Genomic DNA, 104426 nt, shown 5'->3' on the forward strand with positions numbered 1-104426 from the left:
CTTCCTTCCTTCCTTCCTTCCTTCCTTCCTTCCTTCCTTCCTTCCTTCCTTCCTTCCTTCCTTCCTTCACTAGGAAGATGCATCTGTATCAGAACCCTGAAGATCAACTAATTGATTCTTTCTACAACAACTTAAGTCTTGCAGCTTACTGGGTATTTTTGCAAGCAAAAGCTAGCTCCATATCCACCACCCCTCTTTCCTACATGGGATCACAGAATCATTTCATTGCAAGAGAACCTGAAAGATAATTTAATTCAACCCCTGCTCAAAGCAAGGCCAACTCTGAAGACAGGTCATGTTGCTCAAGACCTTGTCCAGTGGAGTTCTGAAGGTCTCCAGGGAGATATTCATGGTGCAAAGTAAGAATAGGTCTTTTCCTCACCAGTCTTGAGCTTCATTCTCCTCAGATTCTCATTTGCTGGTCATATGCCTGCTTTGGTCCTACTGTTTACAAATCAAACTTTTATCCCTTTCCCTTTGCCATTTGCACTCATGCAAGATAAATTGCATCATAAGCATGTATAAATTCATAAGGTCTAAAAGAAGTAGATGCATATTAGGGGAAAAAATCTGAGTTTCAAATATGTCACCAGATTTTTTGAAGATTTGTTGGAATTAATTTAACTTGATATGATTGTACAAGCATATGAAACCTAAGATGCATCACACTAGGAAACATAGTGCGTTCCTTGATACTATTTCACTGACAATTGCTGACAAATCCTGCATTATTTTTCTCCTCTTAGGAAGCACTGAAATCAAGGTACACAGCCAGTCCTGGTTTTGGGCTCATCTAACTCATTTAGAGTATTTTAGATACTGTAAAAACATTATGTAACCTTTTATGTGAAAGCAGGAGTTCCAGATATACTGACGCAACTTCCCTAGCAAATGATCTGCAAAGCAGTAGAAAGAGATAACAAGAGGTCATTACATGAATAGATGCACAGGCAGAAAACACAGACCTCAACTATTACAGTACAATTATCTATAAAAAAAACTTAAGAAAAAAAAACAGAACTATTATCTCCATAATAGCAAAGTACAGCCAAAAAAAAAAAAAAAAAAAAAAAANAAAAAAAAAAAAAAAAAAAAGAATCCATTAATATGTTTCACGAATACAAATTACAGAATGCTCATTTAGATGATGACTAATCTCTAGAGATAAAAACAAAGTCAGTCATTTAGAATGAAAAACAAAATACAAGTTCAAGCTTTACATGCAGCTCCTTAATTTAGTTTCATCTACGTGAAATTCAGAACTCCTTTCAATTCATTAAAAGTATGAAAAGTTCCTTTTATATATGATAATGTATTGCCAATCAAACTTCTGGCCAATAGTACAGTTCATAATAGTATATAGCATATAACAGTTTATAGTTCATAATTGTATATAACAGAATAGTTCATAAGAGAAGAATTTATATTAGAATTACAAAATACTCTCAAAGTCAACAAGGGGTGTTTTTTCATGGGAAGGTATCCTTCAATGATACAATAGAAAAACTGATAGGAATATAAGTAGAAAAATGTCCTTATTTTGGATTTCAATTTAGTTCTATCATGTATAATTCAGTTCTGAATCTGAAATCACTCCTCTTCCCTCATTCAATCACTCCTATGAGCATTTGATTTTGAAGAAATAAAGAGTAAACTGGAACTATGTATTTAGTTTGTTTTTACTATGTAAATTATTTCATAAGGAACACAGAATAAAATGCCTCACTGAGGTAGGATTTTATTGGAAAGCACAATTTCAAATAATAACTTGCTTAAACATAGGTTAAGAAGAACTTTAAAATAATTAAATAAAAAAATGAGTAAGCATAACACACCACTTACCTTATTAGTAAAGTTTAGGGCTCTAGCTAGAGTCCTGTTCATTTATCAGTACTCATCCTCAGTATTTTCAAAAAGCTTGTTTTGACTACTCTGTATATTTTTCTAAATTCATTTTGAGGGAAAAAGTGTAAAATCAATTTTTTATAAATCTTCCACATAGTTGAGCCAAGTATATGAACAAAACATCCAAACTCAAATATTTCAAATGGTTCATCAAAGAATATTTAACCAAACTTAGTTGCACACATCATATATTTTTTGGTTCAAAGAATAAAATTGCCCTTCCAGCTTTATCAACAAAAACAGTAGTGGTTTTAGTAAATTAATAAAATACAAAATCGTGTTAACATGTAGGCCAAATGTGCAGAAACAAAAGGATGTTACAGACATAGATTCAGATTGTAGAGATAGACACATAAACTGAGATTATACATGTGAGCAAGGTATTTCAACTTCCAGTAGAGTCTGTGAATATCTAGTGGCAAACACAGGAATTCAAAGCTGTAGAGCTATTCCAGGTAAACAAAACTACTTTAGAATGAACTAAAACTGCATTGACAATATTAATTAAATCTCCACAGATCATAATTAAACATCTAGATTATGCATAGATAGCTGCATGAAGGCATCCAGACATAGACAGATGTCAGTCTTGCACTGAGTCATTCCTTAGGTGATAAAATTTCCTTTTCTATTAAGCAGAGGACATCTCTAACAATCTAGATTCACATTCCCATATAACACAAGAGCAGAACTAGATGTCTAAATAAAATCCTATTTGCTACTAAATAAATTAATAAATAATTTACTTCAGATCTCAAACGCTGTATTTAATCATTTCACTATATGCAACAGAAAATGCTGGCCAAAAAACTTTTATCTGAATGTTAAAAACATCTCCAAATTCAATATTATTTGGATGCACTAGGCATACGTGCTACAATGACAGCCCATAATTATTAAAAAAAAATGAAAATACATTCTATAATATAGATGATTGTTTACAAAGTCAGTATGTCATTTATATGCATCTCAAAATACTTTTGAAGCAGATGAGCTTCATGCACAATTGCCTGCAGAAAATAAGCCTCAGACCCAAAATTGTTTTCTGCTCTGTGATCACTGATTTCTTCTCTCTGTCTACCAGTAATTATCATCAGAATTATCTGGTTGATTTTAGACCTTTATAGAAGCAAACTGGGAAGGACATTACATTTGCTGTACTGTTATACACCTGTAATAGTGTATATTTAACACCTTTACCCTCACACACCCCCTGGCATCATGGAAACTGCGTGTATGGATAAATATTCATCTATATACTTTGTTTTTGAGACCTAAAATATAAAGCTACTCAGGCAAAAATTAAAAGCTACTCATAACATCATTAAACTATTAGAAAAGCTATTCACATATTAAGTTTGGAAAGAGATGCAGCAGGCTATTATATGTTGTACTTAAACATTCCAACAAATCACCCACCAACACTTCCAAGATAAAATATTCCTAATTTGTGTAGGTAACCAACACTTCCAAGATAAAACATTCCTAATTTGTGTAGGTAACCAAGTTCTACCATCTGTAGACAATTACAGCTCAGACTAGAAATCATTAAAGCCAATTTCAGGACTGCAGTACATCAGTTAATAAGCTTCAGATACCAAAGAAACAAACCAAAGAGCAGTCATAAATTAATATAAGAAATATTAACCTCTAAAAAAATTATTCTACTGCTTGCAAAATGAAAAGCTGGATATTTGTAGGAATATAGCAATTCTACATTAAAAACATATAATTATATACTACTCCTAAGCATATCTAGCACTAAACCAAGTAAGACTTCTAAGTATATGTATATTTATATGTATATACTATAAAATATAGCATATTTTACACATATATGTACATACACAGATACCCTTGAATATTTTGAATATATACAGATTTAAATAAGCAAAATCAGTAATGGAGATTCCTCACTGCACACAAGTATTTAGCAGCAAAATACAGCGTTCCCTTCTACATAGAAACTGATTTCACACTTATATATAAATTAATTTTTGCTAATTTCTATCTTCTAGAAGACAGAAAATCTTAATTTTCTCACCTTCACTCTTTTGTTCTAAAGATCATCCTTTTTATCTATCTAGCTGCCACTTGGAAAGTTTTCTTTTGTATTAGAATGCCTGAGGGAGGGATCAAAGAGGGAGGGGTTTGATTGTTCTTCTGACAGTAATATATAGAATTCAGAGTTGTCACAAAACAACCCAAAAAAAAGGTGAGGGGAGGGGTATAATACATTTAAAGAATAATCACTTAAATATTACTCAATGATTTTATTTCTGCTGAAGCTGTAGTGACATTAAAAAGGGTGGCTTTTGTTCAGTAGCAAGTATATATGTAGAAACATAAAAGCAAAAGCTCCTGCGTGACATTTTATTCTGAGGTTTTAACTGACTAAACTTCCCAAATTCATTAAATACTGGCACAAACGCTGCCCTTCATTTAAAGATTTTGGTTAGAAACTGCAATCACATACGAATCATTGTTTTCCTTCCTTAATTCCTATATCTTATAATTCATAAACCATGCGTGCCCATTGTATTTTACACACATATACACACACACACAAAAAAAAAAACTTAAAAAAGTCAAATATACTAATGCATACAAGATCTGAGCCCAAAATGCATTCAATATAGCATGCTGTCATAAACCCCTCTGCAAAATATAAACCTTGTCTAAGCAAGATAAAAGCCATATTTCCCCTCACATTTGAAACTTCATGGGGTTTTGGAAATAGAAGTCATGCATAAAGCCTGATAGCAAAAGATATAGGGTAATAACAAGTATAACTTACTGGTTGCTTATACTTGCAGCCTTATTGCTATAAACTTCTCTTACGGTTATTTCAACAGCATTCATTAATGTCCAAAAATTATTTTTTCTTTGTGGGATCTTTCTTGAGAGAGAAGGATCTTTCCTGAGAGATCTTGGGATCTCTCTTGAGGAGATCTTGGGATCTTTCCTGAGAGATGGTAACAGACTTACCATGGGTTTTGCTGGAAGAATCGCCACTGCAGGAAGCATGTTGTCCTTAAAAGCCAGTGAGCGTTAATGCACGCAAATAGAAAAACAGCTGCTATCAAACACTTTGATAGATGTCACCACCAAAGGAAAACAAAAATGGTTTTAAAGAAATAAGATGCTAAGTGTTTTGTGATGCCAACAACAAGCCACTTTAACTTCAAGCATAATTTTTCCAGAAAGCAATAGTATGTTCTCAAGATGAGCAATTAGAGCACAGACTTTTAAATATTAGCAAATAATCATTCTGTAATGGCACTGAAAATACTGCTGTCAAAATGAGCCACATTTATGATGCTACATCTGCTCGTATCGTTAATTACAGAAGAGATCTTTACCTGAGCATGTATTTTCTGTTTTCCCTTCATCATTCTGAGTCTGGGAAAAGGAGCGATGAAGGTAATGAAGACTAAACTCTGGCAAAGAGCTGTATTCTTGCCTTTTTTTTTCATGGGCTGTAACATCTACAAGCTGAAGAGACAAGGAATTTATTTATTTATTTTTTATTCAAGTGAAAACAAGCATCAGGTTTGCAGCTAAGAGCATAGCACTAACATGGAAACTGGTCTTGTGTTAATTTTTGGAATTTATTTTCACTTATTAGGAAGACAGTTTCTTAAGTTGGGGGGGCAGAGATTAAAGTATTTTCGGCATTATTGCTCAATATATGGAAAGAAAAAAAGTAAATTGAAGTTCAACAATAAAAAGATGGTCAGGACAGAAATAACCAAATGCCTGTTTATTTAGTCACTATGTACTTGATAGAAATCTGTCACTTCCTTTAACTGTGAAGTGTAGCATTCTCTTTCTTTTTTATTTCATTTTTTCATGTTAGTACACCACCACTAGTTGACTGAACACTAGATTCTGCTTTAAAATTTGCGAGGTATCAGGTTGTTCCTCCACACTACACAACCTCTCCTTAGACCTCCTGACCCTCAAATTCTCTTCAACCTCCTCATCTGCCAATTTCTACCTACCAAAACTATTTGGTAGGGCAATCCTAGAAATCTGTTTCTCCACACTATCTTATAATCAGTAGGATAGCGGACAGGCAACGCTTGACCCTGTTTGACATTCAGTGAATTACGATCTTTTTGAGTAAGTGAACAAAATGCAAAACAGAGACACCTAAATTAAAAAATAGTGCTTTTTTGCCAAGGTTTCAAGATTCTAGTCTTGCTTATAAAACAGTAATCTGTCCAGTCACTATAAATCATTTGAAGGGAGTGGCACATCATAGCACAGATAGAAATATATTTGACTTTACAATAGGGAAGTAGGTCTATGACAGGAAGGGGAACTTATATTTCAAACAAGGTTTATTATAATCATTTGACATACCTGAAAATTCTGAAATATATATATTGATCAAGAGCCTCTCTATTTATTTTTCATATAATATCCCTACGCAGAAAGTTTTAATAAAGTCTTTATTTTACAGACAGTACAGAAAACATTAATTGTATCAAAAACTCAAATCAAAATCAACATTATTTTAACATTATAACATATATTAGCTTCATAACGGAGAAAATGGAATGTTTTTCTCAAGATGGAGCAATATTTTTCAAGAATGAATACTGCAAAACACAGTTAAACAACATATAACTAGACTGCAGCACATGATGGTGAAGGGGTCTATTGAATCTGATCTAAAGGATCTTTTAATTTATTTAGTTTAGGCTAAGTTTTTCACAGGGACAAATCAATGCTTCTAACTATGGAGCTTCTTGCACCTTATGGTTCTGCTTTGTGTCCATTAATGAGCACTGACTCTGGGACAGTACAGAGCCCATGCTCTCCAATATGCACATAACAGCAAATACTTATGAGTTGAGACATCAAAATATTCTCCTAAGGTCAAGATCTCAAACTCTGGAGAAAGGTGAATGGAAGTCACGTCAGATGGAGCAGAGATATGGTCCATTTTTAAACCACAGGTAAGTTTCCTTAAGGATCCAAACAACAAAGGAGCAAGCAGATAGAGGGATGTCTCTTTTGGGCAGAATAAATAAATCACAATCACATCATAAAGCTGATATTAACAGAAATAAGTCGTTATTCTTGCCGCCCTACCTTATGCAATAATAAAAAAAAAAAAATCAAGTAGCTTTAGAGTTATAAATAAATAACTTCTGTTTGATAATACAAAACTTTCCAACATCTGGCATACCTGCAGAAGGGATATCATGACAGACAAAATCTAGAAAGAAGACACTAATTTCTCTAGGTGAGAAGCCGGTTTTCCCTTAAGACCTCAAAGCTGAGCACTTCTCTGGAGCAACTGTGCTCAGGACCAATTTCCAGGATGAGATCCAGATGATTCCCTTGACTCTGTAACAGAAATATCAGTGGGAACAGCCAGGGACAGCGGGTCTTCTCTTCAGTGTAACAGCTCTGCAGCAGTCCATCAACCTAGTCAGCCACCTCATGGGCAAAAGATGGAAACTGAACCTATCAAATGTCGTGTAAAAATAAGGAGCCCATATTGAACAGTAAAGACAACTAAGCATTTAAATAAACTGTGTGTAGTCGTGGTCTTTTCTTATAAAATGAGCAAATTTTAATGCGTTTATCAGATTAGTCTTTCATTCTCTTTTCCCACCTGGCCCTGTAGACATAGCAATACAGTTTAAGAACTGATCTAGATTTTCATAATACAGTATTTATCATTTATTACACGTTCTTGGAGTATTATGACAGGTACTAATTCTGATGCCTACAGTTCATAAATGTAATGTATGACTAGTTCATAAATGTATCTGTGAACGTGCTTGTTTATGCAATGGTGTCAGTTCATTGCTCAGTGACAAAATTTTAGACACTTTTTGGTCATGCAAGCAGACATCTTTGCACCACATACACTTGCAGCAGGAATATTATTTGCAGCCATAACTGCTACAGTGGGGAGTTCTGTTTGCTACAACTGCCACTTCAGAGAATTTGTGATCCTCCTTTTCATTGCAACTTAAATTTGGAGGTAGGGAGTGGTGTACTCACAATTTGGGGAATATCACAAAACAGTTGATATATCACATTGAGTGCAATCTCTAAATAATGCACTCAAGCTTAATACAACGTAAACTTAAATGCATCCATCATGGGCAGAACAAATTCAATTACTGACCAGGAAATGCAGGAACTCCCCTTAGGTTACCTAAGTAATCGAGAGGTGCCAGAAAAATCTGTTGTAAAACACTGAATCCACAGGACAAGAGTGATGTGGGATAAAGACACATCAAAAATAAAAAGTATCGGGGTCTTCTTTGCACTACTTGGAATGCACAATGACAATATTATATATAAAACAAAACACAAAAGAACACACACAAAAAAAAACAGAAATAAAATTACATTATATAATTTACATAAAGGTCTGAATCACTCAATGGATTTTACCTAAGGAGGAAGTACTGTGGCCAAGAAACATCTCTGAGCTAAAGTAAAGGTGTGTCCAAATGTCCTTAGAAAAGAATATAATAGTATAAAGTAGCTAATGTATTTATCGAGATAATAATTTATACAAAACCCATTTCTCATTTTCATGCTGCGTGATAGACTAGGAAATTATACTGACATGAAATTTTGTTTCTTTTAAATAGCTAATTGGTTTTACAGAATAACAGGAAATGGCTTTTATGGTAAGTATGCATTACAGGCATTGTTACACAAATTAGCTTTCTGCCTAATGACCTAATGTGCACAGAATAAAGCTGAAAATTAGCTCAGCGCCTAAAGACAGTTATTCCATCTATTTCTTCTTGGCATTCTGAAAAACAAAAAAAAAAGTAATATTAGTACTTTTGAAGTATTTCATATTCCTCAAAAGTAACATGCTATAAGAATGCAAAACATTACTTTTATTATCCCTGAAAGATTTCCAACCTTTCAGTGCATTACTTTTTATATTGTTTCTTCATGAAGAAGAACCTCTTATTGTATGGTTCCAAAGATGATTAAGAGATGGCAAGTACCACAATTCTAGTAAAAATCATGTCAGTTAGTTTCAGAAATATTTCTTTCTACAACTTCTTGAGAAAAAACAATCTCAAGCCAATATTTATGCTCAGATCCTGATTCTCCAAAGCTTCCCAGTTTCAGTTCTGTCCATCCCTCCTGTCTAGCTAGCTGGGGCATCTGATTTATCAAAACACCTTAAAAACTGAGTTTCTTTCTAGGTTTACAGTTACTATCATCCTGGTTCCACATTTTCTGCTCTCATCAAGTGGTAGTCATTAAAAACAATTGAGCAGTGAATGCTTTGCTATTATATCTACAGAGCCCTTTGCTCGTACATCATCTAGTTATGATACCTGCACAAACCCAGCAACTGCATAAGCGACTCGAATAAGTCCCTGTGACTCCTCCATGCTATTGAAGAAATAAAAGGGAAAAAAAAAAAAAAAAAACTCATCCAGCAGGCAAAAACAGACTCAGTATAAACCAATTTGCTGGATTTTTCATTAAAATTCTATAGATAGTCACTCTAAACATCAACCAAACTGCAGCAAGAATAACCTAAAAATTTAGTGTGTTTGCCAAAACTTTTCCCCAAACTTTAGTTAGGACGATATTATCATTAGGATGATAGTTGTTAGGACCTACAGCTTTAGTTAGGATGATATTCTGCGACTTTTCAGAGCTCAATCCAACAGCAAGAGGTAGGTTTTTAAACTCATCACTTCCACAGAACCATGGTAAAGCTTGTAATGATTGTGTAGGCTGTCTAAACACACTTTTGTGATATTTAAAGCAGATTTTTGACGTGAAGGAATCAAAAAAAAAAGTTGTTTTTTCAAGTTTATGACTTGAATAAATATCTTGCTTGTGGAAAAGTGTAGAATATGAAATTCCAGGAAAATTCAACCATGCAATACAATTAAACAGAGCTTAAGATCATCATTGCTTCACATCCCATAAAATACAGACTAAATAGAGTAATTTCAAACAGCCACATCTGAGTCATATCCATAAATTATATAGTGGTTACAACATTTCAGGCTTAAAGTTATGCAGAATCTATCATGTTCCTTGGGGATGTTTTTCAGTGATTAGCTGGTTTTAAACTCAAGACAGGAAGAAGATGCATGTTTTATCTAGCTCATCTCACAACTATGGAACCTATAATGTTTTTCTCCTGGTGGATTAGAAAGGCATTTGCCACTTGTAGATACATAATTTTATCAAAAATAAAAAAAAAAAAAAAAAAAAAAAAAAAGAAAAAAAGGGCCTGGTCTGTAGTTCCAGAACTGCAATTTCAGCCTATTAATTCTTATCTCATTCATCATGGCTATGAAGGAAAAGTTTATTCCATATTTCTGCTTGTTTGAAAGCAGCCATCATGTTTCCTCTCTTCTTTTGTAGAAAAAAAATCCATTAGGACAATTCATCCTCCCTCATACTTCTCAGAGCTTGAATCATTCTTATAATGTATTTATGGATCTCTTATCATTTTCTGAAAACCTGTGAATGTCAAATCTCACCAAGTGGGACTGGAATAGCATGAAGAAGCAAAAGTAGGAAACTTCTCCTGAGGCTACTACTACAGAGGAAACAGTGTCTTTATATTCTTGCTTATTACTACAATTATTTACTCAGTAAGTATTTTTATTCCTACTTCCATCCTATGGTTTTCTCGTCTTTACCTCCTGGTTCCTTTTTCCTTAACCTTGACTCCTTTTTCCTGTTCAATTTTCTCTGCTTCAAACTTAGATCATTGTCATGGGTATTGAAAAGATACCTCTGGATTCAAAGCACCAAAAACCTCATTCAACATCCAAAGGAAGAATGGAAACTTGCATGTTTAAGAGTTAGTTTTGTCACAGTTAATTTTGCCACGGTCAAGCGAAAAAAGAAAACACAAAGAAAAGAGCTAACATTACAAATTAGATCATCTTACCACTTTCTTAAAATGAGACAAATGTAATGAAATGCTGAAAGTTTAACTGCATAACAAAAAAAAAAAAAAAAAAATCATTTACCATATTTTTTTTGCATAATTTTACCCTTAGGATTTAAGGGCTTTGAGTTACTTTAGGCTTACTAAACATACACAAATCATAGAAACTTATATCTTTAGCAGCTTTCAGCAAGCATGAAGCAAATACGAGAGCAAATATGACTAGACGATTTTCACATCTTCAAAGATAGTTCGATATTACCAAAGCATGTATTAAAAATCATAAACACAAACACTGCAGCATTCTTAAAAGACAGCAAGAAATGACTTTAAAATATGCCCAACACTTGTGCTATGAAGTCTTCGACATCTTAATGGACTATATGCATACTGAAAGGCAGGGAGGCACTTTGCTCAGGATTTACTTAAATAGAAGACTTCAGGCTGCCCTTGTTGCCCTATAGCCCAGAAACCATAGATTAGAAGTCAATACATAACTGAGCTCTTCTCATTAAAATAAAAAATAAAAAAGTCATAATTTTAAATCCAAAAAAGAAAATGACACGGCAAAAACTGCCTCATATCTCTCTTATGAGGACACTGAATTATGTACTTCCCAATACCATAATAGGACAAAACTATAGAAACAGAGGAATTGAAAGAAGTTTTGATCAGGAGGACCTCCTTGAGAGCACGCTGTGCTCAGCAATGCTGGAAAACATTATTTGTATCAAAACGAACCAAGTTTATTTAGTGAAGCAGAAGGGAAGCAGCTACTGAATCTTCTGTCTATAGCTGCAACAGGCATTAAACAAGATGGAGAAGTATTTTATTTTATTTTATTTTATTTTATTTTATTTTATTTTATTTTATTTTATTTTATTTTATTTTAATTCCTCACTAAAAACGACCCTTTCCCGCCCATCAACCGCCGGGGAGGCGACGCCCGCGCACAACATGGCGGAGCCGCCCCCCGCCGCTGCCTAGCAACGCGTGCCAGGGGGCGGGACTTCCGGCGGCGGGGGGGCTCGCCCTCCTCGGAAATGACCTCGGAGTGTCAACATGCAAGATGGCGGCGCATCACCGTCAGAACACGGCGGGGCGGCGGAAGGTGCAGGTGAGGGCGCGGCGCGGGGCGCCCGGAGCCGGCCCGGGCACGCGGGGCGGCGGGCAGCGCGGGGCAGCGCGGCGCTGGAGCCCTGCGGCGTCGCTGCTGGCCTAAGGGAGGGGACGATGCCGGCGGCTTTGGTGTGGGAGGCGGGAGGGAGAGCAGCAGGAAATGGGGGGTTTCCATGGCAACGGCCCTACCTCTCCAGATCCTACCCTGCCTTTCTTGAAGGAGGATATGAACTTTGTTAGGGCTCCTGGGACACCATCAGAGCGCGGGGGTTGTGGCTGGTAGGGCACGTTGGTGCGAGCGCACTGAGTAACCTAGCTGGAGACTGGAGTTAGTGAAATGCTTATACAGACTCCTTTTAACACTAGAAGTGATTAAAATGGTTTTATTCTGATACTTAAAGGGTTTTGTTTTATCTTTTTTTTTTTTCCCATTCCACCAGCGCTTTAAATATTTTTACAGCTTGTGTGGGAAAGATTTAATGCTTCATCAGTCTGTAAAGCTTCCTATCTCTAGTAGCAAGTCCAAGTCTCAATTACATCTGGCCATCCTGACCAAAAGAAGTATTGATTAGTCCTGAAATAGAATCAGGAGCTTTCCAAAGGTGACTTCAGTGTTTGAACACATCTGTGTTTTGCTGCCCAGAATATATGTGCTATTCCCTGGGGCCTGTAATGTTTTCCCCAGTTAAGCTGAGCACTTTGCCTGTACTTTATTAACGACAAGATTGTTTTGCCCTTCCCAAGAAACCTGATATTTTCTAAAATCTGAAGCATCTTAAGGGTAATATCCCTTTATTAACTTAATTTCCTGTATCGTGTACAAGTTCTTGCAGGTTGCCCTCATGAGGAGGGGATTTTTATGATAACTAGGTGTTTCTTTGATGTAATTTGATTTCTTCATGAAGTATTATTTCCCTGACAGCAACATACATCAAAGGAGACATAGTTTGTTTAGTACTACACACCTATTCCAAACAGCTCTAGTGCAAAAGCTTGTTTTTACTGGTGGTTTTTGCATGTTTTATGTTATCTCCTTTCTCTCTCATTGTACTGTATTTTGTTTTTCACTCATCCACGTACTGCTCTGCTAATCTGCTCCTCCGCCCATACTCAAGATTTGGTTACATTAAGAACATATATCTGGTTTCTCCGCAAGCATCTATGTCAAACCTTGAGTAAAAGCTGGGTATTTTTTAGTGCTGACAGCATTTCAGCTACTTGGTTAGATACAGGTTTTTGTTCATGTAATAGAATCCTAAGTGGCTGTTACATCCATCAGCCTCAGCAAAATTATAACCGCTAACAATTTCTATTTCTTCCCAGTGGCTAAACGTTTAGGATACTGCTACATCAAGCAAAAAGAGAGTTTTCTGCAGAACCTGTGAGGCTAGGGAAAAAAAAGGCTTTCAGAAGAATGCCTCTTGCCCATGGAGGAACTTGATTCTTAGCCTGACATGAGACCTGGTTCAAGTTTGTTGAGATCTGAACTCTTTTTATCTTAGATGCATCCATTTCATTGGTAAGCAGTACCCTCCAAAATAGTCAGTTTAGAGCATTTCTGTATATATATAACTGTATATGTAGGAGGACTTAATCATAATAAACAGGGTAGGGCTCAAAATAAGTTCTGTGCATGAATATTAGAAATGTAATTATTGAAATACAAATCAGACGTTTAAAATGTCTGGTTGAAGGTTGCTTGCATTTCTTAAGTTTAATTATGTGAAGGGTGCCTAAGCTGGGGTAAGAATGGGGGTATAGTAGCATGGGGGTAGTACAAACTATGTGGTGAGAAGGAGTTGGCCAGTGCTGTAATTTTCAGCTTTGTTACTGTGAATTAAGTCAAGATGAAGCCACTTTTCAGCAGTGGCTTAAAGAGGCTGTTTTTGAGGGGCTGCACTGTAGCTGCTTTTCCAAACCTGCAGCCTGCTCTGTGTAATTTCCGCTAGCCCCTTTGGCATAAGGGGTGAGTGTCACTATAAGTGATCGTTATTTCAATCATGAGTTTATACAATCGATTTTAAGTATCGGTTATCATGCACTAAAACATCTGGTAGAGAATAAGAAGCATTTTTGCACTGAATTTCTGTCATATTTCTACACTCATACTCTGTCAAGACAGCAAGTTGAAACTAGTGATATAGAAATACCCTGTTAATTTAGCAAATATTTCAGCTATTAATTTTCACGAGCAGTAGCATGTATTAAAAGCATGCTAGTTTTTATATGTATTGAATGTCATAATATATTTTTTATTTATGTAATATCTAATCAAAAAGAATAGGAAGTCACTTGTAAAAGGTCAAAATAACATTTTCTCTATTTATGAGCAAGAAATGTTCACTCTCAGAGCTTGGCTATTCACTTCAATGTCCACTGTGATGGTATGCTTTTATTTTTAAATTAGATTTGAGAATCTGCCCGTCCATTAAGACAAGGTCTATGATAGATATAATGTAGCAGAGTAGGAGAATTTCAGGTCAGCTGATGAGTTTTTTGCCTATAAAGGAGAAGCATCATGCATCCTGGAAGAACTTCACTTGATTTTGTATGCAGAACTGTATCTGCTGACTCTAGTTTTAGCTCTGGCACTCCAAAATAGTCATTAAAATGATTAGTCTCAATTCACTTAGTGTACTGAATTCCGTAAATTCTTCATAATGACGGTCATTGCTTCGTAATGTTTGTGCAATATCTCCTGTAGTGAAAGATGCTTATTTGTTGTGGGAGGTTTATTTTAAAAAAAAAAAAAAAAGTCAGAAGTATAAGTGTACAAGGCCTAGGTCATTACTGACGTGTTTCATTGCCTACAATCCTTGCCCCAATCAGACCATTATGGCAGTGATGCCACTAGATCTACATAATCTCATCAGTCATTATATTGGTGGTTTCAAACTGATTTTGAACCAACCCAACGAACCACGTGTGCACTTAGTCCCCACTCTTTTGCACTTTAGGCCAGTTTGGACTTAGAGATGAAGCTTCTTGCTGACCTTTGTAGTCTTCTCCACCTCATCTGGAGTGTTACGAGCTTGTATGACATGACACCAAGTTGAAGTTTATCACGTGATTTGTCCTCATCTGAAAATCTATTTCATTTATATTATTTACATGTATGTGGTGCACTTATATAGGCATATACTATATATGTAAATGCATGTGTCGTGCATAAATTGGTGTACGTGTGTATATATATGTAGCATATATAAATAGATATCGATGCATATAAAAAAGCAAATAAAAAGTCTATGTGTAGAGATATGTGTGTGTATACAAATATGCTTGAATTTGCTTTTTTGTATTTATTTGTATAATTATTATATTTACATACAACTCATATCTGTATGCTCAAGATAGCTCCATTTTTTTTTAAATGCAATAACTTTCAGGCCTTTTCCCTCCTCCACCCTTATAGTGGAGAATCACATGTGGGTTCTCAGCAACTTTCCTCTGTTTATCTTGGTGAACTTTTTGTTTTTGTCCATTTGCCCTCAGTCCCCCTGCCTTACACAACCTTCAGGCCTTTAAATCAAGGATGGAAACTAAAGTTACTGTTGGACTTACTGATCTAAGTTCTCTGTGTTACGATGGGCATCTCAAACATCATTTCGGCAGGTTTCACACAAGACTTATTCGTCCATATGAGAAGTTGCACATATCTTGCTGTCCCTATTATAAACAACAGGTTTATTTAAATGTAGACAGCTCCATGTTTCCCTCCATCTCCATTTGTTTATCAGAAACTGTAAGTCTTCATTCGGTTTAATTTCAATATAAACACATTATTGTGCACAACTGGTAGTGTCTTCTCATAACTTTTCTGAAGTTTTGTGTAAGTGGGGATGTAAATGTAAAATTTGGAGAAAGAGCAGGGGCTCAGCAAGGATTAGGAGTGGTTTCTACAGACTGTACTATAAGCAAGAAGGGATTTGAAGGCCTTGTGAAAAAGGTATTACTGGAAACTAATTAATGGAGCTGTGGAATGGTAATAGAGAGGGCTGGGGCAAGAGGATTCAGGTGACTCAGATCTTGGTCTTTCTGTGTTGCTGTAGCTGTTTCACCGTTCTCTAAAATAGAAGTGGACATAAGGTTTGTCAAAGCATCAGTTTTTCTTAATGTGCTGCAGAGGGATGTGATAACTAAGTGGAGATGTTTCCCTTGTTCACTGAATGCACTTGCCAATTCTTGTGATCATGGAAGAGGCGTATTAAGAGATTTCTGATAAGTAGGAAATTAGGGTTTTTTATTCTGTTTTGCATAAATGAGATCTGATGTGGACAACATTTTCTTGGTACTGTTATAATTGGTAGTTTGAAAAATTACTTTCAGCTCCCTGGCTCAAGATTACTGCTTGAAAGGATTGTAAAAACACCAGCACTTTTGTGTCTAGATGATTCCTGCTGCTGTCAGATTGGATTATATCAAGCCTGAAATTTTACCCTGTTGTGATTATGTTTTACAGAAGCTGGGAAAGAGCTTAGCTCTCAATTTCCTTACTTTTCATTAAGCTTGAGGGATTTCCTCACAGTAATGCATAAACTCACGATAAGTGATTGGGAAAGATGCAGCTCAGTCTGAAGGAGGTAGCTGTAAGAACTGGTGTTCCTTAATAATTGTATTTACTGGACATGACTAACGCAGGGTGCTGAAGCCCTTGAAGTATGTCAATTATTCCCATTAAATCTCCATGTAGTATTCATGAGCAAAAACTGTTAAATGAAATACCCATACAGTCTTGTCAAATACAAAAGTAAATAAAGAATTGCTGTATTTCATAAAGCAGTATGTGCTTGTCTTCCTTCTTATATGAGAAGATAATTTAAAAATATTTTCAAAATACTGTTCTTATAAAGTATTGTAATGATAATAGTGATTCAGCTCCTAACTCACATTTCATGTATCTACAGACACTCTTGGTAATCCTTAGCAGTTTATCTGTGCTTTATAAGGCTGGAAAATTCTGTCATCCCAGATTTAGTAACTAAGAAATGAATTGAAGAAGTGAGACGTAAACCCAGCAAGTTATCTAGGATTACCCAGCATATCTGTATAGAACAAGGAATTGAGCTAAGGATTCTCTTGTTGTGTCTGCATGTGAATTGTAATGATGAGATAATCCTTGGGGCTCTCTTCCTACTACTAACATCTTTTCCATTTTTCAAGAAAAACAAAACAGCTGAGGTTGATGGTGACTCTCAAACTGATAGGCTCTTTTATTGTTTGTAAAGCTCTTAGTATCTTCTACCTGAGAGCTTCACAACAAGGAAATTGGATGGTAATGTCTTATGGTCGAGTCAATGTCTTAATACCATAATCAGATTTGTGTAAATATGTTCTAGGTCTCCTATGTGATTAGAGATGAGGTGGAGAAGTATAACCGAAATGGGGTAAATGCACTTCAGCTGGATCCAGCACTAAATAGGCTCTTCACAGCAGGCCGGGACTCTATTATAAGGATATGGAGTGTCAATCAGCACAAGGTAAGCTAAGAGAGGATTCCTTGGTCTAATTTGTTTTTCAGGTTAGACTGGTAAGCTGCTTACAGTTCATATACATGATATTAAGTTATTTAACAGCTGCCAATCGTTAGCAATGGGGAAATCATTTTTATATTGCTCCTTGTGAAAAAAATGTGCAGTTTTGCAAATTTATATTTACCTGTTTGTTTCCAAAGAATTCATCCCAGAAGAGAGAAAACAAAGCTAAATATGAAGTGTTGTGGTCTCCAGTGAGACATATATACCAGTTACTAGGGCCATGCTGTGCTAGTTATATATGTACATTTTGATGAATTTTTAATTCTGATCAATTAATATTTTTGTGTTGTGGTATCTTGGAAGTGTCTTTAATCTCACCTTTGTTGCCATCTTTATTTTAAAGGAAAAAATGATCAGATTCTCTCCTGGTCCCACTTATTTTTACCATTGTACTTAATTTGCTAACAAAATAAAGTTTGTAACACTTTCTCACGTTGATGAGAGAGAATGAGGTTAATAACTTCACTGAATAAATGGCTTGTGATAGGACCTGAGCTGGACACAGGGATGTCCCTGTGGAAGGTAGGGAGGGAAGATGGTAAAGGCTTCATAAAGTTCCTGGCTTCAGCATCCTTGTATGTGTCATTGTTCTGGCTCTCTGCAGAGCAACAGAGTCTGATACTATTTTTCTGGTTTTGTTTTTTTTTTTTTCCTGTGATACAAGCTTAAACACTTTAGGTTGAAATTTATTTATAAATATAGATAGATAGTAAAATTGACTGTCAAGTTTAAAATAGGCAGGAATTCCACTGAAGAGCAGTCTGCAATCTCTCTGTATAGTTATCTCTTAAAAATATTGGATATGTGAATTCAGGCAACTCTACACTGAACGACTTTTGAACCATCTGAAGGTTGAAGAAAGTGTCACAAGTGGGTCTGATAGTCACATTAGTATTTTCCATTTATGAGGAGACCTTATAAGCTTTTTCCTTCATTTCCAGCAAGACCCTTATATAGCATCTATGGAACATCATACAGATTGGGTAAATGATATTGTGCTCTGCTGCAATGGTAAAACATGTAAGTACTTAAATGTTTAAAAATTAAAGTTTTCAGAAATTGTATATAAAAGCATATTTTCTTCTATTTTAGCCATTTGAATATTCTTTTCATTTCTTCTTAGCATATAAAATTGATCTCTCTGCATATTTTAAATATGGCAAATAATGTAATCAAATGTCTTAATGAAAATTAAAATATATCTTTTCAAATAGATTAAATAATATTAAAGAATAAGAATATTAAAAGTAATGCTCTTAAGTAAAAGCATAAAAGTAATGAGTGATCCATTAATATTTTCTCTTTATTCTTTCAAATGTAGTGATATCTGCTTCTTCAGATACTACTGTTAAAGTCTGGAACGCCCATAAGGGATTTTGCATGTCAACACTAAGGACACATAAGGTGAGAAACATTTTCTGTAAATATAATATTTCATCATTGACAGTCTTTTAAAATTCAAGGTGTAGACTACAAATGGATAATATTGTTGGTTCATGTTATACTTCTTTTATTACAGGATTATGTGAAAGCTTTAGCCTATGCAAAAGATAAAGAACTGGTAGCATCTGCTGGGCTGGACAGACAGATTTTCCTCTGGGATGTAAATACTCTAACAGCACTGACTGCCTCAAATAACACCGTCACAAGTAGGTACCTAGGGAGGGGAAGCAAGTGTAATGTATTTTATTGAGCAGCATTAATGAGATCCATGAGATCTGGTAAAAACTTTGGATACTGGTTTCTGTATACTAGAGAGATCTCATGAGCTATTTAAATATTAGACAGCAAGGGGGAAAGGAGAAGCTGCCAGTAGACCCTTTGTATCAGGATTTCTACTTTATTTCATCATCATAATCTCTTAAGTGTTATGTCCTGCTTCCATATCCCAATAAAGGCATTAGAGATACTTACGAGATCTTTTCCTAGAGAGCAGTTCCAACACCCACTTCTTGCACTATTTGAATGAGCATTGGTTAGCTTCTTCATCTGAGGTGTGATACCAGTCTTCAAGTTCAGTTACGTTTAATTGCTTGAGTGAATAACTCAAATCTGGGTCCTCTGCATCCTGTTTTGCATTGGCTATTACAGGATATTTTGTGTCTGACCGTGGTCTGTTTTGATACCTTCTGTAGTCATGGAAAAAATATCATTGAAAATGACTGGTCTTTGTATTTTATAAGCGTTCCTATGAAATTTTATGAAACTTTTGCTGATAACTAAGTTACGCTGCCTCGTGTTCTTGAATGGTTTATAGAAAAAACAAAGCTATGGATAAACTTGAGTTCTTAGACATTGCAGCTTTGCACTAGTAACACAACGATTCAAATGAATCGTACTTGTGAGGCCGGGAAGAGTGGGAAGCTGATGTTTGCTTTGAGACAAGATCAAAAGAGAGACATTGCTTCTAAGATGACAGAAATAAATTTGTGTTTCTGGAGTTAGAACAGTAATGTATAAGGGTGTATATGTGTTCTTAAAGCCCAGGTGCTCCTAAATAACAATGTTTCTGGTAGAAAGAATGTGGTATATGTCATTAAGGAGCTGTTGCTTTGAAACACCATTTTTTTTTTCCTGGCACCCAACTCTGGTGCCAAAATGACCCTAAGTATGAGAAGTTGCTTTGTTTTTATAGAGCTCTGGAGGAAAAATCAAGATGGGGGTCTTACTATCTCTTAAAAAAAAATAAAAACATCTGTGTGCTGAGTAAGGGATTTTGTTGTGTATGATTATCATAGGGTATTAAACCCCACATTTTGGTCTAAGAAGAATAACATATTTGATGAATAACTTAATATTATCAAATGGTAGCATTAAAAATGAAAATGTTGTTTTTATTTTGATATAGCTTCTTCCCTCAGTGGGAACAAAGACTCTATCTACAGCCTTGCAATGAATCAGATGGGAACAGTAATTGTGTCAGGGTCCACTGAAAAGGTAAGCAACAGTGTGGGAAGAGTCACTCTGCTTCAGTTCAAAATTGAATGTAAATAATTTTATTCATTTTTAATTTCAGGTCTGCAGCAGCTGTTTTGTTTTAAATAATGAGGATGTACACTGTGGTTTTGGCTTTTTTTTTTTTAAAGGAGAGATAGAAAGGGTGTTACAAATATCTACCTCTAAAAATATGTAAGTTATCCATATAGCTTTAATATAGTCATACCTATGATAAAGAGAAGGTTATATTTCTGTGTAAGATCTCTGATTTGGGGGCAGTCTGATTATAAAAGCTGAATTATGTGCCATAGTCATAACAGGAAAAGTATCAGTAATTCATGACCTAAAGAAATTTAAATGTTTCCAAGAGATAGTTCATGCTTTTTCTTGTAGAGGAAGGTGAAAGACTCTTGAGAGATTTCTTTCCTCTTAATTTCATTCACCTTGAAAGTATTTTATTTCCAACTCCAACTCAATACAGAAATGAAAACAGGATACGCCAGCCAAGCATTTGAGAGGATTTTCAGAATCCTTTTTTTTTCCCCCACATCATTCTATTGTGTTTCCAATCACTTCCATTCTTGAATTTTTAATAATAAAATAGAAAAAGCCAAAACAAATGAGATGACAAGGGAAGAAAAAAAAAAATACCATCTTATTTTGAAATGCACAAGTTTGTCATGTTTTAATGAAATATGTTTTTGGTAGGGGGTGTGTGTGTTGGAAATAAGGGTCACTCTACCTGAAAAGCTCATTCTTATATGTGTCTGTGGAAAGAGCAGCATTAATGCAGTCTTCCAATGTTTGCCTGCACAGGTTCTAAGGGTGTGGGATCCAAGAACTTGTGCAAAACTAATGAAACTTAAAGGGCACACGGACAATGTGAAAGCTTTGTTGTTGAACAGAGATGGCACACAGGTATGTGTTCATTTGTTTTTGAGCTAAGCATTTTACAGAACTGAAATGTCATCAGTCTCCTTCAATATAATAAATATTTAACATTACAGATAGCAGGAAAAAGCTTAATAGGAGTCTTGCAGCTATGTAGGGAGGAGGAGGGGCAGTGGGTACAAGTTGAAACACAGGCAGTTCCATCTTCATGTGAGGAAGAACTTCTTCACTGTGAGGCTGACAGCACTGGAACAGGCTGCCCTGGGAGGCTGTGGAGTCTCCTTCTCTGGAGGTCTCCAAACCCACCCAGGTGCCACCCTGTGCCCCATGCTCTGGGTGTCCCTGCTGGAGCAGGGGGTTGGACTGGGTGATCTCTACAGGTCCGTTCCAACCTCAGCCCTTCTGTGACTCTGTGAGTTAACGATGAATGGAAGGAGTCTAGTGAGTGAAAACTCTGATTTACACAATCTCTGATACCCACAATACATCTGGGTATTATGAGAGGGTTGGCTTTAATTAATGAAGGAAGTTTGGAGGCTGGATGTAAAATGTCTGGAAAGAGTGAAATAGAAACAGAGTTGTTAACTGCTGCTTGCAAATTAATGTTAATGGAAAAAGCGTTACTATAGCCATTATGGAAGTTCGATTGCTAAGGCTGATTTTAAAACATTTAAATGCTCATTTGATTTAAATACAATGGTTTTTGCTCAGTGTCTTTCAGGCAGTTCTGATGGGACTATCCGCCTATGGTCCCTTGGGCAACAGAGATGCATAGCCACATATCGAGTCCACGATGAAGGTGTTTGGGCTCTGCAGGTCAACGAAGCCTTCACTCATGTTTATTCTGGAGGAAGAGACAGGAAGATTTATTGTACAGATTTGCGAAATCCAGATATCCGTGTCCTTATCTGTGAAGAAAAGGCCCCAGTTCTTAAGGTAATGGATTTGGGTTTTTGCTTAAATTATTGTTGCAAGTTTGATTACTTATAAAACTTTTCAGTAATTCTTAAAATAAAAGACTGTAATTAAAAGGACTTGATTTTATAAGAGCAGATGTCTGAGCTAGAAGTCTCTTTTTGTAGAATCAGAAAATGATATTGGAATTCTAGCTTTTATTTTCCTGAAAATATTTTGATTACACTGTGGCAAAAAAAAAAAATAGAATTAAATCATTAACCATAAGACTTGATACATAACCTTAGCTATGCACCGTTAGTACGTGCTGAGTTTGGTTTTTATTCATTTATTATTTTATTTAATCTGGAGAATTTCATCTTATATATATATATATATATAAAATATTCGCTATGATCAGCAGGCATAGCCTGGGAATGGACTCCAAAAACTTAGTTACAGTAGCTTGTTACTGTCCAAAACATTTTATGCTACATTCTCTTTTTGAATGTTTGAACTATTTAAGTGCAAAGTAGTTTGTAAAATATTGTGCTATTTGATTTGTTTGTTACATGTGCTTGCAGCATGATAGGAACAACTTGAGAAAATACTTGATATTTATGCAAACTTCACCTCCCTTTTTGTCCAGGTGGAGAATTCTTATTTAAAAAATGCAACTTGGGTAATGCAACTCATTTAAATTTTATATTTCTTTAGTAAACTGTAAGTGGTACATTTAGAGTACATCAGATATTGCAGGAGGCTTACCCAAATCAAATACTAATTGGACAGAGCAAAATTAAACTCAGCAAGTCTGAAAGTATGTATGTCTTAATTATTTAGATGGAACTTGATAGATCAGCTGATCCTCCTCCAGCACTTTGGGTTGCAACAACTAAATCCTCTGTGAATAAATGGGTAAGTGATATATTTTACACTTTGTGAATTTAGTTAAGTAGTCAGGAAACATTTGCTTGCAGTTGTACTCTGAATTGCTATGATGTATATAAGCTTTACTTAAAAATCTAGCCAAAGACATTAAACTTTGCATTACTTTCTTTGTTGATGCTGCTTGTAGAAATAAATGATGTTGTTCAATACTGGACTTGCAAACATGCAAATAGCAGCGGGAACTGCCAGTTTTTACTCATAGATAAAAATCAAAATTAATGATTATCATGAAAGTGTCAAAAATATTTTTCTTTCTTTAGACTTTGAAGGGAATTCATAATTTTAGATCATCTGGGGACTATGATAATGATTGTACCAATCCTATACCACCCCTATGTACGCAGCCTGACCAAGTTATTAAAGGTAAACAACTGCTTTTCAGAACATCTTATGAGCTGTGTTATCACCAGTAGAAATGGTAGATCTCTGACACTGACTCAGGTCTGTTGATGCCTTATATTCCAATTTCAACAGACAACATGATTATCATTAATCTATTGTTAGTTATAATAAACTTATTTAAATCCTTGTGATATCTAAGAGATAAAATAATGAAACAAAAGAGTAATTACACATGCGTAGTGGGTTTTTTTTTAAAGTAAGTATATGAAAATATAAAGAAATAAACACTGTTTTTAATTTTTATTTGTTTTTGCTAGGGGGTGCCAGTATTATTCAGTGCCACATTCTTAATGACAAGAGACACATATTAACCAAAGACACAAATAATAATGTGGCATACTGGGATGTCTTGAAGGTAAGCATATAATTTTGCATTAAATATCCACTCTTGAGTAATTGTTTTGTACTTGTATTTTTCTTAGTGCTAAAGGTTCCTACAATAAAAAGTAAGTCATTTTGTTATCCCCAAGCATAATTCAGAGGTTACTTTCTTAAAGGGAAATGGTGTTTCCGAGCTTTTCTGCACCTTAACATCTTAATTCATCTGAAATTCAGATTCTTAAATCCTCTCTTGTAAATAGGTACCTGATATGGTAATGTGGGTTTTAATGTAGCTTTATTTTGAAGAGGACCAAGAGAGGGCATTGGCCACCTCTGCCTAATGCTAAATACAACAGCATAAAAAGGGAAAACAGTGTTCTAGTCCCAAAATCTACTGAAGAACCCTCATATCAAAAGCCTGCAATGACTCCTATTTTATGGAATACATTTGGAGCTGAATTTGCTGTTTCTCCTGTTGGTTGCCTAGGTAGTTGGGAAAAATGAAAAACCAGAATGAAACTGGCAAAACTACTTGTGAAGGAGGAAGAGCATGTCTGGTCCCTGATTGTTGCAGTTTTTCTTCATCTTGCTTTACCCAGTACTGAAGGACTTCTCTGTTTCTTCTGATATACAGGCGTGTAAAGTTGAAGACCTTGGGAAGGTAGATTTTGAAGAAGAAATAAAGAAGAGATTTAAAATGGTGTATGTGCCAAACTGGTTCTCAGTAGACTTAAAAACTGGGGTGAGACACAACTCCTAAAACTGTTTTCATTCTAACTCCTAAAACTAATTTCATTCACCTTCTGTTCACATAGATCTTAACATGTTACAAGTTTAGAAGAATGATCATAGTTTAGCTGGTGTTTGATTCGTTTTGATCAACAAGTCAGTGAATTCTCCATTTTTAGTAATCTGAATCATCATTACAGATCACTTTGTTGTTGTAGCACCGTTGGTTTAAATCCCCCCTTGCTAATTATGAATTTATATAATTGAAGCAAATTATCATTTGTGTATAAATTTTAAACTGTGTTCCTAGCTTGTAACTGGTGTACAGTTTCTTCTCTGTATACCATGTAAAATTGTAGGCTTGCTGAATTAAGAGTTGTTTGTATTAATCTTGCTGTTGGTCTTTTTCAAACAGATGCTGACAATTACTTTGGATGAAAGTGACTGCTTTGCAGCTTGGGTTTCAGCAAAGGATGCTGGATTTAGCAGTCCAGATGGTTCTGATCCAAAATGTAGGCTTTAACTAATCTTAATATTTCATTGATGGGGAAAGAATAAAAATTAAAAACAAAATACAGACTAAATTTCAGTATTTATGTTATAAAATATTCCGTTGTTAGATATGCCAGTAGTTGGTTGCTTGGGCTTTGAGGCTTATTTTCTCAAGACTAAATTCTGCAGAGAATTCTACAATGAAAATGTTTCATTTAACATTTCGGTTGAGTGTAGGTTTTCTGTTTAACTTTACTTTTGACCTTGAAGAAGCAAAAAGGAAAAAGTAATTATTTCCAGACTTGGATCTGTTACCAAAGCTAAAAGAAGTTTGTAGCTCATGATTGAAGTGCGCTGATTTGGGGGAAAAAAATTTAGTTTAGTCTTTTGAAAAACTAGCTTTTACTGAAAGATTGTAGTACACAATTTGTTTTGAGTTTGTGATGCAGAAATAAGAAGTTTATTATTGGGATGGAACTACTCAGTGTTTATGGAAAGCTATTAGCTGTAAATTGAAATGTAGAATGTTAAAATGCTGGTGATTTTTATGTAACTGTAGTTTTGTGTACCAATATCTCCACAGTAAACCTTGGAGGGCTTCTGCTGCAAGCACTTCTAGAATACTGGCCTAGAACACATATCAATCCAATGGATGAAGAAGAAAATGAAATAAATCATGGTTAGTATTTTCCTACTTTAGATCTATCCATGTATTTTTATTCGTCTCTTTCTTCTCAGCGCCACCTGGACTTACTTTCTTAAAATTGTCTGTATATGTATAGAATTATTTGTATAGAATTATTCATGTTACCTGAATTCAACATAATGATCAAATTCAGTAATTAAATGATACAAGGTAGCTGAGGTGGTATTTGCTGAGTGCAAAGAAGACACCTGACTATGTCTATCTTAATATGTCCAAATATCTGACTGACAACAAGTCCTGTGCTCTTCAACAGGTGCACTTATTTTTTTCTAATCTTATCTTTTGTATGTGGAGTCTGGTTATTCAGGTAAAGACCATGCTCTTAGAACTAACTATAAATACATTAAATGTAGCATGCAGTAACTTGAGGGATTTATGGGGCTGAGGTTTACTAGTTTATTGTTTGGACATATGGCAAAGCTAGGTAGAAGGATAAAGAATAATGCCTTGCGCAGTGTATTTTATAGATCAGAACATCAGTGTAGAGGGAGAAAGGAAAAAATGCAGAATTTTAGCTGATTTGCAGTATGTTCATTGTTCTGTTTCACAGATTTTCATAATTCTATTAAGTAGAAATTTAGTAATCAGTTTTTGACTCTGAACTCCTTTTCCTAAAAGCTTTGAAATAGACCTCCCACAAAGCTGTATTAAACTCATTATTCTCTAGTTTTGTTGTGTATTGGAGATGTGTATTTTCTTCTTTATTCTAATCTTATAAATTTGTTTCCCTTATTTAAATTCACTTGCTGTAGGTAGAAGTGAGACTTTTTACTCTATATATTTACTGAATTTTATGTCCTGGTGAAGTCTTACTGTTGTATGTATTTTTATTTTATTTTTTTTTCCAACAGTCAATGGTGAGCAGGAGAACAGAGTACAGAAGGGAAATGGATATTTCCAAGTGCCACCACATACACCAGTTATTTTTGGTGAGGCTGGAGGACGCACTTTGTTCAGGTATGGAAACATAAGAGTGTAAATTAAGTGGTCAATCAATCACTTTCCTGTGTGTAAGCAGAAAGAAATGTTACAAAAAAATACTAAGACACCCCCTTGGCAAACAAAATTGGCAAATACTGTCTAAATATGTCTGTGTGTGTGTTTGAACATCAACGTCAGGTGTGGAGCTTTAAAATCTTAAGAGTTGCCCTGTAGTTCTCTGTTAAATGGAATTACAGCACTGAGCCCTTCTTATCTGCAAGCCATTTAATTGAACGTTGTTTTAGAATGAAATTGTATCACTTCTGATTCTGATAGGACTTTTTTACTATGGGTCTGTTGCGTTGGCCTTTGAGCATTAAGGCAGATCCCCTCCTGATTTTCTTTTTTTTTATTGCACATAACAATTACTGATTGCCTAGTGCTTAACTCTTTCATTCATAAAGGTTGTTTAATGTGCCTTAGGTTATTATGTCGGGATTCAGGCGGTGAAACTGAATCTATGCTTCTTAATGAAACCGTGCCACAATGGGTAATTGACATCACTGTGGATGTAAGTCATGTATATGCTTTTGCTTTTGCTTTTTTTTTTTAGGTGAACTACAAATTATTTAGCTACACACACTCTGAAATGGCACTTTAATTTATTCTGTGCCTGCTTATATTGTACTTTGAAGTATTTGCTCTTGAGGACTATGTTTAAGATCCTTTGAAGATCTTGTTATTGTTAGTATATCTAGTTAAGATATTTATTTGCTTTCTTTTGACAAAAATTATTAGAATAGAAACTCCAAAGTAATGTGGACTATCTGCATCTTTTAAAGTGTAGAGTCAGGGAACAAAAAATACTTTTCATGCTGCTGTGCCATTTGACTTCCTTTGAAATGAACTATAAATTATACAAAGGCTAGTTCTAATATAGGCATCTTCTGGCATCTTAGGAGCATGATTAACCTGGAAGCTTTTTATGGGAGTTCTGTTGATTGAAAATCTGTCTGGGTTTTGATAATTAGGAACTGAATATACTTCATACATAGCTGGAAGAAATGGGAAGTGATAACAGCACACATTTATTACTTTTAAAATGTGTTTCCTTCTAGAAAAATATGCCCAAATTCAATAAGATTCCCTTCTACCTCCAACCGCATTCATCATCAGGAGCAAAAACTCTAAAAAAGTAAGTAATGCATATTTGACTTTCAAATTTGCAGTAAAAAGCTCAAAAAGGCAGTTTGCCTTAAGCGGCAACACAAGGAAATACTGAATTATATTACAGTACTTGGAAGGCCTGAGAGAGTCTTTTGATTTTAATACAATTGCTTACATTTTTTGCTAAGAAGTCTTCTGCTAGAACTAGAGTGTTTGTTTGATTTACTGTCTGAGGCTAATGATATTTCATCAAAAAAGATTATTGAACTGTTTAGATCCACAGTTTCATACTTGGGTATGTTTTCTGTTTGTAACAGTGCTCAGTAAGAGGTTTTTCAAAGGAAATAGTATGAATTCTCACAGTAGAGAGTGCAACGTTACGTGTAACAGTGGGCTGTGTTGGTCAGAAACCAATACACGTCCTCAGATATGAAGTCAGTGTTGTAGACAATATGCGTACCTTTATCTGCAGCAATTTGGAGTATTTTTCATAAATATCTAGTTCTTAATCCTTTTTCTAGTGAAAGAATGAGTGTTGTGTACAGTACACTTAATTAAAATTACGCTTTTCAAATAACCTTTTTTGAGTCCCCTTTGAATTAATTTTTAGATCAGTAGCTGCTATGTCATGCAGTATTTGGATGATCCAAGTAACTTGTTAAATTTATTATAGGGAGCTTACGTTTTATACTTTGTGGTTTGTTACATATATAGGGTAACGTGAAGATAAGAAATTTGGATGCTTTTGTTTGTTTTTTTTTTCTGGCAACTTTTGCTTGCTTTACACAGAGATCGACTGTCAGCAAGTGATATGCTTCAGGTGAGAAAAGTGATGGAACACGTTTATGAGAAAATCATAAACTTGGATAACGAGTCTCAGACAACGAGCTCTTCCAATAATGAAAAAGCGGGAGAACAAGAAAAAGAAGAGGACATTGCAGTGTTAGCAGAAGAGAAGATTGAGCTTCTGTGCCAGGATCAGGTAAGTTACTAGGGCATTTTGGCCTCTGAACAAAAACAATGTTAATAATGAGTATGTTGTGAACTTCTGAATACTGATCTTTAAATATGCTGTAGATAAACTTTTACCTTTGAAACTAAGTTAACATTCTGACCTTATATTGACTGATTGCTGATACAAGGTTGCACAGTTGCAGATAGCTGGTACAAATAATGAATATAGCTTGCCTATATCACTTGATTCTGAGAGGAAGCCTTTCTAGGATTTTATTAGGTAAAACTTAATTGGAGATGACAGTTCTCTGATGTTCAGTGGAGTATTTTTATAACACTTAAAATTTTATGCCGAACAGATCAGTCCTAATCAGGCTCCTGTATGTCTTCTAATCATTTTCTCAGAATATGATAAAAACCATTTTGATGCCTCTCTGCAGTACAATTGCAGAGCAAATTCTGACTGTGCAACTGAACAGTTGGTTGTATAGAACATTTTCAGCACTTTTGAATATTTCTCATACTGCATTTCCAGCAAAGTTTATAATTTGTCCAAAAACCAGGGTTGTAAAGTAAGTGTAATGACAAACTGCAGTTGCAATTGTACATAGTTATAGCAAACTTAGCTGCTTCTGGAAGAGATTTACAATGTTTTCCTGGTGATGATTCTAGCAGAAGCTACAACACCTATTTTGAACAGCTATTTATAATGTGCATTCCTAAAAGCATGTGGGAAGCTTGTGGTTTGTTTGGAACTATTCTTCTCAGTGTGACAGTTGCTTGTGTGCAATTAAATAGTCAAATATTAAATATGGAGAGGGTGGTGCTTGCATGCAGTTGTATGTTACATTAATGAAATACCTCGACAGTGTTGTTGACCTTCAGGTTTACTTGCTAATTGAAAAATCTGAGCATTTGTGTGGTTTTTTTTTTCTTGGATGCCAATTCACTTCAGTGAAAACACCGAGGTGTTTTATCTTTGCATTTCTGATAATCCAGCAGATTTGTAGAATAAAAGATGCATTCTTACTGTTCAGGTTCTGGATCCGAATATGGACCTTCGAACTGTAAAGCACTTCATATGGAAGAGCGGTGGTGACCTGACCCTCCACTATCGCCAGAAGTCAACGTGAAGGGAGAGGTGGACTCAGCTGGTTGCTCATTTACTTGACCATACTGTACTGGTTCCAAGAGTATTCCTATAGAAGCCCACTGAACCCCTAAGGTAGATGAGACTTCTAATGAGTCAGTATGGACAGAAAGTATACATTTAATTGAAGTGACTAATAGATCTGTAATATAGAGGAAAAAAATCTATATGACTTAAACTAAAGTCTGTCCTAATCTCAGCCAATGAGATGGGAAAGCCCCCGAGTGGTTCATGTTGTGTGAGGTGTACAGAGAATGGATGATGATCCAGTGCAGACTTCTGCTGCCTCCTTTTTTGCTTTTGTTTTTACAGAACATTATATTCTCATCTGCTCATGCTTGATATGAAACAGTTTGGGCCATGTTAGTTGCTGTGTTCACAACAAAATTCAGAATTTAGTACATTCCATTCATAAAGTAACCAGAAACTAGGTTTTCCACAGGTTACTCAGACATTTCTGCCACTTGAATTTGGAGAAAAAAAAAAAGAAATACAGCAGAAAAAGCTATTGCATACTCGAGAGAACTGGCCAGTTTAATTGTAAGTGAAGGGTTAACAACAGGCTTGTTTTAATGCTATAACTCAAATATTGCTTTAGAGAGCTACTGACATGCAGAACAAGAACACTAGATAAATATTGTAGCGGGGTCAGTCCAGTGATGCTGTGCATCGCAACAAAGTAATCATGCTTTGCAGCAACTTAAGATTTAAAAAACATAATAGTTTGTATAACCACTTTCTGCACTGTCCTGGTTCTTCTAAAGACACACTAGTCAGAATTTCTGGTAACTGTGCTCTGAAATACATGACATTTTGTTAAGACCATTCTGGAAATAACTCCGTATGTTTAATGTCGAACTGTAGAAACTCCACAGCAGATTTCATAACCATGATATAAAAATACTCATTTTTTTTTCCCCAAATTTTTATATGCAGGGTTTTTTGTTATAGATGTATGCAGATCTTCTTTTCATTGTTATTTCTAAAAATCTATGTCTGTCATAGACTCATAGTCTTTTATAGAGTTTAACTTATTGGGGGGAGGGGGTAACGGCATTTGAACTTTTGGTGAGAAAATGTGGGATCATCCCAGGCAACCATTTTTATCCATAAAAAAAAAAAATCCAAATTCTCACAAAGAAATTGTGTAAAAATGACTCTTGTCGGAAGCAGAAGCACAAGTGCCTTCAAAGGGCAGTGTATGATTGGAGTTTCTTCAGGAGACATACGCGCTTGCTCTTCCTGTATCTTGCTGTGAGGATTTAGGTTGAGGCCTAAAGAAAGTCCCTATAGATTTTATTACTGGGATTGTATTGGTCAAAGAAAAAGTAAAATATTTTCATTGTATTTTACTTTAAAAAAATATTCAAATCATTACCTTCTGTACTGTTAACCTAATCACACTCATTGTTTAAGCAAGAAAATTATGGTTCAGAATTAAGCTAACATGTCTTTTTCCCATTTTTTGGAAGAGTCGACTTTTTTTAAGCCCATTTCTATGTATACTCAGTTGGACCCAACTGTGCTATCATGGCACATTTTTTTAGTGATACTTGTGAATTGAATGGTTAAACAGAACTGTAACTTTTATTGATAAATTGTCCTGACTTGTATTTATTAATAGCAAGAGTCCATCTATGCTTTGTTCTAATAGACCCTTTTCCTGCTTGTCTTGTTATCCCTTTGTATACATTGTAATTGCTCCCAGTTATTTTGTCTGCAGTCAGCGAAGGTCTTAATTTTTCTTTTTTTCTAACCATCCCAATAATGCAGTTTCAGGAAAGATTGACAGAAGAGTCTGCAATGCCAGAAGGGTAAATGATCTGTTTCACAGTTGTATAGAATAAAAAGGCTTTAGTTAAAATATTTTCAAGTTGTTTTGTTTATTGGATCACCTGTGCAAACTTAGAAATTGGGCCATTTACCAGAGAATCATTATGGTTGGAAAAGACCTTCATGATGGAGTCCATGACCACCCTTGCCCGCTAACCCACGTCCCCAAGTGCCTCCTCTACGTGCAGTCACACAGAATCACACAGAGTGTTCAAGGTTGGAAGGGACCTCTAGAGATCATCTAGTCCAACCTTCCTGCTCAAGCAGGCACACCTAGAGCAACCTCTACACCTTTCTTGAGCACTGCCAGGGATGGTGATTCCACCACTTCTCTGGGCAGCCTCTTCCAACGCTTCACCACTCTTTCCTGATGGGAAGTTTTTCCTGATATCCATCCTGAACCTCCCTGGCACAACTTGAGGCCATTTCCTCTTGTCCTAGTGGCAGTTATTTCCACTAAAGGGTTGTACTACATAGTACTGAAAGGTGGCTCATACAATGGAATGGCTCAAATAGCTGCAGGGCCGTAACATGCCCCTGGTACAAATGCTGTGAAGGACCATGGAAAAGGACCTGTAAATCTATTACTTAGTGGCATAATCTGTACTCAGGGAAAAAAAAAAATCAATAGTTAATTGATAACAGTTCATGTTTAGCCCTGGTAGTCCTAATTCTTTTAGAGCTAAAACTGAAAACAGACACGCCTGATTCAGTAGTTATAGCTGAAGTGCTAGAATCACTTAGTCTAGGTACTAATTTTCCTTTCACAGAGGTTCCACTTAATCCAGACTTGATTCAGACCTTGTACCCAAGAGTTTCTTGAACTGGGCAATTATAATGAAGCTTTAAGCAAAGGATCTTTACCTGTATGTGTGCTGATGGTTCCTGAACAGAGCCAGCTTGAGTTACCATCCAGGTACTTTCTCAGGTAGGTATTAAACAACAGAGCTTTCCTATAAGCAGTTGCATCCTTTTTAGACACACATGGAAGGTCACTTTGCACAAACATCAAGGGTATTCTGACACTTTTCCAGACAATTATTTTATGGTACTATAGATGCTCAATTACTTGACATAGTTTAGAAATGAAACCTAACCCAAACACTTCCTTTGAAATTTCCCTTGCAGGAAAAGCGAGGCAAATGAGCACGGCAAATTTGCTTAAGGCAAAGAGGGAGCAAGTACAGGATTAGTAGTAATGCCCAGGAAATACCAGGTTACTCATCCCATTTAATTTGCCTGCACCTAATTAATAGCTGCTTTAAGAGCAGCCAGAGGCAGTGGTGGCTTTGATCTTGAAGTACTGGTTGGAGGAAAACACATTCCTCCAGGAAAGGGGAGATGAGGAGTGGTAAGAGCTGTGGGGGGAGCTGTGGATTGAAGACTTGATCCTGTGAGATTTTTCCCTTTCTGCTGAATTTGTGAGGGCAGGACGTGGGTAAATGCCTGGCCAAGGCCTCACAAGCCCCTAGTTAGTTGGTGCTGGAGTCATTAGTGCTGTATGAATCACACTTTGAAAGGCATGAAATCTTCGTTACTGAAAAAAAACCCAAAACACAAACAAAAACCATCCAGGGAGCTAGAAATGCATAATTCAACCTAATTCAACCTCTCACAGCTCATCTGAGGTCAATGGTAGCTTTTTTTGCTTCAAAAGCGGCCTTTTCTCAGAGGCCTTATGGAATATGTTCCCCTCTTTCAGCTGTAGCATGGATAATTCATTTCCTGAATTTCCACAAATGAAGGAATGACATGATGAATCACCAATACAGTCTTGCACCTGACAGGATGGCACTGATGGCACTTCCAATGGCTGTAGCTGCAGCAGTGACAGTCGCAGAGGGAGCCCATGCACCAGAAACCAGCAGGACAATCGGATCCATCTTTGTGTAGCACAAACCTTGGAACCTCCCACACCCAGGAGCTTCTCGTCCCCATACTTGAGGTTGTATTTGGAAAGTGAGGAATTTCTAAGCAGCTCTGTCACCTCTGCTCTCCTAGTAAAGGAGCACTTCCTCCTCATCCATCTCAAACGGTGCTCTCCAACTAGTCAGGGGTAAGGAATTTAGGATATTAAACCTTCATTTAGCATTTAAGTGATGCAGTTCTATGTTACGTGAAAACAACATTCTACTGCCAGGGGTTAAAAGTCTGTATAGTTTCCTAAATCTGCATATCAAATATTTTTCTTTGACCCTTATGAGGAATCAAATCTTTATATATGCTGATTTTTTTAACTCAAGAAAGATGCAATTAACATGAAGCAGGCTAGACACAATACTGCAAAGGTTAAGCTGTTTATTACTATGACATTTGAAGTCTGAATTTGGACAGTTCCTGCTTTGAAATTTCTGGTGTGTGCCCAGGCTACACCATCACTTAAGTAAGCTTAAAAACACAGCGTTGACAAAGATGTAGTCTTGGCATAGATGCCAAAGATGTAGAGAACCATCTTGAACAAACCAAAGTTCACCATAAAACCCTTAGGTGCCTTTAATCATCAGGCGCCAAGTCTGAACAAAAAAACTTAGTAATAGCTTAAATTACATTTTCTTTATTCTTAATTTTTGGATATTCACACCTGTAGCTGCCCATTAGAGGAAGGGAAAAAGAGGAAGTTTATTTCAGTAGTGAGGAAAGAGAGAGTAAGAAGAAAGAGACTACAAACCCTTTAGCAAACTAGACTTCAGATCGCTTAATTTCTGAATAATTAACAGCCGTAGTTAAGTATTTACCCCATTTGTTTAAGGGGAAAAAAAAAGAGCTTGGGCCTTTCTATTCTAAGCTACTACGTGCTATGTGTTAAGACTAGCACAGTCTTAATGGTACTGTTAACAGTAAAGACCCTAGTTAAGAAATTCTAAGAAGAGTTTTTATTCAACAGGGTATCAGCTGAAGACCTGGCCCTTGTAGATGGCTTCCTCTGCACCATTCAGGTGGAGATGGCCCAGGCAGGTCTGCTTGACCTAGAATCCCCATCCCTCCCCAAGGAGGGAATTTGACACTATTGTGCCAAATAAACTTATAAACTTAGAGCTTAAGTCTCAATATTGCACCTCATTCTTAATTTTGCAGAGGATTTTCATCACAGTAACTGCATGAATTATTCCCAACCAGCTTAAAATTTCATGATAAATTTTTAATGCCCTGGGAGTATTAAAACCTTCAGTTTTCTTAAATTGATACCTTTTATTTACTCATCATGTAACACAAGGTCAAACAGTGGAAAATATTTCAAGGCAAATGCAAACAAAAAAATAAAGCTCTAAGGCGCAACAGATGTGTTACACAGTGAGTTCCATTCCAGTGTCCTCAACTTGGATTTTTATAAAAATACTAATTGGGAAGACACAAAAGCAGAGCCATAAAATCTATTCCTTCATTACTGGAGAAATAAAGACACATTCAATGTCTTTTACAAGATTTATCATCCTCTATTCACATGGAATTGACCTGAATCATCTTTAATAAACTTTATTTGAAATAACCATCAGCATTCTTCCCTTGATTTTTAAACTGTGAAACCATCATATAATTCACTGAAGAGCTAAAGCAACAGAACACACCCACTCCAAGTTCTCCTATCTCTATATGGCCATTTCAAAACTTAAAACTACTTCCTTTCCTGAAAAAAAATGTTTTAGAGAAGATAGGAATAAATGTCACAGAGAAGGGAAAGGCTAAAACAAGAAAAACAGTCTGCAGTGTAGCAGGGATGAATAAAGGTATTTTGGGGTAGTGAGGGTATCTTAAAAGATCCACCAAACCAAGGTGACCTATTAGCAAATCTTTCCAGCAAGTCAAAGTTGTAAAATAAATTTCTTTTGAAATGCCAAACATTCTTACAGAGTCATCATTAACGGTCACAATTCAGGCAGGCCTTCATAAAAATATACTGAAGAGCAACTGCAAGACAACCTTCAATCCAAGAAGCTGAAACTTTATGTGTGTCCAAATAGTTCTGCATTAATTTGTCCTTTTAAGGGAAGTGAATAATTTGTTGATTTTTGAACTGTATTCAAACAAAGTCTGAACACTAATCACACCATGAGGGGAGGAAATAGGTTTTGCATATGAGTTTACATATTTTTATAATGTCTACACTAACCAAACAGAATGGCTCTAATTCCCTCAAGAGATCAGAAAAATCTTCCAAGCTGTAGCATTACAGCATATTGACAGTCTGGCAACAAAAGAAATGTCCTTTTCACTGTTCCTGTGTAGCTGCTTCTTTCTGTACACCTTTTTCTTCATCAGGTTTGGATGTAGTAGTGGATAATGAGTTCTCAGTACTGTTTAAGAGTAGCTTTGTCTCTTGGTTATTTGGATCAGTTCCTAGTGTTGTTGTTGAAATTTCATTAGGAAGAACAAGAGAAGGTAGAGTTGAAACCGAGGGTACTGGCTGATCCAGCTCGGGCTGCTTAGCTGAACCTTCCGAATATGCAGTCAAGTCTTCAGGGTCCAAAGACAAGCGATTCTCTGCGAAAAGGAAATCATTTGTAAAAGTGAAAACCCGTCAAGCTGATGGACAGTGCCCTGGCTTCCGTATTTCTAGACTCTCTGCTTGAATGAAATACCTGTGACATAACAGATCCATAATTCATTTCCTGATAAAATACATACAGAAGCTGTGTCTGCTCGGTTCTCGTGAAACACAGAATCTCTGAAGGTGCAGTAGGTTTGAGGAGATGTGAACCATTCAGTCTACACTGTTCTTACACTACAGATGTTTTCTTCAGTGTTACAATTCTTAGTCCTCCACCCCCCTTCTTAAAGGGAAACCACACAGTGAAGAATTTTTCTTTCTAAATAGAAGGGTTGCTATAAAAAGACTGCAATTTTGTTTTCATATTTGAAAATGTGAGAACAAGCCTATAGTGCAAAAATTGCCATTGATTTTAGAAATAGGTACCTGTAAGCTCAGTTTAATTTGGATCACCACTATCTTCAGTTAAAGAATAAAAGCCACATTTCACAATTGTATAAAAATGCCCCTTTTCATCTGTTTCTACAGCTGAATTATACAATTTCTTCCACCTCATTTTAGCCAAAATCCTCTTCTGATTTTTCAGCTGAAAGGAAAGCTTTTTAATATTATTTCCAAGAAGCTTGACACTGATGACTGAGCATGAACCAATACCATTCTAGAGTTTAAGTCAGAGGTGTGTCAATCTTGAATACACTTACTTACCAAAATAACCAGTAACTTCACTGTTAGACATTAGATTTTCAGCATCTCCTGTAGTCTCTGCTGTTGGCATCTTGAAGGTGGCAGATATGTCAGACACTTTTGTTGAGTCGGTGAGGTCAGGAAATGGAATACCAGACATGTCTAGAAATCCTAAAGGAGAAACCAAACATTGCAATTCTGCTGTAGATACAGTACAAAGTTCTAGATTCACCAAGATGTATTATATCCAGATAGAAAACAATGAAGTAACCTCCTCACAAAACACAAGAAAAACAAGAATTTAAAAATCTGAATTTGGTGTAGTCAGTGGAAAGACTTCCACAGGTTTCATCACCCTTAGTCAGATGCATAGTATGAAAATGCTATAGCTCGGAAATCCACTATAGTCAAGGTCTCAAATTTGTTTAAGATTTTATTAGTTTGCTTAGGTGTCCTCTAAGAAATTGCTGGGGGGAAAGGAGGAACTATCACTAACAAAAAAGAGAACACACACACACACACTCATACCTGGATCCATAACTCTCTGGACAGGAGGAGGAGGAGAAAGTGAGCTTTCTGGTGAATAACCACTCATTTCTTGATCTGTAGACTGATCCAAGCTCATAACTATTTCAGAGTTTTCACTCTGAGAAGTAGGTGCCACTAACGGAGTCTGGAGGAACACAGAAGGAAAAATCAAAGTAAGTTTTTATTCACTTGAAGACGACTTTTCCTATGAAAGCATTTCACCTCAGTCTTCAATTATATCAATTCAGATATAATCTGTGGTACTAAAATTGATAATCAGGTCACTGATTAGGACAGGCTCTAATGTACCCTTTCAAGGACTGTATGATCTTAGAAGAAAAATCTACAATATTTCCTTGTATATATTTTATCTCCTGGTGATTCTTCTAATGTGGTTCTCATTAAATGATACAGCTTTAGAACAAGAAGTATTTGGCAAAAAATTACCTCAGCCCACCCAGATAAAAAAGTAACTGGAATATCTCTAATTGCATTCAAGTACAATGAAAAACATGCAAGATTCCCACATGCAGGTTTGCAGAAATGAGGGAACATCTCAGGAAACAAATATAAATAAATAAAAAAGATCTCTCTAATGTTATTCTTGCTTAGAATGACTGGACTTGCCCTTCACCTAGTTCAATTTAATTCAAACAAAATTCTATGCTGTACTCAAATATATTGTATTTATGAATGTCCTAACAAGTATAAAATTTTGATACAAATCTAGAGGACTCCCAGAAAGAAAGCTTTCTTACATACCTCTGTGTAACCATTAGAAGATGGTTCAGGAGTCCTGATTTCTGATAAGGGTGAGGGTGGTTTGCTTTCTGGCTTTTTCTTTGATACAGACTGTGTTGGAATTCTGTGCAAATAGCCATATCCAATGCCACATCCTAAACTGCACAAACAAAGCAGAACAAGACTTGAAACAGGTATTCTCATCAAACCTGTGTTTTCAATTTTGACTCTTTAAAATAAAAGAGTAACAGCATTTTAGAGTACTATCTACCATAAAAAAACCTATCTGCAAAATTCATTTTATTTTTGATACATAAGAAACACTTAATTTGATAATTAGGAATATATACATAGCTCTACTTTTGTTTGATTTACTTCTAATGAACTTTACAGAATACACACTCTGAGTTGATCTGAGTGTTGTTCTTGCTCTACTGAATACTTGACCGGGAGAATACAGCCGGTAAATCTGCTGCCAGAAAAGTCAATGTAAGTTCTGCCATTGCTTTCAAATCAAACAACAATAGATGCAGAACATGTCTTCATACTTCTAAGCTATTTTTTTTCCTGAAAGAGCACTTTTATGTGACAAATGTAGGAAAACAAGACTTAACTTGAAAAAGCTAGCATCAGTGATATTACTCTTAATATGAGCTCATTTACAGTAAATGTATAACCTGTCATCACAGTCAGCAACTGACCACAGATCAGTACCTTCCTTCTCCACCCCAAGCTCCATTGGGAGTCACAACTACCTCTCGAATGGAGTCTGCTTCAGTGTTATAAACCATCAGCTTCAGTGGCTTCCCCTCATGGGATTCAATCAGCGAGAAGAAATCCTCTGACTAAGCAAAGAAAAAATAATAGTAACCAAAAAAAAAAAAAAAAAAAAAGTTACTCAGTTACTCAAATCTGTCATACAAGGGGCTGGAACTAAGTTAATTTTTAGACAGTTTTTTACTTCTAAATGAGATCAAGTGATCAATGCCAAGACCCAACAATACTCATCAAAAATCACTAGTCTGATCTATAATAGCAACTTATTTGATAAATCAAGAAAAAAGTAATATATACCCGCATGTCTACCATAAAAATCAATCTCCCAAAAGATACTATCCATGTACATTTGCTGCGCAAAAAATAATATTAAAAAAATAAATACAATGTACCCTTAGAGGAACATATGCCCTACCTCTTGAAGAATCTGATCAGATCCAACAACGTAGTCAGTGTATGGCTGCAGACCAGCGAGAGCTGCAGGAGACGCAGGTTCAACGTCCTGCAAAAGCACAACATATGTCACCAGAAAGCACAGCTCAGTAAGATACAAAAAGATCAAAACAGACCATTAACCTGAAAAAAACTACAGAGGCAACGAACATTACAGGACAAAAAAAGAAGCCTCTGAAGAGTCTGTATTTGAGTGTACCATCTTGCAAGATATATTAAAATATACATACATATATGTATTAGGACATTACCAATACAAAATAATATGATGACTTTGAAGTTATTTTTAAATAAAACAAAAATAGAACAAAAGTTTGCTGCCACTTTTCCTAGGCTGTTCTGCTCTCTTGCTCTCACTCAACAAGAATATTCAACTTACATTAAAAATAATTGGATGCTTTGTTAAATAAAAATTACTTTTACGAAGCTTAGCCAACAGAGAGGCATGCTTTTTGCATGTCCCATTGTTTCTTGCTCTTAATTCCTGTGACACACATGGGTAAATAAGCAGCAAATGTCCACATGCCAGGGCAATGCTAATAGTCACTCACTACTTGTCCCTACACAGATGGCTTTGACCACGAAGAAACTTTCAAGAGAGTTTCTTCTTGTATGCAATTTCAGTAGCTTTTATTTTAAATAAAGTTTACCCCCAAAACAATAACCCTCCTGCCAGAATAGTCCCTGACAAGTTAAAACACATGTTAACATCTTGGAAAAGTTCTGATATCACAATTTAAACTCTCTTCTTAGCTTAGCCACTTGTTGGACAAGCAAAGAGATCTGTCTCACCAAGACATGCCACACATGCTCATTGGCTCCCTGGAAACTGCAGAACCTCACGCTGGCACCAAGAAGACCTTGCCCTCCCCACATGTTGTTGGGGATCACTTCCACTTCTCTTATTTTCATTGTTTTGATGTTATACACCTCCAGTTTCACCGGTTTTTCAACATTTGCCTTCAGCAGATCTTTCAGCATATTGTTTTCTTTATTCTGTAGAGCACAGAAAGAGGTGCCTCATTAACATGACTTATAGTTTTATCTGTAACACATAGATTTCAAGTCTGAAAGAGGCTGAAATAATAACTACTGGCAGTGAAAAATTTAGGGTCTGCCTTCCACAGTCCCAACAATTAAACTTTCTGTTAAAAAAATAAATAAAAAAATAAAGTCAGCTATATCAGGTTATGACCTTTTATACTAGTAATCTCTATTACTCACTTTCATCACATATTGTCCCACTCCTATTTACTATAAAATAACATCAGCAATATCAGACTCAACTATGTAACAGTAAGAGTAAGCAGCAACATTTTCTATTGCACCTCTAAACCTCTTCCTTATTCATTAATCACTTAAGAGTCATTGCTATCCGACCACGAAAGATCAGAATATTTAGGAACAATTTAAAGTACTATCATTATTTTGGCACAGTATCCTGACAAATCTTACACTGGAATATTCCATTATAACGGCCAATTCCAGAAAGACATGCACGCTAATAAAAAGCTAGGCAAAACTAATGATTTCAGCTGGCATGTAACTAGGATGAGGTGTATAAAAGGCTCACAATTTTCACTTAAAAATGTTAAAAATTACTCAACTCTTCTTTCATCACTCACCATGCAGGAACTGGTCTTAAGGCACACGCAGATAATGCCACGTGGCACCTTTCCTCTTGTCAACGTTATTTTGTTTTGTTTTATCAAGGGTTGAAACAGGCTGGTTAAACAAATTTTGAGCTCTTACCACTGACTCACAATTTCAATATTCACTTGGTGACAGAAAGTAGGTATAAGTGAGTAATATGATGAATGTTATGTTAAATCTACTGATAGGGTCAGTCTTTTCCTCACAAGTGAATCAAGACAACCTGAGAGGATTTTAAACATAATTAAATTTTATATCACATTTTTAATGCATGTGCTGTTCAATATAACAAGTTCCTTTACTGTAACACTTCATGGTTGACCTTTCAGGAGTACAATACTGTATTTTATTGAAAATAATAAAATCATGGGACTTACAAGCCTAGTGTGTCCTATTGCAATAATGAAATCAAAGAAAGGTTCCAATCCTCCTTGCTGAGCTGGGGAGTTTTCTTGAACCTGCAAAATGTACGTTTTATTTTTACTGCATATTATTCATTGGTACAGTACTAATCTTTACACTTAATTCAATATTTACTTTTGAACTGAACTAGAAATGAAGCAGCAAATAAGAAATCTTGGGAAGTGATCCAGCATTGTGATTTTATTCTTAGCGTTACTTAACAAGTGTCCAAAACAACTGCAGAAGACGGTTTGTGAACTACTGCACAAGAAGCTCATGATGCAGAGGGCACTACATGGAATTATTAAAGACTGAGCACTTTGGAGAGGAGCTTAGTTTTCAAAGAGTGAGTTCATCATTTTCTTACACACTAATTGCTGGAGGACATTAAGAGGTCCCAGTTATACAACAACTTTTTTCACAATCACTGACTACCACAATCCACAGCACATTCGAATGGGAAAACCGAAGTAGTAAATATGCCACAAACACAAGGCTATCTACAAGCACTTGTCAAAAGTAAGATCTTGACATAACTTATAAAAGCTTTGAAAAGTAGGTTCGCATAAGTGTCATAATGTCTTAATTTCAATATAAACAAGTAATCACAAAATAGGTACAATACAGAAACATAGATAATACCTATTAAAACACAGTTCAGACAACGGTAATACAAAAAATATGTAAAAATATATATAGGGTATATGAGAATGTATCTATTTAGCAGCATGCTAACAAAGCAAGACAGTATGAATGGAGGTATTGCAAACATGCTAATGATTTGCATTGGCTGTGACTTTACTATTGCTTTTTTTGCAAACCCAGCAACCCATAACTTGTAGGATACTTGAAGAGACCTGAAAGCCATCCCACACTTCAAAAACCGATTACAACCTGGACATCATCTAAACTAAGAAATTGATGGCAAACAAATTCCACTCCAGGAGCTATACATACTTTATAGCACTTTGGCAACACTATAATCCTTTCTTATAATCAGTAACCTTCACAATAATCCTAAATTGCATCAATGGCAAGCTGCCAGGTTGTGCTGAATCAACCTAAAGGTAAAACTCTGCCAGTTCTAAAACAAATGAAAGAAACTTTGCAGTGAAATTATCAGGGAACTAGTATCCAAAGTCTGAAATGTGTGCTCAAGGATCGAACTGCACACAAAACTAAATGAATAAAAATTATTGTGCAGCAGTAGTTTATGGACTTCAGAGGATTTGTTCAGCATGTGTATAAAGACATGCAGATTTCCACATGAAGTTGTCAGCCACACCAAACTCAGTATTTCATGTCAGAATGACACCATACTGGAAGTGCTATTATGCAAGGTCCCTGAAGATAAAAAAATATGTATTTTTTATATATAAATATATATGACTGCATTTCCTGCACACTGTAGATCATGAAAATCTTCAACCACCTTCCAGTACTGGCAGCTTAACATAAGAGAAGTGTTTCATGGCCTATGGATTTTCCTGATTAACTCAGTTGAGAAGATCAACAAAGGAGATTACTAAGGATATTGGTGCCCTAAACGCAGCTGGCTTGACAATATCCTTAATACATGTGAATTGATAAGCTGAGAGCTGCGGATTTAGCTGACTAGTAGGCTTTTTGACACGGTCTCCTTCAGCATCCTCACAGACAGGCTGATAAAATACAGGCTGGATAATGAGTGAACGAGGTGGATTGAAAACTGTGGCCTCAGGGTTATTATCAGGGACATGAAGTCCAGCTGGACAACAGTCACCTGCAGTGCCTCCCAGGGAACCGAAACAGGGCCAAGAAATTTAACCTCTTCATTGATGATGGCGATGAGGGCACACTCTGTAAGTGGGTTCCTGATGACACAAAGATGGCAGGAGAGGCTGATACTCTATTGAGGCTGGTGCTGCCACTCAGAGACCTCAGCAGGTGCAGAGATGGGTAGAGATGAACCTTGTGAAGTTCAACCCAGGGAAGGAATAACCCCAAGCACCCGCACAGGCTGTGGGCTGATCTGTTGGAAAGCAGCTCTGCAGAGAGGGACCTGGAAGTCCTACAGCATATTCCTTTTCCATAAGGAAATGTTTTTTCCTTGTGAAATGGGGTTGGAGGCTGAAGCAGGATGCCTCAAGAGCTTGTGAGGCCTCCAGAGACACTCAAAACCTGATCAACTACAGCCCTGTACAACCTACTTGAAAAAAATGTGGTTAGGCCGGAGGATCTCTGGAGATCCCCTGGAAACCACGGCTATTTTGTGGTATTTCCTGTGACATCGAGGAGCACGAGCTGCCGGTGAGACGGAACGCAAATCCTTAGCGACAACATCCCCGCTCTCGCACAGAGATAAAAACCACCACGAAAACGACAAGATCCTCGGGCCGGGCGCGGGCCGCGGGGAGGGCGCCGGGCGGCCCGGCCGCTCCTCCCCCGCCACCGTGGCAGGGCGCGGGGCCCGGGGACCTCCCAGCCCGTCCACACTCACCCCGTGCACGTGGAAGCCCTCGGCGCCGCCGTCGGGGGCCTCGGAGCTCAAGCGCAGCCCCATGCCCGCCGGTGGGACCGGAGCGAACCGAACCGGAGCGAACCGGGCCGGGCCGGACGGAACCGGTCCGCACGGGACGGCAGCTCAGGCGGCTCCGCACGCACCCGCCGCCGCAGGCCAGAGCAAGCGAGCACCGAGCCGCGCGCCCGCTGCGGCGCACGGAGCGCGGAGGTGGGCGCGCCGCTGAGCGGCCTGGCGGGCTGCCAGCCTATGGGCGCGCGCGGCGCGGCGACGCCCTTAGCGACGGGGCGGGCGCCGAGGCGCCCAACGGTCCGAGGCGGGGGGAGCCCCGGGACGCGTCGCCGCCGCCCCCGCCCGCCCCGGAGCCGCCGCCATGGCCGCCTCCCAGCCCCTGGTACCGGGGGCGGGAAGCGAGCGGGGGAGGGAGCCGCCTCTGGGCGGCCCGAGCCTCGCCGGGGCCGGGCTGCGGCTCGGAGAGGCCTGTGAAGGGCCTGAGGGCCGAGGCTGCCGCTGCCTCCTCAGAGGGGGCTGCCCCGAAGCTGCCCCCGTCTGACCTCGGAACTGGGCTGAGGTCAGCCCACCCTCGTGTGGGCAGCTCGCAGGGAAGGTGCAGGCAAATTGTGCCCTGTTTCGAGGGGCTTGAGTCATTTTCTTTTGGTTTGGGCAGGAAAAAAAAAAAAAAAAGCCCTTTTGTAAATCAGTTGCTTTCTCTAATATATTCCCTCAGCAAAACTCTGAAAGAAAAAGAAAGCCCAAACCCTTTCTCCTTTAGTCTATATCCTAGTCTATTTCTGTTTCCTTTAGTCTATTTCCTTCTAGCCTTACATTTTTAACATCTTTTAGAAAGAGAAAGTGCTTCTCCTCTGTCCCTTCCCTCCAGGCATATGTTGTATATTACGCTCAGGAAAAATATTTCCACCAGCTGAGGCAATTTGCAGAGTCTGAGCTCAAGAAGCAACTCAATGACCCCGTGTTGCTGTTTTTCAAGGCATTTGGAAGCCTGTGTTTAGGTAATTATTAAACACTGATATTTACATTCACCTCACATTTCATATGTGTACTACTCTGTTTTATTTTCCTTCTGTTTCTGCCTTTTATATGTAGTTGGAAAAGTTCTGAAAGATTTTGGAATACTAATAATACTTCAAACTGTGTTTATATTAATGTAATTAATGAGATTAAAGCATCCATTTTGTTGAATTTGTTGATTAAAGCATTCATTAAAGCAACCATTACTAACTGGTAGTAACTGCTTTAGCTGCTGAGATGTGCTTTTTTTTCAAAGGAGGTAATATGGTTACATCCACATATTTTTTAAGTTTCAAAGGTGCTTTGTAAAGACGAAAGGAGAAAGAGTTGCTTTTCTCTATCCAGTGTCGTTGCTTCCAAGTGAAACTCTTAAATTCTCTATTTTTTCAGTTTTTTTTTATGCCTGAGAACCATACAGGCTGGCTGACCCTTTTCCAAAGGAAGATGAGAATCTCAAGATCCTTTTTAAATAACATTTTTTTCCAGTGTTATCTCTAAGATAGTATTGCAGATCTGTGCATCGTTTTCATTGAGCATATGGTATAGGCAGAAGTACACAAAAGTGTTCAGAAAAATCATGTTAAATACATTCTGTTTCTTGCTAGATATATCTAGGAGTCTGATCTCATAATTACAGCTTTTTGAAAATGACTTGGAGGTTCCTCAGAGTATCATTTATAACAGATGGACTACTGAAGAAGTGCAATCTTCACTGTCTTGCAATTGCATTTTGACAAATAATAGAAAAATTAAATCTTTCTTCAAGCATAATAAAAGTAGATGTTAGAGAAGGGAGTCTGCTCATAATTTGAAATTACCTAGGAAATGAATTACCACAATAAGAAAAGGCTACAGGAATTATTTGCCATCGTGGTCATTGTGGGTGGTGGTGAGGAAGTTCTCATGCCCAAACATTTCTCTGTGAGAGGTTCATCAGGGGACCTGTTCTAAACTGAAGTGAAGGTTCCAGTGAACAGACAAAAGGAAAATAAGAAAAAAAAATTAGAGGGTAAAGATGAAAATAATTGGATGATGCCCCATCATTAGAGAGGAACGCTAATGAGAAGAGTAGGTAATAGCAGTTATATTTAACTTCTTGTTCTTGGGCCCTAGGTGACTTAAACAGTAGCAAACATGATCCTAAATTATTAAATAGGATTATAGTAGAGGTTTGGAAGGCCTGCAAGCCTCTGTCAACAAAGTAATAGAAAATGTACTAGGTTATACTTTCAGAGGATACCACAGCAAGTATTTTTATTCTTGGGAAGAATCAATATGTTTTATAGAAAGAGATGCCCTGTCTCACAGATCTATTCAAGTCCTTAAGGATTTCACAGACATACGGAAAGGGAGTGATCCTGGTTGCATAGATTTCCAAAATTCCTTCAGAGGCTTTTAAAGAAACTACACAGACATAGAAAAGGAAGGATCACTAATAACCAAAAAAGCAAATCCTGTATTAAGAACTGTCAGGAAGAGAATGGAGACAAATGCATTGGAGACAATTTAACAAATGTTTTGTTAAATTACTCTATAAACCTAGAGTTTTTCCACATTTTGCCCTCGTCTTACAAAAATAAATAAATAAATAAAAATTAAAAATATGGCAAATTGAAAAAGGAAAGCAAGAATGAATGCAGGTATCACTTGTTACCATATGTGGAATGATGAAGCACGAATGTGCTATAAAACCATTAGTGACATGAAGAGGGTAGCTAGGGATTGGATATTAGCTCTTTTTCAGTTTAAGATGGGGAAGTTAGTACAAGGACGTAGGTTCAAAATACGCAGAAGGAGGTGATTCTATGTACAAGAAGTAGTTGAGCTCTGCAAATTCCTGCTGCAGGAAGCTGTGATGCTCTGAGTTAGTGCTGACCCAAAGAGAGATATGACAAGTTAATTGAAGAAGCATTTAGAGAGGGCAGCTAAATGCACAGGAAAAAAAAAAAAAAAAAAAAAAGAATGTTCTGACTGAAACTAGCTGAAGCCTGGGAGAATTTGTCCTTTATGCTTTCTGTTAGTCTTCACAAAGCACTTGCTCAGAGCTACTGTTGCTGAAGGGTGAGCTGGGTTTGATCCCACACAGCACCTCTGATTTTGGTGCTCATATCTCATATTTCTTGAGTACTCCATATCATTTACAACTCCATGTGTTACAAAATTCTCATGGAAATGTGCTCTTGCTGTGCCTCAGAGTTCATCTGTGCAAATCACTTTTTTTTTTTTTTTTGAAGGAAGTGCTAATAACTTCTGAATCAACAAAACATCTGCAATGTCTTTACAGGTCAGATACAAGACGCCATCCTGCAGTTGGAAAGTGTTAGAAAAAACCATTCTGATGTGTCATTGGGCTGTCTTTTGGCGCTCATTTATGCACACAAGAGATGTAAAAATATAGGTAAGGTTTCTTTTCCATGATTTCAGGTATTTGTCACAGACTTCTAACAGCCAGGAACTTGATACATTAGTCCCATATTTCATCCACTAATCCAGATTAAATCAGGATTTATAGAACAAAATAAGTGCAGAGTTAATTTTATAAACATGAGTATATTTTAAGTACTGTTATCGATTATGACTATATTGCTTAACTTGATAAATTGAATAGTGCCAAAAATAGTATTGCTGTTTGTAAAATTGTCCTGGAAAGCTCTTTTATAAGAGTTATATATATATAACTCTGTTCACTTTTATTGAGACTCAAAGCAATTCTTGCATGTTCAATTTGCCTGTTTTTAACGAACTAAGAGACTTTAAGAGATTAAGAGACTATTTAAGGACTTTCAGGAAGTAAGAGACTAATAAAACCACAAGTATTACATAAGATGTAGTGATCTTGTCATGAAATTCTCATGAAGAGAATTCACAAAGAGATTTTTTTTTTTAAATGTAGCTAACTGGGGTAGACTCTGCACTATGCTAAATTTTATTTTTACAAGTTCTATGGAACTGTTTTACAAGTTCAGATGCTAGAAGAAAACTAATTAGTAGCGGTAACTGTTTTCTTGTATTACAGCTTATAAATTTTATGTATAGAAAAATCATGAAATGCAGAGAAATCACAGTGAAAACTAGATAAACACACAGGTCAGCAGCAGTTACATGGAAGAGTTATATTCTGTATCAGTGGAGAAAAGTGTGTCAATTTTCAGCATGTCTTTGTGCAAAAATAATTCCATTTTGAAAGATACAACTTCTAAAAAAGAAGAGCTTATTAATTTAGTTTCCAATCTAGCAAATGCCAGTATCATTAAATGGTTTTGATTTTAGCCGTGCCAACAATCTGCAGTGTTGCCTACACATGTAAGAGTCCCAAGGCTTAGGAGACTTGTTTGACTTGACTTTTTTTTGTTATTCTTGTTTAATATTTGGCATATTTAATACATTTTTTTTCTTTGAATATTTTCTTTTTAGATCTTGAAGCTGTTTTTGAGTTGAAAAGCAAATTAAAGGAAACAAGGAAGAATGGAAGAACTAATGAATTATATTATGCTGGAATGTTTTTGTGGTTAATAGGTAAAAATGATAAAGCACTTGAATATGTTGACAGAATGCTGAAAATGTCTTCTGAATCTAGACAGGTAGTGTATACAAAGTAGTTCACCCACAGGAAGACAGAAGTTCTCAGAATTTAAAAAGTAAAATGAGATCGTCAGACTTTTAGTCAAATACAGTAAAATGTAAATATGCAAATGTATAATGTATTATAGTTAATATGTTCTGTTTACTATAAAATCTGTAAAGTCCATTGACTTCTTTTTAATGGATATTAGTCTTTCCTTACCAGTGTATTGGTGAGGAGGAGTATTTAATTTTTAGTGTGGAGGAAAAAGTGGTTTATATGTTTTCTATAAAAAGCAAATGCAACAATAGTGAACAGGTGGTAAAGCTGTTTCCTCAAATCTGATTATATTTGGTTGTAATGTTGGAGTTATGTTGATGCTAGAGGCAAAGAATTTTGAATTATAAAGTTTTATGAACAGGTTTTACAGACTGCTCCACTAAGAGGCAAAGCCCAGTCTAATGAGGAAGCAATATGAGGCATTTAAGAAGTTACAAGACTTTTCTTTCTGGGTATCCTTTCACGATTCTTCTTCCCTCATGGTTTGTATTACACAGTAAAAAAGTTACCAGAGACAAGCTTCAGCTGTGGGATTGTACAGAAAATTGACTCAGTTGTTCTGCTGTTTTTCAGACTCCTTCATGTATTCACAAGAGAAAACTCTCATGTAATGTAAATAGCATATTGATGTTTAGTGGTTAAAAAGAAATTTAGGTCTTTCCAAAGCTCAGAGTGCAACTCAATTTAGTAGAGCAGTGTAGCATAAAGCATTTTCAATAGTGTTTCTTGTCTCATTACTCAGATTGTGCAGACTAAGGAATTTATCTTTTTGCTCAATTACTGTTCCAGTGCTATCAAAACTGCTAGGGTTGGTAGGCAAAGGTGTTTCCCATACAAACAGGACTCTGGGAACTATTCCATCATTTAAGCTATGCTGCTCAATTAAGTAGCCCTGCAAGTTAATTACTTTGATAGCAGTTGAACAGTAATGCAGTCTTTAGTAAACCAGCGTCACTTGAAGGGCGGTTGGATTAAGTTACTTCAAAGCTTAATAGAAAGTTGGCAGTTTTTTAATATATTGAATACATTGATAAATATATTTGAATATATTGAATATGTTGCAAGAAAAACAAACAAACAAAAAACCCCAAACCTGTTAAAAGTACTACACATGTAAAAGCAAAATCTGTGCAATATTTTCCTAGAATAGTAGTGTATTCACACAGAATTTTTAAGTCTGGGATTCAGGTAATCTAGATGCAGATTTTTTTTTTCTTTAAATCTGTGCTTACATTCAAGTGTCTGTGTGAACAAGGTATCCAAAGGCTTGATTCAGTTTTCCATGAAAAGGTGTTAGGTGCCTTTCCAGATGCTCTGTCCTTCCTGGCCTCTAGCTGATGCTTCTGAGGAGAACAGCTCTCCTACAGACTCTGTGCTAGACTGTCAGCCCAGTGAGGATGTGTCTGATGTACAGAGGCATTTTAAGCAGCAAGAGAAGCCCATGTTTAAGCAACTGAATCACTCCCCAAAGAGTATGAAAAGCTATTCTGCTGACAAACTACAGGTTTATCAGGTGTGAGCTGATTAACTGTTCCATCTCTAATGTTATTTGGATTTTTTTTTTGTCTTTTCTTAGAATCCAGGTGATGTAACAGTGGAAGCTTAAGTGGCACTTCAAATGTTTGACTAAAATCATTTTGCTGAGAACTTATGGATTTCCTTAGTGAAAAAAAATATACTTGTTTCAAGAAAAAACTTTCAGGAAGGATATTTTATACTGTGTTAGCTGTTGGTTATTAGCACTTCCTTCAAAAAAAAAAAGTGATTTGTATAGATGAGTTGTTGGTATAGATGGCAGCAGATGCCTCTTTATCCTTGTGTATTTTATGCTTTTTAATCAAAAAGTGGAGATACTTTGATTTTGGAAGAGAAATTATGATTTAAACAAAAAGTATTTCAGGCAAGGTATTTTAGTATATGCTGTGATGCCTGTTAATCAAATTAATCTGATCTTTTCTTCCGTTCCAGGGTCTTGTGCTTAAAGGATGGATATATCTTACATCCAGCAAACAGAATGCTGTTAAGAAGTCTATCAAGTACTTTGATGAAGGGATGCAAGACACTAGTGACATATTTGGGATTATGGGAAAGGTAGAGTTGTTTTTGTGCAACTTTATATTTTTTAATTATTGATTATGGCATTTCATATAAGGAAGATCTGTGGAAGATCTTCCATTTATGGAAGATGGAGCAGAGAAACTGGAGTTTAATGGGATGGTTTCTGTTTCTTCTACAGGCAAGATATTTTATGATGCAACAAAATTATTCAGCTGCTCTGGAAGCTGTTAATCAAATAATAGTCACCTTCACTGATTTCATACCAGCACTGATTCTCAAAATGAGGTTGTTTTTGGCTCAGCAAGACTGGGAACAAACTTTAGAAACTGCTGAAAGGTAGGAGATAACTTAATAAAGTATCACTTCATACACATTTCATAATTCTTTTGAACTTTTATTTCTAGAGATGTATTCTACTCTTATTTATAGGGTTACGTAGGTTGGAAGGCACCTCCAAAAGTCAAGAATTTAAGTCCAATTGACTTAAGTACTTCCCAAAAGGATAATCCTCTCAGGTAGATAGTGTTGCATTCCTGCAGATTCTGCTAATACACCCAGAAAACTAGGAAGCCGAAGGCCACACATTTCGAGTGAAAACTGAGGCAGAAGCAGCACTGAGTATCTCTGCCTTTTCTGTGTCTTTTGTCACTAGGTCTCCTCTCACAATGAGCCCACATTTTCCTTAGCCCTTCTTCTCTTTGCTGTTAATGTCTTTATAATAGCCCTTATTGCTCTTCATAGTCTTGCAGTTTCAAATCCTGCTGAGCTTTGGCTTTCCTAACTCCATCCCTACATTCTGAAGCAGTATTACTATATTTTCTCCTGAGTAGCCATCTCTGCTTTTGTCTTCTATGTGCTTCATTTATTTTTGTTTTGAACTCAGTCAGGATTTCCTGTGCATCCATGCTGTCCTTCTGTCAGATTTGCTCAAATTTCTGCTTGTTGCAATAGACCGTTTGTGTTTTTTGAATAACCACCCAGCTGTCTTGAACATCTTTTACCTCTGATTACTGTTTTTCAGACTCCTTATTTAAGAGCACCTTAACATATTGCAAGCAATTTTCTGAGATAATATCTCAAAACTGATCTACTTCTAGACATTTAGGCATAGTCTTGTGGTAGCCAGTCAGTGATGTTTGGCATTTACCTCTGATAATTCAAATTATCCACTGCTTTAGACACCCAGTTATGGCCATCCATTGTTTATTACCAAGGGAAACTTAGAAGCTTTAACTTTTAAGTTAAAATTTAGAAAATGAAACCAGAAATATGCTAAATTTATAGGCAGTGTACTCTGTTTGCCTATATAGAACTTGTCGCTAACCTATAACTGTTTTCTTAGAATCCTAGGTAAAGATGGGGCCAATATAGATGGACATCAGACCCTTACTGTAAATTACCTTTCAAGGCTTGGCAAATTGGATTCTGTAAGTATTATTGAACGTTTTGCTAGTATATGAAATACAAAACTGAGACACTAGATTTCTATATTCCTTAGAATTTTTCAACATGGTTTTCTACAAAGCAGTACAAAATGCATCTAACCGCTGAAAACATCTAAAATGTCATAAAAATTCAAAACTATGTGTATATACACTTGTGCTTTGTGATGTCAGGGTCATTTTCTTAACAACTTGCACACAAAAAAAAGTTTGAGAGTTAAGTTCACTTGTGGCAGCCTTAGCTTCCCCTTTCATTTTTGATTAATAAAATACAAGCAACGGCTTAGGTGGTTGTCTGAAGGCCTGTTCTAGTGCAACTGCCTGTCACTGCCTGTTTTCCAGTAGCAAAAGATTTCTGCAGTTAGCAGCGGTATGCGATGGCACGTTTACAATATTTTAAACTTTCAGCATTTTATTCTAGGAAATATAGTCAGAGAAGTTACAGACCATATGGTTAAAATATGCCTACTTGGTTAAACTGTGTTGATACTGGAATTCTAATGAACATTGAAGAAACTTACTGCTTACTGTGAACATTAGTATTTGTGTAGTTTTTTTTATTACTATGGAATAGTGATAACGCTACTGAACAAAAATTGTAAAAGTTATACACCTTGTCTTCTGACTCACAGATGGAACATCTTGTCATTCTGTATGTAACCCTCAGCACAAAACTCTTCAATTTATTTCAGTAATCTAATTGTGATCTACATGCAAAATGAAAAGAATATCAATCAAAGTTTATGTAATCAGTAGTATCTGAAGTATTCAAATAACTCTGAAGCAAGTATTGTGTTAAAATTCCTCCTTCAGGCTTCACTTCAACTAAGAGATTTTATTCATTCTCTGAAAACTAAGGAACCTCAAAATGCAGAAATTCATCTTCAAAAAGCACGAGTAGTTAGTAGATTGGTGAGTGCATTTCTGTATGAAAACTATTAGCAGCTTGGGGTGTGATTCATCTATCTAAACAGGCAGAGATAAGAAACTCAAATGGTGCTAGGTGTATATATATTGGCAAAGAAATTTCGGCCTTCTCTCTGTGAAATACCTGCCTCTAAGGCAAAGTATTAGAGTCTAAGACAAAGATATTTTCTAGCTGGTGTAATTTACAGTCATAAAATAATCTATGCCATTCACAGAACAGTAAAAGAATGTTTTTATTTATTTTCTAGCAGTAGTCAGAGGTCGATTACTCTAGATTTTATGCCTTAAGTTGATTTTGCCCTTTGTATTGAAATAAATGCTTAGAAAGATTATTTGCTTTATCTGACTATTCATTGTGTATTTTCAAGAAGAAAATGTTGTCAAAATCCTCAATAGTGATTGAAGTATATTTTACTGTTCTCACTGATCTTAGAGACATTATGTTTTATTTGATTTTGAAATTTTTAGCAAATTCTAATTTGCCTAAGTTTACATTCTCTGTTTTAAATTTAACATTTTCTGTCAGACTTCCTTTGGTATATTGCTTGATTTTGCTATCCATTTTTCAGTAGCCTTTGTATTGTGAACTTTGTTTTCAGTGTGGAAAGAATCAGCAGATCTTGCAGCAAATCTATGGATTTATTGAGTATTCATATACTGAGTTGGCGTCACCAGATGCATGTTTTGCTAATGAGCTGGGATATCAGCTAATTCTTCAGGAGAGGTGGAAAGATGCTTCTGTATGGTATAGAAGAGCCATGGAGCTAGATGAAAATAGCATTGATGCAATGACAGGTAGTTTTTTTCCCCCCATCTCCCCACCTAAGTGTGGTCATTTAAATCTCTTTGAAACTGAAGTTCCCTCTTTGTTTGAAAACTGCTAATATGTTGTGGATGCCAGTGAAAACAAATAATATTCTAATAAACTAGGCTTCCTCACTAATTCAGACTTAAAGATATTACTAGATGACTACGTCTCAGATGAGACAGTAATCTTAATCTTTTTTTCATATTGACCTGCACTCAAATACTCCTTGATTGTCACAAAAGGAATTTCTGGGTGCCCTAAAAAAGCAACTGGGGAGCCTAATATCATTGTGACAATAGACCTAGAAAATAAGATACTTGTTTCTACTAAATGACACATGAATCACGTGTTTGGAACCTCTATCCTACTGTACAGTAAAGCAGTCAGCAAGAACACATGTATAAAGAACCAAAGCATTGCTTACATATGAGCAGCTTATTATGTTTGCAATGTTCCTGAATGTTTATACATGTTCTGTTGTGTTCAAACTACTTTTAAGTGTTATGCAAAATATGTTCTCCTTTCCCAGAAGCACTGAGGATATGTTTGCTTTGAACAGCTCAGTACTTTCTCCCGAGACACTGCTGTTCTCTCTGCAGAGCTGTGAGACCTGGAGACCTGCTGTCACTGTCAAATTCAGCTGTACAGGGAAGGGAACAAGTAACTGGCAGAGTGTTGGCCTTGTGGCATCCATACCTGTCCCAGAGCTAGCAAAAGTTGTTTCTGCTGTTGCTGCGCAGTTGTGTTTCGTACAGTGTGGATCTTCAGTGGTGCTTGAGTAAACAGAGTTTGGGAGCTTTAGCTGTAAAAATTGCATACCTCAAGTTGGGCTATTTATTATCTTTGAAACACTTAGAGTTACTCTTAGAGTGCCTTTTAACTTATTGCACATGACTAACCATTCTTTTTCCTTCTCTCATTTTAGAGTGACTTTTTTTTAAACAAGACTAGCAAAAGCATTCATGTTTGTCAAGTTATTTTCTCTTTTTTTGCACTTTAATATAGTTTTCCTTTTTTTTTTTTATGAATCTTCTGTTTGAACTTTTGTTGTCTGATATCCATAGAGGCTTTAGACTTCCCATGAGACAACTTACAAAGAACATTAATAAATATTACAGTAATGTTTACCAATGTTCATTCTCTACAAGACTTCATTTTTTTTTCCACAAGTGATCTTGGTTTTTTTGTGTATTTACAAAAATTTCTCTTTAAGACAGAAATATTTCACAAGGACCAAAGTGGTTTATGCTTCTTACTGAAAGTGCTTGGGCCTGATCTGTTTAAACATTGAAATTTTCAAATAGAGTATCAGATTATATTAGATTTATTTTGAACTGGATATGTTAGCTGTTTATCTTGAAAAACCATGCTTATTTCAGATGTTTCTTCTGTGAGAATCACATGTCCGATCTTCTTTCACACAAGCAGTGTTCTTTGTGAGTCTATACCAGGGAAAAGCAGTAAGCAAGGAGTGATGTTTCTTCCTTTTGAGACTGTCAGCTGAAGATTTTAAAGGCATATGGACGTACGTTCTGTCCAATAGATACATTCCTTGATTTTCTGTCAGGTAGCGGGATATAGCAAGACTGTAATCCAAGCAAAAGAGCCGTACTACTGGATCACATGTTTTACAAAATAAGTATCAATTAAATGCTCTTTTTACTGTAGTTCTGAGGACTTGAAATGTGCTATCTATCTTTTTGTTATAGGCATTATTTGGTGCCAGGTCCTGGAAGGGAAGCTAGAAGAAGCAGAGCACCAACTGGAATTCCTCAGAGAAGTTCATCAGTCTACTGGAAAATCTCCAGTAAGATATACAAACATATACAAACATGAGCTCTTTTTTTATTCTCTTTTAGTTACGTGCAGTAGTTGCACTATACACATTAAAAATTTACAAGTAAATTTTGTTCAGTTTTTGCACACGGAGCACAAACTGAAAATGGTTAGTATGTCCATTCACTAATTGCCTCTGTACCCAAAACATAAACCATGTTAAATCCAATCTCCAGAATAAAACTTTTCAGTGTTTTTCTTCTAGTTTTTCTCTGTGTGGTTTGAAGGAGTTGGTGAATCTTTCAGGATATTCTTAAAAATGCCAGATTTGGATTCTTTCTTCAATGGATTCTTTGGATTCTTTCTTCAATGGAAAATCATGAAAATTTCCTAATTTCTAACATGAAACATGAAACTCATGAAACATAAACACAGTTTTGACATGAAAACGTAGTGTTTGGCAAGAGCCCCACAGTTTCTTGAAGCAAGTTTAAAATGGAATCATTTTGCCAGTCAAAATATTGAGTTTTTAAGTCATTTTTCTACTTAAGCACTTACGGCACTTAAGCAGGTGCCTGATTCCTTATTTAGTTATATCTTACCTTCCTATTATACTTAAATACAAGCACCTAACAATATGAAGAGGTGGTATCGGATATATACAATAGAATATGCAGTAAATATACACTATGTAGAGGAGAGGTGAGAGCTATTGTGTAAACAAAATAGAATTGTTAAAGTGCTGTCTTTATTTGATCCATATTTGCTATGAAATCTATTAAAGATATTTGATTTTTTAAGGCAGAATATTTATTTGTTGATTAAGGTAAATACTGATCTATCAGCTCATATTTATTTGTTGATTAACGTAAATACTGATTTATCAGCTCATATATTTTTCTCTTACAGATTCTGATCTATCTTCAGGCAGTTATTGCTTCAAGAAAAAGAAAAAATGAAAAGCTTGTCACTACTCTATTGAATGAAGCAGCAGAACTTCATTCTTCTGCATTGAAGGGCCTTCCTCTGAGCATTGAATATTATGAAAAACTGAATCCACTGTTCCTGATCAACATTGTGAAAGAATATTTACTCTTCTGTCCTAGACTAGTGAGGAATATTTTAAATAAAACGTTCAATTTAAATTTATTACCAGTTTGTATATATTCATATTGTCAGAATTGGGCAGTCTAGAACTAGATTGTTGCCTCCACTATTTCCATAAATTTTGTCTGTACTAATAAAACATGTATGTGAGAGAAAATTAGATTACACTTGAAGTAGATATTGTGTTTAAAAATGTACGTCATGCAGTAAAGTTATGAAAATGTATGATAATATAATGAGAAAAATTCTTTCTTTTTTTTTTTTTTACAGCCTTTATCACCTGGTCAGATCATTTCCCCCCTTTTTAAACAAGTAGCCCTACTTTTGTACCCAGTGGTTAAAGCTGCTCCTGGGATAATGGAACCACTTTATTTAGTGGCACAATTGAAATATTTATCAGGTAAGTCAAGACCATATTTTCACACTCAAAGAGGAGAAAACTGCCAAGATTAACTGTTTTCTAAAATTTTGAGTTAAATAATAATCTTAACAACAATAATAATAAATAATAATAATAATAATAATAATATTTGAGACTGACTTTATGTTGATAAAAAATACTTTGTATTCTCTGTATTTTTCTCTATTGTTTTACGTAATGACAGCCTTCAAGAAGGCCAAGATGTCACAATAGAAATAATCTGTGCTTCTCTCAGTCACTAAATGTCATACTATAAATGAATGTGATTGAAGTTGGAAAGTGCTCTATCACATTACTGTATTTTAATTATTCTAAGGATGATTTTATGCTTTGTTAGTTAACAGTGAGGGCTTTTCACATATCAGATACCGCAGCAAAACATATTTGAAATTACATTACACGATGTTCTGTAAAGAGCGGCAGTTTATGACTAAACTACCAGTTGCTTTTCAGGAGAATTAGAAAACGCACAGGGTATATTGCAGCACTGCATAGGGTTGGACCCTACAGCAGCAGATCTCCACCTTTTAATGGCCCAGATCTATCTGTCTCAAGGAAACCTGAAAGAATGTTACCATTCGCTGGAGTTGGGGGTTAGTCACCATTTTCAGGTGAGAGTTATTACAGATTTTAGTGCTGAAAGTATTTGCTCATGACTCAATATGTATTGTTTTTTATACAATAATCTGTTTTACATTGCACTGGAACAAGGTACATGACAGTTCTCAAAAAACATGCATATATTGGAAGAAAAAACTGTTTGCCATTCTGTTTACCCAGGACTTGGGCCACGTTAGAAGTCTGCTTTTCTTAAGATTCCCATCTCTAGATGAGTTGAAGGTCATTCCAGATGCATGTAGAGATGCTAGTCTCATAATTTGAGGGATTTGGGGTATATTGTGGTTTTCCTGAAACTGAAGCCACTCTAACAGTAATTTTCCAAGAATTAAAATACTGGAATAGTTCTTCTATTTTGAGATGACTATTCATGAGTTAAATGAAGTTTGCCAATGTCTATTTTAGGCTTTCATGTCCAAGAATTGCATCTGTATTTCAGTGATTCCCTAGTAAATGTTATTTATGTGCTGAAAGGAGACTGCGTAAATTCATGAGCGATGTTTTGGTCTTAAAGTGATTGAATTTATATCTTTATCATCCAGTGTACATTTGTTATTTTCATTAGATTCGTGATTATCCACTGTATCACTACATCAAGGCTAGAGCATTGAATAAAGCGGGTAACTATCCAGAAGCTATAAAAATTTTGAAGGAGATTGTCAGTTCACATGTGAAGAAAGGTGATAGTAAAAGAGTCAGTGGCACCAGATCAACAAACAGTGAATGGGCATCTATTTACTTAGAGCTTGCAGAATCTCTTCAGCTAAACGGAGAACTGGTGAGAAATGGAATATGCAGCAAGCTTTTTTAGTAAAGAAAGCATGATTAAAAAACTTTAAAATTGAACCAAATAACTTTTTTTTTCCCTTGTTACGGCTTTAGTTTAGGATGTAATTTAATGATATCTGAAAATATTTAATCAAGCCCATTTACTTAAAATACAGCTATATTTTTTACTAAATTCCTTTCATTAAAATATATATATTTTTCTTGTTCTTATTCTAGCATGAAGCCACCAAGATCATGCAGGATGCTGCTAATGAATTTAGTGGAACTTCGGAGGAAATCCGCATCACTGTTGCTAATGCAGACTTGGCTGTCCATAGAGGAGAAGTGGAGACAGCACTCGGCATGCTGAGACATGTCACACCAGCCCAACCATATTACATTGAAGCTAAAGAAAAGATGGCTCAGATATACCTTCATATGCGAAAGGATAAGAAACTATACATTGCCTGTTATTGGTAATATTGTTGAATATCAAAGCAACTGAACTGCTTTAATTTTCAACTGTTTGTATTTTTTTTCCTCCTTGGGAAAGGAAGAAAATATCTAATACTCTTTATTAAAACAGAGTAATTACCTTATAAATACTCCTGTTGCCTTCAGTAGTGTTGCTGATAAAATTAGCAGTGTTCAGGATAAGAAGGGAAGGCACAGTAATTAGAAGTTTTATTTAAATAAAATAATGTCAGTTGTGATAAATGTTTCTAAAATAAGTGATCTATTCAAATCATGGAGAAATTTCTAGCAGAGATTTAAACGGAGTGGAGATTTTTTTGGTTCTGATTGATGATGCAAAACCATTTCTATTTTAAATAACATGAATAGAAATTTAAGCGATTTAGAAAAGTTCTTTAGCAACTGATTAATATTCTATACCAACAATAAGCTGAATGATAGATCTTTTAATTGTCCCACTTAATGTATTAGAGTAATACACTAAGTAATATGAATATTATATTTCCTGCCTATTTGGAACTAAATTTGGCATTTGATTTTTGATTTCACACCAACGAATAGTATTATAAATTATTCTAAATTTAACTTTTTCTTGAATAAGGTAGCATAATTTGCACATAGCATGTGCAAATTTTGTGTTAATTTTCCACAACATTTTCCACTACTTGAAATCTTCCTACTTGTTTCTGATCATTGTTTCTGATCAGTCACAAACTGTCTACACCCATCTACTTTGTTTTCGTTTTTGCCTCTGGTTGTCATCTAATCTGTTTAGGTTTTTATTTATCCTTCTGGCCTTTAAGGTCTGGCCTTTCTGCAAGGAACTGCCACTTGTTGTGTATTTGTAGAGCATCTTGTACAGCAGTGCCCTGATTGATTGCAAGAATAAATAAAATACAAGTGTTCTTCAAAAATCTGTAGCTTCTGTTCTTCTAAACAATAGGCACATTCTGCAGTCATGCCAGAATGTCCAGCTTCCTATCATAGGTGTTAAGACATGCCAATGCATTACAGTATGAGCTTAATTAGACTTCAGTTGTTATGTTTTGGGGCAAACTGGAGCCCCATGGATTTATATCTGCTGAAATTATTACTCTTTATTGCATTAACAGAAATTACTTCATTTCCAAGAGAGTACATGAAGTTCTAAAAATATTTTTTGTAAGCTTTATTATAACATTTTCATTATTCTAAGCATTCTTCTTAATTATTTTAGTGAAATATGTGAGAAATGTCCAGGTCCTCACACTAGTCTCCTGCTGGGAGATGCTTTCATGAATATTCAACAGGTTAGTCCAAATTTATTCAGTAATTATACTGTACTTAAGCTGCATTTCACAAATGATTTGGATTCAGTTATAATTGTATTAATATCTAGTCATTATATAATTTGCAAAAATGTAACAGAATCATTGGCAAAATCTATTTAAATTTCAAAATGAATCATGGGACTAACTCTCATTTCTGTCTCTTACTCTTAGCCAGAAGAAGCTGTGAAAATATATGAAGAAGCCCAGAGGAAGAATTGTTTGGATTCAGTACTGGTCAGAAAAATTGGAAATGCATATGTGAAAACTCATCAGTACAACAAGGTCTTAGCATTAGTATTTTTTTGTTGTTTTTCTGATATTTCTTGAGTGATCTAGTTTATCTTAAGTACAATGAAAGTGTAATAATGAAAATTAAAAGACTTTAAAAGTCTTTAAAAGACTATCTGTATATAAATTCATCCTATAGGCATATTGCTACTGTAACCAGTGAATGGTTTCACCTATGTAGTCTCTACAAGATGCTTGAATGTTTCACCTGTCTCCTCCTGCTTTATATATTAAGACAGAGCATGCCTGGAGTCACATTATTCCTCGTAAACTTTCTTGGATGTTGCTTTATACAACATGACCGCACACTAAGGAAGTACTGTGATTTATAGTGTTCCCAGTGTGCTTATATTATCCGGGTAAGAAGCATATACTAGGCAAGTACTCATTTTCATTTCACACCAATATAGTAAGGAAATCCTCCTGAAAATCCTCCTGAAAATCATTTCAGGACCACTTCTGTCATTCACCAGGAGGAAATGATAGATCTGTTCCTTTTCATCTGCAGAGGTATCAACCTGCATGTCAATTCAGTCCAGCAGGCCGAAGAAAAGCTAGTATTCTCCTGTCACAGGATCTCTGCTAGTTCAGGATGCTGACTCGTATCAGTGCCTCATTGTAATTGAAAAGTCAGGCATTACTCTCTTTTTTTCCAGTCCTGCTCAGTACTATGAGTATGATTGCAGATTACATTGAATTTGAACTAACCTGGAGGCATTATTTCACCAAATTTATTTTTGTACTTCCTTACAAGCAATCTCATCTTCTTTCTACACAGAGCTCCTCTTTGGAGAAAATTCAGCGTAGTGTCCTGAGGGAGATCTTTAGAGTCTAAGGGACATTTTTAGGAAAGTCTCTTTGCCTCATATGCAAAAACATATAGAATTTTTTTAACGTCTCACAATACAAATACATATACGTATTTGAATATAGCTATATATAAACATCATCAAAAATATTTCATGGTGAATATTTGGGGTTTTACTTCTTAAGGTCACCCAAAGTTGGAATGTGCAAGTAGTTCAAAGATGAAAAGATTGATAGTAAATGGAAATCTTTGAGAATTCTTGTTTTGTGCACATTAGTTTTCTCCGCTACTTTTCCTGTCCTTTGAAGTTATGCTGATAAATTGGTAGGCCTGAGACTCCGGTAGTCCTCAAGACTGGAACTCTGTCATCTGTCCTAGGAAATTATTACAGTGGTTCCTGGCTCCACACAAAGTACTTTAGATTTTCCAGGCATGGTAGGAGACCTTGACACCAGTCCTTGAACGTGTTTTGCACAGCTGTATGTGAGTCTAAGAATAGTTATTGTGGGAACAGACTTCTCTGTGTCCTTCCTGCCTTCAGTGTCAGAGAATGGTTCTTGACATGTAAAATTTAATGATAATTTACACTTTGGTAGGGAATGCCTCTTTGGACACCACTGGGATTTAATTTTGTTTAGCATGAAATGATTGGACATAGTATACAAAATACTTTGAAGCATAGTGTTTAGTGGTAACTTTTTTGTCACCAGAAATCACCAACAACTGTTTCATTAATGTTTCATTGTGACCTAGTATAATTCGTATTTAGGATAATCTTTTTAAACTTTTTCATTTTATAGGCTATTAATTATTATGAAGTAGCCCTAAAGATGAATGAACAGGATTTCTTGTACCATGACCTTGCTGAACTCCTCCTCAAACTTAAGAAGTTTAAAAAGGCTGAGAGGGTTTTGAATCAAGCTCTCAACCATGACTTTGGTACTACTTTTCATGATATTTGCAAAGCTTGCTATGTATAATATTGAAGTCTTGAATGATTTACAGTAAGTCTTGAGCCATTTGCAATGCAGTACATTAACGTAGGCACAAATCATTATCGTAGCCTATATGCTTTCACAGTATTTCAGTACATATTTACATTGTTTGCAGGACTAGTCTCTACAAAGCCCGTCCTTGCTCTTTTTTTCACAAGAGGGTATAATAATAAAAGTATTATCCTCAAATATCATTATTTTTACCATTGGTTGATCAATTTGATAGATAAAAATTACACTGTCAGTTTTAATCTTGCAGTTAATGACTTGACTTCTATGATAAAGGATGTCAGAAGCCTGATTTTACTTGCAAAGGTTTATGAAAACATTAAAAAAGAAGATGTTCTTGCAACTTTGAATAAGGTAATTGCTAAGGTGGTATGTGATCTGTATTGTCTTGGATATCTTTATCTGTATGGTCTTCAATATCTTCATTTTTCAGTGTCAATAGCTTCTGAGTTGCAAGGTTATTTTTCAGATTAGTTGACATTTTTTGTTATTTTAACTAGGTTACAGGTATATGGATTTGAAAATTAAACCATTATTTTACAGTTCCAAAAATGCAGAGTGCTGCTGAGAATATAGAGCATTGTAAATTTGGGGCACATTTATGGCTTTTTTTTTTTTCAAACTTGTTTCAGGTAGTTATGTATGCTGAGGTATTCTTTCTCTTTCATCTGAGATAAACAACTTTAATGCTGATATCACAGATGTCAGCATGTAAAGCTCTTTCTTTTTGACTCTTTTTACTTGTATATAGGCTAATAGATTTTTCTTCTGATTATTTGATGAACTTTAACTAAAGTTATTCAAGCAAAGGATTTGTTCTGTTGTTCCACTGTTGTGTACTTTTATACAAACGTATTTTGTCATTTATTTTCCCATATTTATAATTGTTTTCATATGTATCACTTTGTAAATTCTGATGGGATGCTCATGTACATTTATTATTTTAAAAAATATTTGAACTGTTTGACAGCAAGTGCCTTGACTGGCTGTTGCTGACAGAATTTGGGTCTTTAAAACTAAGGAGAATGTATGCAGTAATTCTCTGTAAAGATTATTTCATTTCATATCAGAAAGATATTCAATTTAAAGGCAGACAATCGAAACTTCAAGTGGATGTCCGCACCATACACAAACACAACTGTCTGAACTGTCAAAACAAACATAGAATGACTCTGAAAAATTATCAAAAAGTTTTGAATTTTTTGTTTTATTTTCATGAATCTTACTCCATTCTACCTTTCTGCAGGCTTTTGAATTGCAACATAAAATCCTGAAACGTATCCCTCTGGAACAGCCTGAATCAGTCCCTTCTCAGAAGCAGCTGGCAGCGTTGATTAATGTCCAATTTGCTGAACACTACCTGAGTTACAAGGACTACCAACAAGCTGCTAAAAGCTATAAAAATGCATTAACCTATATTCCAGGAGATAGTAAAGTAAGAATTATTTTAAAAGTGAATTAGCATCTAGTAAATATTATTTTTATATATGTTAAGAAAAAATTTACCTATGTAAAAAGGAAATACTTGCTGATCTTTCAAAAAACAAAGAATTATCATGGTTGAATTATTAAATCATATTTCTGAAATTTGAATGAAATAATGGCCAAAGAGAAACACAAATACAAAAAGCAAATGCATTCATGTTAGCCATTGCTTAACTCATTTAATCACTAAGTAGTATAGATAAAATTTAAAAGTGTTGCAAAATACATATGGAATAAAACAAATAATCAGAAGAGAGTCTATTACAAATGCAAACATCAGGTCATACTTAAAGTACTATCCTGAAGTATGTTTTCCTACTAGCAGCAAAAAGTAGTTTTTAAAGCCCACAGAACATTTCTTTGGAACAAAATTTTGAAATACTTGATTCTCAGGTCAATTAAATAGCAAATAAATAACATTCAATTAAAGATGAATTCCGTTTGTACTTTTACTGGCAAATAATGATAGGCAACATGTTACAAGCTTTGAAGTCTAGGAATCACGTGCAACTTAAATTAAAAATGCTATTAACGTTTTCCTGAATTATACTGATTTTCAAAGAATGGCACTCTTCTAATTATATGGTTTCTTCACATTTCCTCTAGTTTTTAATACCTATTAGAATGTCCTATCCTTTCAGATAATTAATGCTACTCAAGAAAAATCAGTAGAGTCTCTTTCACTGAATATTCATAATTGCTCTGATCCTGAGATAAATATTCTAATGGGAGAAGTAGCTATAACACTAGATTGGAATTGTGTTAGAAATATTTGATCCACTCTTTATTTATCTTTTGCAGTAGAACTCGATAAAGACTTCTGATGCTAATTAGAATTATTATAAAAATGCTTCACTTTTTAATTCTTGTTTAATTTATTTATTTCTTATTATTTATTTAGTAATTCAAAATTATTTAATTATTATTGTCTCAGATAATACTGAAATTGGCCCATCTTTATTTGGAAGAAGAAGATCTTGATTCATGTGAGTATCAGTGTGCCCTACTTCTTCGAGATGAGAAGAGCAATGAAGCTACAACAATGGTATGAACTGACATTATAATCATTGATGATCAAGAACCAGTAACTATTTTCTCAGTCTATGCATGAGCATATTATTTTTACATATAAATAATAATATTGAAATTGCTGATATGATATGTTAGCTTCACTGTTTTTTTCCTATAAAAAGAATAATACAAAAGGAAAGAAGTGAATGATAAAAATAAGAGGTCTCTATCCCCATAATATAGTGTATGTGAGACAGAAAAATAAATTTGTATTTATTTACGAGTGGTGAAGAAGTATTTACTTCTAGTCGATAGTTGTATGCCAAAGTGCTGATGATAATTGAGGATGGTCCAGTTGTTGGAGTATGATATCTAGTGATTAATTTGGATCTCTCTCTTCCTATAAAAAATAAGCTGTCTGAATATTTTTCAGTATGGTAATTCTTATCTCCTTTATTATACATTCTAATATTATTTAGAGTAAATATGTTTGAAATAGCCTTTAATGCCTGTTCATATGTAGGGGATCTTATTTGTGCACCTGACTTTCATTTTTACGTGTTTTTGTTTCTTCTGTTTTACACTGTTTTTCATTTCTATTTCCATAATTCCTAACGTAACTAAGTGCATTTTCTGCAATATTTTTCTTATTTGTTAGATCATGGCAGATATCTGGTTCAGAAAACAGAAGTATGAACAAGCAATAAGTCTTTACCAGAATGTTTTGGAAAAGTCACCAGGTATATCATATTAATTAAGCTTGCATTTTTCTGTTTGTTCAGATTCCTACTGTAATTTAAAAAAAATAGTAGCTCATGAGAATGTGAAAATTCTATTTTATTAATTTCTTCTACACTATTATGAGTTCAATTCTGAGTAAAAATGTATTTTCTCATGATTTTCTCTTGTGCCATACGTAAAAATATGGATCATTATGAAGCTTTCCCAAAGAACTTTCTACTCCAAGAAGTTGAGAAAAGTAAAATCTGAATTCTTGTTTGTATCTATGTGGCTCTGTAATTTTTTTCTTTTAAACCTATTAGCTTCTTCCTAGTCAATGAAGCTATATTACTATATGTCACTACTTATAGCTTCCAGAACAATAACAGTTTTTTTTCACAGTTTTAATCAATATTTAAATTTTACAAGGATTGGAGGAATCAGAGTTATTGCAATATGGAGATTAAATGTACTTTATAATTTTTAGATAACTTTTCAGTCTTGGAAAGATTGATTGATTTGCTACGAAGAACTGGTAACCTTGATAAAACTACATTTTTCTTTAAAATGTTGAAGAAGCAATCCACTCGATTGTTTTTGGAACCTGGGTATAACTACTGCAGAGGACTCTACTGCTGGTAAAGCATGCAAAGTAGTATCTGTGAATGTGTGAATGCATTTGTGAATTTTCAAAACAGTCCTGTAGAATCTCTGTGTTCATGTAATAACTTTAAGAATTGTCTTGTTAACTGACAAAAATTATTGCTTTGTGTGCACAAAAGTGAAACTAGTGCTTTCTAAGTAAGTTAGAATTGCTCCAAACTTCTTAATATGTTCAAGAACTTTTATAGAGAGAGGAAAATCCTAGAGTTTGAAGATGGGGAAACTGATATGAATTTAGCAAAGTATGGGGCTCCAAGGGGAAGAGAAGTATGTGGCAGGTTTCCAGCAGGTTATAACCTTGATTGTACTTAAATTCAATCATCACTTAAAAACAAAAAAAAAGTACTTGGATTAGACAAAAAAGCACACTTAGAGCACATAAGCAGAAGCAAGCAAGACTTGTGGTATTAGAGCAGTAAACAGTCAAATGCATTTGCCTCCAAGGACAGTTTGCGCCTTCCTTAACCGGGATGACATATTTGGAGCCTGATTTTATCTTCCTTAAGTTTTTGATTTTGCATTGATGTATGTGGGCAAACACATAATCTATAAATCTGTAAAAACTGAGACTATAGATCAACAGCCATCGCATGAGCAGCAACTCTACATCCATCAATACATTACAAAATAACATGTCTTTGCAATTCTTTTGTGTACTTATGTTGTGTACAGATTTATACTTACTGCAAATATTTCCAAAGCATCTTGTAATGAAACCTAACCTCTCCTCTCCTCTCCTCTCCTCTCCTCTCCTCTCCTCTCCTCTCCTCTCCTCTCCTCTCCTCTCCTCTCCTCTCCTCTCCTCTCCTCTCCTCTCCTCTCCTCTCCTCTCCTCTCCYCTCCCCTCCCCTCCCCTCCCGTTCCCCTCTTTTCTTTTATATAGGCAAATAGGAAAACTTCAAATTAGTAAAATTGATTTCCCTATATTCTATTCAAATAGGCACATGGGACAATCCAATCAAGCACTGAAATGCTTTAACAAAGCTAGAAAAGATGCTGAGTGGGGCCAGAAAGCTGTCACCAATATGATTCAGATTTGCCTAAATCCTGATAAGGAGGTAATAGGAGGAGAAGTGTTTGAAAATCTTGAGGAAGAAGAAAGGTAAAAATCACTTTTGTTGATAGTTGATAAAAGACAAAAGGAATTAATTAGGTTTCTAAAACTAATCTGTTAGTTGGGTATTAATGTTAGGGTCTAGGCAATTTTCCTTTCCTTCTAAAGAAAGATTAGGCTTAGTGTTATGACCAACAGAAAAAAAAAAAAAGGAAGTCTTTTCAACTGTTTGTTGAAAGATGCTCTCACAGTGTGGCACTGCTATGCAGATACCTGACACTGCATCATTTTTATCTCAGCAAGACATGTTGCATATATAACACAAGACTGCACATGTTATGCTGATATAAAGGCACACACTCTTTACTCCTGTTAACTGGCAAATGAAGCAAACCTACCTGTTCTTCATTTGTTTTTTGAACTGTTTCATCTAGTCTCTACCTAGCAGAGCAATAGTGGTTCATGCTCTAAGATTGTGCAGTCCTTTTCTTGGGCTTTGACCCTTTGTGTGCCTCATGACCACAACTTCTCTGACAGACTTTCACAGAATATTTAAGGTTGGAAGGGACCTCTAGAGATCATCTAGTCCAACCTTCCTGCTCAAGCAGGCACACCTACAGCATGTGGCACAGGGTAGCATCCAGGTGGATTTTGAAGACCTCCAGAGTAGGAGATTCCACAACCTCCCTGGGCAGCCTGTTCCACTGCTCTATCACCCTCACAGGGAAGAAGTTCCTCCTCACCTGGAGACGGAACTTCCTGTGCTCCAGCTTGTGGCCATTACCCCTTGTCCTATTGCTAGCCACCCGTGAGAACAGCTTGTCCCCTTCCTCCTTGCATTCTCCCTTCCTGAACTTATACATATTAATCATATCCCCTCTGAGCCATCTCTTCTCCAGACAAAACAGGCCCAGCTCACTCAGCCTCTCTTCATACGAGAGATGTTCCATTCCCTTAATCATCCTGGCTGCCCTTCTCTGGACCCTCTCGAGAAGCTCCACGTCCCTCTTATACTGGGGAGCCCAGAACTGCACACAGTACTCCAGACTTCATGTAACAGTACACAGTACTCAGTACTCCACAGACTTCATGTAACCCATGCACATGCACACAATTTTTCTACTCTGAGGAACCTAGTCATTCATTCTTCTGTTTGGGTTGAGAATATACTGCTGAGCAATGCCAGCAAATTGGTATCAAATCCTCTGCTTAACACCTGTAGAGAATGACAGCATTTTGTTTATGAAGACTCAAAGTGATTCATAGGATAATGCAGGCTGGAAGGGACCTCAGGAGGCCATATAAGTCCAGCCTCCAGTTGATGAGCTGGTGAGGTTCATGAAGCAGGATTGCATGACATTTTTCAGGATTTTGATGCACTTTTGAAAGAAGATCAGCTCTTTCTTACCTAGCTCTAAGCTTTGCTGTATGCTGTGAGAATGTCTGCTAGTTGCTGTTGGCTGCTCTTTCCAGGTTTTCCCCTCCATTTTCATTTAATTGTCACAGCAGTAGCCTTTTGTTCAAGAACCAAGTTCTTACATGCTGCAAAAGACTTACGTGATTCATGAGTTTAGTGAGTTATCCCATTATTCTCCAGAGAGAGAACAGAATCTCTATTGGCTCCTTTAAAGCTCATGATGCTCCGTTGCCTTCAAACATTTCAAGCTCTGCAAGAGCTACAGGAACCTGATAGGGGATGGCAGCACTGACAGTAGCACTGCACTTTGTGCCTGAGGCCTTCAGCATAGCCTTTAGCATCAAAGCAAGCATTTTGAAATCTTTTTTTCAAGATGTGAAAGCCATCTTCTCTTTCCTTTTGGTTTCCATCTTCATGCACAAACAGTGTCCAGCAAAAAGCTGTCAGGTTTGTTACTCCAGACAAGACTTAGCCTCATATCCTGGAGTTGCACAGTGAAGGACAGTGTGTACCCCTGTTGATGCAGGTCCAAGATCAAGCCAGGCAGTCCGATCAGCAAGGGAGTGCCAGGATCAGCAGGATGCAAGACTAGGCTCAGCCATGCCTACAACACAGTTCAGGCAAGGAGGAGGAGCTAGGGGCTAAGCAGCAGGACCAACAGACACATGTCCCAAATGAGGCTTCTCACAGTTCCCTGTCACACAGATCTCACTTATAACTTAGTTGTTTGCAAGGAAACCTGATTCAAGGTTCCAGCTGCACTAGACTCGTGTTGATCTGAACACAGGCAGCTAAGCATTGGTGGGGAGAGCAGGAAAGAGATTGCAGCATCTGCTGGGGCACCCAGTGCTCTGACAAACAATATTTGCCTGCACTGATTGTGCTGATCTCAGTCTAGCCAAGGCAATTCTGGTCTTAGTGTGTCCTGTGGCACCTGAGAATCTAAGAACTCTGCCCTTCTTCATGGATCTTCTTGTGCTCCATTCTGGTCAGATTGTCCATGTCACAGTCTCTGCTGTCCTTATTTAGCAGTGCACTGGTGGTCTATCTGGAAGACAACACACCTGCTGACTCTCGAGTTTAATTATTTGTATCTTTTTTTTTTTTTTTAATTATTTGCCATTAAAAAAAAAAAAAGGAAAATTCTGAATACTACTTTTCTGAAAAGTATCATCCCTGCAAGAGCTGGAGTAGGGTGAATTTAACTATAGAACAAGCGTACAAATATTGGCAATTTAAGCTGATTCATTTCTGGGCCAGACAACAGTGTGATTTTATTTAATATTTAGATAAACGGATGCATATCCACTCTTTTATATGGAACGATTAGAATTTAAAGATGAAGGTGTGTATTGCTTATCAAGTCACTATTTGATAAATGTGGAAATAACCTGCAGAATTTAATATTAACAGTAACTTAGATGGCAAGCAGGAAGCTGTGCAACATGGCATAAGAACAGCAGAAAAATTACTCATGGAGTTTTGTCCTTGTTCACAAGAGGGCCAAAATCAACTAACGATGTTACGAAACTACTGTTTAATGGCTACTAAGGATAAAAATAATGTAGAAAAAGCTCTTGGTGTATTTGTAGAAATGGCCCAAAAAGAGGTAAGAAATTCTTTACATCCTTTTATTCATTTTATTATGCAGTGAACACTGGCTTATGCATTGTTTTTCCAGCTGAGTTTTTTTACAGTAAACTAAAAGCTTTGAAGTTAAATTAAAATGCATATTAAAGGAATTCTCTATGAATAAACTGCCTTTTCCTTTTTAAAAATGTCTAAAGAAAAATGGATGTCAACTATGGCTCTAACTTTTACATTGTATTTTTTTCCTCTTTGTGAGCTTTTCTTGTAAATACATTCTAATGTCATTAACACTGAGTTTTTTTCCATTGATTTCAGTGGTGTCAGTATTTTGCAAAACTTGATGGGCTTAATTTTGTAAAGGCTACAGTTTATTTGCATGTAGAGCATCATCCCCATAAGTCTTAAGACTTATGAAAATTTTTTATAGATTTCAATTAACTGTCCTTACTAGCACGGCAGTTATTAAAAAATAATAATAGTGTAAGAGGTTAAATTATGTGTTGAATGTTTTGAAGAAACTGAGGGTAAGATCAAGCTACTGTATTGTAAAAATTAAATAAATAGGACATTGGTTCTCACATCTTACTATTTCTGAAGGGTGCAGAAATGCTTACTGAATTATTGAAACATTTTTCAGGATTTTCATTATAGTTAAATCAATATTGAGGCTACACCTAGCTGAGACTTCTGATCCTGACCCAGAGAAGTATTTATTTACATGCCTACCCACACACACCAGTACATTTAGGGGCTTTTATAGAACAATATAAATGCCTAGCATTAATCATTGAACACACTAAAGCATGTAACACATTTGGCTACCTAAAAGCTTTAAGAGCTGTTTGACCTTGATTTGGTTAGCAGTGTTTCAGATAATTAAAAATTGAACAATCCAACTTCTTCATACTGCACTTAGGAAACATGCCATTACATTGGCAGTACCCGGTGTAAAAAGACTTTGTCATTCATGTATTTTTGCTTTAGGGCCTCCAAAACAGTGTTTTTCTATTCATATCTTCGGTATTCAAGGCTAGCAAACAGTTTTTAAAGGTATTTTAATTATAACAAATTCTGATCCATTATATCCCATCTGTTGCCCATTTGTCAGTAATAACTTGATCTCATATGAAGCTGTCACATGTAAATTCCTTCACATTATGGGATCCTAATAACCTGTCTATATGAACCTAGTGGCAAGATAAAGATACAAGCACTGGTATGTATTCAATATTCCTTTTAAGCTTTATTGGGTGTTGGGGAGATAAAGAGCTTTATTTCCCAATCTGATAATGACCTGTTTGTTTTTTCATTATCCTTTTGCCATGTAACTCTTTTTTGGCAATAGGACAGTACAAGGTATGAACAATTGTTAACATATGAAAGGCGAATGCAGTAATTTGTGTGATTTATATTTCCTCAGAAGGAAAGTGTTCAAATTATTTTGGCAGTGGCCCAAGCCTATTTGATACTTAAGCAGACTTCCAAAGCCACAATTCAACTAAAACGATTAGCAAAAGTAAACTGGACTTTATCTGATGCTGAAGAATTGGAGAAAAGTTGGATATTATTGTCTGATATCTACTGTAGAAGTGAAAAATACGATCGTGCAAGTGAGCATCTGAAACGCTGCTTACAATACAATAAGGTGAGAGAAAAAGGAAATTCCTGCACATTAGGAAAATATTACGATCCGTTAGATCTCTGAACATAACACAGGGCTTGGATATTGTGTTTTTTTTTTAATTACTGTTCATTTAATAAAACCTCTCAGAGTACAAGCTTAAAGGAGTGGATGATGTTTAAGACAAATTAAGATAAAATGAGGCAGTACGGGAACATAATTGTGCTTGTTATGATGATCGCTGTTAGGATTTTACAACCTTTTATTTCATGGGTCACAACTTATTTTGAGAATCAAATATACAAAAAAATAGAAAATTAACTTTATGGTCTTCTCTTTTATGTTTTTTTTCAAGGTTGTACTGTTTCAAAGCGTGCAAAAATGAATGTCCAACAGTCCTTGCACATTTTAATATGTCTTTTTAGTGTTTCCTGTGCTCTAAAAAGTAAAATGTCAGACTACCCCAACAAGGAAAAGATGTAAATAATAGCAGATCATATGATTTATTATTGTTTATTTTTTATTTTATATTGAAACATGAGATGTATTTCAGACCTCCGATTTTGCAATGGTTAGAGTGATTTATATTCTCTGGGATTTGGAAGATGAGCATTGCATACATACTCAGTAAATTATACATTGAATTATAATTTGAAATTAATATATTCTGGTATATTAATGTATGCTAATTCGTTGTTGGTTTTAGTCTTGTTCGAAAGCTTATGAATACTTGGGCTTTATCATGGAGAAAGGACAGGCAATTGTAAGTGCTGCAAAAAATTATGAACTTGCTTGGAAATATAGTAACAGAACAAGTCTTGCTGTTGGTAAGTTAAAAAAATATTTTGAATCTTAATAATTCCAAAAGGATTATTAAATATATTTTGCTCTTAAAAGCATGAGTCCAAAAGAGTTGGGTCAGACACGTGCCTTGAAAATTTATTTTGCTAATGCTAAAAATTATAAGTCGAGTTTGCTAAAAACATTGTAGGAGAGGACAGCACTTAGTTCAGAATTATTGATTTATACAAACAAAAAAAACTGCTAAGAGTTTAACAGCTAAACATATTTTTTATGAAAAATGAATGTTTGTAAAGGACTAGACTAACTGTATAGAAATAGGGAATCCAAACAAGTCCTAGATAAAGGAGAGAGTATTGAGAAATTGTGGAAAATAGTCTTTTATAGAGTGAAAGGCTAAATGCAATCTTTTGAAACTGAATCTTATTTTTGAAACAAATTATTAGTCCTGGAGTGCCAAAAGTAAAATTAGAAATAGGGTAATAGTCATTGTTTTTCTTACCTCAATTCATTATTTGCTTACTCTCAAAATACAGTATACTAAAGCAGGAGCTTGCAGTCCCAGTGAGCTGTGTTAACATTTGGGCTCATAAAAGCACTATGAAAGAACAATTAGGCTTCTTTTCCTTGACTGCAATGGCTGAGAATGTTCTCTCTGTCATTGCCTAATGCCCCAAATCTGGATTTTGCACTGCTTTGCGTACATCTCTAGACACTGTGATTCCAGCATGTGTTTGGCACCTTTCTAGCAAACTGGATTAGGATCCAAGATGCGTAAAACCTTATGAACTCTCCTTTTTTTCCCTTTAAGTTCTTATGCTGGAGGTATGGCGTGTTCTTAGCACAACATGCATATTGATCCAATTAAAATATCCATATAGAAAAAAATGTACCATGAGTTACATATTCATTTTCTTAATATTTTCTGCTATATCCTATTTTAACTTTAAATTTGTTGTGCATTTTGGTATGAAATGTTACTTAATTTCAGATTAACTTTAAGAAGCTATTAGACGTGATAAAATATTACTGTTTTTGTATCTCTTGAAGGTTTCAAACTTGCTTTCAATTGCCTAAAAAATAAGAACTATGTGGAGGCAATAGAAGTTTGTCATGATGTAAGTCATTTACAAAACTTCTAATTACATCATGAGATAAATTGTGTTTAAATTATTAACTGACGTCTTTTTTTACTAGGTTTTGAAGATCTGTCCAAATTACCCCAAAATTCGAGAAGAGATTTTAGAAAAGGCGCAAGCAGCACTCAAGCCCTAAAAATAAGATTTTAATACAAAATGTTTAGCCATTTCTAAACATTATAAATAAGAATGTGTTAACTAAATATAATGTACACTTGTTGGTAATCTAATTGAACTTAGGTCTCCTATTTCTACTCATTTATTGTACTATCAATTCATGCTATTTTTAGTGTTTGTCACCACTTTATAAGGAGACTGATTTTGTCAGTAGATGGTGTTGTATATCTACCCATAGCTCCTCTATGCAGACAGGCAGAGGAATAGGCACTCTCTGGATTATGGTTGGAAAAAGCTCAAGACACTCAAACTGGGGAAGTCTCTACTTAGTGAGTTACATGTTTCTGAAATTTACCCATGGGGGAGATGGGATATTTTGGATGGCGAGTGTAGAATCACGCATTTCAAGCCAAGTTTCTTAGTTGGATCTCCAAGGTAATGATATAATACCAATAACACTGGTATAATCCGTTTCACCTCTTCATTGCCATTAACACCAGTTTCCATCTTTGATTATTTCCTTCTCCTACAGTTAAATTTAAAATTCATAAATTCAAGAGTTTTCACCTTGACGAGTGCTTGTACATGCAACAGCTTTCTGGTCCCAGTGCTCAAGCCTCCCTCTCTCCAGTCACATATGTCCTGTAGGTTCACCTCTTAAGCAAAGCAGTACACAGCAAGACACTGACGGTCCCTCAGGAGCTCTACAGAGGAACATAAAGTATATGCATGAAGTGTAGGAATGCTGTGAACAGCTGTAGTTCATCATCTTCAGAGTAATTTATTTCTCCTTTGGGCATTACAGCATAGCCCAACATCAAAGCCACTCATCTGCAAAATGAGGATGATACTGTGTGCACTGCAATAGAGAACAGATTATAGCCAGTTACTCAAGCTAAATGGCATGATATGCAACAGGAGAAAAAACAGACAATGTCTTTCAGTAAAATTGGATGTAGGGAATGCACAAAGTCTTTGGAATAACAAATTAGCAATAGAAACTAGGAGCTTGCCAGGTCCAGCAAGAATGATGAATGCAGTGGAAGTGAGTGAAGAGACTGTTTGGCTAGGAGGCCACTTTCTGACCTCCTAGCCAAAACCAACTGAAAGCTAAAAATGATCTATGATGTAAGGGGAAAAAATGTTCAATTACTTAAAGAAGGTCTTGTACTGAAATAACACACAGTACTTTTTTATGGACTCTTGTAAAATAAAAAGAATTTATTGAAGAGACCTAGTGGAATGATACGGAGAAAACGCCCCGTCTGACCGTGCGCATTCTGTGGACACCAGATCCTATCAGCTCATTTAGATGGATAAGCCTGTTAACATTTCCTTATTTACTTGATTATGTTTAACCCCAAGTCTGCTGAGTTCAATAGGAAAGTGCACGGTAAACCCTGGATCTTCTTTTTTAAAGAAATCCATCAGTCAGAAGTGGGGTAAACTTGACTGAAGGAGAAAATGAAGATGTGCTCTGTGCATAGGATTATGTCAGCTGTTTCCAAGGTTTGAAACTGGTCCCAACTGCCGATGAAGTTCAAGACCAGCTTCAGTGCCGCCCTCTTGATGATGTGTGTTTCCTTGTTTTCTTCTGATCTAGCCAGATACTTCCATCTGACTTGCCCCTTTCACATATGCAAGGTTGCTGCTTGAAGAAACAACCCTCTTTCCTCCTTTATTTACCACTGCCAGCCACATGTGGACTGCTTTTTCTGAGACCTTTCCTGTTCCTCAGAAATAATCCAGGTCTTACCAGCTGTGGCATGATGACAGTGATCCGCTCATGTTACATGAACTAGCAGACAGATAGACTTGACAAATAATTTTGAAGGAGAGGCAACAAAATACATATCAACTGCTAGGCTGAAGATTTGCCATACTGAGCCTGGGCTTTATGCTTCGTTTTTAACTTGATCACACCGTACAGATCCAAATTGACCTTGGGTTTTTTTCTGCCTCAGGACTCTGTGGGAACTTTGCAGTATGGAGATGTTTATACAACCTTGTATTGTACCTTTAGCAAGTTACTATACCGCCTTTTTTCCCATGTGTAGAACACTTCTGATCAATTTAGTGCATTTTAAATATAGATAATAGTATTTCAGACATTAATTTAGAGCTCATCAGAAATGTTAGTCTATAAAGGAACTCTGTGGAAAACACACACCGTTAAAAATGCTTCAATACCTCATTCTTCTCAGTTGCCCAAGTTAGTTGTATTTGGACTAGAGTCCAAATTAGAGTATTTGGACTTGGAAAGGATGAACCTCTCAACCTCTGAATAAATGGTGCAGATTAGAGTGTATCTGTCTTTTTCTCCACAATTATCAGTTGTAGTTTCCTTCTCAGCATCCTTTAAATTGAGATGGGATGGATAATGGTCTCTTCTAGATCTGCTTGTACACGACCTGTGTAAGAATTATTTTTCACACACAGACGTTCTCAAAGTGAGAGAATCAGATCATGCATTTACAATGCATTCTTCAGCATAAATCACCTGTAGCCAAGAGGAAAGGAAGGAGAGTAGAATTTACAGAATTTAGCTTCTGCTTTTCGTTTGGCTTATCTGGTAAAGGGTATTTAAGATGGTAGGAAGAGTATTAGTGTTTTGTTGTGCTGCAAAGAACAGTGCAGTAGAAGTTGCCTTACTCTATGCTTAGGCACGGAGCAACCTGGCATCTCTCTGTTGGTTAGGTCTATGAAAAAAAAGTCTCAAAATAAGATTAGTATGTCAGCAAAAAATGTAATTGTAGAATACTTTTGATGACTGAAAGTGTTTTTGATATTCTCTTGAGGGAACAAGCTCTCCATGGCAAAGATCTGGTAGTCAAGGGAAACCTGCACTCTGAAAGAGGTGATTTAGGCTACTTCTGGGCTCCCCAATGCAAGAGGTATGGGAAACTTCTAGAAAGGGTCCAGTGTTGAGCAACAAAGATGATTAAGGGCCTGGAACATCTATTGTATGGGGAAAGACTAAGCGAACTGGGCCTGTTTAGCCTAGAGAAGAGAAGATTGAGAGGGGATCTTGTCAATATGTATAAATACTTGAAGGGAGAATGGAACCAAACTCTTCTTCACGGTGGCCAGTGATAGGACAAGGGGTCATGGGTAGAAATTAAAACACAGGAAGTTCCACTCCAGCAGGGCTGTTTTCCTCAGTTCATCTTTACCTATTCATGCATTTTAGAGGTGCAGTTGAAAAAGATTGCACAGATATCCCTCCAACTTTTACAGACTCCATTTTGACCTGGAAAACAAAAATCAGGAAAACAAAACTATTGGTGTCAGCATGTTTAACCAACATGTCTTCTCTCAAGGAAAACATGTTGATCTTGCTTAACTAGCTGTCTCATGCAGCACAAGGTTTGTTACTGCCGGTAAACCTCAGATGAGTGACATTCATTAGGAGTATGAACATGAACACCACATGACAAACTGCATTCGTTTCTCTTTGTGGCTAGGGGCAATTTCTGGAAGGGCCCCAGGCTGTGCTTCCCTCAAGGACATGCTGTCCGGGCGAGTTACTGAAGGCCACGAGGCTCAGCCGAAGAGGTGGATGTAGCAGGTAATGTTGGTTTTAAGTCTTATACATAGAAAAAAAATACAAAGAGAAAATGAAAGTAATTCTTTAAAGCTGCAGTGTTGGATACACCTGAATTTGCTCTGTGTCCAGACAGTGCAAAGTTGCAGCTTCAGTGAAAGTCTGATGACAGCCCAGGCTGTGAATAAGAAACTGAAGCCAATGCTCACAAATGAAGAGCATCCTATCGAGGAACTCTGCTTGAGGCGGGTCAGTGCCGAAAATTTACCAAAGCAGATGGCCACCTAACAGTAAATAACAAAACGCAGCTTTGCTTTGACTTGGGTGCGCTGTTTGATGGCATTTTATTTATTTATTTATTTATTTATTTATTTATGTTAATGAATGATTGCTCTCCAGGTGTGCCCACGTCTTGCACAGTTGGACATCTCCCACCTCACCGCACACTTAATCTAGGGAAATAGAAAACTCTACTAATTTTAATCATGATTTTATGTTTAACTCTTATTTTCTGGAAGTGAAAATCAAATTGATGATGATGACAGGCCATGTTCTACAATTTGCTTTGTAGCATGGCTGATATGCACCATGTAAACAATATATGCAACACCGATAAGCAAACTCTCATCTTTGATTACTTAAGCCTTTAGTGAATGTACTTAGAATGAAGTGTAAGAAGCTCGTCTTTCACAGTTTTAGACATATACAGGGATGCAAAATAAAAGCCCTTATTTAAGAATGATGGGAGTAGTGTATTATGCTGATATTGCACCTTCAGTTTCTTCTCCAGCAAAGTGCAAAACAGTAGTTTTCCAGTTCATAAAGCTGTTTAGTTCAAGGCTGTTGAAAACCCTTCAGTGGAAGATTCTTTAGAAGTGGTTGCATTGGTGGGTATCTCATTGGTGCGGGAATTTAGTGCAAAGCTACAAATGGTGACTGGTCTTTGCTTGCTGTTGTTTTATATTTTTAGGCCATTAGGAGCAACATATCGAGTGGCTCTGGGTGAACACAATGTTTTTGAGGTGGATGGCACTGAGTATTATATTGATGTGGATGGAGTCTTCATCCACAATGGCTGGAATCCCTCTAATATTAGGAATGGGTAAATTGTTTTGATTATTGCCACAGGGCTGAATGGTACTTAGCACCCAATTCTACTGTTCTGTGTATATTCAGTCCAGTTCTCAATGAGGTCAGGAATGGATTTGTGGGAAGCGGTGGGAAAGATGACACAGTAGAGATTTCCTGAATGACCTTCTCTGTCTGAGGTGTTAAAGAGTATCCCCATGGATAAACTCATTGCTCTTCTGTCTGTCTTTGGGGCATTTGACCTTTCCCAGAACAGAGATTGGGAAAGGCCTCATAGTGGAATCCAGAACATAAAACAAATTCAGGGGCTTGCCAGAAGTCACACTAGTCAGTTTGCATCTCAGGAGAGGAAACTAAGAGTGAAATGCCAAGAAACTGTCTATCTTAAATCCCTCTTCAGAGCCGTGCCTGCCATCAAGGATTCCCTGAAACCCTCTGTGAGGTTGGATGCCTTCAGAGGAGTAGGAGAGTTTTGTCTTCAGATCTGCTCAGACTGAGGGATCTGAACTGTTCAGACTTCACAAAAGACATGAACATTTCTGCACATAGATCTCTTCAAAATCCTGCAAAATATTAAAGTCAAAAGCCATTGATTTTTTGGCGTCCAAATGACTCTAGAGTTGGAGAGCAGCTCAGCTACTCTTTCCATGGTATATAGCCCTTTATCAGTCCATCCTTCAAACTCTGTATTAGTTGTTCCTGGGATGGCTACAGGTTCATTCATCATTCTTCCCAGATGATGCCAGAGACTAAAGGTGCATGTAAGATTGGAAAGATTGGAAATGGGAGTGAGAATGTCCCATTTGGTTTATGCTTAATCCAGGATTTTCAGTAAACACTTCTTTTTTTTAAACCTGTATCCTGTTTTAACAATGACCTTGCCTGGCTGCACCTCTCTTCTCCTGCTATGACAGTGGATTTGTTGAGACAAAAATACATCCTTTTGCATGTGAAGTCTGTTGATACAAGCAAGCGTTTTATGCAATGCAAAGACTAACTGCTAGAAATTTGGCAACAGATTACCTTGGTACCTCTGCCAGAGAAACCTCTTCATGTTAGGATTTCATTGCACAGACAAGAATGGCCTCTGTCTTAGTGTGGTCACAGTAAACACTGCTTTACCCAACCAGTGGTATCGCAGTGGTATCAGGTATTACCCTGATATCAGTGGGACCAACCATGCGGGTAAGTTCATTAAATATACATATATATCATTCTTTTTCTGCTAACTGATGGCCATGCCCCTACAAAACTTCAAGAAATTTGTCCATGCTCCCACCCTCATTACCAGGAACTGGAAAGTCCTGAGATGTGTGTGTCCAAGTACCCTGTCCAGCCATCAGATACCAAGATTCAGGTGAGTCTGCCCTGAACTCACTTTTATGTCACTTTTGTGTCACTCCTCATGGTGACACAAAAGTGACAAAAAAGGACTCAGCCAACTGTAGAGTCCTCCACACAACTCTGGACTCTTTCTTATGTTGGTAGCAGTGTGTGGCTTTGGATGTGCCTGAGGGACATTGCGGGTCGTACACATCTGACACTGCAGGCCACATTTCTGCAGAGAGGCCAACGTGTCCTGAAAATGAGTAGTGACACTAAGATCAGTCTGCAGAGCAGCCAGCAGGTGTTCTGCTTGCAGAACTTGCGTTTCTTCCTATTCCCACTCAAAAGTTTTGTCATAGAGCTGCACATACAGGAGCTGATTCTTACCTGTGCAGCTGTAAGGCTGGGTGCAGGTGTAGGGAAGGCCTCTATTGCCTCAACTGCACTGGGTAACTGAAGCATTTGAAAGCACTGTTTTAAAAATTTATTCTTAATTTTATTCCATGCAGGAGCTTTTTTTTTTTAATTTCTTTTCTAGGAGTAAGTTTATAGGACATGGCATTTCTGCTTTTCTTTTGTACTTGCACAATAGTTTAATACTTGTTGGTGAAAGAGGATACCATTTTCTAGGAGTATACAGGGAATACCATAACCTTCCCTCTGCCTCTCCTGCTGCATAGGAGATTAAGTATTCAAGACTGACAGGTTTTAATTGAGCTCTTTTTCATGTCGCTCCCTTCAGGGTCTCCGTGTGTGAAGGACATGGCAGGATTTCCACAAAATCCTCTCTGTGCCTGGCGAGAACCTGTCTGCCTGTCAGATGCCACTAGAGGGCATGGGTAAACCAAAGAAATACCCACTGTGGCTGCTGTCAGCTCTGCAGGTTTTGTGGGCTGGAAATGATAAAACGGCAGGTATACAGCCTTGCCCTCTGTACTTTATGTTTGCCTTCAGACAGACAGATAAGCAAATGGGAGCTGCTTTTAGATACTATTACCGAGAGGTTTGATTTGCAAACAGATAAGTCCTGCTTACTGTGGCAGGCGTAAAAGAAAATGAAACCAGCAGAGACTTTCTACCAGTCTTGTGAGATGCCTAGACTTTCAGCTTTATTTTTAGCTCTTTACAATATCGGACTGCACTTGACAATGTGTCATGTATACCCAGCAGTTTATCAACTTCTCTTCTGGCAAGGAAGAAAGAAAACATCACAACTTTCCTGACTTTTAATATTACTAAGTAGTTCTTGTTCCTTTTAAGGTAGCATGTATGTTTCTGCTGCAATACCATGTTTAAATACGTAACTTTTCCTAAAAGAGTCTATATTAGTTTGAGTCGCTGGGTGATGGAGTAATGTCTCTTAAAAGCTCACTTAGGAAGCAATTGACTTAAGCACACTGGCATTTGAGATGCTTGGGCTGACAATATTTAATAATTTTCTTTGGAATGTTAACAGAAATTAAGAAGACAGACATCAAAGACTTCTGGAAATGAAAACAATTCAGAAAAGTAAAAATAAGCCAAAAACAAAAAACTCAGATGCTGAAAAGTAAACTATTGCAGTGCCTGTTTCTTAATACCTTGTAGTAAGGTCTAACCCTATGTATTCTGTGAATGCACCATGGGGAGATTTGGGGATCTCACATGGAATCCAAGACACTCATCAGCCTCACTGGGGAAGCTGCAGGAAACACTGGGCTATCCCTCAAAGAGGCCATGCACACACTGCTGTGGAGAGGTCCTTACCTACCACATGGAGCTGAGATGTCCCCAGTCTTGTGGGGCCTTAGGAAAGGGTCTTCTGGACTGCAGTTTTGGAGATATGTAGGTAGGGTGATAACGTGAAGAAGCCAGGGTCGTGCTCACAGCATCTGCATCCACACATTGAAACTTGCTCACCCTGCAAAACAGGCTGGATTTGTGCAGACTGCCCATTGGAAAGGTCCCTGCTTGGTGATGAGCAGGCTGGGGATCTACTTGGAAGTAAAGATGGAGTAAAAAACACTCCATGGACCACGTTAGGAATTTAACCCTACAGAACACCAACTTTCAGTGCCCAGAGACATTCCATGGTAGCACTTAATTGGCTAAAAAAGATAGGGAACAAAATACTGCAACTGTCCTGTGGTCCCAGTGCAACTGGCCCTGACATGACTGCTGTGAAGGGCTCTCCCTGCAATGGAAAATGCACATGGATAAGTTGAGGTTAATTCATCCAAATCAGATGCCTGATTTGGTCTCCCACATTGTTGGGCAGGTACTGACCAAAACTGCAGAAAATAAATCCAATACAATAACTTTCTTTGTCCCTTTGGCAGGAAAACACCTCATACAACCTCAGGATTTCCATTGATGCATTTTGGACCCTCTATTAGTAGGAGGGCAGAAGAGTGGTGGTAGCATTCTGAGTTAAGCAGAAAGTAAGAAATTTGGTGCAAAACTGCCTCAGTTCTCCAGTCAGCATCCCTGACCAGTGGGTGCTGGAAAATTCTCGTCACAAACTACTCTGAAAGCTGGGCTCAAAGTTACCCTCCCTCCAGCTGAGAACTGAACCTGTCTCTGGAAGAGCCAGGAGGAGCAGTGTCATGCTGTACCACCAGTAGCAAAGCATCAGGTGTTAGGAGATATAAAGCTCTAATTCAGGGTCATTATCATGTCAACAGTACAAAGAGGAGCTTTTCTTTCTGGGTTTCTATGGAACAGGAACAGCTTGTGCTGCTCAGCTGTGATTTATTGCACAGGATAAGAGGAACTCTTTGATAATGGGATAGCCTAGTAGTACGTGTACAAAGTGCATATTCTTCCTCTATCCCTGATTTACCTCTCTGAAACCTACGGAAAATGCCACTCAGGTTGCCCTCTAGTTTTTCTGTTTGAAGGTGCCATAGCAATAACATAGCCAGTAGTATTGGGACAACACTGCTGAGCACAGTAATACAGTGATCATGTGCAGCATTCCTACCCCCTTCTTAAAAACTGGATGGTGAGGACGGAGCTCAAATGGATCCAGCTAGATTTTAGAAATGTTCTGCTGCCTGTCTTCTTATATGAAGTAGAAAAAGAAGGCAGTCTGCAGAAGACCATCTCCTAGGTCTGGTACCTCTAAGGTGGTAGGTTGCTCTGGTGAGGTGCAGAACTGGCTATGTACCCATAGAGCTATTTAGGGAGAAGTAACACTGTAATGTTGAGAATTGTCTCTGGAGATCAAGCATAGTGTCTAGTGCCCCTTGGGACTCTTGGGGACATCCCACCCCATCCCACTGCTTCTTCAAAGGGGTTTAGGTCTCCTTAGGTCCTGTTTCATCTCTGCTAGCCCCATGGCAATGTCTCAGATACCCCTGAGCATCTCGACAAGCTCCAAATGCAGCTGAATGCCTCCTCCCCTTCCAGTAGTCTGGGGAGGTGTTAGGTCACACAGCAATATACAGGGGTCCTCAATCGCACTGCAAGTGCAGAGAGATGTTTTGGTCACAAATCCAAATCCTTCTCTGGGGCTGCTATCCTTTTATCAGATGCAGCCCTCAAATTTCCAGTCAAATTTGTATGACTCCTGCGCCCAAGTGTTCCTCTGCTCACTTACTTGCAAGCAAAAAATGATGGGTATTTGGAAGTCTGAATACAATGGGCTCCATTGTCTCCTGACAGCAATTCAGCCTTAATTACCGGAAAGCATTTTGGGAGGCTTTGAATATGAAAAGCACTTAAGGACCATTAAGTTCTCATCTCTATTTACTCCAAAGTAGTATCCAAGTATTTATTTCCATGGAAGTGTAATAGATAATAGTTCCCCATGCAGCGCATCTTGGTGGAGCAGGTTTGTATTTGAGGGAGCCCTTCCCAGATTATTCTTCCTCACAGCAGGTTTCTCCTGCAACATTTTAGCTCCTGGCACGTGGCCAGTTCAGTCCTGGGGAATGAGTTCCCCAACCCAGCAGGAGGACCAGAGCTGGCTGCAGTGCAGATGAGTCAGATTCTCAGCATCCCAATTGTTCTGAAAGTCTCTATGGCCTCCACACTCCTGCTGAAGCACTTCAGCTCTCTTGGTCCAGGGCAGGTTTCCTGGTCCCTGGTGTGCTATGGAGACACACAAACTGCTTCCAGGCTGATGCTGAACTAGCTCCTTTCTGGATGCTGCAGAGCAGCTAACCTGTCACTTCTGTGGAGCCAGCAAGGCTGTAGAGCAATTTCTGTAGACGACAGTCTCCTCAACACACAGGGAGTCAGGGCATGTCCCACCACAGGCATTTGGATTCCTTTCCCTGCCTCTCTGAGCAACATTTGGGTGTCTCCATGGTTAGTGGAGCAGCGGGTTGAGCATTTATGTAGGTTCCTCCTGGCTGTGGGTACACAACCAGGCCAGGGATTCAAGTGCCAAGCCATGCGATAACAGAGAACAGCCTTTTAAGTCTGAGCAGGGTGACCAGCACAGATATTTCTCTTCCACTTACACCTTATGGAAGGCTTTAGATAACTCCATAAGAAATGGGGTTTATTTGGCCCCATAGAGATGGACAAATGTTGCCCTGCAGCAATTTGGACAGCAGAGAAAATGGCACAAGGAGGCAGCTATCCGACTGAGCCCTGTTAAGTGCTGCCCAGTAGGTGGCAATGCTGCTATTCAATTAGCAGGAGTTTCCGCGGTACGAAATGAAAACGTACCTATTAATCTGAATTAGAACCTCCTAGTAGCCACAGCCTTGAAGGACAAGGTTTAGTTCTCTCCATTAATGGCTTATCCGTATTTTCAGTGCCCTGGCAGAACAAGAATTGTCATGATCTCCTGGAGAGAAAGCACTGAATGAAGCCATAATATTACATTTATTCACTAAATCTGCATGTAGCAGCACCCATTTTCCAAGGTGCTGGGTACTTAGAGCTTCCCTGTAGGTGAAGAAGACTGGAGGGCCCTAAAGAAATTCAACTGTTCTTAATTATATTCCTAATTTTACTTGATTTGGGCAGTATCTTTATGGGAGATTATCCTGTCATTACTGAACCTGCTGGTGTGATCAGGATGCTGGAGCACTCAACCTCAGTAACCAAACGGAGAAGAGCAAATTAACTGCTGAACATTTTTTTCTTCCCATCCCGTAGTGTTGACAGGATAAAGTTCCATGAGACTGTTGAAATAACTGTATATCCTGCACTTTTTGGACATTCAAGCAGACTCTTGGTCTGAGTTGAATCTCAGCACCTGCAAACTTTTCTGCACAAACTCTGCTCAGAGGAAGATGCCAGAGCCTAGAAGGAGTGAGAAAGGTTACGGTCGGTAGCAACCTAGCAGAGACACCACAGAAGATGCTTTTCATTGCCTTGATAGCAGGCCTGGAGACACCTTGTTCTGGGGCTGCCTGGGCTGCTTTTCCCCTGCTGAAGCTAAAGTCTAATGTCCCCAGCATTTTATATCTCCTCTTGCAGAGAAAAGCCCCAAAGAGCCTCATTCCCTGCGTGTTTCCAGGGTGGTATGAACATAATTGTGTTTTCCTACCAGCTGAAACGTGCCTTGGCTCTGGTACAAAAGAAATCACTCGTGCTGGGTTAGGAGCTGACTGGGTTCCTCCAGCCAGCGGAGAGACAACCAGAGATGGGGACACGTGAGAAGCTTCCCCTGCCGGCTGATCTCGATGCATCCGAGCGGATCTGAACCTCATCCTGTGCTTCAAATCAGCACGACCTCAAGCTGTGGGAGATGTGGTGGCTCTCAGCTTGCTGGCACATGGTCCACAGAGCGTTGTGCTCCCAGGCTAAACCCGGCTGTCCAAGTGCCCCATGTGCCAGACTTGTTGTCATTCATAAAGTGACTCACCCCCTTTTTGGAGCGCTGCTCTGTGACCCCAAAGGGAGATGCTTTCTGGTTAAATGCATGGTTCAGCTCTTGCTTTAGACCCTAGCACTATCAAAACACATATCAAAACTGGGAGAGGAGTAGCTTCGTGCCTCTGAATGCTAAAAGCAAGACCAGCACCTCCTCAGGTTGGAATCTGCTCCAAGGAATATGTGAAAGGGGATCCAGCATTAATGGCTTGGCAGGGTTTGTGGCAGCTTTTAACTGATAGTGAGGGACGAGCACTTGCAGGCTGCTTCAGGGGGCTTAAAAAGCAGGAAAACATTGTTACCTCTCTGATGCAGCCAAAATAAAATCAGAAATAAAATCTGGTAGGCTGCAGTGCTCTGCTAAAATTGTACCTTGCAGAGGCGAAGCGTCTGCTGCTTTAAAGCTGCAGCTTTACAGAGATCCCGAATCACGCGGGGAAACTCCTCCAGGGCTGCTCTGCGCACTATCCACATCAAACCCCAGCTCCGCCTGGCACAAAGAGCCTGTTATGGAGCACGGAGGATGCTGAGACGGCTGCGCTGGTGCCCATGCCGCCCACGGCCACGCGGGAGCCTGCGGTGCTCCGGGGATGCGGCCGCTCCAGGTGCCCTCCCTGCAGGAGGGAAAACCTGCAGCCTGGCGGCTCAGGTCGATACAAGGGGCTCTGCTCTGCTCTCAGTTGGAGCACAATTAACGTAGCAGGAAATTATAGGCATAGACCCCGTAAATTAGGGAGATGCCTAAACAGCTCCTTCTGTGTGGAGAAACGCATGCAGTCTTCACAGCACGTTACATAACAGTCATTAAAGAGCACTTTTTTGTTGTTTTGTTTCGTTAATTATTGCTGCTTTTACAGCCCAGCAAATAATTTGTAGCAAATAGTTTATTCGATTAATTGAGCTACTCTGCTCTGGGAGCCGATTGCCACCTTTGAAAATGTATTCCCACTGGAAAAGGAGGTGATGGGGGTCTCAGGGGAGCTGCCTTTCCTCCTAAGTCAATGCCCAGCGCTAGGACTTCTGCCTCTGCTGCACCATGCAAGCCTGGGAAGGTAGGTGCACCATCCCTAGCTCGGATCACTGCTCCAAGGTGCAGGATGCTGCTCGGATGGCGCAGGATGGAAGTTCATGCTCTTCAACGGGAAGTAGCTGGCAGGACACAATCTCTCCTTTTTCCAGTTCACCTAAGAGCAGAAATTGCTGTTTGGGGCCCTGGAATTTGCCAGGTCTGGCTGAGATGGGAGCTTCATAGGATGCCTCTACCACAACCACTCCCAATATTTTTGGCCCACCACGGGTTATGGCCACCATCCATGAACCACAATGGCCAATACTGTCCCAAGATAATACTAAGAAAGGAACAATCCCGTGCTGCAAACATGCTGATCATCCTGGAGGAGAAGGGACAGCTATTCCAGAGTGTCTTCTGCCGGGCTTGTCCTGCAGTAACTCTTGTTGAGCAGCTTCTTACACAAGAAGTGCTCCAGGCAGCTGACCGTGTAGACAAGGCCTCGGATACCAGTGGGTTGTTATTGTGAACAGATTTGGAAAAATATTTTCCAGCCCTGTTCCAGCTCAGCCTGAACACATCCTCCTGGCAGCGTGCGTCGCTTTGGGCTGACTTCCATGCCATGTGGGTCACCGAGAGAGGCAGAAGAGGGCTGAAACTGATGGACAGGACAGAACTGATGCTGAGCATCAGCACCATGAACATCAGCACCATGAACATCCCGTGTGGCCTTGGAAAGATACTGAGGAGCTGGATTCATCCACATGGTTGAGTACATTTGACACTAGTATGTTGGACTACATTTGAGCTGCTCACCCTGGGATTCCTTTGGAGTCAAAGGACTCGAGGGAACAGTTCATCTTCTCTGTAAATCCATGTTCTCTCCAGCTGTACGTGCCTTGTCGCCATCCAGATGGAGATGCCGGCCTTGCTTGCTCTGCACCAAGGAATGGTCGTAAGCTAGTCTGTGTGCTACAGATGCTCCCAAGGATGGATGTGTCCGCACAAATGACCTCTCGGTGACCTAGACTTGCTTTATTCACAACCAGTCTTGGATTAAGGACCCCCACCATGCCTGCTGATCTGTTCCTGAGGAAGCCACAGGGAAATATGAGTACACAGGATCTCCCAAGGGTGCTCAGCACAAGACTTGGCCACTGCAAATGTGCAGGATGGCCAAACCAATTCCAGGGATCATTCATCCCAGGAAATAAGGTCTGCTCCACAACACGTCTGCCAGCCCAAAAGCCCTCTGGACATTGCAATCTTGCCAAGCAAGCTCTGGAAACAGTACAGTAGACCACAGCTCCTACGCCCTGATTTTTGCCTCTACGAGAAAGAGAAGTCACTGCTACTTCTACGTCCCAAGGCTATTTCAGAAGTAGGCCAAAGAAAGGATGAATAACCCTTTTGATTCCTTCTTCTCAGCACGGACTGACACTGATGGAGCAGGAAGCAGCTTTCAAAGGGCAATTGTCACGGTCGGCAGCAAGTAGCTTCACTGGGAAAACTGGTGGTGCAGCTGAAAGGTCATCGCCATGGCAGTCCTAGCAGAGCTTCAGGAGATGCTCCTCAGGACAAAGGCCTGGCTCTGCCAGGCACTAGGTGAACAACACTTATTAACCACATCACCCCAAAGAGCCTTGGGTCCTGTTTGGTCACAGGTCTGGGACCAGTGAGTAACCTGTGGCTTGTTTCCATTGGTTGCACCCGGTGCAACCTGGTGACTGGTGGCACCATGTCACAGCAGAAAAGCTGGCTGGCTTGGAGCAAGGTGCAGATAGAGATACTTAGCCAACAGCTTTCCTGATCATGAAAGTATTCCTGTATATTCATGTATTCCTGCAGAAATGGTTTTTTTTGCAGGATTAAAAAGCAGATTTTTTTTAAGTTATTTATTGCCAATGAAGACTGCAAATGCAAAGCTGCTGCTGAACTAAAAAGTTCAGCACGAGGGCACATGGATTATTTTCATTCATTAGCATCACTTTCATGGCAGTGGAAAACACCTTTGCAATAGACTTTGCCTTATCCTTCCCACCCAGATGAGGTTTTAAGCAGGTCTAAACACTAGTATGAAGGCTGTAACAGACATGCAAGGATGGGGAGCTGATTTCACATGTATCCAGTCTGTGGGCTGCAAAGCTGTGTGTTGTCCTAAGGAGAAGCATTCAGGTTGGGATGAGTGCGACAGGATGGGATGGCTTTCCTTCTCTGCTGTCCCCACGGTTGCTTTGCACCATGAATCCACAGGGACTTGAATGCCCCATTCCCGTGAATTGTCGGAAGGCTCCGGGAAGCTGATACATGAAAAGCTTCATTAGCAGGAACGCTTGTTCCCTGGGCCTGGCCACCCAGAATTAATTACAGACGCTGGATTGCTTTCAAGACTGCCTCTTGTCCGCGTGAAATACGGAGGAAGCAGCTCCCAGAGTCTGCTGTGTTACATGAAACCAGAACTGGAACAGGCTGAAGGCTCCACTTGGATATTTCTCAGGGCCAAGAGGAAACATAAATCCATTCAAGAATGCTTAAAAAAAAAAAAAGAGCCTCTTCATGGTGCTGGCCTCCAGAGGCAGTTAAACTGTTTTTCTTAGGACTTCAGAAGGCTCTAGCCAGGCTTTGTAGGTACAGGAAACATTTTTGGGGTCATGCCAGCTCATGCTGGGTCTTGGTGACCTTCTGGCCACTGAGGAAGAGTACAGATGGACAACCCAGCCCTCCAGGTCAGGACTTTGCAGGGCTTTGATAGGGCTGCAGTATCTTGTTTCCTCCAGGTTCTCTCCCTACCCTTTGCAAAACACTTATTTTTTGGATGCAAGGCTCAGACAGGGCAGCAGTTCAAAGACAGGTTGTCCCTGCTCCAACCCATCACCATCACCTGGGCCAGCCCTGCCCAAGTTGACAGGTCAGGATCTCCTCGCCGCATGTCACAGGGCCAGGACACAGTTTGATCGGGTCTCTGAGCCCTGCATTTTTGCCTTCTTTTCTCAGGCTCACCAAGGTGGTGGTTAACCCTTGACTAGGAAACACTACCTTGGACGGTCACCAGAAGGACTTGCGGGCATGGCCAAGGTCTTCTGTGTCACCTCCAAGGAGGGTGGGATCCTAGAGCGTTCCCTGTGCCTTTTGGGGGAGTGTCAATGCCAGCAAGGTGGTGACCATGGAGGGTCACTGGCCACACTGGGCTCCACCACCAGGCACCCAAGAGCTCCCACCACCACACAGATTTTGGGTCAAGCCTAGGAGGTCTGGCTTACCCAGGCTGGACTCACTCAAAACACCTACAACTCCTACTACAGCCTCCATGCCAACAGTCCAGCAAGCTTTTGAGTGAGTGCAAAGAACACCTACTAGCAAAAACCTGTGCTGAAATAGGCAGGAACGAGGCAAAGGCAGTGCTGTATGGAAACAAAATTATTTTATTGAAAGTGTAATGGAAATTTCTTCATATTGCTTTGATGAAATGAGAGACAGCAGCTGTAGACAAATATGCTTTCTTTAAACAAATGAAAATGGATAAGGTAAAAATAAAGCATTTTTTTTACTTGTACCTTTAAGCAACATAATCACAATATATACACAAAGAAAGCTAAAATAAAGCTATGTTGAAACCAAAGTGTTTCAATCAATACATTAGATAATTACAGATTGTGTCAATAAATACCCAGCGTTTAAACTGTTTAACAGGCAACTTTTTACACAGATACTGAGAAGAAAAAAAATATATTTACAATTCAGTGCCTTAAAAAAAAAAAGAAAAAAATCTCTTTTTTGGCACCAACACAAATAAAAAGAATAAATTATAGAAAAAAAATCCACAAAGGCAGGAGTCCATCCCTGTTATTCATTAAAAAAAAAGTGTGTGTGTGTATGTATATATATATATATAAAATATATGTATATATTTTATATATAAATACATATATGCAGAAAAACTTAGGAATGTTATAAAATATATTAGTGCCAATAAATACAGAATGGTACCAGGCTCTTAACTGTCAGTATCTTTGATGCAGTCTGAAGGATAGAAACTACCACCTAGAAGATAACCAGAGGGGATTTTCAGTCGCAAGAAAAAAAAATATTTATATTCATATATATATATATATATTAGTATATATATATATTTATCCAGGAAATCCTCCACCTGCCAGTAGTATTACTACAGCTGCCCTCCTGTGATGGCAAGTGTGGGACTGGCTCCCATCGGGGTCAGCGCCACCATGGCCACCCCATTCTCTTTTCCACATGTATCCTTTTTAAAACGCTAACCGGCTCAATGCAAGAGAAGATGTACAATTAAATAAGAATAATTAACAATAATAACAACAATACAAGGACACGACAGTCTTTGCTATATTCGTACGCTGAGATTTCACATCTTTGCCCTGATGAGTCCACAATGATTTAGCTGTTGAGTGGCAGGTACCAAATAGGGCCACTGTGGATTTGAGCTGCCAGCCCAAGGAAAGGCTCCCAGACCCTCATTCCCTTCCTCGTCACCCAGCCCCACATCGGCGCATCCAGCACATCACTGGTATTCCTGGGGCAGGCACTTAGTGTGTCACCCACCTACTGATCTTATTGTACATCATGACCAAATAGTGTCATCTTCTTGGACTGACTCAAACAGTACATGCTCAAGAAGGCCTCTGTTGACTTTCTTGAACGCAACAATTTCTCTCTTTTTTTGCCTTTTTTAAAGCTTTTTCTTTCCAGATGTTACTCTCTCTTCCCTCCAGAAGAATCATACAGGAACAATAAATAACCCTCAAAACCTCCACTCCTGTCTTTCCTATTAAAATTTGCCTACAAATCAGATCTAAACGATCTGGGCCCCAAGGTTGCGGGCAGTTTTATCCAGGGTGTTTCCGAGTGCTACAGAGCACTCGGATCCGGAGTGCGAGCGCAGTGTCACTGCCACCAGCTTCACCCTCCTGGAGTCCCATGGGCTGGGAAGATCCTTCCTGCTCACGGTCCCTCTGCAAGTTCAGGCACCACAACTGATCGATAGCGATCTCATGGCCAAATCCTTAGGAAATTAAATAACTTATGAAATAATTTATGAGAAAGGTTTCCTTTCTTCTTTTTTTTTTTTTTTTGTTTAAATACAGTGAGTTCATATTATTCTTTGAATGGTTTAGGGTTTTGCTTATTTGCTTTCTATAGCAGAATTATGGATATCGCACACCTCCATGTTACCATGTCTACTAAAGGACCATTAGCTACCAAAGGATGCTGTTACACACATTTCCTCATCTCCCTCCTGTCAGGCTCTTTAAGAAATGTTATATGAAGACCAGTTCAGTGTCAGATAAAGTTGACACCTTTCAGACTCAGAAAACAGTGTTGTCCTTAGGATGTGTGCTGCTAAAGACCTTATTGCCCTTCCAGGTCATCGATAAACCACAGTGCTATTCATGTACTACAGGTAAAAAATAAATAAATACAGATATATTATGCAAAAGAAAATATGATTGTACACATAATACATCTGAGGTACTACCAATTTAAATAAGGTTGTGTGCTAGTTCAAGCTTCAGTGGCTAGTTAGAATTCTGGAATTTGCAATAAATAGGTGAAGAATGATAATGCATATAGTGTACGGATCTCTTCTGTAAACCTTGTCAGATTTAAACATAAGAGCACGTTGGGCTAACTCTTATGCAAATCACAATTTTTTGACAATAAATACAGGCTTCAAAAGGTGTCTTAAAAAGTTTCTGCAACACTGAAAAGTTTCTCGAAGGGGCTGCATGTACGACTGGCAATGTTAACAAGGAGCATTTCTCAACAGGTCTCTTCATACAAAACACAAGGAAATTCATACTTGAAAGTCTTCTCCCCATACCAACCCACCCTCCCCACCCACCGTGAAAGTTTATAAACTTTGCACAAACAGCAAGAGAACTGATTGTAGCTGCAGTATGTCAAAACGTCCACTTTCTATAAAGACCAAAAATAGTTTGTTTGCTTAGAAAGTTCTTCTCTTGTCGCACATTTTCCTCTCAGTGAAAGTTTGCCCGCTCTACTTAAGTCTCTCCAGTCTTGTTTTTGGGGCTCCAAAGCATTCCTGCTCTCCTCCCTTTTTAAACTTTCACCGTTTCCATTAGCGATGACTTAATGGCATCTTCCAAAAGCTGATTGTCTGTGAACGGGGCTGGGGTTTCGGGGACAGATTCAGACAAGCCGATGAGCGACTCCAAGAAACAGGAGCCCTGATCTGCACCTTGAGGGAAGCCCGGGAAATTGGGCAATTGAAACTGCAACGCAGAGAAGTTATCGAGGTTTTCGTATTCCTTTAAGGAGTTATAAAGAGGTCCCAAGTTATAGTCCGAGAAGGACTGAAAGAAATCCAAGGAGTCAGAGGAAAGGCTGAGATCTGTGTAGCTCTTGGAGCACGGCTCCGCCGGGGATGCCGCGCAGCATGAAAGCCCATCACAGCGCGCGTGGGCCGCCTCCTCCACGAAGCAGCTTGCGTCCTGGTTGGCGTTCTCATCCAGGCACTCGGAGAGGTGGGACAAGTGCCCAGAGCCTGTGCCCACGGCATTGGCCTTTTCCACACACTGCTCTTCGATGCCGGTGCTGAAGAAATCCGCGGGATGGAAGCAACTCAAGTTGTCCTGGCAGGTGTCGCTGTTGTCCTCGCCGTCCGAGTCGTTGAAGTGGAGGATCCGCGCTAGGCCATCGTCGTCGACGTCCGACTGGGACTTGTCGGAGGGGCCGTTCTCGTAGGGCTCCTCCAGGTCCTCGCTGGGGCTGGACGAGATGGAGGAGTCCGTCATGTCGCTGCTGCAGCTGTTCTCGCCGATGGTCTCCAGGTCCATGTTGAACTGGAAGGCCGGCGTGAGGGGCACCGCTCGCTCCTCAAAGACAGTCTTCCCTACTGAGCAGCCGAACTGATGGAGCCGCTCCCGGAAGGAGGACTCGGAGCCTTCGCTCACTTTCTCGCTGCTCTGCTGCTTCTTCTCCAGCTCCAGTTTCATGATGGTGTGGATGAAGTGGGTCTGCACGCGGGCCTGGTTGAACTCGATCCGCCCTTCGGTGTTGCCGCAGCCGTCCTTGGTGCAGCCACAGGGGAACGACGTGTGGTCCATCTGCACAGGGACAAGCAAACGTGGCGTTAGACCCATGTGGCCCATGAACACGTCCCACCCCTGTCCACCCTGCCCCAAGCCACAACAAGAGCCGCGGCAAGCAGCAAGGAAACCATGGGAAGCGCAGCTTAGTGAAACTGAAACTGCCCTTTGCTCACTGACTCTGAGAAACCACTTTAGCAGTGAAAAATAACAGCTAAGAGATTTAAAAGGAAGATAAAAGGGGAAAAAAAAAGACAATAGAAAAGGGCATGCTGCTCTTTTAGAGGGTTGTCTTAGAAAAAAAGGATGGCTTTCAGTGTAACTTAAAACCAAGTGCTTGAGGGAAAGCTGACAGATAAAAAGAAATGTAAAGCATTACATTTTAAATGGAAATACATGTGGAAAATAGTGGATAAATAGAGGTTTAACAAATATGTACCATGCTATTTAATATACACACATAGCATGAGTTTTGGGGCGTCGCTGAGAGGCAGGACTAAGTGTCCAGCTGGCATTTGTGGTCCCTCATACCCGAATTATGAGCAGCCGCTAGAGGGAGGCTGTGGCACACACACAGAGCCCCACGCGCCGACCACAGCGGCGAGTGCGCAAAATACCAAATACGCCTCCCCAAACACAACGGGCATGCACCCATCAGAGAAAAGGGGGAAAGAAAAGGAATAAGATCCCTAAATTCCCTACAGGAATTTGTTTGCAGATGGTGTCTAGAGCTAGCTCTGGGCTGACGCTCTCAGCGATGCGGATGGTGTCCCTGCCAGGTTTCATCGCTGGTGCTGCTTGGAAGGAGCACGTGTCACCCTTTCCCGGTGGCACAATGCCCGCCAGCCGCGGTGCTCAAGTGCCCTACCTGGCACTTGATGCCCGCTAAGCTGCAGCTGCAGGTCTCCGGGTCGCAGAACTCCTGGCAGTCGCAGCCGCAGTCCTCCCGCGACAGGCGGATGTTGTGCAGCTCCCGCTTCTCCTCCTTGTCGATCTTCTTCACGCCCACGGCCTTGAGCAGCGCCCGCCTCTTCTTGGCTGGGTAGGGCTGCAGGAAGAAGCCGTCCTCCAGGTCCACGTTGCTCACGTCGATATCGTCGTCAGAGATGTCTTCGATGGTGAGCTGGTTGGCCTCCTCTGACTCCTTCGTGCCATTCATGGTCAGCTGAGGGAAAAGCGCAGGCAAGGGGTTAGGGACTCACTGTGAGCATCAAACTCTGTGTGGCCAGGAAAATTGTGGCAAAGGAACCAAAACAGTGCCCGTTAACACCCAGGGTTGGAAGAAACTGGAAAGGGAAGATCATTCTGGTAGTGGAAACCTCCAGAATCAGCATACGACACACCTGGTCCCCAGGACAAACTGGACTTTTCCCAAAGAGCTTGCAGGCCATGGAGGTACAGACCTCTCCTTACTATCTCACCTAAAGACCTGACAGGTAACCTACACATGGGATTAAGATCTTTCTTGCCATCTTCCAAGGATGGAGAACTGAGCTGAAAACCTCATGCTAGAGCCTGTGGTTTTCTGGAGATCAAAGCAAGGTCAAGGACTTATACCCTGTGGTCCCAGAGAGATCTTGAAAAATATAGTGGCTATTAACTATGAGCAACACTCATCCACTCACGCTTTTACTCACTTTCCATTTCAATGCTTCCAACTTCTCTTCTTTTAATTTCTCCTCGAGCTTCTCCCGGCGGACGTTCTCCTGCTCCTTGGAGAACTCTGCGAGTGTAAACTGCCTGGAGGAGCTGTGCTTGCTCACCATGCCCAGGGTGCAGCCGCCACGGCTAGGCACGCTCGTGAAGCCCTGGCAGCGCGGGAAGTAAAACACAGTGACCCGGTCAAACTCCACATTGTTCTTCTTTAGTCGCTTGGATTTCTTCAGGATGGACGTGGCTAAAAATGGGGGAAAAAAAGCACATGGAGTCAGGAGGGCCATCCTCACAAGAGGAGGGATAGTAAGTATTACGTAAAGGTGGGACTCGCAATTTCACTCTCAAGAGCAACATGACATCAACTGAGGACAATTTGTGGATCTCCGAAAGGGGGAAAATGTATGGACAGAACTAAGCCAAGCCTTGATGTTGCAGAATTGCTGAGCAGATTCACCCTAAGAAGCAGCTGCTGCTTTACCTTCCCGCATGATCTCCCCCAGGAAACAGAGATTTGCTTATTCTTCATGTGCAGCAGAGCCTAACAAGCAAAACAACATCTTACGGGCCTGTCTTGCTTCAGACCAGAGGGTCCTGCCAGCCGGTTTGCAACCATCTCCTGTTTGGGCTAGAAAGGTCCATTCCCAGGACTCACAAGCATGGACACTGCAGAAACAGCGCAGTTTGGGCTCATGTCTTGAGCACAAAACCACCAAAATGGCTGTTTTGCTGGTGCTTCCTTCCACCATCCTCTGGGAGGAACTACGAATCTACAGCTTATTCTCAAGAGGCTTGTTCGAGAGCAGCTGCAAAGACGTTAATCTACACACAGGTGATCCAGGGGGCACAAATGTGGCAAAACATGACTCTGTCTTGTCTTAAAACTGCTGAAACACTCTACACCCCATGTAAAGCAGGACCCTCCAGGGACATGTGGCTTAGCACGTTTGCTGGTGCCAACGCAACTGATGGAGATGGATGCAGAAGCAACCTGAGAGACATTGAGATTCCACCAACATCCCTGGCTGCAAAATGGGGAACATCAATAGTATTTTGGGTTACAAAACTGCTTTTTCTGCAACATGAGAATGGCAGGAACAAAAGTTAAGCATGAATTCAGAGCCAGGTCCTGTTTTGGTCCTGTTCAGTCTCTTGTGAGAGGCAGCACAGGATGTCTCAATTGCCACTATGGAAGAGTAGCAAAAAAAAAAAAAACAAAAAACAAAAAAAAAAACCAAAAAAAAAACCTCGAAAGGGTGGTGATGCCCCAGGATGGTCCTAGGGATGGTGGAGGGAGAAGACAGCCTCAACTGGGGCCATCGCTGCTGAGTCTGAACCCAAACGACTGTCCCAAGGGTGGCTGGGGCAGTTGGCTTGGCCAATCGGCCAATTTGCAGCCTGGAGGAGAGTGGGCCTTCCTCACCAAAATACAGCATTTTGGGTTCCTCTGCAAAAATGCATCCACCCAGCTACGTCAGCACCTTCTGTGAACTCATGAAGAGGGTTTCACAGTGGGCTCTACACTTGCTTTGATGCCATCTCTGTGCTGCGCCTCCCATTTTGCCCATGACCTCAGTTCAGTTGGCCACATTAGCTTCCTATCAAGGGCCGAGTTAACCACCGCGATCACTTATCGATGGAGCTGTTAAACGTTGGCATTCACTTCTTTCTCCTCCCAAATTGCTTTTCCATTCCTGACCCTTCTCCAGTTGAGCCAGGGAAATACAAAAAGTTCATTGTTTTGTCCCAAAACTGAAGAGGACAGGCAAGAATGGGACTCTTTATTATGACAAGACTTCTAAAGCCTTCGCAGACCACTGCATGTTTGTGTATGTCTGCTAAGTGGACCTAAACTGCTACATACAGTGGGTGTTCAGAATAACTTAATAGAATGGACTACTCCTCCTCCCTGAAGATGGTCCCCTCTTGTTTTTTTTTTTTTTATTCTTTGCCTGCCAGATAAGGGTTTTTGCAGACTTGTCCCCGATGTGTTTTCCTAAAAAGCTCTCCAAAATGCTTTTGCTGAGAAAACAAAGTAGCATTTATCTGCACCAGCAGCAGAGGCAATGTCAAATGTGTCATGGTCCCTGGCAGAGCACCCAGCCTACTCGGGAAATGGGCTCTCAAATGGCAATTAAGCTACTGGTTAATCATTAAAAAAAAAAGGTAGAAAATACCAACAGTGTGGGCCTGGCCTGTCTGTATAAAAGCTGCCCATTTAACAATTTGAGAGTTGAGGGATTTGCAGAGGGACCTACAGTGCTGGAAGACTACCCTGAAAAAGCCATCTGATGCAGAAAGCGGCCTAAATCATTTGGCTTATTGACATGAAGCTCATTGGCAATGGCAAGAGGAGGTACTCACGGGTGAAGTTGGACGTTAAGGCCGAGCTGGGCTTGGTCTCTCCACGGGAGCTCTCCTCATCCGATTCCCAGCCGGAGGAAGCGGAGGAGGAGGAGAGAGGGGAGCAGGAGGAGGAGGAGCAGTAGGTGCTGTCATCCCCCAGCTCTTCATACTTCCTTTTCAATACTCCGCTCATGGTCGCGCCGTGTCTTTCATATACCTGAAAAATGAGGAATAAAGGCAAAATTAAGCAAGAGAAACAATGGTCACTCCTAGGAACAAGTCGCGACAGCAGTAATCCCCAGCATGGCACCACGTCAACCTGGCTGAGCACTTAGTCGATCTTACTACAGACCTCCATGCACACCTGCCAAATTTCCCATTTTTTCTCATCAAAAGCCCAACCATCGTATACAACGCACTGCTCAGAATCAAGCTCCATCAATGCCAACATTATCAAACAAGAAATCTCATGGTTTGCTTGCTAATTCCTTGATGTTAATTCCTCATCCAGCTCTCTTTCGGCGCAGTTACAGCTTTAGTGTCTTGCTAATTATAAAAATAAGCCTGTTTGCAGAGAACAATCTGTTGGCGTGATTTACTTGCTATAGCCCCCTGGGGAAACACACTTATTAAATGAAGCACTGCAATACAAATGTATCAGCTGGGAAGAGCGGCACTTCTCACAGTGCCTTTCATAGCCGTTCCCCTGTTTAAGGAGCTCTTCTTGTTTAGGCTGGGTTATGTATCAGGCAATAAAAAAACCAATGCAGCTAATGAAAAGCAAAGTAGGTCGGCGCTAGTCTCCGTTGCTAAATCACCTTCGTGCTCTCCTATCATCTCAAGGATCTACAAGTGCTACCAGGTCAACTGCAAACACCTTCAGCTGTCTCGGGGGAGTGAATTTGTCCATCAGGGCCAGAAATGTCTGACTTTCTTGCCATTTCATTGGCATGCCTGCTGCAGGTCTCCAAAAAAGCCACCAACTGACAGCCACCAAAAGACAATACAAACCACCTGACATGACTCCAAACCTCTTAGTGATGGCACTTGTACCTGAGCAGCTCACATAGTCATACTGCTACATGTTGTGCATGGTGCCTCCAAAGCCCTCCATCAGCATTGATCAATCCCACCCACAAGCAGCTTCCCTGGAGACAGAGAGCCCCCCAGAAGGTTAAAAATCACCAGAAGGAATCAGATCTGCGGGGCCCAAAAGTTAGTAATTCACTGCACATTTTGCCAAGGAGCCCCAGCACGGCAGTGCTCTGCTCCTGGGGCCAGGCCACCACCAACCCACCTCGTCCCTGTGCACAGATCTGGAGCTACAGGCAGTTTTGCCACCAGCAGGGCTTTTGGGGCCTGAATCCAAAACAGATGGGGAGAAGAGGGTGGATTTGGCCATTGTCCTTCAGCCTCTCTGCTGCCTGCCGCGTATCCTGCCTGACACCTGGATTAATCCCTTTGCTGCCTTGGCCCACACAAGGCCAACCATTCCCTCTGGGTTATTTTCAGCAAGGGCAAGGCATCAACTTGCTCTAAGGAACCAACAAAGTGAGGAAAGTCTCCAAACCCCTCACCTGGAACAAGGCCCAGTGGAGGCTAGAGGACTTCTCAGCCCGGTTCCATCAACTTGCTCTAAGGAACCAACAAAGTGAGGAAACCCTCCAAACCCCTCACCTGGAACAAGGCCCAGTGGAGGCTAGAGGACTTCTCAGCCCGGTTCTTCCAGTTCCATAACTGTTAGAAGAGGTCCAAAACTTTGCAAGGAAAGGCAAGATACCTCTCTGCTCCACTGGGTTTCCAGGCCAGTGGGGCTTCCCTATGAAGTCCCAGCCCTCAGGTCTGTCTCTCACCACAGATGACACCTCAGAGCCACAAAAAAGAGAAAGAAGCCCTCTGAGAAGCCCTGTCCCTCTGCAAGTGGGATGGACAGAGAATGGCTGAGTGACCTTGTGCAGGAGGATTTGCAAAAATATAGTCAAAGCCAAAATATGAATGGACATGGGTATAATTTTGACTACTGGACATGGGTATAATTTTGACTACATCCAAGCTTGCCAGGAGATGCTGGAGGATGGTAGAACAGTCAAGGTCACACAGCTAAAAATGAAGTTAAGTCTCAGGAAAACAACACTTGTCTGGCCCAGGTCACTTGCTGCAGGATCCTCTTTTACCCCCTCCACATTGACATGAATGGCTGCTAAAACCTACTGCCCTCCCAATTTCTGCTTCTAGGCTTCCAGAATCATAGGCTTCTATGGTGCTGTGGATCATAATCACCTTCCATGCACCGTCCATCCATGGGCCAAATCTTCCCCTCAAGCATTTGCTTCTCCTTAAGCACCAATATCCATCTCCTTTCTGGCTCAGCATGGCCCCATGTACTGCACAATTGAGGAGCATCAAGATCTTCCCAAGCTACAGCCAAAAGAAATGAAGTTTAGGAACACCCAAGGCAGTGGGAACAGCAGAATATAGGAGGGCACCCATTTTTACATGGTATAAGTGGTCCACAACTCCGAGATGCTAACACAAGAGCATCTGTCACTTAGCATGAGCTGCACAGCCTTTTCCCAAACTACACAGCAAAAAAACAGGTATTGTCCAAGGGAAACTACTCAGATTAACACAAACACAAAGGCAGAGCCAAGGAAGCTGTGTTAGACAGCACAAGTCTTTGTCTTTTTCCTTTTAGCCATAAATACTTATCATCCTTGATTAGGCATGTTTAGCGGAAGAATTAAGGAAGGTGCACACACCCCACTCATCTATAAGAACAGCCAAATACATAGGAAAAAGAAAAAAAAAAAAAGCCTTTGGCTCTTTTTGGCCTTTCTTCTATTGAAAATATCTGTTGTTTTGTCAACACAAGATGGGTATCTTGCAAACTTAATTCTCAAATAATGGGAGAAAGCTTCTGGAAAGGCTGTTGCCAACCAGCCAAAACACATTCACCTTCTCCTATAATGTTTTCCTCCTCTTCCCGTTTCCTGATTTTAGGCTGGAACATTTTCCAGGTCAAGTTTTTCAATCTTTCTCATTAACTCAGCACCATATAGATATGGTAGGGCTGCACCCATCAGTGTCTACTTTCCACCGCTGCCCTCCACAAAAGAAAAAAACAGATCCTCCAGGATTGTCAGGGCAAAGCCAACACTTTTCCTTCTTGACCCCAGCCCTTGGGAGCAGAATCCACGCCAGCAACTCCACACCGCCTTGAAACCAGCGTCGCCGAAACTGCTGGCTGCTCTGCCAAAAAGCCTCCGAGGCCAATTCAGATGCAGTGAGGATATTTTAATTGCAGTAATTCCACAAGTCTTAATCTCAGCTCCGCATTTATAGCCCTACACTTACATAGAAGTCACAAGAATGTGCAGAGCAGCGTGAAGGAACAACAGAAAAAAAAAGAGATCGCTTGTGCTTGACGTTGCAAATCTCTGCAAGCACCACAGACTGCAGGAAGATTTTACCACCTTCTCTCCTTTTTTTCCTTTTTTCCCTTTTTTTACATAACCTGAAATAAAATAATCCTATCTTCCTTTTAGTTGCCAAAAAAGACATTCTGTTCTTGGCTAAGACTTCTTACTCATCTATTTTACTGAAAACAGCTTTTGGAACAAGTACACAACGCAATGGATCAAACCCGCAGGAATTCCTCTCTGGCACCAGAACTCCCACTATCCTGGGAATACTTTCTAACAAATATTTAGCCCAGATGTGCATTCCTTTCTTTTTCTCTCTCTCCTTCCTTTTTTCTTTTTTTTTTTTTTTTGAGCATGAATGTTGGGGGGTGGGCAGTGGGTGGAGGTGGCCATCGAGTTGGGGGGGAAGGGAACTGAATCTGCTAAATCCTATTTCTGGCGCTCAGCGAGTTGCAGGGTAAAGCCCTAATACGCTGGAATGCAAGGAATTAATGTTTTAACTATCCTGCTCTTGGACGACGTATCAACTGTAAATATTTCGAGTCATTTCAATGTAAGAAGGTTTGGCATTTGTGTAGCCAAGCGGAGAGGAAGGCAAGCCCAGTGTCCACTTGGGCTATTTATAACTGCACAAAGAGACATTATGGTTGGGTAGCAGTATGTGGACTCTCTGAGTGGTATTTTGGAGCTTTCCACACACTTTGCGGGGTGCAACAAGGCCAGCGAGGCAGTGCAACTTCTTCAAGGGAGGCTGGTACTGCAGCTTCGGTGCCTAGTAGCATTCCAGTTGCCCAAACTGGCACCTTGGGCACTGCAGGAGGAGCAAGGACACTCCCAATTGGTGCTGGCCTGCTGGAGCGTGCCAAAGCATGAAAACACCCCAGGAATAGTTAAAAGCCAATTTCTTTCCATAAAGCAACGGAGTTCAAGCAAGCAAACAAAAGGATGAAGGATGCAATGGGTTAAAGGCCCATTTTTCCCTTTTTGCGCCCATCTGCGGATGCTAGGGGTGAGAGGAGGCGGGAAGCTGGCGCCGCATCCCGCCGAGCCGTGAGTCAGAGCGCGGCCGGCTGCCTCTCCACGAGCTGCTCCGGCCGGAGGAGCCACCAAACCTGCGTGCTGCTCAGGTGCAGCTCCCGCGCCCGGAGCCACGCGGGAATCACGGCACGGAGGAATCCCTGTCCTCGCCCACGGCGAGGCACCGGGTGTCCGTCCATCCGCCCCTGCTCCCGGCGGGACAGGCGACCTTGGGGTGAGCGCGGCCCGAACGCCGCCGGCGGCTCCAGCAACGCCTCCGGCTTACTTAATAACCAGCCCGCTATCAGCCCTGATTCATGCCTCCTTCATTTAACTATTTTAATGCTTTGCATATTTATTGGTTCTCCTCATGTCATGGCTTTGGCACTTCCCAAGTGCAGAGGGAGACCCTCGGACAGAGCCCGTCCGCCCCAAGCAGCTTCCCGGGTGCGGGAGCTCCAGCGCGGTTATCTGCACTCAGCTGGGTCTAAGGTTTCATAACCTCCCTCTGGTTAAAAATAGACTCTGCCGACTGTGCAACAGTCAGACCCGAACTACGCGGTGCCACCGAAGAGCAGCATGAATCAGATTGTAGTACCACAAGTTTATTTGCACGCCAGAGCCTGAACAAGCAAAATACCTTTCCCTGGGAAGGGCATAAGAAGTGCTTATTCCATCTAAAAAATTTTTAAATCCCGAGAAAAAGAAAAAAGAATACCCTCCTCTCTCTCCAAAAAAATAAAAAGAAAGAAGAAGCTTTTATATTTTCTGTCACATCTTCTACTGAGCCTTTGCTTCTTGCAGGCAACTTGAAAGGTAAATAAGAAACATTAGCAAATGCATTAAGGGTTATCTGACATGGCCTAGCTGCAGCAAGGTTCAAATACCCTCAGCCCAGATTGCACAGTAATAAATACAAAAACAGCAAAGCGTGCTTTGTCTAGGAAAATCCTCTATTTGATTACGCCTCATGCATAATTCACACCAGGTTTCCATATTTGTCCTCCTGTAGGTACACGCTGTGCATTACCTTGCCGGCTATATATACGCACGCATTTCCTGCACTAAATTATTAAAGGCTTGCCAGGAGCTGCCGAGGCTCTGGGTGCAGGGAACAAACACGTTCTCCCGAAAAGAAACCTCAGAGCCTTGATGGGCCTCATCTGCAGAAAACCTCCAGGGGGAATAAAATAAAATAAAATAAAATAAAATAAAATAAAATAAAATAAAATAAAATAAGCAAAAAACAACCCCAGAAAACAACAGTAACAAAATAAAGACCCGACTTGCCGATGACTTGATAATCTGCTGCACCGAATGACTCGGCTTTTAGGTTTACAAATGCCTCGGAGCGTTTTGCCTCCATCCCTGCGATGCTTTGTAATTAGGCGCCTTAGTAAGCCGGGACTGCTTCCGAAAAGCGTTGTCGCATGTGTCAGCCTCTTCCTAAAGCGCCATTATGTAACTCGTAGGTGACAGACACTTGGGGCCGGGAGGGGGTAGGGGGTAAAAAAATCCACATCGAGGCAACTTCGCGAGCTTTTCTTCTCGGGAGGGGGGGCAGCGGAGGCCGGTGCTGGAGACCGGGGGAGGCCGTCGGGGCCTCCGCTTCCCGCCAGTAGGTGCTGCTCTAGCGACGGGAAAACATCCCCGGCCGGGCAAATTTGGGGAAGAGAGCGGCTGCAAAGCCGCCTCCCCCCACCCTCCTCCTCCTCCCCCCCGCGGTTCTTTCAACATGAGAAAATTGGAAGCGCAGCCTTAAAGAAGGAGCGGGCTCCCGACTTTTAACCGAAAAGGGGGAAAATCGAGCGCAAGGCCAAAAATACATGTATATATTATATATGTATGTATGTGTTTACAGACCTGTGCACACACGCGCGTCCATATGTACGTGTGCGCTGCGGCCGGGAGCGGAGCGCGGCTCCCGCTGCGCGGCCCCGTCGGGGCTGCGGCGGCTCCGCGGCTCCCGCCCCGCGGCCGCGCTGCC

General features: G+C 38.8%; 4 protein-coding genes across 4 annotated transcripts in view; 2 read left to right on the forward strand and 2 right to left on the reverse strand.

Moving 5' to 3' along the window:
* Nucleotides 1-11869: 11869 nt before the first annotated feature.
* Nucleotides 11870-31661, forward strand: WDR48 (WD repeat domain 48). Its single transcript, XM_026051903.1, has 19 exons — nucleotides 11870-11948; nucleotides 17290-17430; nucleotides 18429-18507; nucleotides 18809-18891; nucleotides 19007-19136; nucleotides 20336-20424; nucleotides 21241-21342; nucleotides 22027-22251; nucleotides 23053-23127; nucleotides 23421-23523; nucleotides 23820-23917; nucleotides 24518-24625; nucleotides 25028-25124; nucleotides 25688-25783; nucleotides 26662-26767; nucleotides 27215-27302; nucleotides 27850-27926; nucleotides 28688-28880; nucleotides 29890-31661. The coding sequence occupies exons 1-19, from the start codon at nucleotides 11901-11903 to the stop codon at nucleotides 29983-29985; spliced, it is 2034 nt and encodes a 677-aa protein (XP_025907688.1). The 5' UTR covers nucleotides 11870-11900; the 3' UTR covers nucleotides 29986-31661.
* Nucleotides 31662-34694: 3033 nt separating this feature from the next.
* GORASP1 (golgi reassembly stacking protein 1) lies at nucleotides 34695-44137 on the reverse strand. Its single transcript, XM_026051920.1, has 9 exons — nucleotides 44039-44137; nucleotides 41535-41615; nucleotides 40297-40500; nucleotides 39467-39553; nucleotides 38989-39119; nucleotides 38296-38434; nucleotides 37534-37678; nucleotides 37027-37176; nucleotides 34695-36314 (listed from the first exon to the last, which is right to left on the reverse strand). The coding sequence occupies exons 1-9, from the start codon at nucleotides 44099-44101 to the stop codon at nucleotides 36043-36045; spliced, it is 1272 nt and encodes a 423-aa protein (XP_025907705.1). The 5' UTR covers nucleotides 44102-44137; the 3' UTR covers nucleotides 34695-36042.
* Nucleotides 44100-74208, forward strand: TTC21A (tetratricopeptide repeat domain 21A). Its single transcript, XM_026051914.1, has 29 exons — nucleotides 44100-44269; nucleotides 44903-45069; nucleotides 47373-47486; nucleotides 48503-48669; nucleotides 50679-50801; nucleotides 50947-51104; nucleotides 52111-52195; nucleotides 53024-53122; nucleotides 53737-53932; nucleotides 55655-55752; nucleotides 56631-56831; nucleotides 57099-57228; nucleotides 57706-57860; nucleotides 58433-58645; nucleotides 58873-59111; nucleotides 60326-60398; nucleotides 60591-60701; nucleotides 62316-62454; nucleotides 62770-62873; nucleotides 63766-63954; nucleotides 64939-65049; nucleotides 65674-65755; nucleotides 66223-66373; nucleotides 67339-67500; nucleotides 70283-70478; nucleotides 71880-72104; nucleotides 72787-72907; nucleotides 73932-73999; nucleotides 74079-74208. The coding sequence occupies exons 1-29, from the start codon at nucleotides 44100-44102 to the stop codon at nucleotides 74154-74156; spliced, it is 4125 nt and encodes a 1374-aa protein (XP_025907699.1). The 3' UTR covers nucleotides 74157-74208.
* A 17434-nt stretch (nucleotides 74209-91642) lies between these two features.
* CSRNP1 (cysteine and serine rich nuclear protein 1) overlaps nucleotides 91643-104426 on the reverse strand; it is a 13736-nt gene continuing 952 nt past the window's right edge. Inside the window, exons 2-5 of the mRNA XM_026051928.1 lie at nucleotides 98019-98217; nucleotides 95639-95898; nucleotides 94870-95166; nucleotides 91643-94019 (exon numbers count right to left, since the gene is read on the reverse strand). Of these exons, the coding sequence (XP_025907713.1) occupies nucleotides 93012-94019; nucleotides 94870-95166; nucleotides 95639-95898; nucleotides 98019-98193 (1740 nt within the window). The 5' untranslated portion in view covers nucleotides 98194-98217 and the 3' untranslated portion in view covers nucleotides 91643-93011. The remainder of the gene's footprint in view (nucleotides 94020-94869; nucleotides 95167-95638; nucleotides 95899-98018; nucleotides 98218-104426) is intronic.

Source organism: Nothoprocta perdicaria, unplaced genomic scaffold (genome assembly GCF_003342845.1).
Source record: "Nothoprocta perdicaria isolate Ctin4 unplaced genomic scaffold, notPer1 scaffold_80, whole genome shotgun sequence".
In the NCBI taxonomy this organism is placed as follows: domain Eukaryota; kingdom Metazoa; phylum Chordata; class Aves; order Tinamiformes; family Tinamidae; genus Nothoprocta; species Nothoprocta perdicaria.

Coding starts and splice junctions, on each gene's coding strand:
- WDR48 (XM_026051903.1), top strand. CDS start 11,901: ATGGCGGCGCATCACCGTCAGAACACGGCGGGGCGGCGGAAGGTGCAG. Junction 22,252..23,052: donor AAAAGGCCCCAGTTCTTAAG/GTAATGGATTTG, acceptor TTAATTATTTAG/ATGGAACTTGATAGATCAGC. Junction 25,784..26,661: donor AGAAAATGAAATAAATCATG/GTTAGTATTTTC, acceptor TTTTTCCAACAG/TCAATGGTGAGCAGGAGAAC.
- TTC21A (XM_026051914.1), top strand. CDS start 44,100: ATGCCCGCCGGTGGGACCGGAGCGAACCGAACCGGAGCGAACCGGGCC. Junction 65,050..65,673: donor GCAATGAAGCTACAACAATG/GTATGAACTGAC, acceptor CTTATTTGTTAG/ATCATGGCAGATATCTGGTT. Junction 72,105..72,786: donor GCTGCTTACAATACAATAAG/GTGAGAGAAAAA, acceptor TGTTGGTTTTAG/TCTTGTTCGAAAGCTTATGA.
- GORASP1 (XM_026051920.1), bottom strand. CDS start 44,101: ATGGGGCTGCGCTTGAGCTCCGAGGCCCCCGACGGCGGCGCCGAGGGC. Junction 41,616..44,038: donor AGGGCTTCCACGTGCACGGG/GTGAGTGTGGAC, acceptor TACATTTTGCAG/GTTCAAGAAAACTCCCCAGC. Junction 37,679..38,295: donor CTTCTAATGGTTACACAGAG/GTATGTAAGAAA, acceptor GTGTTCCTCCAG/ACTCCGTTAGTGGCACCTAC.